Source organism: Megascapheus bottae, chromosome X (assembly GCF_031878675.1).
Source record: "Megascapheus bottae isolate mThoBot1 chromosome X, mThoBot2.hap1, whole genome shotgun sequence".
In the NCBI taxonomy this organism is placed as follows: domain Eukaryota; kingdom Metazoa; phylum Chordata; class Mammalia; order Rodentia; family Geomyidae; genus Megascapheus; species Megascapheus bottae.
Window position 1 is genome coordinate 41,348,086 of NC_143547.1, and position 144,179 is coordinate 41,492,264.

Sequence of the window (144,179 nt, forward strand, 5' to 3'; positions counted from 1 at the left end):
ACCTGAAATCATGTAAGGTAAGAGAAGATGGTGGAACACCACAAGGCCCAATATTTAAGGGTAAAGAAAAGAAAAAAAGCCAGTAGTCTAGTCTTTTTATTTTTATTTTTGCTAGTCCTGGGGACTGAACTCAGGACCTGACGACTGTCCTTGGACTTTCTCAAGGCAAGAGCTCTACCACTTGAGCCACAGAACTTCTTCTGACTATTTTTATATATGTGGTACTGAGGAATCGAACCTGGGTCTTTGTGCATGCTGGACAAGCACTCTACCACTAGACCACACTCCCAGCCCCAGTCTAGTCTTTTTACTTTCGATTACCAGCTATTTTTAAATGTGTCTTGGATACTTTGTGCAGGAAAAGACACTTGTATTTTTATTTACTCCTTTAAAATTCTCAGAATATAGACTTGAGAAAAACATTTAGACAGAACATAGTAAGGATTAAAAGTGTAGAGAATCCTGGGCATGCATAGTTAACTCCTGTAATCCTAGCTACTCAGTAGACTGGGATATGAGGCTCCCAGTTCAAAGCCAGCCTGGGAGGAAAGGTCTTTGGAACTCTTATCTCCAATTAATTACAAGAAGAAATGAACTGGAGGCCTTGCTTAGGTGGCAGAGCACTAGCTGTGAGTGAAACAGCAGAATGAGAGTGGGAGTTCTGTGAGTTTAAGCCCCAAGTTATTGTACAAAGAAAAGGCACAAATAATCAGGGAATCATGTTGAGGACAAGGTAATTTATATGAAAAGCTGGATGCTATAATCCTAGCTACTCAGGAGGCTGAGATCTGAGGATTGTGGTTCAAAGCCAGATTTGTCAGGAGATTCCATAAGACTCATCTCCAATTAAGCATGGAAACAGACCAAAGTGGAGCTATGGTTCAAATGGCAAAGTGTTAGCCCTGAGCAAAAAAAAATGTTCAAGGGCAGCGCTTAGGCCCTGAGTTCAACTCCCATGACCACCTCCCCCAAAAAGAAAGAAAGAAAGAAAGAAAGAAGGAAATAAATAAATAAATAGATAGATAAATAAATAAATAAATAAAGAGAGAAAGAAAGAGGGCTGGGAGTTTGGCCTAGTGGTTAAAGTGCTTGCCTAGCATGCACGAAGACTCGGGTTTGATTCCTTGGCACCACATAAATAGAAAAAAGCCAGAAGTGGTGCTGAGGCTCAAGTGGTAGAGCACTAGCCTTGAGAAAGTCCAAGGACAGTGCTCAGGTCCTGAGCTCAAGCCCAGGACTGAGAAAAAAAGAAGAAAGCAAGAATGAAAGAAAAGATAATAAAAACATATTTTAAAGAATTAATGACAAGGGCTGCGAATGTGGCTTAGTGGTAGAGTGCTTGTCTAGCATTCATGAAGCCCTGGGTTCCATTCTTCAGTACCACATGAACAAAAAAACTGGAAGTAGTTCTGTGGCTCAAGTGCTAGAGCACTAGCCTTGAGCACAGAGAGGCTCAGAAACAGTGCACAGAACCAGAGTTCAAGCCCCACGTTTGAACTAATGAGAAGAAAAGAAAGAAATTGGCATTTTTTTTTGTACCTGTCTTAGGGCTCGAACTCAGGGCATGGCTACCATGCCTGATAGTTTTAGTTAAAATGTAACACTACCAGTTAAGCCACAGCTCCACTTCTGACGTTTTTGGTGGTTAATTGGAGATAAGAATCGGTGGATAGTCCTGCCCAGGCTGGTTTTAAATGGTGATCCTCAGCTCTCAGCCTTCTGAGTAGCTAGGATTGCTGACATGAGCCACTGGATAATTTGGAACTTTTTTTTTTGCCAGTCCTGGGCTTAAGCCCAGTGCCTGAGCACTGTCCTTGGATTTTTCTCAAGGCTAGAGCTCTACCACTTGAGCCTCAGCACCACTTCTGGCTTTTTCCAAGTATGTGGTACCAAGGAATTAAACCGGGTCTTCGTGCATGCTAGGCAAGCACTCTACCACTAGGCCAAACTCCCGGCCCTGGAACTTTCATTTTTATATTTTTGTCCGTCCTGCGGCTTGAACTCTGGACCAGCACTGTCTCTGAACTTTTGTGACTTGTGGGACTCTACCACTGGAGTCATAGGTCGACATCCAGATTCTTCTTCTTAATTGGAGATAAAAGTCTCATGGAGGGGCTGGGAAGGTAGCTTAGTGATAGAGTGCTTGCCTAGCATGCATGAAGCCCTGGGTTAGATTCATCAATACCATATGCACAGAAAAAGCCAGAAGTTGCACTGTGGCTCAAGTGGTAGGACCTTGAGAAAAAGAAGCTCAGGGACAGTGCCTAGGCCCTGAGTTCAAGCCCTAGGACTGACAAAAAAGTGCATCTCATGAACTTGACTGCCTGGGCTAGCTTTGAACTGCAGTCCTACGATGTCAGCAACATGAGTAATTAGGATCTTAGGCATGCGCCACTGGTGCCTGACAAATAATACCTTAAATTTATAAATGGTTTTGTGCTGGTCCTTGGGCTTGAACTCAAGGCCTGACATTGTTCTTTAACTTTTTCACTCAAGGCTGGCATTCTATCACTTGAGCCACAACTCCACTTCTGCCTTTTTGCTGTTTAAGTGGAAAAAAAGAATGTTACTGCTTTCCTGCCCAGGCTGGCTTTGAATCTCAGTCCTCAGACTCTTGAGTTGCTAGGATTACAGGAGTGAGCCACCAGCATCCAGAAAATGTACATTTTTATTTGAGTTCTTTAACAAAAATCGATTACAGGCTGTATGATCATTATTTGATTCCTTCATGACATGTGGTGCCTAGCTCATAGAGAGGACAGTGCAAGGGGGGAATTGGAATGTTCTTCACTGGGGAATGATTGAGAGTCCCCTGGAACCATTCCTGCAGGGGCAGGGGCAATTTTGTGTCTAGAAAGGAACTCTTGGATGCTTCTACCACTCATAGCCTCCCTCATATTCCTTCCTTTTCCACACCTTTCCCAGGTTGGGTTTCCAGCAAGTGAGCCTTCTCTGTGAGACAGGCCTCCTATGTAATCAGGCATTCAGAGTCCTCAGTCACAACAGCCGCAGCTTCTGGGTGTCAGGACATCCGTACTGGGTCTTATGCTGTTCAAATAATTTGTTCAGGGCATCCACATAGAGGGCATGGTACTTGTCCACCATCTCCTGAGTTGGCTTTTCAATATGGGGCAGTGGCAGAGGCTCTCCAACTACCAAGAAAGAAGGGAAAGAGATAAAGGAAAGTGCTAAAAAGTTCTGTGAGTGTGCATGTGTGCATGCATGTATGTGTGTGTGTGTGCACATGCCAGTGTGTGTCCACATGTGTGCAGGCATGTGCTTGCGCACATGCATATGCCAGTACTGGAGTTTGAACTCAGGACTGCTTATGGTCCCTTGACTTTATTTGCTCAAGGTTAGTACTCTACCACCTGAGCATCACCTGTATTTCTAGATTTTTGCTGTTTCACTGGGCATAAGAATCTCATGGATTTTCTCCTGCCAGAGCTGGCTTTGAGCCTTGATCCTCAGACTTCAACTTCCTGAGTAGCTAGGTATAGGCATGAGCCACTGGTACCCTGCAAGAAGCTCTGTTGTTTCTTCTTCTTCTTCTTCCTCTTCTTCTTCTTCTTCTTCTTCTTCTTCTTCTTCTTCTTCTTCTTCTTCTTCTTCTTCTTCTCCTTCTCCTTCTCCTTCTCCTTCTCCTACTTCTCCTCCTTCTCCTCCTCCTTCTTCTCCTTCTCCTTTTTCTCCTCCTCCTTCCTCCTCCTCCTCCTCCTCCTCCTCCTCCTCCTCCTCCTCCTCCTCCTCTTCCTCTTCTTCCTCCTTTTCCACATCCTCCTGCCAGTCCCGTGGCTTGAAGTCAGAGCCTGGAAACTGTACCCAAGCTTCTTTTGCCCAACTAACCCTCTGCCACTTGAACCACTTCCAGCTTTTTCAGCTTTTTCTGTGTATGTGGTACTGAGTAATCAAACTCAGGGCTTTGTGCATGGTAAGCAAGCACACTACCTCCAAGCTACACTCCCAGTCCAAGGTCTCTTTCTTCTAATAGCCTCTCCTTCACCCTTTCACTGTGTTGCCTTCTTCTCTGGTGGGGGAGGGGTGTTGGGTGAGAAAGAGCAGGAGCAGTAGCCTTGAGGCAGAAAACAGCACTCACCTACAGTGACAATAGGCCGGTGATATGGGAGCAAACCCTTGGAGCCTTCGAGGAAACCCTGTCCATAGAATACACAAAAATAGAAACCAAAGAACCACCGGAAGATGTGCTGGAACTTGTGCATTTTACTGCCCTTGTGGCACACAAATTGATCATACACTTCCGTTTCTCCAAAAGTGAAGGTGGGGACCAGATGAGCCCTGTAAGAAAACCATGAATAATTTCTCAAACTCAGGCTAGAGTATGAATTATTATAAAAGGACTTTTGCTCATGGCCAGGATCAAGTATTTGGACAAAATCCCACAGGCTCCCTGGGCACCGTGACTCATGCCTATAATCCTAGCTACTCAGGAGGCTGAGATATCAGGATCATGGTTCAAAGCCAGCCTGGGTACTAAAGTCCATGAGACCCTTATCTACAATTAACCACTAGAAAACTGGAAGTGGCGCTGTGGCTCAAGGGGTAGGGCAGTAGCCTTGAGCTTAGGGACAGTGTCCAGGCCCAGAGTACAAGACCCACAAGTGACAAAAGAAAAATAAATCCTACAAGCCCAAAACTATTTCTTTCTGCACCAATTAGTATCTCTTATCTTGCAAAGGTCCAAGCAAATGTTTTGTCTGAGTCAAACTTACAAGGGCAAAATATATATAGAGAGAGTGGGGAGGGCAGAGGAGTGGAACAAAGATACCGCAGAACACCGCATCCTAAATTGCTTTCAGGGAGATATAGAGAAGCATACACTGAACCGTTGCTATTAGAAATAAGCAGATGATAAGGGTAACTTGCATAGATGGAAATATCAGGTGCAGTCAATGAAGCTACAACAAAGGTCCTTGAGTTCTGAGGTTACAGTGAAGTCATTTCCTTTACAGTAACTGTGAGAACTCACCCTGAATATTCCACTATTCTTAATCATTTTACTACCAATAACATGAGACAGACCCAGGCTTCCTAACTTACTCAGGTGAAAGAAAAGAGAACACAGGAGCTGGGAGTTTGGCCTGGTGGTAGAGTGCTTGCCTAGCATGCACAAAGGCACAGGTTCGAATACCCCATACCACACACACAGAAAAAGCTGGAAGTGGTGCTGTGGCTCAAGTGGTAGAGCTTTAACCTTGAGAAAGCCCAAGGACAATGCTCAGGCCGTGAGTTTAAGCCCCAGGACTGGCAAAAAAAAGACTCAAGAGAACATAGTAGCTCTTTTGCAGATCCTGCAGAGTTGCTAATAACAACCTCTCAATGCTTTGTCATAATTACCTTACTGGTTCCTTGGAGCAAAAAGAGGGAAAGTGTCTCAGGTAGTCGGAAGTGGCAGGGCCTTGACTAGAACCAAGAACTCCTCAGACTTAGCTCAGAGTTCTCATATTGTGCACCAGACTGAAAAGCCTCAGACGAGGTCTTTAGAAGCAGATTCCCCATTCCTTCTGTGAGTATGCCATAGGACAGACCTGAACAAGTGAGACATCCTGTAGCTTCAGCCTTGAGCTTTCACTCAATTCTGACTTATGGGAAATCAAATATGTTGAGTTTACTGACAACTTATTGTGTGCCTCATACTAAATAGGCATTTTTTTGTTGTGCGTGTTGGTATTGGAACTTAATTTTGCTCAAGGCTGGCACTCTATCACTTAAGACACAGCCCAAGTTCTGGCTTTTTGCTAGTTAATTGGAAATAAATGTCTCAGGAACTTTCCTGCCTGGAGGTCTTCAAACCATAATCCTCGGATCTCAACCTCCTGAGTAGCAAGGGTTGCAAGTGATGCTTCCCTATAGAACTTTTTTTTTTATTTTTTGCCAGTCCTGGGCCTTGAACTCAGGGCCTAGGCACTGTCCTTGGGCTAGACCTCTACCACATGAGACACAGAACCACTTTTGGCTTTTTCCATGTATTTGGTTCTAGGGAATTGAACCCAGGTATGCTAGGCAAGCATTCTACCACTAGGCCATCCTCCTGGCCCTTCCCAGTCATGTAATGTGGGCAATTATTGACTTCCTAACGCGGCCTTAGCCTAATCATCCCTAACTGGGTTTGTGGATTGGCTCTTGCAGAACGGATGGAAATAGCTTGGAAGCATATGACCTAATTTTTTTTTTACGTTCTCCTTTTACACCTTTTCCAAATTTCAATGTCCATTTCCTCAAGAGAGTCCCACATTTCTTGAGGGTAAGATTTATATGGTAGGCATGTTTTGGTGGCTCACACCTGTAATCGTAGCTACTCAGGTGGCTGAGATCTGAGGATCATAGTTCAAAGCCAACATAGATACAAAAGTCTCTGGATGTGATGCTATGGTCAAAGTGGTTGAACACTAGCCTTGAGCTGAGGAGCTTAGGGATAACACCCAGGCCCACAATCCCACCCCCCATACACACACACACACACACACACACACACACACACACACACACACACAAGATTTACGTGGTATCCATCTTGTCATCACCCACCAGATCACAGTACTCAGACAGAACCGCTCACATTCCCTTAGAGGGACACGTACCCATGCTGAAGGGCTATGCGCACAAACCCCTTGTGCTTATGGATGAGGAGGGTGGTGTTGTTGGGCATACTTTGCAGGGCCTCTTTCACTCCTCCAATGACAATGCCTAAGAGGTTGCCAGTGCTATGGCTCAATACGTAGTCAATGGCTGGCTGACTCACAGAGCACACACCTGGAGAGTATCAAGGCATAGAGAAGAGAGCAAAAATGATTAGGAGAGGAGCAGATGTCAGAAAGGGTACAGTAGCTTCTCTGTTCTTATGAGTCCTAAGATACTCGAAAGGATTGGACTGGACAGTATGGGGAAAGATTAGGATGCAGAAAAACAGAACACACTTTACTTTGAGGCAATATGCCCATTGTGTAGAAGCTACAGCAGGCAACCATAAGAACTTTCTGAATCCCACCCTGACTTTTTCCCCCTTTTTTTTCCATTAATAGTTAAAGCCATTGTTACTGAGAGCATACTTTATGTCAGGCTTTCTGTTGAACATTTAACTTACATTTTCACATTTAATCACCATACCATAGCTGAGACTGTTGGGCTATTACCATCAGTACCACATTACAGATGAGAAAGCCGAAGCCAACAGAGCTTAACTAGTTTACCTAAGATCCCAAAGCAAGCCACAAGGTCAAGATTCAAACACAAGCCACTGAAATCCAGAATTTTGCTATGGACTACTGCTACTCTGCTGGGGTAACAGGACATGGAATTGGATGGAGGAGGGAGAGGAATCTTGGACAGTATTCATACATTGGTATGCTGAATTGAAATCCCTTTGTACAGCTACTTAAAATTCATTTTAAAAAAATAGCTGGGTGTCAGGCACCATGGCTCACACCTGTAATCCTAGCTACTCAGGAGGCTGAGATCTGAGGATCAAGGTTCAAAGCCAGCCTGGGCACAAAAAAACATGAGACTGTTATTTCCAATTAACCTCTAGAAAATGGGAAGTGGGGCTTGGCTCAAGGGTAGGGCGGTAGCCTTGAGCAGAAGATCTCAGGGACAACACCCAGACTCAGGGGTGGGGTGGTAGCCTTGAGCTGAAGAACTCAGGGACAGCGCACAGGCCAAGTTCAAGCCCCATGACCTACACAAACACAAAATAATAATTGGGTGCTGGTGACTCCTGGTTACTCAGGTGGTTAAGATCTAAGGATTGAAGTTTGAAGTCAGCCTGGGGAAGTGGCGCTTGGCTCAAGGGTTAGGATGGTAACCTTGAGCTGAAGAGCTCAGCTGCAGCACCAGGCCCAGAGTTCAATCCCCACAACCAATAAAAATAAATAAATAAATAAATAAATAAATAAATAAATAAATAAATAAATGAAGGTATATTTAAAGTCAGCCTGGGCTGGAAAATCAGTGAGAGTCTTACTGTGGCTTAAGTGGTATAGCACTAGCCATGAACAAAAGAGCTCAGGGGCAATCTCCAGGCCCTGAGTTCAATGCCCAGGACTGATACAAAAGCAGATATATGATAGATTAGATAGATAGATAGATAGATAGATAGATAGATAGATAGATAGATAGATGGAATCAGTCTGAATTTTATGGCAGAGGCGCAGGTAAACACTCTAGAATCTCCCATGAATATGGTCAAAAGCACCTTTGGCCATGAGGTAGTCTCTGATAAAAGGGATCTTGAAGAACCAGGAGAGAGTGGCCAAGTAAGGAGTGATGCCTGGGAAGGTCTTTGAAAAGGCTGTGGCTTCAGTGCAGAAGTTACAGAAGGCACCGAAGGTCAGGAGGCCATGTGGGTGAACCCCCATGATGTAGTTGTGCTCAGGTGATAGATCCTTTGTCTTCAGGATCTGGAGCCATGGAGAGAAAAGGCAGAGACAGCACAATGAGCTCACTTGGAGAAGCCAGGGACAGCTTCATGGTGGTTGGGGATGTTCAGTGAAACAGTTTGTCAATACACAGAACATCTATGACTTTCAGGAGGCCCCTATGCTGGCCTTGTCCACCTTGGGGTGACGAGGTAAGATCGAGGACATTTGCAGCTATCCAGACTCTTGCCTTTAGCTGCAAGTAGTCTTGACCATGTGACAAAAGCCAGGAAGCTCAGCTCTAAAAAAATCAGGCCAGTGTTTGTGAGCTATTTCAAAGAGTATCAAGAGTATCCACAGATCTCAGCCTTCTGAGTAGCTAGGATTATAGGTGTGAGCCACTGGCACCTGGCTGCTATTGACCTTGTTTTACAGTTGTAACACTGGCTTTTGTCACCTTCTCCCTGACTGGCTATCATAGGTACCTAACTGGTTCTCATCTCCAGTCTTTTTCTATCCACATGTATCCTACCCAGTATACATTTCTGAAACCACTTTCTGACATTGCTCCTGCCTACCCTCACCTCCATACCTCCATGCCTGCCTAGATAACTTCTATTGAACCTTGAAACCTCTGCTTAGGTATTCCCTTTTCCTTTCCTCCCTCCCTCCCTCCCTCCCTCCCTCCCTCCCTCCCTCCCTTCCTTCCTTCCTTCCTTCCTTCCTTCCTTCCTTCTTTCTTTCTTTCTTTTGTTCGTCGTGGGACTTGAACTCTGGGCCTGGGCATTGTCCTGAGCTCTTCAGCTCCAGATTACCTCCCTACCCCTTGAGCCACAGCACCACTTTCGGTTTTCTAGTGGTTAAGAGTCTCACAGACTTTAGTGCCCAGGCTGGCTTTGAACCACGATCCTCAGATCTCAGCCTTCTGAGTAGCTAGGATTACAAGCAGGAGCTACCGTGTCCGGCTTCCGATATTCCCTTTTCTTCATGAGACTCCCTCAGTGCCTGGTACCAAACTGTAAATATGCAATTGCCTGTCCTTCCCCATCAGAGGCGAGCTCCTTGATGGCAAAGAGTCACATGCTATTCACTTCTCATTACCTTAAACATGGTTTGTTAATCTGAACTGAGGTGAATTGTACTGGCAAACACATTACAAATAGCAAATGTCTGTGTCACTTGGTGGGCCAGGCCAAGGATGTCCAAAATATCCCAGTTGAGTACAGAGGATCCTGAACTCATCTAGCTTGACTGAAGCTTTGGGATGCTCCTCTTAGGATGACCCTAGTTATTTGGTATAAGTGCCTACCTAGCATTTGGGACTCTCAGAGGGACACTGGAGAAGTGATGTTTACCGTTATAGGGAAATAATCCCTGATGTGGGTCCAGACATGCCAATTCCTTACCCATGATGAACGCCTACCACCTGAGAGAAAAATATGTTAGGAAGAAAGAAAACAATGGCATTATTAAGAGCCACATTATCCCTTTCACTCACCCATTGACCTTCTTTCTAGGACTATGGTTATGCTAAGGAGATGGGAATGGGAAACCCTCCGTTCCCTTCCCCGAATATGGCCCACTGCCTCCTTTCTGTGACTCCAAAATAGGAAGAGGCCCATGGCATAAGGATCCAGACTCACCATGCAGGGCTGCAGGTTAAATGAGAACATTCTTTTTTGTTCCATGAGTCTTACCTTGTTCTGGAGTCTTCCAGTCCAGGATTAACCAGGCAAGGTAAAGTGTGGGAAGCGGCCACAAAGATGTAAACAACAAGAAAATTAACAGTGGCTGCAAGATAAAAACTGATGAAGGATTGGATCAGACCAAATTTATACTGCCAGCAGAACCTGATCATGTCTAGTCTCATCTCCAACTCTCCATATTACCTACACTTCTTGTCTTGGCTTTCAGCACACTTCACATCCTGCTCAGCCATCATCCATGACCATTTGCCCTTTAAAATTGCCTTCTGTTGCTCAGGTGCTGGTAGCTCACACCTGTAATCCTAGCTACTCAGGAGGTTGAGATCTGAGGGTCACAATACAAAGCTAGCCCAGGCAGAGCTGATCTTATCTCCACTAAACTACAAAAAAGAAAAAGAATTGCCACTCATTCAATTCAATACTCTCTTAACTCTTAACTACAAACATCTCAGATGACCAAAAGGCTAGAGATGAGGCTTCCTTTGATCACACACATAGCCTTCGACCTGCTTCTGGCTTCTGCCTTCTCATTGAACATGGCTGGGTAGGTACTCACACATGAAAAGGTAGCTCAAGGGCCACTGAAGAAGGCCCAGTGACTGGATGTAATTAGGCTGCTTAGAGCAAGGCATGATGCCCGAAAGCCTTGAAGGAGCCAGTGATCTCAGAGCCCGTGTTCTAAGGAGAGGTGCTAGCAACCTCTGGAAGCTCACTCCAGAGTGAACTTGAATGACTATGAGAGCTTGAAACCTGCCCTCTCCCCCACCCTTGTTCCACCCCCATCCCCACCCACTGCAAGGACAGGCTCTGGAAGTCTGAGGACTGCCCCATCAGGTCTAGCTCAGCCCCATCTGCCCTTTCACTCTCTTTACCAAGATTATTAGGACATCAGGAAAGAGAAAGGGGAGAATGACTCTCCTTCACTTCAAGTGACACACACTTCCAGGTCACTCAGAGACTAGACAGGCCATCAGCTTAAGGAGGTGATTAATGGAAGGGTATTTGTGGGAGTTATGGGGTGAGGTTCACTAGGGATTATGTCTCTCTTACTCTGATGCACTCTGATTTCCTGGTGCCCTACACTGGCAACTTGTAGTTATTTTATTGTCAGAGTAATGTATAGAGCAGTTACAGTTACATACATAAGGTAGTGAGTAGAATACTTCTTGAACATTTTTACCCCTTCCCATCTGTTTCTCCCACATTCCCTCCTCCCACCCCTCTCGAGTTATAAAGTTCATTTCCTACATATTTTCTTGTGAAGATTGTTGCTACACTGGTTCTTTATATTATACAATTTTCCACAAATACATGAAACAAAAGAATTGAATAAAATCTTCCTCTTCAAGATTTTGAACTCAGACAATGACAGTTGCTGGTGGGGTTGTGGAGAGAAAGGAACCCTACTACACTGCTGGTGGGAATGTAGACTAGTTCAGCCACTCTGGAAAGCAGTGTGGAGGTTTCTTAAAGAACTCAAAATTGATCTTCTCTACGATCCTGCCCACTTCTGGGCATCTATCTTGAACATCATAACCCAGGATATGATAAGGACACCTGCTCAGCTATGTTCATCTCTGCAGTATTCACAATAGCCAGGTGATGGAAACAATCCAGATGCCCTACAGCAGATGAATAGATACAGAAATGTGGTATACATACACAATGGAATTCTACATAGCCAACAGACAAGATAAAATAATGGCATTCACAGGGAAGTGGATAAATCTAGAGCGAATCATGTTGAGTGAGACAAGTCAAGACCTAAGGAACAAAAGGCACATGGTATCCTTAATATGTGGCTATTAAATCCAAACAGTGCAAGAGCGAGGACTCAATATTTGTGTTCCCAATGCTATGGACATGTCTATTGGAAATATAAACACAACTACATAGACATAAAATTTATGACTCTATTAGACATAATGGTTTATTACATAGATTAATATGTATCTTTGACATACAAACCCTCAGCCTAATTTTAATTATGTTCTAAAATCTAAATGGAAACAATCCAGATGCTCTACAGCAGATGAATGGATACAGAAAATGTGGTATACATACACAATGGAATTCTACATAGCCAACAGACAAGATAAAAATCAATGTTAATAAATTCTTTAATAAAAAAACCTTTCTCTAGGCTGGATAAGTGGGACTACATTAAGCTGCAGAGCTTTTGTATGGCAAAGGACATAGCTAGTAAATTAATTAGGAAGCCTACAGAGTGAGAGAAGATCTTCACCAACCAAACAACAGACAAAGGCCTCATATCTAAAATATATCAACAACTCAAAAAATTGAATCAGTCCAAAACTAATCTCCAAAGTAACAACCATCCCATTAAAAAATGGGCCAAAGACTTAGAGTCTTCTCTGAAGAAGAAACAAAAATGGCCTATAGACACATGAAGAAATGCTCAACATCTCTGGTCATAAAAGAAATGCAAATCAAAACAACTCTAAGATTCCACCTCACTCCAGTTAGAATGGCCAGGATCAGGAAAACAAATAACAACAGATGCTGGAGGGGATGTGGCCACGAGGGATCACTACTACACTGTTGGTGGGAGTGCAAACTCGTTCAACCACTATGGAAAGCAGTGTGGCAGTGCCTCAAAAGGCTAAACATAGAACTCCCCTATGACCCAGCAATTCCACTACTTGGCATTTACCCAACCATCCAGAATCTAGGGCATACTAAATCCACTAGCACAACAATGTTCATTGCAGCATTATTCACCATAGCAAAGATATGGAACCAACCTAGATGTCCCTCAGTTGATGAGTGGATCAACAAGTTGTGGTATTTGTACACAATGGAATTCTATGATGCTGTCAGAAAAAATGACATCAACCCATTTGTTAGGAAATGGAAAGACTTAGAAAAAATCATATTAAGTGAAGTAAGCCAGACTCAAAGGAACTTAAGCTAAATGGTTTCCCTCATTTGTCATAATCAGCAGAAACCTGGGGCTCTACTAGCAGAGATCTGCAATAGAGCAAAATCTTGATACATAAGCCCATATAGTATGAAGCTAATTGAAAGGACCTCTAGGATATTGAAACAAAAGCCATATAACGAATGATTGTTGTCCTTAATGTACTATGTTATCTCTCATCTCCTTTGCTGTCCCTTGGGTATCTCATATTGTTATAGTATCTCACTTTGTTATCTGATATATTGAATTTATTTGTATTTGGTTATTTGAAATTTGATAGGGAAGGGGGGAAAACCAAGACGGGGGGTGGGTGGTGGGTGGGGGGGAGGGTAATGGGGACCAAGACATGTGAAAGGGTATCAATGTATGTGAATTAATGCACCTCCTATCTGGCAAATATCACGTAACCCTTTTATTAATTACAATAAAATTATTAAAAAATGAAAAAAAACTTTCTCTTTATGTTCATTTTAAATTATTGTTAGATCTCCAGCACTGAAAAATAAGCTAAGCCAAAATTTCAAAACATTGAAAGGGATGGCATCAATAATGGCTTATTTTATTTATGCCAGTTCTGGAGTTTTAGCTAAAGACCTGGGTGCTGTCCCTGAGGATTTTTTTGTAGCACCAATTGAGAACAAATCCATTTCTAAAATGTATTCTATTGATAATTGATGTTGTTAAATGCTAGCCACTTTTGTACAATTAAAGATAATAAAAATATGATTTAAAACCTCAAACTCCTGCAGACCCCCCAAAAGATCCACCAACCACTAACATTTTGTTGTGCTTGTTCTTCTCTCTCATCACCTTTTTTCTTCCAGTATTTTACAACAATTCTAAGACAACACACCATATAACCACAAAATAATTTATTACATATCTACAAATACACATCTATTTTCTTCCATAAGAACATCATCATTGGTTATGTAAACACACTCATTATAGATAGATACATAGGTAGATATGCATTATATAGGAATACATTTAAATATATGTGAATATATTTTCCTTTATCCAGATTTTCATGGGAATTATGGGGTACTTCATTACTTTTGCAAGCATAACTCCTATATATATTACATGTATACATTATTATCTATCTATAATATCACTTAGCATAAATCTATTATTCAGAATTTCTACTTCTAATGATTAATATGGGTTTCTTTTTTTTGTTGTTTTTTTTTTTTCTTGCGAGTCCTGGGCTTGAGCTCAGGGCCTGAGCACTGTCCTTGGACTTTCTCAAGGCTAGAGCTCTACCACTTGAGCCTCAGCATCACTTCCGGCTTTTTCCTATATGTGGTACCGAGGAATTGAACCCGGGTCTTCATGCATGCTAGGCAAGCACTTTAACCACTAGGCCAAACTCCCAGCCTGATTTTGTTTTCTTGTACCAGCCCTGAGGCTCAAACACTTAGCCTGGGAGCTGTCCCTGAGCTCCTCTCGTTTGTTTGTCTTTTTTTTGTCTGTCCTGAAGATTGACTTCTAGGCCTGGTGCTCTTCCTAAGCTCTTCAGCTAATTGCTACTGCCCTACCCCTTAAGCCACAGCACCACTTCCTGTTTTCTAGTGGTTAGTTGGAGATAAGAATCTCATGTTCTTAGTGCCTGGGCTGGCTTTCAACTGTGATCCTCAGATCTCAGCCTCCTGAGTAGTTAGGATTATAGGTGTGAGCCACCACGCCAGGCCCTGAACTCCTTTATGCTCATGACTACTGCTCTACCACTAGATCCACAGCAACACTTCTGACTTTTTCAGTGATTAATTGTAGATAGGAGTCTCACAAACTTTCCTGCCTGGGCTGTCTTTGAACTGCAATCCTCAGATAGTCTTCTGAGTAGCTAGAATACAGGCATGAGCCACCAGCTCCTGACACAATTAATATGTTTTATCTTACACACACACACAACATGAATGCTATCACTTTTTAATAAATGCAACAGGACCAGGAGTTTGGCCTAGTGGTTAAAGTGCTTGACTAGCATGCATGATGACCCGGGTTCGATTCCTCGGTACCGCATACATAGAAAAAAGCCAGAAGTGGTGCTGAGGCTCAAGTGGTAGAGCTCTAGTCTTGAGAAAGTCCAAGGACAGTGCTCAGGCCCTGAGCTCAAGCCCAGGACTGGCAAAAAAACAAAACAAAACAAAAAACCAAAAAACAAAACAAAACAAAACAAAAAATAAATGCAACAATTTTTTGTCAGTCCTAGGGCTTGAACTTAGGGCCTGAGCACTCTCTTTGGGCTTTTTCTCAAGACTAGCACTGTATCACTTGAGCCACAGCACCACTTATGGCTTTTTCTATGTATATGGTACCTAGGAATCGAACCCCAGTCTTCGTGCATGCCAGGCAAGCACTCTACCACTATGCCGTGCTCCCACTCTCCCCCACGTTTTTTGGTCAGTTATGGCCTTGAACTCTGGGCCTGGGCATTGTCCCTGAGCTCTTCAGCTCAAGGCTATTGCCCTACTCCTTGAGGTACAGGGCCATTTGTGGTTTTGTGGTGGTTAGTTGGAGATAACAGTCTCATGTTCTTAGTGCCTCAGCTGGCTTTGAAATGTGATCCTCAAATCTCAGCCTCCTGAGTAGCTAGGATTGCAGGTGTGAGCCACCATGCCTGGCTCAAATGTAACAATTTTGAGCTTCACATCTCTTGAGTTTGTCTGTCTCATTGTGAAGTGGAACCCACAGATAAAAACTACCTAAAACAAATGGGTGCTTGTTTTGAACCAAAAAAGCCAGAAATAGAACTGTGGCTCAAGTGGTATAGTGTTGGCCTTGAGGGGAAAATAAAGCTCAGAGAAAGCACTTAGTCCCAGGACTGTCCCCCCAAAAACCTATCTAAACAAATATATAGCCGAATGAATTACTATTATCAGACAAACACTTTATAATCCTCACTAGGCCTCAGAATGTTCACTAGGTGCCAGTCACAACCCTCTTCTTTCTGGGGCTTGAACTTAGGCCTAGGAGCTGTCCCAGAGCTTTCTTTGCTTAAGGCTAGCACTCTACCACATGAGCCATCGCTCCACTTGTGGCTTTTTTTTGGTAATTTATTGGAATAAAGAGTCTCATAGACTTTTGTCAGGGCTGGCTTCGGATCATGATCCTCAGATGTCAGACTCTTGAGTAGTTAGAATTACAAGCATGAGCCACGGGTGCACAGTAGCATCTTTTTTTTTTTCTCCATATTTTTTTATTGTAATTAGTAAAAGGGTTACATGATATTTGCCAGATAGAAGGTGCATTAATTCACATACATTGATACCCTTTCACATGTCTTGGTACCCATTTCCCCCCCCCCACACACACACCCCACCCAGTAGCATCTTATATAACCATGAAATATTTGATACAACAGAGAAATCAATATTAGTGAATTTCTGTGAAACTCTAGGTTTTATTTGGGTCACTCTCATTTTTTTTTGCATCCTTGCCTACTTCCTGTTCTAGGATTCCACTAGAATTCCACTTTGTGTCTAACCATCGTGACTTCTTAAGTTCCTCCAATGGAGAACACTTCCTATGTCTTCCTTAGCCTCTCTTAATTGTGGCACTCTTGAAGATTTCAAGTACTTAAGGCTGAGCTGACAGAATTTTACATGTAGAATTCTGTACCATCTGCACAGTCTTACCATGGATTTCAGCATTGCTTTTATTTCCACAGTCTGGCATCTGAACTGAAAGACTGAGTAGGATTCAGATTTGGTCCCTTTGGCAAGATCTTAATTTGCCTTCTTTTTTTTGCCAGTCCTAGCACTTGAACTCAGGGCCTGGGCACTGTTCTTGAGTTTTATTCAACGCTAGCGCCCCTACCACTTAAGCCACAGCATCATTCTGGCTTTTTCTGTGTATTTGGTAGCAGAGATTCGAACTCAGGACTTCATGCAGGCTAGGCAAGCACTCTACCACTAGGCTACTTCCTGACCCCTCTTAATTTGCTTTTTTGTTTTGTATTTGTGCTGATCCTGGTGTTTGAACTCAGGCCCTGTTGCTATCTCTGAGTTTTTTTTTTTGCACCAGGCTAGCTCTAGTCCTAGCTTTGCTGTGCTTTGTTGAAGAATCACATGGACATTTCCTGCCAGACCTGGCTTCCAACTGCTATCCTAGGGTCAATTTCCTGAATAGTTAGAATTATAGGCATGAGCCACCAGCATCCAAACTCAATTTGCTTCTCATATAAAACTTCTTCCTTCCTGCTCTCCTTTCTCCTTATGCCTTCAACTTATTAAAGAAAACAGTGTTTCCTTGAAGTAAGCCAGCTTTCCTGACCATTGCTTCCATGAACAGAAAGGAGTATGAGCCTTGTTGCTAAGTGAGACTCAATCCAGGCCAAACTGGAAGTGTAGGTAAAGCCTTCATTCATGAATGAATTCATAACTTCATAAATTTATGCCTATTATAGAAAGTACGGTGTATATGTCACATTTGTGCCTTTTTGCAGCTGAAGATTGGGTACATTTAGAGGAATAGGGGCCATTAATTGTTCTTAATTTCTGGAACAATCTAGGAGCCAGTGTGGGGTGAACAAAAATTAGTTGTCTTAAGGTTGAAGCCTGTAGTTGGATTTTTTAAGGTGTAATGAGATCCTTGACATCCTATAGAACAATGTACGGCTTGCAGACTTTAACAGAACACAATAAACTCCACTAACAGAGCACCAAGGACAATTATTTTTTTGTGGGAAATATTTTTATTGTAATTAATAGAAGGGTTATAGTACATTCACCAGATAGAAGGTGCATTACTTCACAAACACTGATACCCTTTCTCATGTCAAGGAGAAATTTTTAAAGGAAAGAAATGCTGGGGACTAGTGGTTCTAGCTTATAATTCTAGCTATCAGGAGGCTAAGAACTGAGCATGAGGGTTTGAAGCTAGCCTAGGCAGGAAAGACCATGGGATTTTTTTTGCAAGTCCTGGGGCTTGATCTCAAGGCTTGGCCACTGTCCTTGGGCACTTTTGTTCAAAGCTAGCACTCTGCCATTCAAGCCACAGCAACAGTTCTGGCTTTTTCTGTGCATGTGGTACCTAGAAATCGAACCCAAGGCTTCCTACATGCAAGGCAAGCATTCTATTACTAGGCTACACTCCCGGCCCCATGTCCATGGAATTTTTATCCCCAAATAACTACCAAAATCCCAGATCTTCAATTATTAGGACAGCAGACTTTAGTGGAAAAAGCCAAGTGTGAGTTGAATTCAAGCCCCAGTACGCACAAAATAAGTAAATAATTTTTTTTAAAAAAATAGAAGAAAACAGAATAAGGAAAGGAAAGCAAGTACTGAGTTTTGAAGCTGTTTGGTAATAAAGGAGTTTTCAGTCAGGTGCCTAGGCAGGAACACCCATGAGACTCTTATTTCTAGTTAATCACCAGAAATCTAGAAGTATAGCTGAAAGTGGTCAAATGCTAGCCTTGAGCGAAAGAGTTCAGGAACAGCCCCCAGGCCATGAGTTCAAGCCTCATGACAAACCAAAAGAGAGAGAGAGGGGGGGGGAGGAAGAAGAAGGAGGAGGAGGAGGAGGAGGAGGAGGAGGAGGAGGAGGAGGAGGAAGAAGAAGAAGAAGAAGAAGAAGAAGAAGAAGAAGAAGAAGAAGAAGAAGAAGGAGGAGGAGGAAAGGAAGGAAGGAAGGAAGGAAGGAAGGAAGGAAGGAAGGAAGGAAGGAAGGAAGGAAGGAAGGAAGGAAGGAAGGGAGGGAGGGAGGGAGGGAGGAAGGAAGCAAGCCAGCAAGCAAGCCAGGCACGATGGCTCATGTTGTAATCCTAGCTACTCAGGTGGATCAAGGTTCAAAACCAGACCAGGCACAAAAGGACTTGAGAGTCTTATTTCCAATTTACCTCTAGAAAATGAGAAGTGGGGCTGAGGCTCAAGGGGTTTGGCGGTAGCCTAGAGCTAAAGAGCTCAGAGACAGCACTCAGGCTAAGTTCAAGCCCTATGACCTGCAAGAAAGATAGAAAGAAAGAAGAGAGAGAGAGAGAGAGAGAGAGAGAGAGAGAGAGAGAGAGAGAGAGAGAGAGAGAGAGAGAGAGAGAGAGAGAGAGAGAGAAAGAAAGGAAGGAAGGAAGGAAGAAAGGAAGGAAATTGATTTTCATAGATGTTGCATTCACAATCCCAGGGCATCTTCTTAATCCAGGTCTTCCTGGCCTTGGTGCAAGTCACTTACTCAGTTGTTTCAGCTGGGCTGCTTCCCTGCCCTGCCCTGCCCTGCAGGTGTGCTACCATCCTCGTGGTCAGAGGTAAACGTCCTTCCTAGCAAATACAGGAGATTTGCACTCTTTCTCAAGGAGAATATCCTGACCCACATCAGTTCCCTCACCACACATTCTTGTCCTTGTAAATTGTCTTCTCCAGGAAGCTAGCCTCCTGCCTTTACCTTTAATAATGTGTGAATTCTGTTTCCTCCTGTGTTTCTCTTCGTCCCACTAAAGAAAAAAAAAGAGATAAGTTGTGAGAAGACACTCGGGCTGCAAAAATTGATATGTACATGTATTTCGATTTGACACCAGATCTCAATACGTGTGTGTGTGTGTGTGTGTGTGTGTGTGTGTGTGTGTTTAAAATACTTTGAATCTTCATGTGATAACATTTTTTATCTCAATTGAGAGATATAAGACAAACTGAAGAAAATATGTATATGCCTTATGATAACATTTGTATATATTTGCAAAAATGTATGTGAAAGTATGTTATTTACTAATTGCAAGCAATGTTTGAGCTAGATAGGGCTTGTTAAGTTCTTGTAACAATGTACTTCACCATTCCTCAGTTTGTTTTGACAGGTTGGGGCCAATAGCATGTTATCCTTTTAAAAATTGAAATGTAGGGGCCTGGAGTTTGGCCTAGTAGTAGAGTGCTTGCCTAGCATGCATGAAGATCCCGGTTCAATTCCTTGGTACCACATACATAGGAAAAAAAAGAGCTGGAAGTGGTGCTGAGGCTCAAGTGGTAGAGTTCTAGCCTTGAGAAAAATCCAAGGACAGTGCTGTAGCCCTGAGCTCAAGCACAGGACTGACAAAAATACTGAAATGTAGGTGCAGATATGAGTCACTGGTAAGAGTTTGGCTATAATTCTAGCTCCTCAGGAAACTGAGATCTGAGAGTTGTGATTCAAAGCCAGTCAAGTCAAGAAAGTCTGTGATTATCTCCAATGAGCCAGAAGTGGAGCTGTAGCTCAAATGATAGAGTGCTATCCTTGGGCATAAAAGCTCAGAACAGTACCCTGGCCCTCAGTTCAAGCTCTAGGATTGGAACACACACACAAAAAAGAGTTAGGGGGGCCAGGAGTTTGGCCTAGTGGTTAAAGTGCTTGCCTAGCATGCATGAATACCCGGGTTCGATTCCTCGGTACCACATACATAGAAAAAAGCCGGAAGTGTTGCTGAGGCTCAAGTGGTAGAGCTCTAGCCTTGAGATAGTCCAAGGACAGTGCTCAGGCCCTGAGCTCAAGCCCAGGTCTGGCAAAAAAAAAGAGTTAGGGTTCTTGAGTCCAACATACATAGACCTGCATCTCACCTTTCCTACATAAGGGAATTGTGATAAATGACTAACCTAGTACCTCAGTTTCCTCATGTATAGAATTTTTTATATACCTAATGACATCATAGGACTGTTATGTTCTGTCATTTACAGAAAATGCTACATTGAAACTTTGCTTGTGCATATACCCACATTATAAAGTTTAATAAATTTAAATTACATATAATTAACTAAAATATCATATTCTTTTTGTTCATAGTAGTGTGTGTGTGTGTGTGTGTGTGTGTGTGGTCTTAGGGCTTGAACTCAGGGTCTGGGCACTGCTTCTGTGTCTTCTTGCTCAAGAATAAAGCTCTTCTGGGCTGGCTTGGAACTGTGAACCTCAGTTCTCAGCTTCCTGAGTAGATACGATTATAGGCATGAGCCCTAGCATCCAGCTTTTTAGGATTTTAAACTCAGATTGTCATGCTTGAGAGGCAGATGATCTTCCAGTTGACCCAGATCTGGAGACTTTTATTGCTTTAGTATTTTTTTCCAGTCCTGGATGCCTGAGCACTGTCCTTGAACTTTCTCAAAGCTAGAGCTCTACCTCTTGAGCCTCAGCACCACTTCCAGTTTTTTTTTTTCTATGTATGTGGTACCGAGGAATTGAACCTGGGTCTTCAGGCATGCTAGGCAAGCACTCTACCACTAGGCCAAACTCCTGCCCCCCTGCTTTAGTTATTTTTTAAATAAGATCTGATCTGGAGTTTTTGCTTGGGGCCTGGCTTTGGACCTTGATCCTATACGTGCCTGCATTGTAGCTGGGATTATAGTTACATCTACCACACTTAATATATTTTCTGCCATAGGATCTTCCTAACATTTTGCATGGACAGGCCAAGATTTGAGATCCTCTCAAATGCTGCTTCCCCAGAAGCTGAGATTACAGGCATGAGCTACCATAATGAGGACAATGGGATCATATTCTATATCTAATTGTATAGTGTGCTTTAACATCTTAATTACTGTGGACATTTTTCATATTACTTTTCTATAGCTTCAACATAGCATTTCATTGTATGAGTTAACCTAGCTCCAATTATAGGGAAGGCATTACGTATAGATGAGTATTTTTCATACTTAGATCAGATATCTAGGTCTTTTAATGGTAGGTCAAGTAGACGCTGATCAGAAATCCTCCTTTAGTTCCAGGCCTTTTCCAGCAGCATTGCTCAGGGTCCTCTCCCCCATGGGTCTTTAAGAGTTCACTGGTGTAAAAAATGAGATACATTGTGAAGCCTCCACAAACCTGGGTAGCATTTGGGGACCACCGAGTCAGGATAGCAGAGTCACTGTCTCCATATATGGACTTACTTCTCCAACCTTGTAGTGTTGCTTACATTCACTTCTACATAAATGCAGAGAATATTCAAATGGAAGCCAAGTTCAATGTGAGATGAGGCCTTGAAAAATAGATCACTGTTTTTAGCCTGTACCCATTACACTAGGGGGGAAAAATATATGTTTTAGCAGAATGGTGCTTTCATGTTATTCTTTCCTTTGGGGAAGAGAAAGTATCTAGGCTCACTGAAATAACGGTGGGAATGTTTTGTAACTGCCTAGGCTAGACTATCTAGTGCATCCAGGGATATTGTTTTGGGATATGAGTGGACCTTTGATGTCCTGAATTGTATTAAAGGAAATGAAGAGCTTAAAAGAGATTAAGAAATCGTAGGATGTGGAGACCTGATTGCTAGTGAACACACAGATAATTTCCTTTGTTTGTTTTTCCTGTTTCTTTTTTTTTAAATTAATGTGACCTCACCAGGTTAGATAAATCTTAATCATTGGTGGGTGACATACGCTCATCATTGCTCTCTCTCTCTCTCTCTCTCTCTCTCTCTCTCTCTCTCTCTCTCTCTCTCTCTCTCTCTCTCTCTCTCTCTCTCTCTCTCTCTCTCTCTCTCTCTCCCTCTGCCTGTCTTTGTCTCTGCCTGTCTTCCTCTCTGCCAGTTCTGAGGCTTGAACTTAGAGGTTTATGCTCTTGCTTAGCTTTTTCACACAATGAGCTTGAGCCACATCCCTATTTCCATTATGTACCTTTGTTAATCTCTATTTTCTGGTAGGAATTTCTCTTGAGAACTATGCTTGAAAACTTTATCACAGCTTAGCAGCTCGTTGCCTGGCATTGTTCTTTACTTCTTCCTGTGAGAGCTGAAGATACCTTCTTGATATTTGAGCTTTGGAAATAGAATTCTTTGACTCATCATCTGTCCCTACCCTAGAATCAAACTGTCTGGAATGCATTTTGTCATAATAGGATGTGGGCAGTAACTAGCTAAAATAGGTCACAGAGAGGGACAGACATGTATCAACAATCTTATAAGTCAATGGCTAATCATATGGTAACATCAAGATACCAAGAAACAAGTTGACGTTGTAAGATCTGAAAGGTCATTGTGATGAGGGCAGGGGTCAAGGCAAGAAAACCAAAACAGGTCATTCCAAGAGTTGACTGAGTCACTAGAAACTACCTAGTCTAGTACTAGGTCAAAGCTCACTAGAACACAGAAGAACTTATGACCTCGCTGTCTTTGCTCACAAGGTTCGAACAATGAGATATGGATCTTGCCTTTTGCCCATCTGCTTTGGTATAATGCCATGCCTAGTCCCATGTCAACCTCAACTTCTCCCTCTCCTTACTGCCGACATTTCCCTATCTTTGGATTCATGTTAAGCTTTTATTGTCTGTTAAACAACTGAGTTAATCCATGTTGTAGGGTATTCAGAAATTGTCAGGCTGAAGGTGGCAGAGACTGAGACTTAGTTCCTTGCAGTATGATAGCTGCTGAAAGCTGTCAATCATAGTTTGCAAAGAGAGGATCTGTCATTGTACATTCTGTGCTTTGATAAACCTTAACTGGGAAGCTGCTTCATTTTCCTTAAGGAGATTGATTGTGCTGTAAGAGAACAGGAATCTAATCAGCCTGAGATGGAAATTTATTGGCTGTAAATGCTCCTTGGAAATGCTTCCTATGTCCAATATATAACAGCCATTCATTTCATACATTCTATTCTTGATATAGTACTTTACCCCCATTGACCGCTTAATGTTTCTGGAAGAGGGTAGTTTCCACTCTTTTCATTTTGAGTGTCAGAGAAATGAAAAATCATAAAGAACTACCAAAAATTTCACCTAGTCCCCTGGGATAAGCTAGCTGATGTGGCTTGACTTTTCCAAGGTTTCATCTATCTTGTAAAGATGGACTTTGCCAAAGTCACTGTAATGTGGGGACAGATGGAGTGGTCTTCTGGCACTGCATCCTACTGGGAAATCACAGCAGCTTATATTAATAGTCCTTGTCCAGTTGTAAAGTCTCACAAAGGTGAATGGTTCATTTAGCCTGTAGAAATGTTATGGTCCAACCTCATGACTTGTTTACGTGGAAGAATCAGGGAGATCCAGGAGGAATCAAGACCTCCAAGGTAAAAACAGAGGTTACAGATTCAAGAGATAGAAAGGAGGGATGAAGCCTTTGATTTAATTCCTCAGTACCACATACACAGAAAAAGCTGGAAGTGGTTCTGTGTCTCAAGTGGTAGAGTGATAGTCTTAAGCAAAAAAAAACAAACAAAAAAAAAACCAGCCCAAGGACAGAGCCAAGGCCCTGAGATCAAGTCCCAGGACTGGCAAAAAAGGGCAAAAATATAAACAGATGTTACTAGTAACTTTCCAGGCCTCTGTATGCCTTTCCCTGACCTTGTTTCCTCCTCGTTTATTTATTGATGATTTTATCAAATATGTATGTAATTCTCTATGAACAACAGACATGGTTTGAGATCATCTGCTTTTGATTTTAAAAAATGCTCCTTGACTAATAATGGAGTTGCATCCTAATAAACCCATTTATGACATCTGACTGCCAAACATCAGAGTCCAGTAACACAGTACCCTTACTGTAGCCTTGTTTGTTTTCCTTCATGATCATGTGGCCCACTGGGAGATATGACTTTATGTCAATGCCTAGCATCTGTAGAGTATTACTACTGTAATAAACTATTCAAATTTCAAGATAAATTTACTGGGCCAGGAGTTTGGGTTCAATTCCTCAGTACCACATACATAGAAAAGGCCAGAAGTGTTGATAGCTTTGAGAAAGCCCAAGGGCAATGCTCAGGCCCCAAGTCCAAGCCAGGACTGGAAAAAATAAATAAACTTGCTACTCAGTGTGCTTGGCTTCTTGCTTGTGGATGATGCTCTATATTTGGAACACACCTCCTACCCTGATTTTTGCTTGTTATTTTAGAGATAGATCCTTGAAGACATTTTCTGGGCTAGCTTGGGTACCACTGTTCTCCAAATATTTGGTTTCTTTTGACTCATGGGTTTCCAAGTAGTCTTGGATCTGCCATAGCACAGCCATTATGGAAGGAGTATGTAGAAAAGGAAGCACCTGAGAAGAAAAGGGGGAAGACAGAAAGGAGCTAGGGCCCCAATATTCTCTTCAAGGGCTCATTCCTAATGATCTAACTCCCACTAAGACTCACCACCCAAAGGTTTCATCATCTCCCAATAGTGTTAAGCTAAGGATAAATGTACAGGTCTTTGGAGGACATGCCAAGTTCAAAGTATAGTACTCTAGAGCCATCTGTGCACACACACAAGTACACACACTCCCATACATGGATAACCCCCACACCAATATATCTGACAAATTCTTTTTCTCCTCATTTGTAGTTAATGTTTTGGCTTTCTTTATAGATTTCATATTTATAATTTGAATGTGGTTGAGTTTATTAATCACTTCCTAACAAATTTGTACTTTCTGAACATTGCTTAATAAATCATTCGCTTCTCTAAAGTTATGAAGATGCTTTTCTGTATTTTCTTTAAAAGGTTGAAATTTCATAATGTGAAAAATAACCTAAGTGACTTGTGCACAGGAATGGGAAGAGGGGAAAAGGAATGCCCCCCCCAATAAAAAGACAGGGGCCAGGAGCATAGCCTAGTGGTAGGGTGCTTGCCTAGCATGCAAAAAGCCCTAGGTTTGATTCCTCAGTACCACATACACAGAAAAAGGTGGAAGTGGCATTGTGGCTCAAGTAGCACAGTGCTAGACTTGAGCAAGATGTATCCAAGGACAGTGCCCAGGCCCTGAGTTCAAGCCCCAGGACTGGCAAAAAAGAAAAGAAAAAAAAGAAAGAAGGCAGGCAGGTAGGCATGCAGGCAGAAAGGAAGGGAGGGAGGGAAGGAGGGTGGGAAGGAGGGAGGGAGGGAGTGTAGGAGTGAGGGAGAGAGGGAAGGAAGAAAGAAAAGAAAGAAAGAAAGAAAGAAAGAGAAAAGAAAAAAGAAAGGAAAAGAAAAGAAAAGTTAAAAAGAAACTCATGCTGGGCGTTGTTGGCTCACAACTGTAATCCTATCTTCTCAGGAAGCTGAGATCTGAGGATCACAGTTCAAAGCTAGCCCCTGCATTAAAGTCTATGAGACTCTTATCTCCATAAAACCAACAGAAAACTGGAAGTGGTGCTGTAGCTTAAAATGGTAGCATGCTAATCTTTAGCTGAAGAGCTGAAGGACAACACCGAGGCCCAGAGTTTAACTGGAGATAAGGGTCTTACGGACTTTAGTGCAGGGGCTGGCTTTAAACCTTGACGTACAGATCTCAGCCTCGTAAGCAGCTAGAATTACAGATGTGGGCCACCGCACCCGGCTTACTTTTTCTTTCTGTCGGTGTCCGTACTAGAGCTTGAATTCAGGGTCTTGTTGTTTGGCTTTTTTGCTCGTGGCTGAAGCTTTACCACTTGAGCCACCCTTCCACTTTTGGCTTTTTAAAAAAATTATTATTAATTGGAGATAAGGGTCTCACAGATTTGTCTATCCAGACTGCCTTTGAACTGTGAATCCTTTCATCTGAGACTCTTGAGTAGCCACCAATGACTGGGTGCAGTAACCTCTTAAATTCTCCCTACTTTGGTGCTTGCTTTTTCAAATGTTGCTGGGGGAAGACTTCTAAACCTCAAATGAGTTTTTTTACATTCTCTTGTTCAGATCCCTTCCGGATTACCAATAGCTCTAGCCTGATTGGACAGATTTCTAGGACATAATTAAGTGGAAATCCAAGTTAAGTGTGTGTGTGTGTGTGTGTGTGTGTGTGTGTGTGTGTGTGTGTGTGGACTACCTCTTTTGCAATGTGATTATATATACATGGCAATATATGTATATGCATATATAAGAATGTGTATAGATGCACAGATACAAGTTTGTATAAATACAAATTTATGTATGTGTCTGAATGTGTATACACATCTGCACACATATACACATATATACTTGTAATTTCAAAATGGATTCTAGAAAGAGAAAGCTCTAAATTAGTAAAGTTGGTTAACTGTGGGGAGAGGAAAAGATTAGATTAGAGGGGGATGTAGTTGGAATGAGCCTTCTCCAAATGTACTGTAGTATATCAGCTAACAGGTGGAGAGATTAATAGGAATAAGAAAATACTGTTGTACAATTGCTGGAGAAACGGTAGCGTCAAACAATGGTCACCTAGTGACTGCTGAAACTATGAGGTGAAAGGTTGACCTAGAATGTCACAATGAAAAGAATAGACTGTCACCACCTGCACTTCTGATTAAAATCTTAGGATTAGCAAGTAGGACATTTCAGTGTGAAGGGCCTACATGCAAATTCATGCTGATTCCTAAGTTAAAACTGAATATAAGCAAGCCTTGGGCTGATTTCCAGTTTATAGGAAGTAGGAGGAGGAAGTGAAGGTTTGTTTCAAGTGGCAGAATTTCAGCCTTGAGTAAAACCAAATACAAACAACAACAACAACAACAACAGCAACAACAACAAAAGCCAAGCTAAGTGAACCAAAAATAAACAAAAAACAGAAGGAGGCTTGGAGTGTAGCCTAGTGGTAGAGTGCTTACTAGCATGCATGAAACCCTGGGTTCGATTCCTTGGTACCATATACACAGAAAAAGCCGGAAGTGGTGCTGTGGATCAAATGGTAGAGTGCTAGCTTTGAGGAAGCTCAAGGACAGTATTCAGTCCCCAGGAATGGCAAAAAAGGAAAAGAGAAAAGGAAAAAGTTTGAGGAAGAGACAAAGGTCTACTCTAGATTGAAATAATTTATGGGACATCATAAACTAATTTGCAAAGAAAACATGAACACAATAAAGGAAATTTGACTTCAGAGTGAATAATCTAATAAATATATTGTGGAATTATTACTAATTTTGTTAGGTGTGAGATCTTCATTTTTATGTAATAATGTATTCTTTTAAAAAATAGTGAAAACTGGGGCCGGGAGTTTGGCCTAGTGGTTAAAGTGCTTGCCTAGCATTCATGAAGACCCATGTTCGATTCCTCAGTATCACATACATAGAAAAAAGCTGGAAGTGGTGCTGAGGCTCAAGTGGTAGAGCTCTAGCCTTGAGAAAGTCCAAGGACAGTGCTCAGGCCCTGAGCTCAAGCCCAGGACTGGCAAAAAAAAATAGTGAAAACTGGGTGTCAGTTGCTTACATCTGTAATCTTAGATGCTCAGGAGGCTGAGATCTAGGGGTCTAGATTCAAAGCCAGTCTGGGCAGGCAAGTCCATGAGATTTTATCTCAATAAATCATGAAAAAAAGGCAGAAAGTGGAGCTGTGGCTCAAGTGGTAGAGAGCTAGCCTTGGGCACAAAAGCTCAGGGACAGCACCCAGACCCTGAGTTCAAGTCCTAGTAACAACATACAAGAAATAGTGAGCATTTTTAGATATAACATATATAATACTGAAATGTTTTAAAATAACTTAGGCCCAGGAAAAAAAGAAAGAAAAAGGAAAAATCAGAACACAAAGAAAGTCATATTATCTTACCGGTTGCCGAATGCAGATAACAAGTTTCTGGACGCTCATTATATTATTCTCTGCAGACACACACACACACACACACACACACACACACACACACACACACACACACACTTGTTATACCACACTTGAATCTGGGCACCAGTCACTTTTGCTCCTAAGTACTCAGGAGGCTGAGATCTGAGAATCGCACTTTAACACTCCATCTCCAATTAACCTGCAAAATGCTGGGCTGGAGGCATATCTCAAGTTGTAGAGTGCCAGCTGTGAGCAAGAAAGCTCAATGTGAGTGAGAGGCCCTGAATTCACCTCCAATACTGTCAAAACAACAACAACAAAAAACCTCTAATTACTCCTAGTCTTGCTGAGAAAAACTGTTACCCTCTGGGTCCAACAATACCTACTCCATCTATGTTGTGTCTCCTTCTCACCATTGTTCCCATGCTTTCTCCACTCTTAATAGTTATCAGATCATCCTGCTGCTCCTGAAAACTCCCAAGCAGATTTCTTCCCTGGGCTCCTGTCCTTACTGATCCCTCCCCTTGGATTCTCCTTTCCCTAAAGGTATCATGACTGACTTTCATTTCACGTATTTGGCCAAGTAACACATTTTCATGGTTCTCCCTTACCATTTCAGGTAAAATCAGATTTCCATGTAAAGACAATCCCTTCACTGGATTAATTCTTTTTTTCCTCCTGGTAGTCATCACTACTGAATGGTTGGTTTGTTTGCTTATCTGCCTCTTGCAGAGTAGGAGAGAGTTGAGCAGGCCCTGGTTAGATTCAGCATCTGCCCCAATGCCTGCCACACAGGAGCGACTCCATATTGAGTCAATGATAGCTTGGAAGCTTAGAGTGATGTGTCAGGATGACCCACCTGTGAACCCTCAAGGAACACCACATGCTGCACTGACCTATATATGTCATATGGTCTGAAAGATATAGGGGATAAAGATGAGGCCATCTTCCAAACTCTGCTTGCCTTTGGGGAGGGTTTGTTTGCACAGATGCTTTGGGGCTGTTACCTGGCTCATGCTCAGACAGATGAGTTTGTAAAGGGGGTGGAGTCCTCCTCCAGTACTGTTTTCTGACTCATTTGTTCCCTGTCACAGGCCATCCCCACATTCTGTTTTCTTCCAGTTACTGTGGAAAACACAGGAAACCTGGTTGATGGGGAAAAAAGAGCCCAACCACCTATAGGGAATCTGAGTTGTTTTTAAAGTAAAAAAAGGCTCTAGGGAAGTGGAGACATGGCTCAAATGTGTAGTGTCAACCAAGAGCAAAAACAAATTAAAATTAAAATTAAAAATTAAAAAGACAAGTGAGTATGTATAGCACTGTGTGTAAGCCCTATTATGGGCAAAAAGCAATCAATAAAATGACTGAACAAATGAACACATTAAAATACTTTTTAAAAGGCCTTAGTTCTTTCACAGACATACTTTGGCACTGCAGTGTGGTGGATTGTACGTTGTAGGGAAGGGTAGCTTTCCTGGGGCAGTCACACACCTTGGGCAGGCAGTAAGTCTGAAGACTGTTTCACCATCTATTTTTCCTCTAATCCCTTTAAATCATCCCACTGGATATGGTCTTGTTCTGCTGTATATGGTAAAAGTAAGCTTGACCCAAGACATATGAGGAACATCTGTTAAAGGAGTCTTACATGGAGAACTCCTTTAATTCTTTACCTCCTTTAATTCTTTATAGTATCACAAGTTTTTTTTCCAGTACTGGGGAATGAACTCAGGGCCTGAGCACTGTCCATGGGCTTTCTCAAGGTTAGAGCTCTACCACTTGAGCCATAGCACCGCTTCCGGCTTTTTCTATGTATGTGGTACTGAGGAATTGAACCTGGGTCTTCATGCATGCGAGGCAAGCACTCTACCACTAGTCCAAACTCCCAGCCCCTATACTATCACAAGTTTTAAGGGACCTTGGCCACTAACTTTGTTGCATGTTTGAGTAATAGTGTTGCATTGGCCCACAAAGCACCAGGGACAAGGAAAATCTTTTGTTGGCCCCAAGGGGGATCTTTTATTTCCCCCTGGAATAAGAGATCATGAGGGTTAAACTATACACAGGAAATCTAGATCCTGAGCCCATATTTTGAGTTTACCCATGTTTTCTTCTACGAGGTTAATGGATTGTGTGTGCATGCACGCACATGTGTGTGTGTGTGTGTGTGTGTGTGTGTGTGTGTGTAGGTGCCAGTACTGTGTCTTGATTTCAGGGTCTCACCTTCTTTCTTACTTTTTTCTTCTGTTCAAGGCCAGTACTCTACTACTTGAGTAACAGCTCCAATTCAGGTTTTTGCTGGTTAATTGGAGAAAAAAAATTCTCATGAATTTTCCTGCTGGGACTGGATTCAAATCCCAATTCTCAGATGTCTGCCTCCTGAGTAGCTAGGATTACAGGTGTGAGACACCAGTGACCAGCGATAATTTGCAATTTTAAATGAAACTGGATAATCTAATTAGAATACATTTAAGTATGTTGTATAAAATGTCATTGTGGCTCATTGCCTCCAATAAAAGGTATTTCTCTCTCTCTCTCTCTCTCTCTCTCTCTCTCTCTCTCTCTCTCTCTCTCTCTCTCTCTCTCTCACTCTCTTTGGGCATCATTTATTGAACAAGTTATTCCTTCCTTGTTTGTGATGCTTAAAAAAAGTCTATACTCAGCAGGGAGTTTGGCATAGTTAATGGTAGTGTTTTTGGCTAGCATGCACAAAGACCTGGGTTCAAGTCCTCAGTACCACATACATAGAAAAAAGCCAGGATGGGTGCGGTGGCTCACACCTGTAATCCTAGCTACTCAGGAGGCTAAGATCGAAGGATCAAGGTTCAAAGCCAGCCCAGGCACAAAAGGACCTGAGACTCTGATTTCCAACTAACCTCTTGAAAACGGGAAGAGGGGCTTGGCTCAAGGGTAGAACACTAGGTTTGAAAAAGCTAAAGGATAGTGCTCAAGCACTGAGTTCAAGTCTCAGGACTGGCAAAAAAAAAAAGAATATATTTTATTGCCAGGTACCCATGGCTCATGCCTGTAATCTGAGCTACTCAATAGGTTGAGATTTGAGGATCACAGTTCAAAGTCAGCCCAAGCAGAAAAATCCATAAGACTCTTATCTCCAATTAAGGGCCAAAAGCAGGAAAAAGAGCTCTGGCTCAAGTGGCAGAATACTAGCCTTAAGCAAAAAGTGTCCAAGGACAGTGCCTAGGCCCTAAGTTCAAGCCACAGGACTGCCAAAAAAAACCACAACAAAAACAAAGAAACAAACCCCCTCTTTTCCATATCTTGGAGTTCATTTCAATAAAAATGTGAAACACTTCAACACTTCATGAATTTCTGTGTCACCCTTGTGCAGGTACTATAATAATCTTTTCTGTATCTTTCCAAGTTTAGTTTATATATGCTGTCAAAGTGAGCACTTAGATATATTATTTTTTAAAAATGTATCACATAGTTATAAACAAATATTAAACAGAAATACTATATTATAGATGCTTCTTCTAGGGGTGGTTGTTTTTCCTTAGCAACTAGACCCTCCAAGCTGTTTTAAAATACATACCTACGCCAGGACTGCTGGCCCATATCTGTAGTTCCTATCTTTGGTAAACCCAAGGCAGGAGGATTGTGAGACCAAAGCCAGTGTAGGCTACATAACAAGAACTTATCTTTCTATAAATACCCATTATGAATTGTGAAAGCATACTATATAATTTAACTGGATGAAACGTATGATGTGTACATTCTCTCTCGATGTAAAAAAAACACTAATTGTTGAAATTTAAAATAAAGATGTATTTTTCTGCCAAATATTGGTAAAAAAAACAGGCATTCTTTATTTCGTTAGGCCCTTCCAAGTGCATTAAAAGGTTTTTGTGTTATTTTTCAGAAGTAAAAATGGCAGTGACAGCTTGCTTTTGTAAAAGACATTAAGGAAGGTCAGTGGAATAAGCTATTTCTACACAAGATAGTACCCTGAGAGTCTGCTTTATAGTCACCAAAGAAAGGCCTATTAAAGAAACCTCAGAACAATCTAATTTTAACTAAATCAACAAATCAAAACTAATCACAAATAAAGAAACCATGGAAAATTCACAACATGGTATGTGAAGAAGATAAAAAGAAAATCTAGAAATTCACACAATGCAAGTTCTCTATTGAAAGGAAGCATGGAAGTGGAGGTTTGGCTCAAGTCAAAGAGTGTCAGCCCTGAGTGTTAAAAGTTAAGCAAGTCGGGTGTGGTGGCTCAAACCTGTAATCCTAGCTACTCAGGAGGCTGAGATCTGAGGATCAAGGTGCAAAGCCAGCTCGGGCACAAAAGGAGCTAAGACTCTTATCTCCAATTACCCTCTAGAAAATGGGAAGTGGGGCTTGGCTCTAGTGTAGGGCAGCAGCCTTGAGCTGAAGAGGACAGGGACAACTCCCAGGCCTAGAGGTAGGGCAGTAGCCTTGAGCTGAAGAGCTCAGGGACAGTGTCCCAGCTGAGTTCAAGCTCCATGACTCACAAAAAACAAAAAGTTAAGAAAGAGCCTGAGGCTCTGAATTCAAGCTCCAGTATTAGAAGAGGAAAAACTAATCAAGGAGGCTTGTGATTTGGGGTATAAATCATAGAGAAAGCACAAGGCCTTGGATTCCAGCTCCAAACAAGGTATAAACCAACAAAAATTCAAGTAGGCTCTAACTTGTTTCTTTTCCAAAAATATTTGCAGATATATGATTGTGCTTTCTGAATGGTTCATTTGCTATATTTCATCCTGTTGGACTTTCATCTGTATTTGATTTTTAAAAAAATTTTTGGTATATATATATATACATATACATATGTGTGTATATATATATATATATGCACCAATACCAGGGCTTGAACTCAAGGCCTAGGTGCTTTTTTTTTCTTTTTTGCTCATCATGAGGCTTGAACTCAGAGCCTGTGCACTGTTCCTGAGCCTGTCTGTACTCAAGGCTAGCATTCTACCACTTGATCCAAAGCACAACTTCCAGCTTTTTCTATGTATGTGATGAAAAATCGAACCCAGGATTTTGTGCATACTAGGGAAGCATTCTACCACCAAGCCACATTGCCAGCCCCCCTAGATGCTATCTTTTTTTCATATATTTTTTATTGTAATTAATAGAAGGGTTACATTATATTCGCCAGATAGAAGGTGCATTAATTCACATACATTGATACCCTTTCTCATGTCTTGGTCCCCATTTCCCTCTCTCCCACCCTCACCCCTCATCTTGTTTCCCCCCCTTCCCTATCCAATTTCAAATAACCAAATACAAATATATCCAATATATCAGATAACAAAGTGAGATACTGTAACAATATGAGATAACCAAGGGACAGCAAAAGAGATGAGAGATAACATAGTACATTAAGGAAAACAGTCACTCATTATATGGCTTTTGTTTCTATATCCTAGAGGTCCTTTCATTTATTGTCATGCTGCATTAAATGGCCTTTATATCAGGCTGGTAGTGTGGCCTAATGGTAGAATGCTTGCCTAGCATGTGTGAAGCCCTGGGTTCCTCGGTACAACATACACAGATAAAAGTTGGTTCTGTGGCTCAAGTGATAGAATTCTAGCCTTGACAAAGCTCAAGGACAGTGCTCAGGCCCTGAGTTAAAGCCCCAGAGCTGGCAAAAAAAGGCCTTTGTATCAATACTTAAAGATAATTAAAAAATAAAACATAAAAAATCATATAAATTATAAAAAATAGACAGTGGAACTGCTGGGATGAAAGAAATGGGAACTGGCCAGGCGCCGGTGACTCACACCTATAATCCTAGCCTCTCAGGAGGCTGAAACCTGAGGATTATGGTTCAAAGCCACACAGGCACTAAAATCCATGAGAGATATTTTTGTCAGTCCTGGGGCTTGAACTCAGGGCCTGAGCACTGTCCTTGGCCTTTCTCAAGGCTAGAGCTCTACCACTAGTATAAACTCCCAGCCCCAATCTGTGAAACTCTTATCTCCAATTAAACACCAGAAAACCAGAAGTGGCTCCATGTCTCAAGGTGTAGAGTGGTAACCTTGAGCTGAAGAGCTCAGGGTTTGCACTCAGGCCCAGAGTTCAAGCCCCATGATTGACAAAAGAAAGACAGAAAGAAAGACAGACAGACAGACAGACAGACAGAAAGAAAGAAAGAAAGAAAGAAAGAAAGAAAGAGGCACTGTATAATTCATACTTTCCTACTTTTGTGTGGCATCTTTTTATTTACTATTTTTGTTACAAATATTGCCCATGTTGAGGTCCTTGCACCTGTCTCCTTGCCCTTAACAGTGGGGATGGCAGAAGCTTATTGACACAAGCCACAGGATACCATGTTGTAGTTTCTGAAAAAGTGAGCCTAGAGGGCCAGCCCAAGTACATTTTAAAATAGAATAACTGTTTTCTGAAAAAAAAATAGAAACACTGGAAAATTTCTAGTGTCGACAAGATGTGTCATGGCACATGATAAATATTTGCAACAAGGTAATTTCTATGGCAACTCTAACCATGATTCCCTGTTTTCCTATTTTAGTCAAATCCTTCTGGCAGAGCTTCTTTTATAAATTCCTAATTTTACCACCCTGTGTTTTATAGTCAGGCTTTGATTTCTATTTCTCAGTACTGTGAATTTCTGACAGCATTGTATCAAAAAGGTATAGTCTCGTTTCATTGATACTTGGACTATCCTGAGTTGCTAGGACTATAGGTATGAGCCATCACTGCCTGGCTTGTATTGGTAATTTTTGAGAGAGGGTCTTTATTTCCTGCTTGGTGGCATGCCTATTTTCTGCTTTTCATCTATCACAGCTGAGGTAATGAGCTGCATCACCTAGACCAGCTTTTGGGTGAGAAAGGTTCTTAGGAAATATCCTGCCAGGCTAACCTTAAAGGATGATCATTCCAATATCATCCTTGCAAATAGCTCAATAGCATGTGTGCACCACTGGTTCCTGGTTCAGAAACCATTTGTGATGTTATAGAAGTATCTTTCATGGTTTAGATTTTAGAGGGTTTAATCAGGAAAGAATATTTATTATATGTCTTGGTGATTTTAGCATACATTAAAATGTAGTGGCACTCGGGGCCCAGAGTTTGGCCTAGTGGTAGACTGCTTGCCTAGCATGCATGAAGATCCGGGTTTGATTCCTAGGTATCACATACATAGAAAAAAGTGGTAAGTGGTGCTGAGGCTCAAGTGGTAGAGCATTAGCTTTGAGAGGAAGAGCTCAGGGATAGCCCCCAAGCCCAGAGTTCAAGCACCAGGACTGACCAAAAAAAAAAATGATCGTATGCTGGGCACTAATGACTCACGTTTGTAATCCTAGCTACTCAGGAGGCTGAGATTTGAAACTTTGCGAAAGCCAGTCCCAGCAAGAAAGTCACTGAGATTCCATCTCCAATTAATCAGAAAAAAAGTAGTAAATAGAGTTGTTGTTCAAGTGGTAATATGTTAGCTTTGAGCTAAAAAGCTCAGGGACAGGGCCCATCCGCCAGAGTTCAGGCCCTGAAGACTAGCACACATACAAAAAATGATGGTAGCTTTTCTTTGTTTATCCATTGTTGCATCATAGGAATAAATTTCCCAGTACTTAACCATGCTTCCAATCTTGAGATAAGACCTTTTGGTCTTAAATGAATTGTGAATTCAACTTATTCTTACTTAAACCATGACACTGGACAACACTCAGCAGCAGAATTTGTAGTAAAAGAACAAATGAAAAGCCATATTTTGAGAGGTTGAATCTTGGAGTCATTATTGGAGCACTAGCAGGCTGCAGGTAGCCAATTGTTACAAGGGCCTGCAACTCGTAAATACATTTAACACAGTTAGGAAACTGCCATAAAGGCCAGAGAGGAAAGAAAGAACAAAAAACATTACCAACAAACCGATTCAGCTCCAATGGAGAGGCGAATTTGGATGCTATAGTGACTGGAGAAAAGCCAGAAGACATGTGGCATGGTGTAATGGTTCCTGAGCTGGAGCAGGCCAAATAGGGTCAGGTCTGGGAGCAGGGTCAAGTTAGGGTATAGGGTCACAGGAAATTCCCAGTCCCAGGCACTGGACTGACAGGTTTAGTAACCTATCAGCCAAATGCCTGCCCCTGTCTCCAGGGTTTCACCTGGGAGGCAGGGGCTTAACCTTCCCTACACTGAAGACAAGATGTCAGACTCTGACATCCACCATGTGACCAATGTGGCCCTGGCCAGTTCTGGCCTCCCTACTTCAAATTCAAGTCCTAATATTGGTTTATGCATGCATGTGCATGCACGCGCACACACACACACACACACAGACATTTACATTTTTCATGAGTGATATTATTCTATAGCTTCTTTTTCTGGCATGTGTGCTGTCTTTGTTTAATGTCAGGTACTACCATCAATGGGAACACTTGAAAGCTGTGTTTTCTTGATGAGGTTCTCTAGGTAAAGTACTGTGAATGCTTCCTTTTCTTTGTACGGGCCTCTGAACATAAAAAACAAAGTAGTGTTTCCTACTTTATAGAAGCATTAATTAAAGTGGACCATGGGAATAAATATAGAATAAAAAACTAGAATTAGTTTATGAAAATAATAAACTCTAGAAGGTAAATGTGCTGCTGCAATACTTGTAATCTCCAATGCAGGCCTCCTGGCCTTGAGATGTAGTCTCATATAATAGCACATAGGAGAAAATTGCGGGAACCCAGCCTTTGGTGAAGAATTTGTAGATGCAGCACCAGAGTTAAGATCCTTACAGAGGACCATTTCCTTATTCTTAGAACTTGTTAGTTCGTGTCTTCCCTAAAGGGGTTTGCAAATGTAATTAGGTTATACATGCTGATGATCCTGAATACCTGTATGGGCCTAAAATTATCACAATGGGGGAAGAAGAAGAAGAAGAAGAAGAAGAAGAAGAAGAAGAAGAAGAAGAAGAAGAAGAAGAAGAAGAGGAGGAGGAGGAGGAGGAGGAGGAGGAGGAGGAGGAGGAGGAGGAGGAGGAGGAGGAGGAGGAGGAAGAGGAGGAGGAGGAGGAGAAGAAGAAGAAGAAGAAGAAGAAGAAGAAGAAGAAGAAGAAGAAGAAGAAGAAGAAGAAGAAGAAGAAGAGGGAGGGGGGAGGGGGAGAGGAGGAGGAGCAGCAGCAGCAGCCAGGGCCAGTGGCTCACACCTGTAATATGAAGTTACTTGAGACCTTGAGACTCTTAGCTTCAATTAGCCACTAGAAAACTGGAACTGACACTGTGGATCAAGGGGTAGAGCTCTCGCCTGGAGAAAGCTCAAGGACAGTGCCTGGACCCTGACTTTAAGCCCCAGGACTGGCAAAATAAAAAAAAAAGAAAAATTGTGTGATTACCTGGATAATTACCTTTTTTCTATTTGGCAATTCTGGACATTATAAATACAGGAATTGGATTGGTTATTTGAAATTGGATAGGGAAGCGGGGAAAAGAACATGAGCAGCGGCGGCGGAGGGGTGGAAGGGAGGGAAATGGGGACCATGACATGAGAAAGGGTATCAATGTTTGTGAAGTAATGCACCTTCTATCTGGTGAATACAATGTAACCCTTCTATTAAAAATATATGAAAAATATAAATACAGGAATTGAAAGGTCTGCTGAAAGGAAACTCCACGCGGTTCAGAAGAGGGTTTATTGTGTGAGGAAAGAACAGACCTCCTGCTGCCCAAGATGAAGTTGGGTGAGCAAGAGAGCTTATGGCGGGAAGTGAGAGACTATATAGGGGGAAGGGTGTGACCACAGCAGAAAGATGTGATCTCAGAGGATGAGGAAATACCTCAGACTGGGGGACCTCCCACTGTTCCCTGGTATGCCAGTTGCCAGGGTTACAGGTGCTGGGCAGGGATTTCCAGGGAGCAGGGGGAGAGAGCCAAAAGAAGAAGTCATTTCTTCCAGGCGGACTGACCAGGAATCAGCCAACTTAAAGCCTCTGTGTCAACTTTCTTTTCTTTCTTTAAATTTTATTTTATTGCTAGGGTGATGTATAGAAAGATTACAGTTATATTCTTAAGGTAATGAATACATTACTTTTTGAGTGTTGTGACCCTTTTCCATGTTATTCACCCACTTTACCTCCCCCACCCTCAAATTTCTTTTATCTAATATTTTAAGGTTTATGTTGTATCAGCATTTCATACTTTTTTAATGGATGATACATATATATATACATGATACACACATTATATTCATATATACTATATATACATACACATGCATATATACATATATAAGTATGTATAGTGTGTGTGCAGCACATTTTATTTATTTATCTTTTTCGGGGGGGTTCTTTGGGTTGTTTCCAGTTTTGATTTTTTAAATTTATTTTTGTCTGTCATGGGGCTGAGCACTGTCCCTGAGTTGTTTTGCTCAAGTTGTTTTTGTTTTGGTAACTAAAGATAAAAGTCAGCACTTGAACATGCTAGGCAAGCACTAAACTACTGAGTTAATATCCTCAGCCATGTACAAGTGTTTTGTATAACCATATCTTTTACATCATCTGGGTATAACACTAAGAACAGAATTGCGGGATCACATAGGGTAACTACAAGTTAACTTTTTGAGGGACTGCCAAACTTCTTCGCAGGAACTGTACCATACTTGCCTTTCTATCAGCAGTGCCTGAAGTTTCCAGTTTTCCACATCTTACCAGGATGTAACAAGTCCATCCTTTTTTACTATTGATATTCTAATACATGTGAAATGATATCATAGTATTTTAATCTCCGTTTCCCTAATAATTGATTTTAACACTTTTTCTTCTATGCCCATGTTTATTTTTTTTAATTTTCCTTAATGTCAGTCCTGCATTGGGCTTGAACTCAGGGCCTGGGTGCTATCCCTTAATTCTGTGGCTCAAGAGTTAGCGCTCAACCACTTAGAACCACAACCCCACTTCTGGTTTTCTGAGTCGCTAGGATAACAGGCATCAGCCACTGGTGCCTGGTTAATTATAAAAAGAGGGTTCTTCGTGACATTTCCCTACATGTGTATAATGTACCCTGATCAACTTCATCCCTTCTATAGCTTTTCTAAATACTTTGTCCCTTCTAAAGACAATTTCAACAAACTTAATTGTTCTATTTTCATACAGGTATATACAGTACATGTGTTATTTGAGATAGTATCTCCCTATGTATACCAGGTTATCTTCAAACTTGTAATCCTCCTGCCTCAGCCTTTTGATTGCTGGGATGACAGGCATGCAAAACCATTTGTAGGTCTTTGCTTGTAACAGTGGTTGTCTTGATTGATGCATTGTAAGGATTAGTTATATATTTTGGGTATTAGACTTCCTTATCATGTACATTATTTATATATCTTTTCTCTCATTCACTGGATTACCTTTTGTATTTTCCTAATGGGGGCCTTCAAAGCTCAAAAGTATTTATTTTTGAGTACAATTATCTCTTTTTCTTTTTGTTATTGTACTTTTAGTGTCTAATATCAGAAACCAATGCCTAAGCTAAGATCAGAATATTTAACTACCTATGTTTTCTTCTAAGAGGCTGATAGGTTTTTCTTTCACTTTAGGTATTTAGTACATTTGGAGTTAACTTTTGTACATAGTGAGAAGTGATCAAACCTCACCTTTTTTTTGGCTTATGTTTACATCATATTTTAAATGACCAGTTTAACAAACAAGTGTTCAAGGAGGGAATCTCTAATTACAATCTCTGGGACTTAGTATTTAGAACTTAATTAAAATTAGGCTAAGGGTTTGTATGTCATAGAAACATATCAATTTATGAAATAAAACATTATGTCTATAGAGCCATAGGTTTTTATGTCTATATAGTTATGTTTGTATTTCCATTACCACGTCCGTAGCGTTGGATATACAGTTATTGAGTCCTCGCTCTTGTACTCTTTGTATAATAGCCACATATGAAGGATACCATGCGCCTTTTGTTCCTTAGGTCTTGACTTGTTTCACTCAACATGATTTGCTCTAGATTCATCCACTTCCCTGCGAATGCCATAATTTTTTCTTGTCTGTTGGCTATGTAGAATTCCATTCTGTATATATACCACAATTTCTGAATCCATTCATCTGCAGTAGGGCATCTGGATTGTTTCCATTGCCTGGCTATTGTGAATAGTGCAGAGATGAACATAGCTGAGCAGGTGTCCTTATAATATCCTGGGTCATGATGTTCAGGATAGATGCCCAGAAGTGGTATGGCGGGATCGTAGGGAAGGTCTATTTTCAGTTCTTTAAGGAACCTCCACACTGCTTTCCAGAGTGGCTGAACTAGTCTACATTCCCACCAGCAGTGTAGTAGGGTTCCTTTTTCTCCACAACCCCACCAGCAACTGTCATTGTCTGAGTTCAAGATCTTAGTCCTTCTTGTTGGGGTAAGGTGGTATCTTAGGGTTGTTTTTATTTGCATTTCCATTATGACCATAGATGATGAACATTTTCTCATAAGTTTTTCTGCCATTTTAATCTCTTCTTCTGATAGGTCTCTCTTTAGTTCCCTTGCCCATTTAGTGAATGGTTTATTGGGTTTTCGGGGGATTAGTTTCATGAGTTCCCTGTAGATACTAGATATTAAGCATTTGTCAGATGTATTGTTGGTGAATATCTTTTCCCAGTTGGTTGGCTGTCTCTCTACTTTTGCAACTATGTTTTTATCTGTAGCGAAACTTTTTATTTTTAGGTAGTCCCATTTATCGAGTCTCTCTCCAATCTGTTGTGACCCTAGGATTCTGTTCAGGAATCTGTTGCCTGTGCCTATGAGTTCCAGTGTCTCTCCTACTTTATCATGTAGCAGTTTCACGGTTTCCGGTCTGATGTTGAGGTCTTTGATCCACTTTGAGTTAATGCTTGTGCATGGTGAAAGGCTAGGGTCAATTTTTAGTTTTCTGCATGTGGCTGCCCAGTTTTGCCAGCACCAATAATTGCATAGACTGTGTTTGTTCCATTGTATATCTTTGGCTCTTTTGTCAAATTCAAGTTGCCTATAGGTATGTGGTTGTATTTCTGGGTCTTCTATTCTGTTCCACTGATCTTCTGGTCTGTTTTTGTGCCAGTACCAAGCAGTTTTTGTTATTATGGCTCTGTAGTAGAGTTTGAAGTCTGGTATTGTAATACCACCAGCATTGCTCTTTTTGCCTAGAATTGTTTTGGCTATTCTAGGTCTTTTCTTGTTCCATATGAATCTTTGGATTATATCTTCAATTTCCGTAAAGAATGTCTTTGAGATTTTGATGGGGATTGCATTGAATTTGTATATCAATTTTGGCAGTATAGCCATTTTCACTATGTTGATTCTCCCTAGCCATGAGCATGGGTTGTCTTTCCATTTCCTAGTGTCCTCTTTAATTTCTTTCATTAGGCTTTTATAGTTTTCATTGATTAATTCCTTTACATCTTTGGTTAAGTATATTCCTAAATATTTTATTCTTTTGGGGGCTATTGCGAATGGGATCATTTTCTTGATTTGGCCTTCTGTTTGTGTATTGTTGGTGTACAAGAAGGCTACTGACTTCCGAAGATTGATTTTGTATCCTGCCACTTTGCTAAAGTGGTTTATTAATTCTAAAAGTATGGGAGTGGAGTTTGTTGGGTCACTCAAGTAGAGGATCATGTCATCTGCGAATAAGGATAGTTTAATTTCTTCTTTCCCTATGTGGATCCCTTTGATGTCCTTTTCTTGCCTTATTGCTCTGGCTAAGGGTTCCAGTACTATATTGAAGAGAAGTGGAGAGAGTGGGCATTCCTGTCTAGTTCCTGATTTTAAGGTGAATGGTTCCAGTCTTTCACCATTTAGTATAATACTGGCTGTAGGTTTTTCATATATGGCTTTCACTATTTTGAGGAATGTACCTCTTATTTCTATTTTTTCTAGTGCTTTCAACATGAATGGATGTTGAATTTTGTCAAATGCCTTCTCCGCGTCCAGAGAAATTATCATATGATTCTTATCCTTAACTCTATTGATGTGATGTATTACCTTGATTGATTTGCGAATGTTAAACCAGCCTTGCATTTGTGGGATGAAGCCCACTTGATCATAGTGTATGATTTTTTAAATTTGTTTCTGGATTCTGTTGGCTAATATTTTATTGAGGAATTTTGTGTCTGTGTTCATTAGAGAGATAGGTCTGTAGTTTTCTTTTTTGTTGGGTCTTTCCCTGTTTTGGGGATGAGAGTAATATTAGCTTCATAAAATGAGTTTGGTATTGCTCCTTCTGTTTCTATTTCTCGGAAGAGTTTCAAGAGTATAGGTGTTATTTCATCTTTAAACGTCTTGTAGAATTCTGCAGTGAATCCATCTGGACCTGGGCTTTTTTTGGTTGGCATTTCCCTGATTGCTTCCACAATTTCGTTGTAAGAAATTGGTCTGTTCAGTTTGTTTACCTCATCGTTGTTCAGTGTGGGTAGCCTATATTTATTTAAGAAATCATCCATTTCTACTAGATTTTCTTGTTTCTTTGAATATTGGCCCTGGTAGTACCTATTCATTATGGACTGGATTTCTTGGGAATTAGTTGTGATTGTTCCCGTGGGGTCTCTAATCTTGTTTATTTGAGTCTCCCCTTTCCTTTTTTTGATTAATCTTGCCAAGGGTCTGTCTATTTTGTTGACTCTTTCAAAGAACCAACTTTTTGATTTATCAATTTTGTGTATAGTAGATCTTATTTCAATCTCTGAAATTTCTGATTTTATTTTTGTTATTTCTGTCCTTCTAGCTGTTTTAGAATTAACTTTTTCTTGCTCCTCTAGGTGTTTCAGTTTTTTTTAGGTTATTTACATGCTCTTCTTCTGTCTTTTTAATATGCGCTCGTAGTGAGATAAATTTGCCTCTTAGAACTGTCTTTGCTGTGTCCCATAAGTTCCTTTGTAATGTCTCTTGATTGTCATTACATTCAAAGAAGTTTTTAATTTCATTTCTGATCTGATCTGTTACCCAGGAGTTATCCAGAAGTGTGTTGTTCAGTTTCCATGTGATTGAATGTTTTTTGACTTTGACTGCATTGTTCAGAATTAGTCTGACTCCACTGTGGTCTGATAGGATGCATGGGATTATATCAGACTTCTTGTATCTGCTTAAGTTTTCTGTATGAACTATTATATGATCTATTTTGGAGTGTGTTCCATGTGCTGCTGAGAAAAATGTGAAAAGTTTCGCCGTTGGGTGGAAGACTCTGTGTATATCTGTTAAGCCCAGCTGGGCTATGGTGTCATTTAAGTCGATGGTGTCTTTGCTTAACTTTTGTTGAGTTGACCTGTCATTTGTTGAGAGTGGTGTATTGAGGTCTCCCACTATGATTGTGTTTGGGTCTATCTTGTTCCGTAATTCTAAAAGAGTTTGTTTGACGAATTTGGGTGCTCCCGTGTTGGGGGAGTAGATGTTTATAACTGTACTATTATGGGCATGGATTGTACCCTTTACTAATATATAATGGCCATCTCTGTCTTTATGTACTGATTTTACTGAGAAGTTAATTTTGTCGGAGATTAAGATTGCTACTCCTGCTTTTTTGCATGGTGCATTGGAGTGGAAAATTCGTTTCCATCCTTTCACTTGGAATTTGTTTTTGTCTTTGGCAGTGAGGTGTGTCTCTTGGAGGCAACATATGGATGGGTGGTGTTTCTTAATCCAGTCTGCTGCTCTGTGTCTTTTGATTGGATTGTTCAGCCTGTTCACATTTAGGGACATTATGGAGAAGTGGTCAGTGTCCATTGTCGTTATTTATTTTTACTTCTAGGTTTCTTTCTCTCTCTTTTTCCCCCCTTTGTGTTTAGTGAATTATAGATGTTTGCTTCTTGATGGGGTTTCTTGATGTTCTACAATTTGTTCTTGATTAATTAGTATTCTTTGTAACGCTGGTTTAGTGTGCACATATTCATAAAGCTTCTCTTTGGAGTGAAATATTCTTGTTTTTCCCTCAAATGTAAATGCTAGTTTTGCTGGATATATCAGTCTGGGTTGGCAGTTGTTGGTCTTTAGGACATCAATGATGTTTTTCCAAGCTTTTCTTGCATTTAGGGTTTGCATGGAGAGATCTGCTGTAATTCAAATTTTCTTCCCATTATAATATAGCTCCTTCTTTGTTCTTGCAGCATTTAAGATCAATTCCTTGGTATTCGGGTCTAGTGTCTTTACTATGATATGTCTAGATGAGTTCCTTCTAGGATCTTGCCTGTTTGGGGTCCTGAAACCTTCAATAATGTGAATATTTTCCCTTTTGAAGTTGGGGAAGTTCTCTGCTATGATTTTGGTGAATAAAGGTTGCATACCTTTGTCCTGAAATTCGGCCCCCTCCTCAATCCCTATTATATGAAGATTAGACTTCTTTGCTGCATCTGCCAGTTCCTGGAGCTCTCTCTGGTAGATTCTGACTGATTTTTTCCAAGGTGGCGATTCTCTGTTCCAGCTCTTGTGTTTTATCTTCCGTTACTGATGTTCTATTCTCCATCTCCGTCAATCTGCTGCTTAATGCCTTCATTTTTGCTTGAAGTGTGGACACTGAGCTGATTATGTCTGCTCTGAGGGTATTAATCTTTTCTTCCATTTCCTTTTGAATTCGAGGAGCTCTTTGGAGATTTCCTGCTTATGTTCCTGGAATTGTTTTTGGAGTTCTGTTTCAATCTCTTTAGTCATGTTCACAATCATCTCCTTGATTTGAGTCATATTTCGTGTCTCTTCAGGTGTCATTTCTTGGGATGGTGACATCTCTCTCATCCCTTCGCTCTTGTTACCTTTTGGGCTTTGCGTGGGACCTTGAATAGGGTCATGTTTTATGTCTCTTCAGGTGTCATTTCGTGGGATGGTGACATCTCTCTCATCCCTTCACTCTTGTTACCTTTTGGGCTTTGCGTGGGACTTTGATTATTTATGTATGTCGTAATTCGTCTTTGAGCTCTCCTCGGCATCGAGAACTGTTGTTGTAGTTCGCTCTGTGGTCAGTAGGTAGCGGTCTTTACTTGGATTGGACTGGTGGTTCTGGGAATATGTGAATACCTGTGGTTCTCGCCCAAATTGATTCCTCTGCTGACTAGGTCAGAGTTTGCAGTTTTTGCAGGTGTTTGGTCGGTTCCCAGAGGCTGTGTGCTGCTGCACGACTAGCTCTCAGCCTGACCAGTGCCCTCACAGTGGGCAGTGGGATGGATCTGCGAGTTTCAGTCTCAGAGTGCTGGGCGGATGGTTGGTTTTCCTGTGCTGCTTCTAGGGGCAGGCTCCCGGCCAAGGGTCTGGGGTTTGGGAGTTTCCAGGGGCTCTCAGCAGGACCAGCAGGTGTCCTCTCTGTTCCCAGGGGCGGGGCCCAGCTGAGGACATGGGCTCCAAGGGCGGAGCTGCGCCTTTCTGATTCTCAGAAGGCGAGCGTGGCTGCTGGTCGGCCCTTCAGTTCCCTGCTGCTTTGTCAGAGAGTCTGTGATTGTAGGGGGCCCCTTGGTGCTGTCTTGCTCAGGATTCCCAGCTGGACGATGCCCCGCTGAAGATTTGAGGGGGACAGATGCTGGCTCCTATTTTCTCACACACCCCACCCACTGTTGTAAGGCAGGGTCTCAGCGCCCCCCACTGTCCAGACCCAGTGGACTGGAAGAGGAACCTGGTGGGCCGGTGGGAGCTGGGACACCTTCGCCTCCCCTGGTGGGGTGCTGGGTCCTAGCGTCTGCCTGCCTGTCAGTCTCCAGTCAGAGGGCTGGGAGTTGAGCCCGTTGGGTGGGTGGGAGTTGGGACAGCTCCGCCTCCCTTGGTGGGGTGCTGGGTCTTAGCACCTCCCGCCTGTCAATCTCCAGTCAATGGCCTGGGGGAGGGGGCTGTTGAGGGAAGGGACAGGATTCTAAATTCCTTGCCCCCCTGCTCCTGTTGGTTTTTCTCGGGCGGGGTGGAGGGGTCTGAGTTAAGTTCTATTGCTTGGCACCAGCTCTGCTTTCCTGATGGGTTTGGGGACGCGCTGCGCTACTCATGCCTCTGCATTCCATCTGTGGGTGATCCACGGCGGTGGGGAGTCTTTCACTCCCCTAGGGTCTCCTCTGCCGCCTGTGGTCCGTGTCTGGGTTCTGCTGCTTGCTGTTCTGGTTCCGCGTCTGGGTTCCGCTGTTTCTGCGGCTCGCTGGCCCGGTCGTATGCTGGTTTCTGCAGCGGTCGGGCTGCCCGGCCCGGCGCCCTCCGCTGCCGCTTTTCCCGGCTCAGAGCCTGCAGCGAGAGGTGGGGGAGGGGTCCTCGCATTCCAAGTTCTTTGAGAAAGTTGGATGTTAGCTTTATCTGGATTTCTTTTCTGGTTTGAGTTCCTCTCCGTTGCTTTTTGAGTTTGTTGTTGTGGATTTCTTAAGGTAATTGACTCGTGGGACTCCCTGGTTCTCTCTTTTTGTGAGAGAGAGCTAGGCAGCGTCCCTATTGTCTCGGCGCCATCTTCCGCTCCCAACCTCACTTTTATATGTGAATATCCAGTTGTCCTAAAATCATTTACAGAAAAAATTATTTGCCTCCATTAATTTGTCTTGAGCTGCCAGGTGCTGGTGGCGCACGCCTGTAAACCTAGCTACTCAGGAGGCTGAGATCTGAGGATCATGGTTCAAAGCCAACCCAGGCAGGGAAAGTCCATCAGACTTATCGGCATTTAGCCACCAGAACCTTGGAAACGGAGCTGTGGCTCAAGTACTAGACTATTAGCCTTGAGCGACAAGCTCATGGACAGTGCCTAGGCCATGAGTTCAAGCCCTTTGATCACCTCATACCCCCTAATGGCTTGAACCCTCATTAAAATATTGATTGAGGGGCTGGTAATTTAGCTTACTTGGAGAGTGCTTGCCTAGCAAACACAAAGACCCGGGTTTGATTCCTCGGTACCTCATACATAGAAAAAGACAGATGTGGTACTGTGGCCAAGTTAGAGCCCAAGCCATGGGGAAGACCCAGGAGAGTGCTCAGGCCCTGGGTTCAAGCCCCAGGACTGAGAAGATGGCTTAGTGTTACAGTGCTTGCTTGCATGCATGAAGCCCTGGGTTTGATTCCTCTGTACCACATAAGCAGAAAAAGTCAGAAGTTGCACTTTGGCTCAAGTGGTAGAGTGCTAGCCTGGAGCAAACGAAGTACTCAGGTCCTGAATTCAAGCCCAAGCACTGGCAAAAAAAAGACTGATCATAGATTCATGGGTTTGTGTCTATACTCTTTTTTGAGTGTGCAGGTATTGTGGCTTGAACTCGGGGCCTCTTGCTATCCTTTGCCTTTTTCACTCAAGACTGGCACACTCTACCACTTAAGCCACATTTCCCTTAATAGTATTTTGTGGTTAATTGGGTATAAGAGTTTCTTGGATTTATTTGTCTGGGCTGGCTTTGAACCTTGATCTTCAGATCTCAGCCTCCTGACTAGCTAGGAGAACAAGTGTGTGCCATAAGTGACCGGATGCTTTTTTTGCTTTTCTACTCTTAATTCTCTCCCTCTCCCTTCCTCTCTCCATCCTCTCTCTCCCTCCCTCCCTCTCCCCTCCCCCTCCACTCTCCATTTCTCTCTGCAGGCATGTATGTGCATGCTGATCCTGGTGCATTAACTCAGGGTCTGGGCCCTATCTCTGAGCTTTTGTGCTCAAGGCTAGTGCTCTACCATTTTGAGCCATCTCACCATCTCCAGCTTTTTTGGTTGTTAACTGGAGATAGGATCTCACAAATTTTCCATCCAGGGCTGGCTTCGAACTGCAATCCCCAGATCTCAGCCTTCTGAGTAGCTAAATTTACATGAGTAAGCCACTGATGCTTTTCCTGTTTATGTAGTACTGAGTAATCAAACCCAGGGCTTCATGCATTGTAGGCAAGCACTCTTACCACCAAGCCACATTCTCAGTCCCATGACATATATATTTTAATAAATTATTTTCCTGAGGTCATTCTGAGTAGAATCCATACCAGTTTCCTCATATTTATGAACCAATTTTGGTGGAGGATCATATGAATTTGTTTAAGAAAAATATATCTTCAAGCCAAGTGCTGGTGGCTCATGCCTATAATTCTAGCTGCTCCGGTGGCCGAGATTTGGGGATTACTCATCTCCAATTAACCACCAGCAAACCGGAAGTGGTGCTGTGGCTCAAAGTGATAGAGTACTAACCTTGAGCTGAAGAAGTCAAGAACAACACCCAGGCCCACAGTTCAAGCCCCATTGCCGACCAAAAAAATAAAGAGAGAGAGAGAGAGAGAGAGAGAGAGAGAGAGAGAGAGAGAGAGAGAGAGAGAGAGAGAGAGAGAGAGAGAGAGAGAGGAGAGTGAGAGAGGAAAAATATATCTCCAGAAAATGATGAAGGGCACATGTATATTAGAGAGAACTTTGGTTCTATATTAGTAAGAACTGGGTTTGAATACTAGTTATATGTAAAGTTGTACAGCTTTGAGCCAATTGTTCAACCTTTAGGAACTAACATCTACTGGGAAATGAGCATGATGAATCTGGTAATGTCACAGGGCTAATGTCAACAAACACATGTAAATGTGATAATGTGGTTCCTGGCATGCAATAGGTACTTCACATCAAATTAACGTTGTTGATGCATAGTCTTCTGGCTGCTTCTATTCTGATCCAGGGTGAGTATGTGAGATCAAGAGAAATGGGCTAAAGCTGGGCGCTGGTGGCTCATGCCTGTAATCATAGCTATTCAGGAGGCTGAGATCTGAGGATCTAGGTTCAAAGCCAGCCCAGGCATGAAAGTCCGTGAGACTCTTATCTCCAGTTAACGACCAGAATACCAGAAGTGGCGCTGTGGCTCAAGTGGTAGAGTGCTTGCCTTGAGCTAAAGAGCTCAGGGACAGTGCCCAGGCCCAGATTTCAAGCCCCACAACCGATAGAGTGAGAGAGCGAGCGAGAGAGAGCAAGAGAGAGGTGGGCTACTTTGTAGGAACTTGTGCCAATCTCCATGTTTCTGTTCAGTCTTTTACACTGTGAGCACCTGTGGTTTCCTTCTGTTATCTTTCCATTTGAAGCATCATAACAGGTGGATGAAATAAAGGAAAAGGGGTATGCACACACTAGTTCTCAGGTCCGAAAAGAAAATCTTAAGTTTGAGAAATTCCAAATAGTGAGCCATAGAATAATAAGGAAATAGTCTGATCTGTTTCATACAGTTTTATTTTTATAGAAGAAATAATGTAACTATCACTAGTTCAAAATCATCACAATTGAGGGAACCTTGTCTGTTGCATTAGGAAGCCACAATTCAAATCCCCAGCTTATCGTGTGGCAGACCTCAAACTATAAAGGAAGGGCCTTCGAGGAAACATGCAGACCTTGTAAACAAAACTTCTAAGAAAGCCAAAAGCTAGTTGGGCACTGATAGCTCATGCTTGTAATCTTAGCTACTCAGGAGGTTGAGATCTGAAGATCACGGTTGCTAGAGTGATTCGCATGATTTCTAAACTGCGTTTCTTGCCCTAGAATAGCCAGGGGTGATTGAGCCGCCTCCTGTAGCAGTCAGCCCCTCCCTGCCTGTTTCCCATTTCCCTGCTTCTTTCCCCCAAAATCTGACTCCAACACTTGAAGGGATACCATTGCTACAAGACTGATGTATTAAGTCCTTCCTGGCTTGGCGGGTTCCCTTTCATATCCTAGACATCTGTCTCTCTCCCCCAATTTTTCCTTCCCTGTGTCTCAGATCCCTCATGGATTTGTGGGTCTAGTGATAGAACAAATGGCTCTTGTTATATGATATTCAGCTGTTGGGTCTCAAGGAGTCCATATTCAACTTTATATTGATCAAACAGTTTGTGCAGAGCACTGATGTAGAGTGCATGGTACTTGTCCACGGTCTCCTGATTGGGCTTGTCAATCTTGGGGACTGGCAGAGGTTCCCCAACTATGGAGAAAAAGAGGCAAACATTAGAGTTCCCATATTGATTTGCACTACCCATGCTTCACTGGGAGTTACTGACCACCCTTTCTCCTTCCTTCATTTTTTTCTCCCTGCTCCAGTTCCTGCCTGGCCTTCATTCTCTGGTCATTTAATGTCACCTATGCTCCAGAGAAGGAGAGCAAGTCCAAGACAGAGGCGAAGGATATGTGTAGATAGTAATGCTCCTGAGACAGTGGTTGGATTTTGCCCTATCCAAATAGCCACAACTGTTATCTGTTTAGTAACACTCTCCACCCTAGTCTCAATTCTCCCTACTGGAATTCCCTTTGTGCTCTTGCCGGAGTATAGAGGTTGAGTCGGGGTGAGGAATCAAGAACCTGGGAAAATGGTGAAAACTCACCAACAGTGGTAATGGGTCCATTGAAAGGAAGGAAACCCCAGGATCCACGAGTGAGTCCTCGGCCATGGAACGTACATAAGCTTAAACCTAGTAATGACTTGAATGGTTTCTGGTAGGTTTTTTGAAAAAGTCTTAACCAAGTACCTTCAGTAAAGTTCTCTTGTTTGTAAACCTCATTCTCCCCAAAAGAATAGGAAGGTACAAGAAATGCCCTGCAAAGAGAAGCAACACATGAACTCCCTTCAACACAAAACATTTCCAAAGCAAACATATCCCTTCCCCCACCCCTGGCAAAACTGTCTCTGAGGTGCATAACTGATTCAACTTCTCTATCAGAACAAGATCACAAGCCCCCAATCATCTCCAGCCACAGGTATTATTTCCGCCAGGCCTCGCCCTCCTACCTGAACTTTCTGAGAGGAGCTATTCTACCTTAGTCTTACCAGGGGAAGATAACCAATCTCAGGAAACCTAAGTGACATTATTTTGCTCAACTTCTAGATTGATCCTCCTAAAATTCTGTTTAGACACATGAATTTTCTCTTGAATGCCCTTCCAGAGCTCCCACCAGGTTCCTTGCCGTTTAGCATTGCTTTTGTGCTCTAGTCCCCCCACTCCACCAGCTGCCCCTTTGCCCTCTCACAACCCGGTTAGCCATGCTAACTATGCTAAGATCTCTCCCATCTGTCTGCACATCTGATCCCTCTGCCAGAAGAACCTCTCCTGTCTTCACATGTCAAATTCCATTTTGTCTTTCCAAACTCAGTTCTGATTTTGGCCCCTGAAGACATTTGTTTTGATCACCTTTACATCTCAGCTCCCTGCTGCTACTGTGGATGAAGTAGCCTTGGGTCAGTGCTTCCTTCTTTCCTCTCTCCTGCCTTCGTCCTTTCCTGGCCCTGCATCAGAGGCCTACTCTTACTCCTCAGATCAAAAGGGGAGAATCTGTATCATAGTCACCTTCGAAACCCCCTAAGGTGGCATGGGATATGTCACAGGTGCTCATTTTTTTCACAGGCCCAAGTTTTCTCTTTTGTTCTGATTGGCAATAGCTACCAATACTACAACTCACAGTGCAGATGTCACCCCCCTGTGAAACTTCTACTCTGGTTCCCCACTAGTAATTCATATGCATTTCCCTAGCATACTTCATTCATGAAACAAGGATCTATTGATTTCTTTTCATGAGCCAACACAGTTCTAGACCTCAGGGGAACACAACAGATGTTTTAAACATAGCTATGCAACTCATGGAGCTTAATTTTTTAAGAGACAGATAATAATCAATAACATAGCAGATAAATGAATGTAAACAAAACCTAGATGTTATGGAAAAAGAGAATAAGTTCAATGGAGAAACATCTGATAGGGTTGTAGTCAGAAAAGAGATCATTGAAAAGAGCTGCTCTGGGCTAGGACTTTGGCCTAGTGGTAGGGTGCTTGCCTAGCATGCACAAAGACCTGGGTTCAAGTCCTCGGCACTACATACATAGAAAAGTGGTGCCGTGGCTCAAGTGGCAGAGCTCTAGCCTTGAGAAAGCCTAAGGAGTGTGCTCAGACCCTGAGTTCAAGTTCCAGGACTGGAAGGCAAAAAAGGAGCTGCTCTGGACTTGAAGGAGGTAAAGGAAAGAGCCATGCAATTGTTTGGATGAATTGTATTCTAGGCAGAACCAAAACCCTAAGGCTTGTTTGTGAACAGTTAGGACTATTGTAGTTTTAATGAGTAAGCAAAGCTAAGAGTAAGGAGACATGAGGTCCGAGAAGTGGCTGACAATCAACTAATTCAGGGTTCTTTAAGGAGCCATTGGAGCATGCTGAGTAGTGACATGATCTGACTCACATTTAACAGGATTATTCTGGCTATATTGTAGTAAATATTTGGAGGTGTCAGCAGTAGGAGCAGAAGCAGGGAGGGCAATTCAAAAGTATTTAATAGGGCCGGGAGTTTGGCCTAGTGGTAGCGTGCTTGCCTAGCATGCACGAAGACCCAGGTTCGATTCCTCGGTACCACATACATAGAAAACGCCGGAAGTGGTGCTGAGCCTCAAGTGGTAGAGCTCTAGCCTTGAGAAAGTCCAAGGACAGTGCTCAGGCCCTGAGCTCAAGCCCAGGACTGGCAAAAAAGTATTTAATAATCTTGGAGAGAGAAGATGGAGGTATGAATCAAAGAATGCGAGTTGAGGTGGAAAGCAGTTAGAGTCTTATCTATCTTGTAATGGTCTTCCACATTGAACTGTGAGTCTGCCAGCACTGCTTATTTGTCTCTATTACCTTCAACGTTTAGGCATGAAATACAGAAGTTGTTTGACAACTACTGAATGAATGTATGCATTGTTTCCCAACCACATTGTATTCTCTTTGGGGGTAGATCTCACTCATCCTTATAATCTTCCCAGCACCCATCAAATTCCTTCTTTATATTTGGGAAAGTCTCAAGACCTTTCCGTGACCAGGTGGATACAGCAAAAGCACATTCCTTCTGAATCCTCAACTTCCCTTTCTCTGCTCTTTTCTCACCTACTTGAAGAAAAGTGCTCACCCCCAAGGCCTAGCATGAGAGGTAGAGAGTGAAGGAGAAGGACCTTCTAACAAACTTTTCTTGGAGAGCTCCAGAACCTTAAGACATACCCTGTCTGCAGTGCCAACCTCACAAAACCTTTATGTTTTTTGAGATAGAGAGTATTAGCTCCTGGGTGGCATAAGAGGGCTTCAGCAGCTCCGCCTACCACAATGATCACAGCATTGCCTAAGCCGTTGCAGGTCAGCTTGTATCTCACAGATGACTCACTTACGGAAGACAAACCTGTGAAAGCAGAGAGAAGTGGTAGAATGGGTTTGATCTGAGGATTGGGGAAGAAGTTCTTCCAAAGTCTTTGTGCTAGAGACAGCTCCTACCCTTATATCTTTGACTCTATACCAGATGTTAGCCCTAGTCTGAGTGGGGTCTTTAGGGTCAGCTGTTTCCCTGGGGTATCTAAGCTACTATAGCAGGGATGTACTGATTTCCTCTGCCTACTTCCATTCATAACGTCCTACATTCCAGATCCTCAGATTTTTTTTTGCCAGTCCCGGAGCTTAAACTCTGGGTCTGGGCACTGTCCTTGGACAATTTTTCCTCAAGGCTAGCACTCTGCCACTTGAGCCACAGCACTACTTCCGGCTTTTTCTGAGTATGTGGTACTGAGGAATTGATCCCAGGGCTTTGTGCATCCTAGGCAAGCACTCTACTACTAGAGTATGCTCCCAGCCTCAGATCCTCAAATTTTAAGACCATCTTTCCTTGTGTCCATGTACTATAGTCATGTTCCATTCTGTCTGGACTGATAGCATTGGAGACGCTTCACAGTTTTCTTCTCTAGGAGGTGATCAGGATGAGCCATCAGCAACATGGTTCTTCTCTAAGAGTGACTTGCCAAAAGAGACTCGTTTGCTGGGGCTTGGGGAGAGTAGGCACACATGGTAACCTGCCTGAGCTAGATTGCAATATAAATGAACCATGGAATATGGATGACACCTTGTTTTTCAACAGCAGTCACAAAAGTGTCATTAATTAAGAATACCATTTTTAGAGCTGGGAACATGGCCTCGTGGTAGAGTGCTTGTCTAGCATGAACAAAGTCCTGAGTTTGATTCCTCTGTACTACATACACAGAAAAAGCTGAAAGTGGTGCTGTGGCTCAAGTGGTAGAGCACTAGCCTTGAGAAAGCCCAAGGATAGTGCCCAGGCCCTGAGTTCAAGCCCCAGGACTGGTAAAAATATGCTACTTTAGCCTGGAACCAGTGGATGATGCCTGTTATCCTGGCTACTCAGAAGGCTGGAGGATCTTGGTTCACAGCCAGCCTGGGCACAGAAGTCCATGAGACTTGTATCTCCAATTAACCACCAGAAAACTGGAAGAGGCGCTGTGAGTCCAAGTGGTAGAGCACTAGCCTTAAGGTGATGAGCTTGGGGATAGCACCCAGACCAGAGTTTAAGCCCCATGACTGACAAAACACACACACACACACACACACACACACACACACACACACACCACACACACACCACACACACACACACACCACACACACACACACACACATTTTTAAAAAATATTAATGGGAAATTTATTTAAATTAATGGGAAAATTTGTAACATATGCATATGTTCAGAAAACCTAACACTGTCATGTACCTACCACTTGGCTTAAACATCCATCAACTGGTGGCAAATCATGTTTTATCTTTACTCTTATCTCTTTTCTTTTTCCAGATCATTTCAAAGCAAAACTGAAACAAATTTTATTTACAAATACTTGATAATCTAACTCTTAAAGAAATTCTTTTTTTTATTGTAATTAGTAAAAGGGTTACATGATATTTGCCAGATAGAAGGACACACACACATTTTTTGCCAGATGCTTATGGCTTAATCCTGTGATCCTGGCTACTCAAGAACCTGAGGTATGAGAATCCTGAGTCAAAGCTAATTTTGGCAGAAAAGTGAGACTATTATCCAATTATCAACCAGAAAGCTGGAAGTACGGGTATAACTCAAATAGTAGAGCACTCACCTTGAGCAAAAAGCTAAGAGATAATGTCCAGGTACTTAGTTCAAGCCCCATCTCTCTCTCTCTCTCTCTCTCTCTCTCTCTCTCTCTCTCTCTCTCTCTCTCTCTCTCACACACACACACACACACACACACACACACACACACACAATTTTTGTCCTATGCTCACTTTCTGTTCTCTACTGAGATGGCAGAAATTGTATCCAAGATCCATCCATAATGAAAGATTCCTGTATCAATCCATGACCACTTCAGAGGAGAGCTAAAGCAGCCTCTGGGATTCTAATTGCTCCACTGGCCCCACCAGATCAATGTATCTTACCTTTTAATATTTGGCATCAGTGGTTTTCTGTTGTCTAGAAGGATGAATATTCATCTAGACAGAAGGGCTTTTGTCCCAGTGCTATAGCTTGAAGCCTGGCATGGGGAAGTTTTACAGGATTCTAATGAATGCCTATCCTATTTACATTGTCATTTTATACTGTGATGAAAAACGCAGCAAGAAATCATCAGCTAAAAGAAGTGAACTCATATCTCAGAAAAGAATCTGGCATGGCATGCCTCATTTGCTCTGAATTTGTTTAAGTATTTGGTTTTCAACCTTTGCTTTCCAGTTTGATATGATCCTGAGTTTTGCCCTCTGATTCATCTATGAAAAGAATCCTGGAGCCAGGAGTTTGGCCCAGTGGTAGAGTGCTTGCCTAGCATGCATGAAGACTGGGTTCATAGAAAAAAGCCAGAAGTGGTGCCAAGGCTCAATAGGTAGAGATCTAGCCTTGAGAAAGTCCAAGGACTGGCAAAAAGAGAAAGAAAAGAAAAGTAAAGAATCCTGGCAAGTCATTGAAACTGAAAATTCCTCTTCTTCCCAACCAGGCTGCCTCTTAGTTCACTGCCACATCCTGATGCTTAACCACCTACTTCTGAAACTGACCCTGTGTATTTGGAAATTACTTCTTACCACATCTTGTTTTATCAGGGAATGACTGCAGAGAGATGATCTGGGTTGGGTTCCTGAGAAAGATTACAAAATAGAATTTGTATATACTCACCCAGTGACATCACATATTCTCGCACTAGAGGGATCCAAAAGATCCATTCCAAGGTCAATAGAAAGGGAGTGATGGATGGAAAAAGATGGGAGAAGCCAGTGGCCTCAGTGGTAAAGTTGATGAAAGCACCATGTGCAAGAATGCCATGCGGGTGGCTGCCAATGATGTAGTTGTGTTTAGGAGAAAGATCATGGGTCTTCACCAGCTGTCAGAGGAAAAATGAGTCAGAGCATTGACCAAGAAGGAAGAATGGATGTATAGATCCAAATCCCACCAAGCACATCCCAAATCCATGCTTAGTGGGCTATCATCATTGTCAAAGGGTTTCCAAATCAAGAGGCTGATCTAGGGTTGCCCCAGTGGGAAAGGCACTATCCATTTGTCTCCCCACCTGCCCATCTAAAGTTTCTGCTTGTTATTATGCCTCTGGGACTTGACCTTCACACATTGCCACCAAAGCTTTTGAAATCACAGAGTTCAGTAGGGAAAGAAAGTGTGGGAAACAAGGACCAAGGGAAATGTAGGCATGTGGAGGAAAAGCGGGCACCAAGAAGAAAGAGTATCACCTTTATTGGGAAGTAACTCTTGAAATACTTCCAAATGGCCCAGTTTCTTACCCAAGCTGAATGCCTACCACCTGTGAGCAGAGAAAGACAGAGTAGGGCAAATGGGTCATTGGGTCATTGTTGGTCCCTCTACCTCTCCTAGAGACAGAGTTCTGTGTGTAGTACTCAAGAACAGGCTCCTTCTCATATCTCAGAGCTCTAAGCACTGAGTCTAACCTCAGGACACAGGAAGGTTGTGTTTCTCTGAGAACTATGAAGGCTGGAAACCATTCAGGGATAAGATACACCCGCTCATAGACTTTGAACCCTTATTTATTTTCAAGCAACCTGGAAAAGACTTTTTTTTGCCAGTCTTGGGGCTTGAACTCAGGGCCTGGGCACTGTCCTTTGGTTTTCTCAAGGCTAGAGCTCTACCACTTGAGCCACAGCACCATTTCTAGCTTTTTTCTATGTATGTGGTACGAGGAATCAAACCCGGATCTTCATGCATGCTAGGCGAGCACTCTACCACTAGGCCAAACTCCCAGCTCTGGAAGACACTTTTATCTGATCATTTTCCCTTCATTCAACTTCTTTTCTCTGTAATTATATCTTGGGTCCAGATAGGACCACTATTTTGGCCCCATCTCTTACCTTGATTATGAGTTTTCCAATCATAGATGAGCCAGGTATAGGTCAGCAAAGTCAAGAGCCAGTATTTAGTCAACAACAAGCAGGGCAGAATGCAAAGGGAAATAGCTCCTGAGGAGACATAGTGGATTCATGCCATTCAGTTCTTTCAAGTTTTGGCACACCCCTCATAACTTCTATTTTTCCTGTCCTCTACAATGAAGGAGCAGGGCAAAGCTCCTCTTTCCCTTGACTAGTTCTGCTGTGATCTGGGTTTCCCTGTGATCTGGATCCTTTGTTTGTGTATGTATATGGTGTGTGTATGTCTGTATGATGGAAGTATACTAGGGCTTGAACTGTAGGCCTGGGTGTGCTGTCTATTTCACTCAATGTTGGTTCTCTACTACGTAAGCCACAGCTCCACTTTTTTCTTTTCACTGGTTAATTACAGATAAGAGTCTCACAGACATTTCTGCTTGGGCTAGCTTTGAACCTCAATCCTTAGGTCTTGGATGTTTGCCTAGCTAAAAATACAAACAGGAGCCAAAGCTAGTAGCTCTGGATCTTCTTGATGATCTCAACTAAGAAACAAAAGGCCATGCCATTTTCAGTGAAGGTCTTCAAGGGGAGTAAAACAGCAACAAAGCTGAGCAAGTGAATGTACAGCATTTGGGGCTGATTATTCCCATTCTGGAATTTCAGAAAAATGTTCTAAAAGCTCAGCCTTCCTTTGTGGAACTACTACATTTATATATTCCAATGGGGAGATGGCTTGCCTACAGTATGCAAGCTGTTTGATGCTGAGAAGAAAACATGGATTAGAAACTGCTTTGCTAAGGCTCTATTTTGTCCCTTTCAAAATGTTACAGAAGTTCAGAAGGGACTCTGCAGGCTGTGAGATGCAAACAGAATACATAGTACATCCCTGGGAATTGAATCCCATTCTTATTTTTATTTATTTTTTCCCATGCTGGGGATGAAACCTGGGGTCTTGCGTATACTAGACGAGTGCTGAATTACATCCTCAGTTCTGAACTCTTTTTAAATCTGTTTATGAAAGAGAAAGAGTAAATACTTGAAGAGTGCAAATAGTATGACTCTTTAAAAGACTAATTCAAAGCCCAATCGGTACTTGCAGGGAGGTAGGGGGAACTGAAGAGAGGGATGATGGAAGAATGAATGGGTGAAATGAGTAGAATGCAGGCAAGATTAATTGTATGGGCCGCAGAACTGAGAAAAATAAGGGAAGGTGCAGGTCAAAGGGAGGGTGAAGTTTGTTGAAGGGATGACACAGATCAAGATGCATCGCATACATAAATTGCTTGTTAAATTTCAAAAATTCAGTACATAACCTAAAATTAGGAAAAGTGAGAAAAGAGGTGGGTGAGGATGTTGAAAGGGCGGCATTGATCAAAAGGCATGGTATTCATAAACTGTGTTGCTGAATGGGTACTCCTTTGTACAACTACCTAAAGAAAAATTATATACACACACACTCACACATGCATATAAACAAGTAGGTCAAAGAGGAGCCACATTGTAGTAAATAAGCCTTTTCAGAAAAGGAGAAGAAACTTAAGAGTTACTTTCCACCAGGTATTGTTTTAAAAAGTCATTGCAGGCCAGGAGTGTGGCCTCATGGTAGAGTGCTTGCCTAGCATGCATGAAGCCCTGGATTCTATTCCTAGGCAACACGTACACAGCAAAAGCTGGAAGTGGTGCTGATGGAAGTGGTAGCACTCTAGCCTTAAGAAAGCCCAAAGACAGTGCCCAGGCCCAGGATTGGCATGGCTGGGTGCCCATGACTTCCCTGTAATCTTGGCTCCTCAGAAGGCTGAGATCTGTGAGTCAAACTTAAAAGCCAGACTGGGCAAGAAAATCTATAAGACACTTATGTTCAATTAAGAACCAAAAATCTGGAAGTAGAGCTGTGCCTCATGTAGTAGAGTGCTGGTCTTGAGTGAAATACTCTGGGGACAGTGCTCAGGCCCTGTGTTTAATCCTCAGTACCCGCGGTGTGCAGGCATGTACACACACACACACACACACACACACACACACACACACACACACACAATTAAGGTACTGGAGTGAAAGAAATCTTGGAAAAGGGCTGGATTCTCCTCTAGAGCTGGCTAAGATTGTTGTTATAAGCATGCTAATTAGGAAAGAGTGATGAGTGGAATTTTATGGGAAGACTGCCATGGATAAAAGCTCGGCTGCTTCTGACCTTACTGAAAAAGAGGAGCACATTTGTCAGTTACGTTTCAGAAGAGAACTCAGATAAAGTTAAATGAGAGTCATTAGTAATTAAAGGTAATTCAAGTATATAATTTCTTTTATATCTTGCTTCATATCAATTTTAACTCCGCAGTGTTGATGACTATGCCTGGAACCCAGTCGCTGTTCAGTTGAAAGATAAATATGTTCTCTTTTTTCAATAATAGAGAAACAAGTTATTAGTCTTTCTTCAGCATGAATAGTGGTTTTTACTGTGATGATATTTTAAAAAGTGTAGATGGATTAATTGTGTGTCGCTCGTTTTATCTACCTCATTTATCCACCAGTTTTAAGGCCACCTAGAAGCCCTTACCTAGATAAACATTATTCCCCTTGTGGAACTGATTGGAACAAAGGTGAGGTCCTTCTGGAGACCCTAAGTGTCCTTGAAAGATAAGCCATCTAGATCCACCTGGTATGAATGACATTAGTGCAATGCACAGTGATGAAAGTTGATTTAAAGAGCTAGAAGAGAAGGAAAGCTAAAGATGATGGATAAAGGATCCATGACATTGGGCTAGGAGAGTGGCCTAGTGGTAGAGTGCTTGCCTAGCATGCACAAAACCCTGGGTTCATATTCCTTGGTACCACATACACACACACAAAAAAGCTGGAAGTGGTGCTGTGGCTCAAGTGGTAGAGCGCTAACCTTGAGAAAGCTCAAGGACAGTGCTCAGGTCCTCAGTTCAAGATTTGGACTAGCTAAAAAAAAGAAAAATAAAGAAAAATCATGACATAAAGCAAGGACATCTGAGGAAATGAGGATGGACACTGAGCACTCATATGTAAATATACATGTTCAATAGTCCCTTAGGTATTATGACCTTGACACGAAGAGATGGTTCCAATCGTTTTTGCTATTTCAACTGAGACAATTTGGAGGAGATTATCAAAGAGGAAGTTCATATGTATAGGCTCCTAATTTAATTTGTACTAAGGATGGCAAAGACATTCCAATAGATGTGCATTGGTATCCTCATTATCATCCTAATTTGCATTTCCCTAATAGTTAATGATACCCAATAGTTAGCTCTTCATGTGCTTATCTGCCTTCTGTATATCTTTCTAATGAAGTGTCTGTTCAGATCTTTTCCTCATTTTTCAACTGGGTTGTTGTTTTCTTGTAATTGACTTATGGGAGTTCTTTCTACAATTTTTTGTCGGTTGTGGGGCTTGAACTCTGAGCCTGACTACTGTCCCTGAAGTCTTCAGCCCAAAGCTAGTGTTCTACCACTTGGAGCCACAGTGTAACTCATTATTATTTTTGTTTTTGTTTAGTTGTGGACCTTGAACTCTGGGCTTGGGGGTTGTCCCTGAGCTCTTCAGCTCAAGGCTACCATTCTACCCCTTGAGCCACAGTGTCATTTCCCTTTCTACATTTTTGGATGCAAATCCTTTGTATGACTTGTAAACATGTTTTCCCTGGCTTTTGCCCTTAATTATTTTTTTTTTTTGCCAGGCGTGAACTCAAGGCCTGAGCACTGTCCTTGGGCTTTCTCAAGGCTAGAGCTCTACCACTTGAGCCACCACATCACTTCTGGCTTTTTCTTTTTTCTTTTTGCCAGTCCTGGGCTTTAGCTCAGGGCCTGAGCACTGTCCTTGGACTTTCTCAAGGTTAGAGTTCTACCACTTGAGCCTCAGCACCACTTCCAGCTTTTTTTTTTCTATGCATGTGGTACCAAGGAATTGAATCTGGGTCTTCGTGCATGCTAGGCAAGCACTCTACCACTAGGCCAAACTCCCGGCCCCAACTTCTGGCTTTTTCTATGTATGTGGTACCAAGGAATCAAACCCAGGTCTTCAGGCATGCTAGATAAGCACTTTACCACTAGGCCAAACTCCCGGCCCCCTGCCCTTATTTTTTTTTTATCAATTATAATACATTGACATTTTCTTTTAACTGATTGTACTTATGGGGTCAAATCTTATTCTTGGCCTAATCTTGGGTCAATTGTTTCATTTGTATTTTCTTTTTTTTTAATTTAATTTTATTGCCAAGGTGATGTACAGAGGGATTACAGTTACATACATAAGGTAGTGAGTACATTTCTTTTTTAAATTTCTCTATTTTATTGTTGGGGTAATGGGTTTTTTTTTTTTTGGCCAGTCCTGGGCTTGAGCTCAGGGCCTGAGCACTGTCCTTGGACTTTCTCAAGGCTAGAGCTCTACCACTTGAGCCTCAGCACCACTTCTGGCTTTTTTGTATGTGGTACCAAGGAATCGAACCCGGGTTTTTGTGCATGCTAGGCAAGCACTTTAACCACTAGGCCAAACTCCCGGCCCTGGGGTAATGTTTAGGGATTACAGTTACATTTGTCAGGTACTAGCTGCATTATTTCTCACACATTGATACCCCTTCTCATGCACATTGATATCCCTTCTCACTTGAGTTTTCTATTAAAAGTCATTTTTTAAATTTCTCTATTTTATTGTTGGGGTAATGTTTTTTTTTTGGCCAGTTCTGGGGCTTTAGCTCAGGGCTTGAGCACTGTCTTTTGGCTTTCTCAAGGCTAGAGCTCTACCACTTGAGCCACAGCACCACTACTGGCTTTTCCATGTATGTGGTACCAAGGAATCGAACCTGGTCTTCGTGCTTGTTAGGCAGGTACACTACTGCTAGGCCAAACTCCCGGCCCTTATTAAAAGGTTTTTTTTTCCTGTCTTATATTTATATTAGCCATTTCAAATAGATTTTTCCCCTAGATTTTTGAAAGTATTATTGACAAAAATTTCATATATTCAAGGTATGTATATTGATGTAATATATGTAGCATGTATTGATTACACAACCAAATTAATCAACCCGTCATTACCAAATAGGGTTTTCCTTGGACAATATATTTTCTGTTTTGGTGGGTTGTATGGCTTGAACTCTGTGCCTCAGTACAATCTCTGAGCTCTTCATCTCAAAGCTAGTGCTCTGAGCCACATTGAGCCAGTTTTCTGGTGGTTAACTGGAGATGAGTCTCAAGGACTTCCATGCAAAGGCAGGGTTTGAAGCCAGCTCCTCAGATCTCAGCCTCCTGAATATCTAGGATTACAGGCATGACCTATTGGCATTTGGTGACAATGTATTTTTTTTTGCCAGTCCTGGGCCTTGAACACAGGGCCTGATTACTGTCCTTGGGCTTTCTCAAGGCTACAGCTTTACCACTTGAGCCTCAGCACCACTGCTGACTTTTTACTATGTATGCAGTGTGGAGGAATTGATCCCAAGTCTTCGTGCATGCTAGGCTAGGACTCTACCACGAGACCAAATTCTGGGCCTGATGATGTATTTTTTTAAGGGACAAAGTGTTCCTACGTGTTCCAGGCTGGCCTGGAACTCCTAGGTTCAAGGGATCTCCTGCTTCAGTCTCCCAAGTTGCTGAGTTTACAAGCATGAGTCACCATACTTAGCTAAGTTGATTGCTGTAGGTTCCATATATAAGTGAGATCATACAGTATTTGTTTTACTCTACTTAGATTATTTTACTAGCATAATATCTTCCAGGTTTACCCCATGTTGTTACAATTGGCAAGATTTCTATTAAAATGCCTGAATAATATTTCCATGTGAGCATCACATTTTCTTTACCCATTCATCTATCAATGGACACTATCTTGGTTACATATCTTGCTTCTTTATGAATACTGTTGCTATAAGCACAATGGTATAAATGGCTCTTTAAGATACTGCTTTTCGGGCCAGGAGTGTGGCCTAGTTGTAGAGTGCTCATCTAGCATGCACGAGGCCCAGGGTTCAGTTCCTTGTACCACATATACAGAAAAAGTCAGAAATGGCGCTGTGGCTCAAGTGGCACAGCACTAACCTTGAGCTAAAAGCGTCCAAGGACAGTGTGCAGGCCCTGAGTTCAAGCCCCAAGACTGGCAAAAACAAATATTGATTTTATTACCATTTGAACCTCCATACTGTTTTCCATAATGACTGTACCATTTTATGCTTCCATCAATAGTGTACAAAGGTTTCATTTTCTCTATTTTATAAGGCAACTCTCGTTATTGTGTGTCATTTTGATAACCACCCTAACAAACAGGAGATGATATTGCACTATGATTTTGATCCACAATTCTCTAAGGATTAATAGCATCAAGTATCTTCTCATAAATCTGTTAACTATTTGTGTGCCAATTGAGGGGAAATATCTATTTAGGTCATCTGCCCATTTGTATAAGTAGGAATTTGGCAGGCACGGTGGCTCACGCATATAATCCTAGCTACTCAGGAGGCTGAGATATGAGGATCAAGGTTCAATGCTAGTCCAGACACTAAAGTTCTTGAGACTCATCTCCAATTAACCACCAGAAAACCGGAAGTGGTGCTGTGGCTCAAGGGGTAGGGTGGTAACCTTGAGCAAGTAGGGACTTTTTTGAGTTATGTTAGCCTCTTATCTAACATATGGTTTGAAAATATTTTCTTCTTCCATTCTTTAGTTTGTCTTCTCATATTTATGTTTTCTTTGCTCAGCAGAAGCTTTTAAGATTCATGCATTCTCACTGGTTTATTTTTGCTTTTGTTTTCTGTGCTTTAATCATATCCAATAAAATAATTGAGGTCAATATCAAGGGACTGGGGCCGGGAGTTTGGCCTAGTGGTAGAGTGCTTGCCTAGCATGCACGAAGACCCGGGTTCAATTCCTTGGTACCACATACTTAGAAAAAGCCTGAAGTGGTGCTGAGGCTCAAGTGGTAGAGTTCCAGCCTTGAGAAAAATCCAAGGACAGTGCTCAGGTCCTGAGCTCAAGCCCAGGACTGGCAAAAAAAAAATCAGGGGACTTTCCCCCCGTATTTTCAGGAGTTTCCTGGTTTTGGTCTTATATTTAAGCTTTAAAGTCATGTTGTGTTAAATTTTTGGGGGGGTGGGGCTTTAAGAAGTGTGCTCCTTGTGCACTTTTTTTTAAAATTTTTTAATTGTAATTAGTAAAAGGTTTACATGATATTTGCCAGATAGAAGGTGCATTAATTCACATACATTGATACCCTTTCACATGTTTTGGTACCCATTACCCTCCCCCCCCAACCCCCTACCCGTCTTGGTTTTCCCCCCTTCCCTATCAAATTTCAAATATGTGTTAAATTTTATACATGCTAAGAATCTGAGTTTATTATGTTCCTCAGTTCAATATAATTAATTGAATAGGCTGTCTTTTCTCCATTATATATCTTTATTGCTCTTGTGAAAAATTATTTGGCCATGTATATGTGGGCTTATTTCTTCTACTCTGTTGGTCCATATGTTTGTTTTTAGGCCAATATAATATTGTTTTATTGCTAGGCTTTCTAATACAGGTTGGAGTGAGGAGTTGGAGTTTCTCTAGGTCACTTTGACTATTTAGGTATTTTGTAATCCTGTCTGCATTTTTGGATTTTGTTGTTATTGGTGGTAGTGTGGCTTGAACTCTGCGCCTGAGTGCTGTCTCTGAAACCACCTGAGCCACAGCACAACTCTCACTTTTCTGGTGGTTAATTGCAGATAAGAGTCTAAAGGACTCTCCTGCTTGGGCTGTCTTTGAATTTTGATCCTCAGATGTCAGCCTCCTGAGTAGCTAGGATTACAGGCATGAGCCACCATTGCCTGACATGGATTTTTTTTATAATACTGGGAAAGATGTCATTGAAATTTTGATAAGCATTAAATTTATAAATCATTCTGAAAAGCATGGGTTTTTTTGCCATTACTGGGCTTGAGCTCAGGGCCTAAGCACTTTCCTTAGACTATCTCAAGGCTAGAGCTCTACCACTTGAGCCTCAGCACCACTTCCAGCTTTTTGCTATGTATGTGGTACCGAGGAATTGAACCCGGGTCTTTGTGCATGCTAGGCACACATTTTACCACTAGGCCAAACTCCCAGCCCAGCATGGATATTTTAACAATATTCGCTTTCCCAACTCATTAATACTGGAAAGCTTTCTATTTACTTATGTCATTTTCAGTTTATCTGATCTTCTAGCTTTTGATATACAAATCATTTACTTCTGGGTTAAATTGACTTGTAGTTATTTTATTTTTGTTCATACAAATAGGACTAGCTGTCTGGGCCCCAGTGGCTCATACCTGTAATCGTAGCTACTCACATGGCTGAGATGTGAGGATCGCAGTTTGAAGCCAGCCTGAGCAGAAAAGTCCCTGAGACTGTTATCTCCAGCTAAAACCACCAAAAAGCCAGACTTGAGGATGTGGCTCAGGTGTTAGAATATCAGCTTTGAGTGAAAAAAAAACTAAAGGATAGCAACTAGGCCCTGAATTCAAGCACTAATCAACAACATCAAAATTAGAAAAGAAGTTAAATGGTCTTTTTCAATGGGAAACATAACTATTTCTTTTTTTTTTACAATGTAATAAAATCTCCATCAAAAAATCTGTGGGAACCGGGCTTGGTGACTCACGCCTGTAATCCTAGCTACTCAGGAGGCTGAGATTTGAGGATCAAGGTTCAAAGCCAGCCCGGGCCCAAAAGGACCTGAGACTCTTATATCCAATTAACCCGTAGAAAGCGGGAAGAGTGGCTGGGCTCAAGGGTATTGTGGTAGCCTTGAGCTGAATTGCTCAGGGACAGTGTCCAGGCCGAGCTCAAGCCCCATGACCCACAAAAAAACCCCCAAAATATAAAACTGTTGGCGCTAATAGCTGAATTCAGTAAAGTGATAGGATTGCAAAGCACCACAGGAAAAAACTAGTTGCATTTGTGTATGCTAACAAATGAACTACCCCCCAAAAGAAAGAATGTAAACAGTTCTACTTGTTTTGTAGGATATTAAAGAAAAATGATGAGAATGTGCTTTTGTCTGGTTGCAAATAGCAGAGGAAAAGCATTCAGCTTTTCATCACTGAATATAATATTAGTTGTAGGCTTTTCATATATGGCCTTCATTATACTGAGATTAATTTATCCTTTACCTAATTCAATTACAAATTTGATCAAAAATGTTTGAATTTTATCAAACCCTTATTTTTCCATGTATTGAGATAGCCACATCCTTTGTACATTAATGTTGGATATCACATTAATTGATTTTTGGTTGTTGAACTATTCTTATATTAATGGGATAAAACCCATTTGGTTATGGTGAATTATGCCCATACCTATTGATATGCCAGTATTGGAACTTGAACTCAGGTCCTTGCATTCTTTTTCATCATTTTCACTCAAAGCAAGCAACTCTCTTACTTGAGCCACATATCCAGATTCAGTTTTTGTGATGGTTAATTAGAGATAAGAGTCTCTTGAATTGGACAGGGAAGGGAGGAAAACCAAGAGGGGGGTTGGGGGGAGGGTAATGGGTACCAAGACATGTGGAAGGGTATCAATGTATGTGAATTGATGCACCTTCTATCTGGCAAATATCAGGTAACCCTTTTATTAAATACAATAAAAAATATTAAAAAAAAGTCTCTTGGATTTGTCAGTTTGGGCTGTCTCCAAAATGAGATTCTCAGATCTCAGTTTGCTGAAGAGCAAATATTATAGGAATGAGACATCAGTGCCTAGTTGGAGAATAATACTTTTGATGTGTTATTAGATTTGGTTCACTAAAATTTTAGTGAGGTATTTTGCTTCTAGTTACATCAGGGATATGAGCTTATAATTATTTTTTCTTGTAGTATAATGGCCTCACTTTATTTATTTATTTATTTATTTATTTATTTAGTCAGTCCTGGGACTTGATTTCAAGGCCTGAGCACTGTCCTCGCGCTTACTCAAGGCTCTACAACTTGAGCCACAGCACCAATTATGGAATTTTCTGTATATGTGGTACCGAGGAATCGAACCCAGGGCTTTGTGCATGCTAGGTAACAATCTACCACTAGGCCATGCTCCTGGACTCTGGCCTGACGTTATTATCAGGCTAATGCTGGTTTTGTAAAATGAATTTGGAAGTCTACCTTCCTCTTCAGTTTTTTTTTTGGAAAAGTTTAAGAAATGTTGAAATTACTTTTTGATTGTTTGCTAGAATTTAGTTATAAAAATAACTGGTTCTGGGCCTAGGAGTGTTGCGTAGTGGTAGAGTGCTTTCCTAGCATGTATGAAGCCCTAGGTTTGATTCCTTGTTTGCCCAGGCTCTGAGTTCAAGCCCTAAGACTGGCAAAACAAAAATAAATTCTTAATTTACTTTTACTTTGGTAGGCAGTTTTTGATTATTGATGAACTCTCCTTTATCCTTAATGATCTGTTTACATTTTCTGTTTCTGTAGAATTCATTGTTGGCAAGTTATATGTGTCTAGTGATTTATCCAATTCTTCTAGGCTATCTAATTTATTAGCATGTGGCTGTTCGTAGTCATCTCTTGTTTTCCTTTGTATTTTCATAGTGCCAGTAGTAATGTCTCTTCTTTCATGTAAAGAATTTATTTGAAGCTGGGCACTGGTGGTTCACACCTGTAATCCTAGCTACTAAGGAGGCTGAGATCTGAGGATCATTCAAAGCCAGCCTAGGCATAAAAATCCATGAGACTATTATCTTAAATTAATCACCAGAAAAATGGAAATGGTACTGTGGTTCTTCCTGGTAGAGCACAGGCCTTGAGCTGAAGAGCTCTGGGACAGCGCCCTGGCCCAGAGTTCATGCCCCACAACTGACAAAAGACAAAAAATAAGAATTTATTTCATATTCCCTGTTTTTTCTTAGTCTAAATATTTAAATGTTTGTTTTGGTTTTGGTTTTTTTTTTGTTGTTGTTGTTTTTGGGGGGGTGTTATGTAGCTTGAACTCCAGGCCTGGGCATTGTCCCTGAGCTCTTCAGCTCAAGGTTACCACCCTAGCCTTTGAGCCACAGCACTACTTCCTGTTTTTCAGTGATTAAGTGGAAATAAGTGTCTCATGGTCTTTAGTGACCAGTCTGGCTTTGAACATTGATCCTCAGATCTCAGCCTCCTGAGTAGCTACGATTACAAGCGTGAGCCACCACACCTGGCTCATTTTATTGTTTTAAAAGACACTTTTATTGATAATTTCTATTGTTTTTTCCAGTTCTATTTCACATTATTATTTTTGCCATTCCTGAGGACTGAACTCAGGGCCTGAGCAGTGTTCTTGGGATTTCCTCAATGCTAGCGCTCTTCCACTTGAGCCACAACACCACTTCTGGCTTTTCTATGTATGTGGTACTGAGGAGTCAAGCCCGGTCTTTGTCTTGGTGCATGCTAGGCAAACATTCTACCACTAGGCCAAAATCCCAGCTCTCACGTATTTTTGCTCTAATCTTTAGTTCCCCTCTGTCTGCTAACTTTGAACTTAGTCATCCTTATGCAAATATGTATCAACAAAAACTTTTTCTTGGATTTATTCATCAATATTTCATTTCTGAGGTATTTAAAGGCATTTAACATTTTTTCATTTTTTATTTTTCCTTTGTTTTGATATTGTTCTGCTGTTATTTCTTTACTTTATGTTGCCTATGCTGGCCTCAAACTCACCATACCGTGTCAGTTTCTGAGTGCAAGGATTATAGGACTGTACCACTGCAACCTGGTATTGTTCCTTTGTTTTGATTATTTTTTTCCCAACCATTTGCCAATCAAAATATCCTCAACTTTCTTGTCTTGCTTCAAAAGACAATCACTTATGATAACCATGTTAAGTTCCTGGGCAAAATTAAATGTTTTCTTCTCTTCACACTTGTAACATATTACTTTTGCTTCCATCTGACCCTGCTTCAATTTTTTTTGCTTGTGAAATTAGTACTTCATATAGAGAGATTTAATTGCTTTTTAAACTCTATCATATAGCCCAGGACTAGCTAATCTCGATTTTTAGTTTGTAAAATATTTTGTTTTAGATTTTCTGGGATTTTTCTGCATACATAATTATCATGTTATCTGCAAATAACAGTTTACACAAGGCACAATTTGTTTGCCTTTGTGGTTGAAGGCGTGGCTCAGGTGATAGAGCATCAGTCAATGAGGGAAAGCATTATATACTAAGTTCAAGAACTGGCTTGGAGAGAAAATGTGTGCCTTCATTTCTTGTGTTCTTCTTCCCTCTTATCTTGATACGAGTTTTGGTGTGTTGTGGAAAAGAAATGATAAGAGTGTTTTGTTGTCTTATGGAGAAGTAGTATTTTACCATCAAGTGTGATATTGGCTGTACGTTTTTTTTTTTTGCTATTGTTTTTTATGTGCCAGTCCTGGGACTTGAACTCATGGCCTGGGCACCATCCTTGAGCTTTCTCAAGACTAGTGCTCGACCACTTGAACAACAAAACAACTTCCAGCTTTTTCTGTGTATGTGGTACCTAGGAATTGAATCTAGGATTCATGCATGCTAGGCAAGCACTCTACCACTGGGCCATGCTCCTGGCCCCAGTTTTTGTTGTTGTTTGTTTGTTTGTTGTAAATGGTTTTTGCCAATTTGAATAAGCTCCTTTCTGTTCCTAGTTTACAATGAAGTATTTTTTGTTTTGTTTTTGTTGGTGTTGGTGCTTGAACTCAGGACCTGAGCACTGTTCCTAAGCTCTTTTGCTCAAGTCTACCACTTGACCACCCCGAGCCACAGACCCACTTCCAATTTTCTGGTGGTTAATTGGAGATAAGAGTCTCATGGACTTTCCTGCTCCAGCTGACTTTGAACCCAGATCCTGAGACCTCAGCCTCCCAAGAAGCTCAAATTACAGGTGTAAGCCACTGGTGCCTGGCTACTATGAGGTTTTATAATGACTCAATGCTGATGTTTGTCAAATGATTTTTCTGTATTGATTGATTTATTTTTGTGCTTTTCTCCCTTAAATGGCTACGATAGTAGTTTATGTTGAAGCTCAAATATTTACAACTAAATATGTGGATAAAGCCCAGTTGATTGTAATGCATTAGTTCCTGTAATGTACTGCTGGATTCTATTTGTTAATATTTTGTTGAAAATTTTAGATTTATATCTATGCAGGTATTGATCTATACTTCTATCTTTCTCAATGTTGATCCCACCGCTCAAAATTTAGTTTTACTACCAGCCTGGTCTTATGAATGAGTCTGGAAATGCTTTCACACCTTTAGTTTTCTGCACAAGGTTGTATACAATTAATGACATTTCTTCTTTAAAATATTAGGTAGATGGGGGGAAGGTAATGGGGACCAAGACATGTGAAAGGGTATCAATGTATGTGAATTAATCACCTTCTATCTGGCAAATATCATGTAACCCTTTTATTAATTACAATAACAAATATAAAAAAAATATTAGGTAGAATTTTGTGTTGAAGCCATCTGAATCCAGAGATCTCTTTTTCAGAATGTCTTCAACCTTCTAAAATTAAGACAAACTAAATTTGTTGAGTAATTATAGGCTATCTATTGCATCTAGGGTGAACTATGATTGTAAGGTTTGAGATCTCCAAATATAATTCATTAGCCTATTTTTCTTTGCAGTTCTATCCATTTTGCTTCATTCATTTTGAAACCTGTTGTTCATGCATTCATATTTAGAAGAGTTACGTCTTGGTGAATTGACCCTTTTGTATTCTCTAATTTCCTCTCTATCACTGGACTGTCCTTTAGGGAAAAAATTAACTTAATTCAGTACAGCATCAAATTGTTGCTTACTGGTTTACATTAGAGATGGTACTAAAAGAGGCTAAGTTATACAGTGAAGTGGTAAAATACTGGCGTACAATACCTGACATTTTGGAAAAGCACCACCATAGTTTATTGTTTATTTTTTCTGAAGCCATCCATGTTTCTCCACTGCTGACAGGATAAAGCTTAAACTCACTGGTCCAACATTTGATGTTTTCCCAAGCATCTTCCAAACCTCATCTCTGGGTCCGTAGTCACATCCCCCTATTCTGTGTCCCAATATTTCTCAAGTGTGGCCCCCAAATTTCTGTAGGGACACTAAAGAATTTGAGTGATGTATGGATGGAAAGTGTAGTGAATAAAACTGAATTCAAGATGTTATAAATATTTTTTTAAAATACATTAATTTAAAGCCTAGTACTAGTGGTTCACACCTGTAATCCTAGCTATTTAGGAGGCTGAGATTGAGGATCATGGTTTGAAGCCAGCTTGGGCAGGAAAGACTATGAGATTCTTACTTTCAATTAACCACTAAGAGAGCTGGAATTAGGGCTGGGAGTTTGGCCTACTGGTACAGTGCTTGCCTAGCATGCCTGAAGACCCAGGTTCAATACCTCAGTACCACATACATAGAAGGAGCCAGTAGTGGTGATGCAACTCAAGTGGTAGAGCTCTAGCCTTGAGAAAGCCCAAGGACAGTGCTTGGCCCTGAGTTCAAGCCCCACGCCTGGAAAAAAATAAACCTGGAATTAGCTGGGCGCCACTGGCTCACGCCTGTAAGCCTAACTGCTCAGGAGGCTGAGATCTGATGATCCAGGTTGAAAGCCAGCCGGCCATGAAAAGTCAGTGTGACTCTTATTTCCAATTAACCACCAGAAAACTGTAAGTGGCACTGTGGCTCAAATGCTAGCGTTGTGTTGAAGAATTGAGGGATAGTGCTCAGGCCCACAGTTTGAGCCCCATGACCACCACCACCAACAGCAAAAAGCTGGGATTAGAGCTGCGGCTCAAATGGTAGACTGATAGCCTTAACAAAAAATGCTCAGGGATGGTACCCACATCCTAACTTCAAGCTCTAGGTACGCACATGCACAACCTCCTTAAATCTACTTTTACTCTCTCCATTTACCATGCAATCTCACATCTCTATGCCTTTAGTCATGCTGGTCTCCTAGTTACCGTCTCCTCAACTTTCTATCTATAAAAATATTTCTCTAACCTTTAAGGCTTAGTACAAATGATATTTCCTTGATAGTATCTTTGCCAATTCTCTGCAAATCCTCTGCACACTTGGTAACACAATACCCATGCTTCTATTTGCCCTTGCTTTATTCTATTTGCTTGTACAATTAGTAGTACCCCCAATGTCTTGCCCTCTCCCTATTAGATAATATACTTTTTTTAAGACAGCTATTAGCAATAGTGTCATGCACAGGGGATGATTTGTGATAAATAGTTGCTGTACTGAATTGTAGAAGGAGAAGTTCAGGGAGAAATAGGATATCCTTAGTCCCCAAGTTGCAGGTGAAAGTTAACAGGAAGTGCAACTATCAATATCCTTATTCCAAACAAGGACAGGCCTTGTGTCTTTATAGAGAGTTATATAGCTAACATTACAGGAATCAGTTTTCCACATAAGCTGTAAAGATTTCGTTTTTCTTTTTTTGGCCAGTCCTGAGGTTTGAGCTCAGGGCCTGAACACTGTCTGTCCTTAGTCTGTCTCAAGGCCAGAGCTCTACCACTTGAGCCACAGCACCACTTCTGGCTATTTACTATGTATGTGGTACCGAGGAATTGAACCTGGGTCTTCATGAATGCTAGGCAAGCACTCTACCACTAGGCCAAACTCCCGGACCCCAAGATTTCATTCTTATGAGTGGAAACATTCTATTTTGGGGACATTGACCTAAGTCTGAGAATAGCAATGCCTGCCACATCTAGTCAGCTGGCTCAAGGATTTCAGGCATCCAAGAACAAGGGTGGTTTGTAAAAGCAACAATAAAGGAACTTCTATGGCTTTGTGATTACTTACTAGAGTTAAATGATTAAAGTAAGAACTTGGAGGAGTAAAAGTCTGTCTATAGTCTATTTGTGCTGGTGACTAGGGCTTGAACTCAAGGCCTGGACACTGTCCCTTACTTTGTTCACCTCAAGAATGCTGCTCAATCAAGTAAGGCACAGTTCCACTCTGAATTTTTTTGGTTCTGATTAAATTGCAATAAGAATCTCACATACGTTTTTTGCCTGTTCTGGGAATCAGGGGTGGGTTCAGATGTCAGCCTTCTGAGTAGGTAGGATTACAGGCATGATCCAGTGGCACCTGGTAAAAGGTAATTTAATAATTTAAACAACGTGACCTGAACTTACTCCATGTGAAATCTTTGTGCTGAAGGCCATGAGAAGAATGTTGGGACAGAGAGGAAAAAGAATGAAGAGAATAATTATAAAAGAGTAAAAGCAGTTCAAGCACCAGCCTTGATCCAGCGCTTAATATGCATAATCACATTTAATTCTGTCACAAAAATGGAAAGGTAGATACTTTTATTAGTCTCTACTTTACAGATAAACAAATTGAGACTAACAAGATCATATATGTTAAAGTTTAGGAGGTAAAAAAAAGATAGCATTTACTAGATCTCTCCTACCTGCAAAGAGCTGTTTTAAGTCTTTTTTGTGCATTGCCTCACATTGATACATGTGAAAACCACAGTTGCTACCTTCCAGAACCTCTAGGTTTTGTATGGAAGGTAAAACTTTCATCAGAATTTCAGAGGAATTTTGCAGCCAGGCGTGGTGGCTCAGGCCTGTAACCCTAGCTATACAGGAGGCTGAGATCTGAGTATCAAAGTTCAAAGTCAGCTTGGGAACTAAAGTCTGTGAGACTCTTATCTCCAATTAACTACCTGAAAACCAGAGGTGGCGCTGTTGCTCAGTGGTTAGGGTGGTAGCCTTGAGCTGAAGAGCTCAGGGACAGTGCCCAGGCTCAGAGTTCAAGTCCCACAACCAACAAAAAAAAGGGATAGGATTTTGATCAGTAAGTTGGTAGATGAAAGGCTTTCTATGAACCAGAGGGACTTGACCAAAGTTCTGAGGATGATAGAGCCAAAGCCTTTGTGTAACATCACAATGGGTAAACTACAGAGAATGAGGAAGCTATTGCATAGGCAGTAGAGCTTGGAAGTGGGGAGGGAATGATAAATTTAAAAGGAGGAGTTACACAGAAGCCATTAAACAGCATCCTTGGTGAGCCTAGGGGGAAAGGTTTTTGGATTCTGTATATGAAAATCTCCCATGTAAAACTATTGAGTGGTGGAATCTTTAAGGAGGTAACAGGATGCTGGGCGCCATGACTCAGGTCTATAATCCTAGCTACTCTAGAGGATGAGATCTTAGGATCATGGTTCAAAGCCAGCCCGAGCACTAAAGACCGAGAGACTCTTATTTCCAATTAACCACTAGAAAACTGGAAGTGGGAAGTGGCAATGTGGCTCAAGGAGTAGGGTAGTAGCCTTCAGCAGAATAGTTCAGGGTCAGCGCCCAGGCCCAGAGTTCAAGCCCCACAACTGACAAAAAAAAAGAGGTAACAGGCTAATGCCATGGTTTCCTAATAGACATGAGTTTGGCTCTCTCTTGCAATCACTCTTGTACTTTTCTGCTTTCAGCCATGTGATGTGACACAGCAAACAGCATTCACCAGATAATAATATTTTGATATTGGGCTTTCTAGCCTCCAGATCACTGTGCAAAATAAACTTTTAGTATTTGCAATTTATTCAGTCTGTGGTATTTTCTTATAGCGACAAATATACTAAGATGGATGCAGTGTTGAGGCTCTAACTAAGGTCAGTTTCTCTAATAGGAATGGAGAGAAGTAATATCTATGGACTTTCTTACCTCATTGATTAGAGGGCTCTTGAGATGTGGGCATTATGATCAGTTTCTTCCATGGTGAATGGTGGTTGACTTTCTGAAGGTCATAGAAAACAATGTAGATTTTTTTGCTGAATTTTTTTTGCCAGTCCTGGGCCTTGAGCTCAAGGCCTGAGCACTGTCCTTGTACTTTCTCAAGGCTAGCGCCCTACCACTGGAGCTATTGCACCACTTCCAGCCTTTTTCTGTATATGTGGTACTGAGGAATCAAACCTGGGTCTTCACGCATGCTAGGCAAGCACTCATACCACTAGGCCAAACTCCAGGCCAAAACCATGTCGATTTTGATGCACATAGTCTTGTAGCAAGAAGGGGCAGAACTGGCCAGACACTCAAGTGTGTGTTCAATTTTTTTCAAGTAGCAGGAAGCAGAAGGAAATCAGGTACACATGGCATGATCACACACACACACACACACACACACACACACACACACACACAGAGTGTATAAGGTAGATAAGAAAGAATAAGAGATAGACTTATGAACATCAAGATGTGAAGGTACAACAGGGGTAAAGATGTGAAAATACTAACGTAATGAATATGATGTGAAAATACTAAATGATTATGAGTATAAAATACTAATATAACGAATATGATCAGAATGAAAAACAATGGGATGAAATACAGCTAAAATACTTAAAGAAATATATTGTCAATACAAACTTGTATCTAAAAGCATGTGGACATGGGAGATAAAACCGATTCAAGAACACATAGGACTATAACCATAGGAACCGTCAGGAGCATGGTTTACAAGATAGAATCATTGTAAAATACCCAAGGATCCACACACCTGGGCATAGGAAATCGAGCAATAGCTAGAGTAAAGTACCAGCACAATTCTAGGCATCACCAACCAAGGGCGTAAACAATCCGAATCAAGCAAGAAGGAGTTTGGGCCAGAGAAGAGCAGCCAAGGATGCATATAAGCAAAGGACCCAGAATGAGGGACAGCACTTCTGCTGGCCTTAACTGAGACTGTGGTTCAAAGATCTTTGGCCTGAAGAGGCCACCTGAGAGGACCCATGAGGACCGAGACTTGTCGTGTGGCCCGGAGCTCACACCGCAGCAGTACTGGGAACTGTGTCTAACATCTGACGGGCAGGCCCTGTTTGACTTCAGGACTAAGGGATGTTAGAGAGGTGAGTCCAGCGGCTGTGCTGGATAAGCAGGATAGAATTAGGCATAACAGTTAAGACTAGAAGATAGTACCTAGAATATAGCGTTAACTCTGCTAAGCTATGTTAAATCAATAAACTATGTTGCATAAATTCGACTGTGTTGCCTATTGATGAATTACTTCACCTGCTCACGACATGGACTTAAATGTTTTACTGAGGAAAAGAAATCTAGAAGGCCCATCCATTTAGTGCTAACCTTGGTCCCTTCAGAAACAGAACAATGAAACAATGAGGCCAGTAGTTTGGCCTAGTGGTAGAGTGCTTGCCTAGCATGCAGAAGGCCTAGGTTCGGCTTCTTGGTACCACATCTGTAGAAAAAGCTAGAAATGGTGCTGTGGCTCAAGTGGTAGAGCTCTAGCCTTGAGAAAGCCCAAAGACAGCATTCAGGCCCTGAGTTCAAACCTCAGTACTGGCCAAAATAAAGACAGAAATATAACAATAATAAGAAATGGGCTTCTAGGTGTGTGCAGCAGCTCATGCCTATAATCCTAGCTATTCAGGAGACTGAGATCTGAGGATTACGGTTCAAAGCCAGCCTAGGCAGGAAAATCTGTGAGACTCTTTTATCTCCAATTAACCACTAGAAACCCAGAAGTGGTGCTGAGGCTCCAGAGGTAGGGTGGTAGCCTTGAGCTGAAGAGCTCAGGGACAGTGCCCAGGCCTAAAGTTCAAGCCCCACGACCAACAAAAATAAATAAATAAATAAATAAAATTTTAAAAATGAAGAAAGAAAGAAAAGAAATGGGCTCTTCTCTTGCAAAGTTTACTGAGCAAAAGGGACAAAAGAGATAAAGGTTGCTGTCCAGATTATTTTTATTTTATTTATTTATTTTTTGCCAGTCCTGGGACTTGAACACTGGGCCTGAGCACTGTGTTTGGGTTTTGTCAAGGCTAGCACTCAACCACTTGAGCCATATCACCCTTTCCCGCTTTTTTCTATGTATGTGGTACCGAGGAATTGAAACCGAGTCTTCGTGCATGCTAGGCAAGCACTCTACCACTAGGCCAAACTCCCGGCCCCCAGTGTACTTTTAAACTGTACTCTAAGCTTTCAAATGTGTCACAGTCTTGAGTTATCTAGAAAACATTTTAGAAAAGATATGGCATGAGGGATAACTCAAAGTAGAAGCTGTCCATAGATAGTTTAGAAAGAACTCTCCTGGCATTTTTTGCAGTGGAGGAAATAGTTGGGAAGAGGTACAGAAGAGGGAAAGCGGATTTCCTGTTTGTTCTCTGAGTACTTCACCTAAGATGTAAGCTTCCTACAGGGTGGAGACTGGACATGAGCTGATAAAGTCAGCGCTAGAGATTGGAGGAAGGGCTAGGTTAGCATATTTGGATGCCACTGAACAGGTGATAGAAAACCACAAAATTGTTAAAGCATTAAGAGAATATAACCCTAATTTTTTTTGTCTTTTTGCCAAGTCTGGGTGTTGAACTCTGGGCCTGGGCACTGTCCTTGAGCTTTCTCAAGGCTGGTGCTCTACCACTTGAGCCACAGCACCACTTCTGGCCTTTTCTACTTATGTGGTACTGAGGATTGAACCCAGGGCTTCGTGCATGCTAGGCAAGCACTCTACCACTAGATCACACTCCTGGCCACCAAATACATTTTTAAAAAACTCTTCTGGGAGCAAGCAGTGTGTGGATTAGCCTGGATAAAGTGGATACTAGAGGCTTAGGAATCAGGAAAGAAGGAAGTGTTGATCATTTGTGGAGATGGTGATACAAGCCCAGAAGAGACACTTTCAGTGCTATAAAAGAAAGCTGACTCTTACAGGGCCTGTCAAAACTATTGCCTGGTCAGGCACTGGTAGTCTACTCCTTTAATCTTAACACCTCAGGACACTGAGGTCTGAGGAATGCGGTTCAAAGCCCTCCTTGTGCACAAAAGTTCAGGACGCTCTTATCTCTAACCACCAGAAAATAGGAAGTGGCACTGTGGCTCAATGTGGTAGAGTGATAGCCTTGAGCTGAAGAGTTCAAGACAACACTCAGGCCCTGAGTGCAAGCCCTGTTACTGTCTAATTCCAGGGAGCAATTGTACATGTATATTCTACATCTCTCCCAAACCATTCCCATTTCCTCATATATTCTTATCTCACTTCCACCCTTTTCCTTCTGCCCGTGTGTGTGGTGTGTGTGTGTGTGTGTGTGTGTGTGTGTGTGTGTGTGTGTGTGTGTGTGTGTGTATGTGTTATTACTGGTACTTAAACTTACAAGTGTCTTAGGATTTTATTATCTGCTCAGGGTGGCTTGAACTACAATTTTGAGATTTCAGCTTCCTATTTAGCTAGGATAAACTATCTGCACTGACTTGGAGAGCAGATTTTAATGTAGGAACCTCTGTGGGCTTCACATTCTGTTAGATGAAGTAGTCCATCTTCTTGCATTTATTTAAAGTAATATTTACCGTTAATAAAGAGGACAGATGCTACCATATGAATGAACTTTGATGACTTTGTGCTACATGAAATAAGCTAATCACAAAAAAGATGAATGTCTAATGATTATACTGAAATGCAGTACCTAGAATAGGCAAGCTCAGAGAAACAGGAAGTAGGATGGTGGTTGCAAGGGCTAGAGAGAGAAAGAGAGTCAGGACAATAGAGTTTATTCCCTGCACAATTGGAGCTTGTTAGGATGAAAAATTCTAGAGATCCATAGTAGTTATGATTGTATAACACTGTGAATGCACTTAACACCACTGAAGTATATACTTAAAATGGTTAAAATGATCCATTTTATGCTCTGTGCATTTTATGCACATTTAACATTATGTGTTTTCATTGGTGACACAATGGTGCCATCGTGTGTCCCTAACCTTCTTACTGCAATCCTCCAGTACTGCCAAGGCTGCTATAAATCAGACAAGTCTCTGTGTGTATGTGATGTGTGTGTGAGTGTGTGTGTGTGTGAGTGTGTGTGTGTGTGAAGTTGGCTGCCCTCATCTTTAATAGAAGGGTTACATTATATCCTCCAGATAGAAGGTGCATTACTTCACATACATTGATACCCTTTCTCATATCTTGGTCCCCATTTCCCTCCCCCTTTATGCTTCTTTATATAGCCAGTTGCCTTATGTGCCATAGAGAGTGTCATTTGCCATGAACAAAAAAATAGAAGAGGGACAATCTTAAGTAAGAGTTCTTTTCTAGGAGAAAAATAAGATCATTTTTATAATTTATTTTTAAATTTCTGCCAGTCTTGGGGCAATCTCAGAGTCTGAGCACTGTCCCTGAGTTTCTTTTGCTCCATGCTAGCACTTTCCACTTGAGCTACAGCACCACTTCTGGCTTTTTCTGTGTATTTGGTACTGAGGAATCGAACTCAGGGCTTCATGTATGCGAGTCATCCCACATTCCCAGCCTAAGATCATTTCTTTAAAGGAGGAGCCAGAAAATGCGCCTTTTGGATTAGAAACTGTATACTCCTGGAAAGATCTACTGGCCTCTCTCTCTCCCCCCCCCCCCTCTCTCTCTCTCTCTCTCTCTCTCTCTCTCTCTCTCTCTCTCTCTCTCTCTCTCTCTCCCTGTATATGTGTGTATGTCTGTCTCCGTGTTTGTCTCTCTGCTATCTCTCTTTCTTTCGAAAAGAATGGTTAGAATTTTTCAAAGGAGTTTTAAGGAGGCAAAATTAAAGGAAACTTAAAAAAAACTATGAGACACTAGAAACAAATGTTTCCCTCTCAAGGAACTTCCATAGAGCTAAAATAAAGCCATCAATGAACTCAGCATGGTATGATGACTGAGTTTTAAGGTTTTAAGAATTCTACATTTTGTGGAGACCATCCACCCCTATGGAAGTCTGGTAAAGCCTATGGATCCCTTCTCTGAATAATATTTTTAAACGCACAAATAAAATATACTGAGACACAAAGGAAGCTGATTATATTAAAATATAGTTATTACAGTATTATCTCCAAAGTGATATAGTAATATATGCATGTTTTGATTTATGTGTTTAACTAAATTTAAAAGCAGTTCTAATAACTACTGGAATCTTGAAGTAGTCACAGTCATAAATAAAATTCTGAGGAGATGCCTGTAACAATGAAATGCAAAACAGCAAAGTCAGCTGCTGACAAAGATTTTTTTTTTGTCCCCATTCATCATAGTAGGGACAGTTCATTGAGGGTACCTTTCAACTAGAGGAATGTGAGATTTAAAGAGATATTCTCTGACATCCAAATTCAAATGCCCCTAGTTAAGCCCAAATTCTTAGTTTCCATCCCCTTGGTTAAGAACCTCTGTACCAAGGGGGACTATCACTCTTGTCGATTGGAAGGGACTCAGGGTGATGCTATCATTTCTTGGGCAGTATCTGAGCTTACACCAATTGAACACCCTCTAAACTCTGTTCAGACCTGGAATACCTTGGTACTGTTAGCCCAATCGCCTATCGATGTCTGCTATGCCCTGGCCAAACACTGACTCCTTTCTTAAAATTCTAACCTGTCACTCAGGTTCCTCAGCTTCTCACCACCTTATCTTAGAAATCACCTTTCACCAAACAGAAAGCATCAGTTCTGCAAGCCAATACCAACACTGTCCTATACCTCAATGTAACTTTTCAGAGGAATCTTAGCTACAGGTCCCTAATTCCTATGAAATCTTTAAACCCAAACAGCTACAGCCTCACTGCTGTGGGTCTCTGACCCTGTTCTATCCATGAAAGAGTTCTGGGACCCAATAGATAATGGCATGGGTATCCTTGGTTCATCCCCATGTGCTCTCCAGCATTCCTTTGGGGGTTTACTTACCTAAAATCACACAGAATGGAATCACATGCAGCACTGAGAAGATTTGAAGGCCTTCCTGAAGGTCCAGTCTGGAAAAGAAAGTCATGGTCCTGGGGCTACCCTGCTGTGGCAAGAAGCTCAATCAGAACCATTAACTAACTTAAGATGAGTAGATTCAAAGCTATAATCTCTTCTCATCCAGGCTGATTAGCTGCTGAGCTTTTGTTAGGACTGACCAAACCTTTCCTCCAATTTTTTCTGCTCCGCCCCATCTTCCTACCCATAAGCGCGCGCGCACACACACACACACACACACACACACACACACACACACACACACACACACACACACTCTCTCTCTCTCTCTCTCTCATTAGGTTGCAGATCAGACCATCTTATTTCTCCAGTATGTATCCTTTCTCCACCTTGATCCACTTTCATTGAGGCAGCAATGCCCTTGAGGGTGGGGGACAGGATCTTTAGCTGTGGGGTGATCTTAGAAAAATTAGTTTGGAAGAAGAGAAGAATTTGGCTTAACTAGAACCTGTGGAGATCTAATCTACTGCCTGGTAGCTATACTTACTTCTGCCCTAGTGGCTACTCTGGCTCCTCCTACCTGCACCTGTCCATTATTAACAGTTTATCAGCCTTGCTTTTGGTAGCAAGAACAGAACTAACTCTTGGATCTTTGTGTCTCTACTCCCAGAAAGGTGCATCACTGGCCAGTCACAGTATGTGTCTCAATGAGTTAAACACTACACAGAGTAGATCCAGTTTCCAGTTCCAACTCACCAAACTGCTTCGCTGACAAGTGCCTTGGGAAACTATCCCATTTCTCTGACACTCAGAGTATTTATTTATTTCATTAGTTATTTTTCTGTCAGTACTAGGACTTAAATTCAGGGAGTCCTGCTTTCATTTAATATTCTTGCTCAAAGATGAACTGGTTTCTATTGCAAGACCTTTTCTTGAAAAACAAAATAAAAAAATCTTAGCTAGGCACCAGTGGCTCCCACAAGTAGTCCTAGCTACTCAGAAGGTGGAAATCACAGTGGTCAAATGAAGAGAGACGGGGGTGGAATAGGAGGGAATTTTTTAAATTTTTTTGCCAGTCCTGGGGCTTGAACTCAGGGCCTGAAAACTGTCTTTGAACTTTCTCAGGGTTAGCACTCTACCACTTGAGCCAGAGCACCACTTCAAGCTTTTTCAATGTATGTTGTACCGAGGAATTGAACCCGAGTCTCCAGGCATGCTAGGCAAGCACTCTACCACTAGGCCAAACTCCTGACCTATAGGAGAAAAATCTTGTGTAGAGGTTTTCAAGGTTTCACCAATATCTGTGTCTACTAGGGGCATCATCTATAGTGACAGTCTCAGGCCCTCTTCAAAAACCACTGGTTACATTGGTTCAGGGAGAAGGAAGGGAAGATGATTCAGCAGGGTTGGCAGCAAGGACAATTGTAGGATATGATTGTTAAGGAGGGGGTAGTACTTTCAGTTTAAGTTATTTTCCACCAGTGCACATGTGTCAATCTCAGTTGGCAGAAATTCTAAATATGAAGATCATGCTCCAGGCCAAATAGGAGAATAATGATTCAGGCCACCAGTTTTTTGTTTGTCATCGGTTGGGATAAGGGGCAATAGTCCATCTTCTGAGCTGCTTCCTGCTGAAAAGGGGAGATGTGCCTATGGAGTGGACTGTTGGCTGGACTCGTCACTAGACTGATGGGTGGACCATGTAGGAACATCTGGTTGACCATTTGGTTGGTGAAAACTGGCACATTTCAAAAGTATTCCCTGTAGGCATTTTAAAAAGGCAAGGTAGCAAAAATGCCAGTATTGATATGGCAGTTAGAGTGCCTAAGAGTTGCATGAACCAGGAAGGAATGGGCCCCAGCAGGGCTGAGGCTGAGGAATATAGGATTTTTGTACATCAGGAGCTGGGAGTTTGGCCTGGTAGTAGAGTGCTTGCCTAGCATGCACGAAGACCCGGGTTCGATTCCTCTGTACCACATACATAGAAAAAAGCTGGAAGTGGTGCTGTGGCTCAAGTGGTAGAGCTCTAGCTTTGGGAAAGTCCAAGGACAGTGCTCAGGCCCTGAGCCCAAGCCCAGGACTAGCCAAAAAAAAAAGATTTTTAAACAACAGAAATATGCTCCCAGGGCTGGAAATGTGGTTAGTAGAGTGCTTGCCAAGCATGCATGAAGCCCTGGGTTCGAATCTCAGCACCACGTAAACACAAAAATCTGGAAGTGATACTGTGGCTCAGTTGGTAGACTGGTAGCTTTGAGCACAAGAAGCTCAAGGAATATGCCCAGGCCCTGAGTACAAGCCCCAGCACTGGCCAAATAAAGGAGAAATATGCTCACAGAGGGCTTGTCAGTGATGAGGTAGAATTTAGTAATTCTGTGTGAGGAGGTTGTGTGCCTGGCTGTAAATCAGTCATTCAGCATGGGCAAGTGAAGCCAACTGAATGTCCAGGGCGGCTATTGCTATTTTCTCTGGAGTTGGAATGCAGGAATTAAAGTTAGTGTCTCTATCCCATCTCCCTCTAATTCCTATTGCCACCTGGGGGCCTCTGGGTCTTTAATTTTAAAGGAAAGTAAGGTGAAGTTATTTTCCTGCTCACCTTCTTTCTGCAGCTGGATCTTTGGTAAGGATATCCATATCCAGCAGCAATATAATAATAACTACAATTCCAGCTAATGCATCCCTTCCAATAATTGTCTCTGCAGGAAGGGACATTGTTTTTAGTCAAGTACAAGTACAAAGGAGATGCTCTAAGTTCCTCTGAATTTGTGAACAGGCAGTGACAATTTTGCCTGCATCCTTTAGCAAAGTTAACGTTTTAAGTTAGGGGTTGGGAGCATGGCCTAGTGGTAGAGTGCTAGCCTAGCATGCATGAAGCTCCAAGTTCAAGTGAGTCCTTGTGTACCACATACACAAAAATAGCTGTAAGTGGTGCTGTGGCTCAAGTGGTAGAATCACTTGAGAAAACCCAAGGCCAGTGCCCTGGCCTTGAGTTCAAGCCCCAGGACTGGCAAAAAATTTTTTTTTGAAAAATAACTGGCTCAAAGCCTACCTGGGTAGAATCATGACATTCTTATCTCCAATCAACCACCAGAAAACTGGACGTGACGCTGTGGCTCAAATGGTAGAGTGCTTGCTTTGAGCTAAAGAATTCAGGGACAGCGCCCAGTCCTAGAGTTCAAACCCCCAGACCATAAACCAAAAAATTACTGGTGACTTGCAGACTGAAATTGGGGGGAAAAGGTGAAATTGCAGAGCTCATAGGTGTTTTGACTTGAGGGCAATGTCAAAACCTCAAATGCCTCAGCCCAGATTGGTTGCCACCAGCCAGGCCAGAGTGAACAGGGATAATTATGAGAAGTGAGAGCATAATTAAGTCCATGACAACGCCTTGCAAATATAAGTCCTGTACCAGATCTAGCAAATGGGAGGGATCAATAGGTGTCTGAAAGGAGAGCAATTCCCTCTACAAAGTATATAGGAAGGAATGGAAGCAAGGCAGATTTCTGTTAGGTCAGCCAGCAGAAACAGGAACGTATAGCCAGAAATGCGGGGGGTGGGGGGAATACTCATCTGTCAGTGCAGGGATAATGGTTGTGTTCTGCTGGTTTGTCCTCCAGAATAGGAGCAAGGGTGACACTCTGCAGCTATCTTGGTGAGATGGATCTGTTGTCTTGTTTGGCTATTGTGAGTCCAGGCTGTGATCAGTAGAGAATCTGATAGGCTGAGGGGGAGGTTGCAGCCTGGTCTCTGAGGGAAAGGGCAGTTAGGGTGTGTGGTGTGAAGAGAACAAGGGTGGCCAAATGGGCCTGACAGGAGGCCTTGATAGATGCTGTATAGGAGACCCAGAGCTGCCAAAGCTAACTGTCCTGAGTCTAAGACTTATTATAAATACAAATAGCAGGTAACAAAGGCAAGGACGTAAGTTCCTGTCCAGTTGGAAGGTAGACGGATATGGACATTAGACAGGCAAGCTTATTAACTATTTCTTTTGATCTGCAGGCCAAAGCCTGCAGAAAGGCCTGTGGAGAGGTGAGAAGCCTGCGGAGAGAAGAGAGACCTGCAGAGAGGCAAGAGGCCTGTGGAGAAGCTTATAGAGAAGTGAGAAGCCTGTGGATTGGTGAGAAGACTGTGGAGAGGTGAGAGGACTCCAGAAAGGCAGGCCAGAGAGGCAAGAAGCCTGAAGAGAAGCCTATGGAGAGGCAAAGTCTGTAGAGAAGCCTGTGGAGAGAAGAGGCTTGAGGAGAGGAGAGGCCTGCAGAGAGGACAGGCTTGTGGAAAGGCCTTAGGAGAGGTTAGAGCCTTGTGGAGAGGCCTGTGGAAAGAGGAAATATCTTGCCCCCTTGGAGGTAGCCTGAGACAAACAGTTGCAGACTGACTAATAAAACTCCTTTCTTACCTTTCACCATGCCTCTGTGGATTTTTTCTCACTCCTAGGTCATTACATTAATAGTGCACAATTACTTTCATAGATGGACATAAAGAAATGAGATGATTTTATATCAGTGTTTAAATCACAGCCAACTTAATTACATACAATTTTACTGATATTTTATAATAAGCTTTATAATAATTAAGATATACTCATACCAACTGCTAATTTTTTTTGCCAGTCTTGGGCTTGGGCTCAGGGCCTGAGCACTGTCCTTGGACTTTCTCAAGGCTAGAGCTCTACCACTTGAGCCTCAGCACCACTTCCGGCTTTTTTCTATGTATGTGATATAGAGGACTCAAACCCGGGTATCTGTGCATCCTAGGCAAGCGCTCTACTACTAGGCCAAACTCCTGGCCCCATCATACCAACTGCTATTTATTGGAACCTTCTGGGGTTTATCTTAATTCCAACCTTTTTCCATTTTGGAACAAACATTTAAGACAATTCTTACATTCCAAATCCTTTCTCATCCAAAGGAAGCCATTTTTGTTTCCCCAATTTGTTTTCTGAGGCCTTCTTCCCTAATTTTTCTCTTCCTTTACATTGTCCTATCTTCTTATTGATTTTTTAATTGAATTTTGAATTAACTCTCAGAAAGCTTTTGAATTCAAATGACAGTGTTTCTTAATGCAAGGTAATCATCTTTAGACACATTCTTTTTGCAAGTCTATCTTTCCCATTTGTTTTTAAAATATGGAGAAGACGAATATTACACGTAGATTGTCTGGCACTGAACTATGAGTCCAAACAGAACAATCCTGAGAAGTCTCAGATCATTTTGCTTTTTTGTACATAATGAATCTAATTGAAAAATAGTATTGAAAAATTTTAAGGTTCCATTTTAGGCCATGGTACATCTGCTACCTTGCATTGAGAACAAATTAAATTACACACTGAGAACAAATTAAATTACATAGATGGATTAACTTTGTTTTTCTGATGAAGAAAAGAAACCTTCAATATTGGGGAGGATTGAAATTAGAAAAACCCTAAGTCCTCAAGAAATTTATACTTGGCTAAGCCAGATAACATGATTACATTGCCAGATTTCCTTAAGTAAGTGTACAGACACAGACATACACACATGTAGGCATGCACACATGCACACACTATGCACATAACTTTTATAGTGTGTAAAAATGAATATTGGCTGTAGACCCTTTGGAATTACAGCAGTAAAATGACATTATTTTCACCAGTACTTCGGGACCATGTGGTAAATGGTAGACAAAATAGACAAAACCAAACAAAATACAAGGCAAAACTCAAAACCCAAAAATGTTGACAAGATACAGAATATGTTTAGACATCTTTGCTAACAAAGCACAATGTTTTGGCCTCAGTTTCAAGGGTCTGTGAACAAAGGCAGCTTTGTTAGCCACAATAGAAGACATGGGTGGAGGAATAGTAAGCTTGGTAGAGGGGTGAGGACTCGTTGAGGCCAAACCCTTAGCCTATCACATGGCCAAGATGGTGAATTTCTAAACAAGTAAGCAAACTTGGCAGAGCTTTACTGAGTAAGCAAGCAAGCAGACAGACAAGCAGAAAGGAAGGGGCACACTGTAACAGAGTGTGGGCGTTCTGGAGAAAAGATGGAGCAGGAGGTGGGGGGAGAAGAGGGAGGGAGAGGCATAACTCTGAAGTGCCACTGTGAGATGACTGAGAGAGTAACTGCTCCCATTATAGGATGCTTGAAGCAGACTGACAAGATAGTTTTTACTTAGAGAATCCAAAGTGGCTGCAGAGAGGAAAAATGTAGTTACAAGAGCAAGGATGGAGAAGAGATTTAGGCTAACCACTGGCCATTTTGTTGTAGAAATTTTGGCTGGAATGGGAGCAATTCAATAGCAAATGCTTTTTAGCCTGGAGGGAGGGAGGGAGGGAGGGAGGGAGAGAGAGAGAGAGAGAGAGAGAGAGAGAGAGAGGGAGAGGGAGAGGGAGAGGGAGAGGGAGAGGGAGAGGGAGAGAGAGAGAGAGAGAGAGAGAGACAGACAGACAGACAGAGACAGACAGACAGACTGACAGACAGACCTGTGCTCAAGAACAGGAGCACAGTGAGGATTGAGAATGAAAACAAGAAAAAGCTTAAGGAAAACAGAAAGCTTGGGCATTTTTGATCTCACTCCATTTTCTGTGTACTCACAGTGGTTGTATAAATCCTGAATAATGGTTGAGTCAAAATTGCTGTTAAGCTGGGCATGGTGGCTCATGCCTGTAATCTTAGCTACTCAGGAGGCTGAGATCTGAGGATCAAGGTTCAAAGCCAGCCACGGCACAAAAGGACCTGAGACTCTTATCTCCAATTAACCTCCAGAAAATGAGAAGTGGGGACTGGCTCCAGGGTAGGGTGTTAGCCTTGAGTTGAAGAGCTCAGGGACAGCGCCCAGGCCAAGTTCAAGCCTCCTGACTCCCCACACACAAATTGCTGTTAAGCTTCCATATATAGATAGGTTGTGTAAACTGTTATTGATGCCATGCCTGGTTGCAGAGACAAATGAGGTGCCAGTATTTGAGATCAGAAGCCAAGCTGTGAGGAACCACATTGGTAAACAGGCACTCTATAGGAGAGTATGGCTAAGGTCTTGGACTTGGGGTTTCCCATGATGACTGTCACAGTTCAATGCAACTCTAAGATGGATTAGACAGGTAGGTGTCCCTGGTCTAATCCATCCTAGTAAAAACAGTGGTTAGGGTTGTCACCTAAGAATGTTCTCATCACCTGGGAGATGGGGTTTCACCTTTCCCACCAGGAAGCCAAGATGCCAGACCCTGCTATCCACCCTGTGGTCAATATGGTACCGGCCAGATATGACCTCCCTACTTCATTCCCCACTGCTTTTTCTTTTTTCATTTTTTGCCAGTCCTAGGGCTTGAACTCAGGGCCTGAGCACTGTCCTTGGGTTTTCTCAACACTAGCACTCTACCACTTGAGCCACAGCACCACTTCCATTTCTTTCTGTTTATGTGGTACCTAGGAATTGAACCCAGGGCTTTGTGCATGCTAGGCAAGCACTCTACCAGTAGGCCACACCTCTGGCTCCATTCTCCACTATTTTTGTAGATAAAATCAAATAACTGACTTCTCTGTAAGAGAGCTGAATTTTTATCCTTAGGAACCAAGAGCCAAACTAAGTTACTTTAAACAAAGTTAACAAGCAAGGCTGTCCTATAAAACATATTTTTCCTAAGGCTCTCCAGAGTTTCCCCTTAGTTTTTTGTTTTGTTTTGTTTTTTATTTTTGCCAGTTCCTGTGCTTGAACTCAGGGCCTAAGCACTGTCTATTGGCTTTCTCAAGAGCTCTATCACTTGAGCCAATAGCACCACTTCCCGCTTTTTTCTATGTATGTGGTACCAAGGAACTGAACCCAGGTCTTTGTGCATGCTAGGCAAGCACTCTACCACTAGGCCAAACTCCCAGCACCACCCTTTAGTTTTTGCCTGGGCTATTCGCTCCTGCAATTTAAAGAGTCTCTAGCAGTTAAAGTTGGTTCCATATGACTGGTACATATATATAGTCAGGGGACTTTGCATTTCCTAGGTCAGGCTGGGTAAGGCTTACAAGTCTATGTCCCACAGAAAAAAATGTCCCACAGCCAAAGTCTTAGTTCCAGTAAATTCAAAGCAGGAATTATCCGCATGTGCTGGAGTCAGGCAGGAGTTCCATCTACTTCAACTATGATAGAGGCAGTCAGGATGATGATGTAGATTCTCCACTAGATGATGTTAGGTGTCTTTGAACTTTACCCAAATGGAATCACCAGGAAGGAAGGAATGAGCAGCAGCAACAGTGGTGTCTCCCAGTGGATTGTCACATCTTCTGCTGGATTGCTGCAAATGTCTGCATAGACTGGTTAAGGATATATTATATGGGTTTGGCAGGCTGAGGCCCCACTGAATTTTAAGGCAACCTTTTAGGCAGTGGCACTGTGATAATTTACCTGGATGACAACTTTTATTAACTAGATATTTCAAATAAGGCTAGAATTTCCTAGGCAGACTTAGAAAGCTTAAGCCTATAGCTCTCACAAGTACAGTTTCCACCTTTTCACACGTGTTACCACTGGTTCCTATGCCTCTTTCATTAATTCATCCTGCCTTATTTTTCAAAAATGACTCTGATCCCTTGATCTTAGAGGGGGTTGATGCATGAAGATCTATCTCCTGTAACTTCCTCAATCGGATCCAGGGGTCCTGACTCTGCCTAGCCAAGGACTCTAAAACCTTAGCCTGTTTTACAAAGAGGTTGCCAGGATCAGATGTCATTATAAGCAATATTTTATTCCAAACTGGAAATTATATATAATACTTAAGTAACTGCAGAGTTTTGGGGATACTGTGGTGTTTTATCATTCTGGTTTGCAAAAGCATTTTCTTGGCTGCCTGGGGGAACCTGATTTCTGGTGGCCCTGCTAATAATATCTAAGTTGCCTGTGCGGGTATTTTGATGGATCTCAATAGGGGCCATGTTCTCAGGGCAAAACACTTTTTTTTTTTTGCCAGTCCTGGGCTTAAGCTCAGGGTCTAAGGACTGTCCTTGGATTTTTCTCAAGGCTAGAGCTCTAGCACTTGAGCCTCAGCACTACTTCTGGCTTTTTCTAAGTATGTGGTACCAAGGAATCAAACCTGGGTGTTTGTGCATGCTAGGCAAGCACTCTACCACTAGGCCAAACTCCCGGCCCCACAACAACCTTTTTTTTTTCTGAATTTTTTTCTGTGGCTGGTGTCAGCTTCAAATTTACTGCCAGTTAGGGCTTTGAGCAGGTACAGGGGAGTGGGATTTAAGCAATCATCTCTCACATTTGACAGCCTTAGCTTTTTACTACCCACTATCACAGATGACAGACAAACACCTGTTCCACAGGTGTAAATTCTGGCCCAGGTTCAAAATAGTCAGACATGGGCAATAAAAAGGCATGCTTGTAGGGGCCAGGAGTTTGGCCTAGTGGTAGAGTGCTTGTCTAGCATGCATGAAGACCCGGGTTCGATTCCTCTGTACCATACACATAGAAAAAGCTGGAAGTGGTTCTGTGGCTCAAGTGATAGAGCTCTAGCCTCGAGAAAGTCCAAGGACAGTGCTCACACCCTGAGCTCAAGCCCAGAACTGGCAAAAAAAATCTTATAAGGGCAAACTGAAATTTTAATTAAACAACCATTTTGGTAGTTCTAATTTTTCTTTTGGAAAAACCACTTAGGCCAAATTTTACTTCCAAATTCTATATCCAGGAATCCATTCTTGATTTTTTTAAGTCTTTTACTAACTTGTAACCTCTGCTTTAACTCTTTAGCTTTATTTTGCATTTGAAAAAGGCTTTGAAACCTTGAGGCACTAAGTACAGATCATTTTCTCTCAGTCATTTGTCTTAAAACAACTTTTTTCAGTTGTGGTACTTGAACTCTACCTGGGCACTCTCCCTGTGCTCTTCAGCTCAAGGCTTCTGCCCTACCCCTTGAGCCACAGTTCCACTTTCGGTTTTTTGGTGGTTAATTGGAAATAAGATTTTAGTGCCTGGGCTGGCTTTGAACCGGGAACCTCAGATCTCAGCCTCCTGAGTAGCTAGGATTAAAGGCGTGAGTCACCATGCCCAGCTTACCTTTTTTTTTTTTTGTCTGAATTTAACACTTGGAAAACCTTTAAACTCAAATGATAATTTCTTTCTATTTTGCCAATCTTGGGGCTTGAACTCAGGGCCTGGACACTGTCTCTGAGCTTCTTTGGCTCAAAGCTAGCACTCTTACCATTTGATCCACAGGTCCACTTCCAACTTTTTCTGTTTATGTGGTACTGAGGAATTGAACCCAAGGCTTCATGCATATTAGGCAAGCATTCTACCACTAAGGCACATTCCCAGCTCTCAAATATCAATTTCTTTTTCTTTCTTTTTTTTTTGCCAGTCCTGGGCTTGAGCTCAGGGCCTGAGCACTGTCCTTGGACTTTCTCAAGGCTAGAGCTCTACCACTTGAGCCTCAGCACCACTTCCAGCTTTTTCTATGTATGTGGTACCGAGGAATCTAACCCGGTTAGATGCACTGCTTTTGGGGAAGCTTACACTTTTTCACCAAGTGTGGACCCCCTCCATACCCCAGGGGCTGTCCCACCATGCATGGACTCCTCTCAGGTCCTGTCCTACTATGTGTGGACCAGCTGAGCTTCACCCTTTGCCACATCACACCTCACCTCCAAATGTATGTGCACAGGGCCTATCCTAAATTTTTCCCTGTCCATTTTCTCTTGATTGATAAAACCCAAAGCATTTTCAGACTGAACAGGCTGTCTCTTTGGCAGTGATAAACTTTACATTTAAATTTCTAATAGCCCCCAAATTTTTTAATTTGTTAGATTCTTAGTCTCCAATGCCTTTGCTAAGCTAAATAACTCAATTTCAGTGCAAACAGACTTATGCATTAAAATACCAGATTTTCTTGATTTGCAAATTAAAGAATCCTTAGAAAAAATTTTACCTTTAATTCTTCAACAATGCAGTAATACTTTGAGTCATTTTATTATTATTATTGTTTTTTTTGCCAGTCCTGGGCTTGGGCTCAGGGCCTGAGCACTGTCCTTGGACTTTCTCAAGGCTAGAGCTCTACCACTTGAGCCTCAGCACCAATTCCGGCTTTTTTCTATGTATGTGGTACCAAGGAATCGAACCCGGGTCTTCGTGCATGCTAGGCCAAACTCCCGGCCCCACATTTTATAATTTTTATTCTACTAAGATTAGCTAGTTGAATCAGGCTCTCAGCTGCCTGCATGCTGCATATTGCTTCCTTGTAGAAGGGGTCACAGCACAGAGGCACAAGACCAAGACAAACAGAAAAAGCTGGCTGTGGTGGATCCCCCCCCCCAGCATCCCGGCCAATAAAACCGTATCCAGAACTCTACTGCATAAGAGCACTCTTGGGTAGCCCTTGATCCATAGATCTTACACCTAGAGGCTACAGAACTCTCCACAATATCGGATTCTGCTGAGTGAGCCACTCCCACTCACCACCACCAGAACCTCCCCACCCCATCCTGTGAGAGGAAACATGGCGGGCTTGAGCACATCTGCTTCCCTTATCTCTTCAGTTTTGACATGGATTGATCCCTAGGTTTCAGAAAAGCATATAAACATAAAACTGGACAGAGAGACGAACTTACTTGCAGAAGATTGCTGAGTGACTCCAAAAAATTTTTGGATGGCATGTCAGGCAGCGTGGAGGAGCTGTCAAAGTGGAGGAGTAGTGGGGTCCACAGGGGGAAATACTATGAGACCACTCAGAACACGATTGAAATGTTAAAAGTTTATTGAGCAGGGACGGAGCTGAATCACCAGGAGTACACCCCAAGGTTGGGATCTTGGAGTGCAGCGCTGATTTGCAAAAGCAGGCAGTTTTTAAAGAAGGCCAGAAAACATGGTGGGGGGGGAGGGTTTCACACCATAAATCTCCTTTATCTATAGTCAAGATGCATCTGACTGTGGGCTCAAGATACAGCCTTAGTCTGGGTAAATGAATGGCAGGGGAAAGGGTGTTAAGTCTAGGTAAACAGTGACAGAGGGAAAGGGGGGGGCTCTAAACCACAGTCCCTAATTTCTACAATTCCATTACAATACTTTTTTTCCCATTACAGTGGAAAGGCCACAGGACCCTGAAACTTCTCAAGGGGCATGCCTCCCCTTGTAGGGGTTCCTGTCCTCTGCCAAGAAGGCCTACTGAGTCCATCCACTAGTAGCTTCAAAGAACCCAGATGCTCTCCCTTGGCACTGGAATCTTGGTGGGTACTCTGTATGTTGTTAGATGGTAAAAACAGAAAAGCCACATTTCGAGAGGTCGAATTATTCGAGCACTAAAAGTCTATAGACAGCCAACTGTTACAAGGCCTGTAGCCCACAAGTACATTTAACAAAGTTAGAAAACAATTTAGGAGAAGAGCAAAAACAATGCCAACAAACCAGTCCAGCTCCAACGAATAGCTGAATTGTGATGACAAAATGACTGGAGAAAAGCCAGGAGACAGGACTAGAGTAATACAGAGACACATGGCGTGCTGTAATGGTGCCTGAGCTGATCCAGGTCTAATAGAGTCAGGTCAGGGGTCAGGATCACAGGAAGCTCCCAGTCCCAGGGAATGGACTGACAGGTTTAGTAACGTATTATCCAAGTGCTAGCCCAAGTGGCGAGGCTTCACCTTCCCTACCATGAAGAATTGATGCCAGACCCTGCCATCCACCCTGTGGCCAATATGGAACCAGCCAGACCTGACCTCCTTACTTCAATCAGGCCATGTCATGATGCAGGCAGCCGAGGAACCTGAGCAGCCAGCATGCCAGCTACCATAGGACAGCTTCACCATAGCCAACACTTCATTTCTGGCCTGAGAGTACAGCCACAGCTCCAGGCCAGAGGGCCCAACTTCAAGGTGCCCACATGTTATGTTTGGCTACTTGGCCTAAATAAAGTGGTGAAAGACAGAGAAAGATTTATCAATAGCCCCAGCAGATCCTCCAGCTCACCTTCGGACTATACATGTGAGCTTTAAGTTTTAAGTAGAGAAAGAATTAGGATGAGGAGTGCGAAGTATGTATAATTATTAAGCAGTTTGAGTTACATATGTGGAAGTGTGGTCAGAGGTGGTCTGGAGGCTCATTATTACAGGATTCATCTGAGGAAAAAAATCACTGTGACCTAAACCTGAAGGAGGTTAACTATTTCTCCCAATTTACCCTACTCCTGTCCTTTCTGGATTACAAGGTGACTTCAAAGGGACTGCAGGAGAGAAAGTCTGCGAGCAAAGACAGATGCAAAATGGAGGCTGATATAGTAGGCTTCTCTCCTGCTTGTAGTTTCCCTTTGGCCATGTGCAGGTCTAAGCAAGGAACCAGTGTTTTTCAGCAAAAGCATCTTCTAAGTGCCTGTTACATAAGATCCTCACATTGCCCCTCCTCCGGGGATGTTTTATCTGTGCACAAGCAAATAAGGTCATTTTAACTTCCTTGGGTGCACAAAGAAACAAGCAGTCAAAATCAGGAGGCAATCCAAAAGTTCAAAACATGGGGCTGGTTAATCAAGGAATCAATTCCACATCTACCTAACTGACTAATCCATCACTGAAAAGTTAGTGAAATCAAATCAAGGGGGACTGTGAGTATTGTTATACACTAAGCTGTAAGAGCAGAACTAAAGCAGAGTTGCCCACTGAATATGCTTGGGGAAGAAAGGGTCTCTTCAGTGAGAGGATGAAATGAGAGAGAAGAAATGACTAGTGCCTTAAGGGGAAGGGAAATCTTGCCTGTTCTTTGCTGGGAAGTAGTTTGAATATGAAAAGCAAGTTGTTGGGTCATTGTGAATCTGCCAGCTGAAGAAGGGTGATTCACATTGGGACTCTTTCAGTCAGTAATTCATTCAGCAAACTGTTTTGAATGCTTACTTTGTTAAGAAGCAAAGCCAGACACAATGGCAGGCTTCTCAGAATTAGCAGTAAGTAGGTGATGGAAACCTCAGAAATTCCTGTTGGAGGCAGGAGAGGGACCTGGAAGTGAAGGAATTTCTTTTAAGCCAATCAGGAGAAGTGATGTAGCAGATGATTAGATAGAGGCCTGAAAGTGCAGGGAAAGGTCAAGGCTAGTGACAGAAGAGTAGGAACATGGCTAGAACGCCCCCAGAAGAAGATATACACAAAGAATAGGGAAGAGAGATTATGTAAAGCTGGCCATGGCTCAATGAATTGAAGCCATGGCCCAGGGCAGCTGGGTAACACAGGCTGCTTTGTGTCCCTATCACCCAATCCTTGGCCTCAAGCCCCAATCATGGGGACATATGGTTTGGCTCTTGTTCTAGCTGTCTGTAAAGGCCTGCAAGACAAAGTGGGCTTCTGATTGCCTTAGGAAATGCACAGGAGCTCAGACAGAGGGCTCAGAAGCTTAGAAGACTTCCTTAAAGAAATGAGTTTAGCAGGAATTCTTCCCTGTAGGTTGAGGGATGGGGTGAAACCACAGAAGGGTATTTTTTGTGTGCTGGTACTAGGGCTTGAACTCTGGGCCTGGCAATGTTCCTGAACTCTTTTGCAAAAGCCTACTGCTCTACCACTTGAGCCACAGCATCACTTCAGGCTTTTTTCTACGTATGCGGTATGGAGGAATCGAACCCTAGTCTTAGTGCATGCTAGGCAAGCACTCTACCACTAGGCCAAACTCCCGGTCCCTCTTTTCTATATTTGTACTTGGAGACCGGGACTCAAACTCAGCACCTGATGCTTTTGCTCACTGGCTAGCACTCTGTCATTGGAGCCATGCTTCCAACTCCAGTACAGTATCTCTTTATCGATGTCACACTTTTCATCATTCTCCCTATCTCTCCCAACCCAAATCCATCTCAATTTATCTGTTTCCATTTCACATATGTACATTCAGTATTATTACTGCATTTGCCCACCCTTCATCTAGCCTTTCATCAGCCCCCCCCTACAACACTTGTTTTAGCTCCCTAGTATTCCTTTTGTTAATTTTGTTAATTGTTCAAAGGAGTAACTGCATAAAAATCACTGCAATGTATAACATAGTTTAGCCAGACATTGTATACATACACATATGGCCCTGGAAGTGTTTTCCTATGTGGTTGCATATAAGGCCTAACTTCCACATATGAGAAAACATGAACCCTTTGTTTCCCTGAGCCTGACTTACTTCACTCAATATTATTTTTTTCCAGATGGAGGAGGTAGGTTTTCTGAGGGTTTGGGCCCCTAATGAGCAGGTCTCAGATGTGTCCCATCATGGGCAGAGAATAGAGCAGTGGGTCACCAATGTGTACTTCCTGACGTTCATACTTCTCATGTGCTTGATGCTTCCTAAGGTGTTGGTATGGCCAGCTGAAGGGGATATTGGAGTCAGGCTGACCTGGAATCAGGCTTACTTTCAGCTGAGTGGTCTTGGGGCGTTTCTGTAAGAGGCAATTTAGAAGATGTTTTTTGGTAGAGTCCTATGAATTAACTAAAGTCTCTCAACTTTTTATCTAGGTGCTTTGATCTGAGCTATTCTTTTCAGTATTCCCTTTATATAAACACCTGTTTACAGAAGATTCACTGATAAGTATTTTGTGTGAAAGGTAAATTGCCCCTCCACTAAGCAATCTTATCATCTTAAATCAAGTTACCAAACAATTCAGGAGACCACCTTGCTCCTGTTCTGTTCCAGTAATAAAGTAGTAACATTCTTTCCAGAATTATTCCTGAGACAAAGACTGATCAACCAGGTCCCGCCTATAACTTGAGACTGTTGTAACTATGCATAGCTTTCTCAACTCCTGCCCTTAATTCTCCCTATTTAATCTGAAGCGATGTCCATGCCCTTGAAGATACGCTTAAGTGCCATTTGCCCATGGCAGCCATGTAATGTTTTCTCTTCCTTTCACCATTTCTCTTTATTTGGCTTAGGGTGGCAGTGGCCTTGACTAACTTGGGACTCTTAGACTTACAGCTCAGGCTGTAAAAATTCCATTCCAGTCTCTTCTCTCATCTTAGTTTTATGCAGCTATACATTCTGCCTAATGTCTACCTTGAGTAGTTGTGAGGATGAGAAATGATGTAGTTATAAAGCTTAGTAAACACTAGGTGCTTAGTACACAGTAGCTACTGGGATTAATGCAGTCATCGCAGTGGGATTAAGTTGGCCTAAGACATTGCTCAATTCCCTCTTGGAGGAATTACTAGCAGCTGGGACAAGTAACAACCTAGACCAACATTCTCACACACATTTTTTTCAAACATATGTAAAACCAGGTATCATCCTTCATTTCTACAGATTGCAGAAAGTATCTAAAAACTCCCCTTTCAAAATACAGTCACACGCCAGCACTCTACAGCCTCAGTCAGGAACACTGCTTGAGATTAGTTTGAGAACAATCTAGGCAAACGAGTGAGAATTTGCTTGGTTATCTCATATTGTTATAGTATCTCACTTTGTTATCTGATATATTGAATTTATTTGTATTTGGTTATTTGAAATTTGATAGGGAAGGGGGGAAAACCAAGACGGGTGGGGGGTGTGGGGGGGAGGGAAATGGGTACCAAAACATGTGAAAGGGTATCAATGTACGTGAATTAATGCACCTTCTATCTGGCAAATATCATGTAACCCTTTTACTAATTACAATAAAAAAAACCACCAGTTCCTCTTAACACAAAACTAAGTAATTCCTTCCCATCACAAAGTATCAAGCTAGTGTTGATTTTTCCCTCTATTTCCTTATCTATGGGTTAAGAAGGTTGGAGGTATGGAAGAAAAGAGATTAGTAATATCGAAACTGTCTGAAAAGTAGATGAGGATTTGTTATATTCTTTACACATATTACTTTGAATATATTTGATATTCTTTCAAATAAAAAGCCTTTTAGGTAACACTGGGGTTTGAACTCAGGGCCTCATTCTTGCTAGGCAGGTGCTCTACCACAGAACCATACCCCCAACCCTATTTTTCACTTTTTTGGCAGTTATGAGGCCTGGGCTCTGTCCCTAAGCTCTTCAGCTCAAGGCTAGAGCTTTACCACTTTAAGCCACAGTGCCACTTCCAGTTTTCTGGTGGTTAATTGGAAATGAGAATTTCATGGATTTTCGTGCTCAGGTTGGCTTGAACCACAATCCTCAGATCTCAACCTCCTGATCCTGAGTAGCTAGGATTATAGGAATGATCCACCGACACCCAGTTTCACTTGTTTTTTTTCCAGTTGTAGGGTTTGAACTCAGGGCCTGAGCACTGCCCTTGTAATTTTCTCAAGGCTAGAGCTCTACCGCATGAGCCACAGCACCACTTCTGGATTTTTCCTGTGTATGTGGTACTTAGGAATTGAACCCAGCTTTTGTGCATGCTAGTCAAGCACTCTACCACTAGACCATACTCCTGGCCCCTCACTTGTTATTTATTATTTATTTATTTGGCCAGTCCTGGGGCTTGAACTCAGAGCTTAAGCACCATCCTTGGGCTTCCTCAAGGCCAGAGCTCTACCACTTAAACCACAGCACCACTTCCAGCTTTTTCCATGTTTGTGGTACCAAGGAATCGAACCTGGGTCTTTGTGCATGCTACACAAGCACTCTCCCACTAGGCCAAACTCCCAGCCCCCTCGCTTGTTATTTTTAAGATAGAGTCTTTCTTCCTGCCTGGACACTCATCAGAATCCCAATCTGCCTATTTGAGCTTTGCCATTGTTGCTGGGATTACAGGCATGTGCAATTGTGTTTAGCTTACCTCTGTTGAGATAGATTCTTGCAGAGCTTTCTGAGCTTTCTAATCTCAGTCTCCCATGTGGTTTTAGGATGACAGGTGTGAGTTACCAGCATCGAGTGCTCAAATAGAAAGTTAAAAAAAATAAAGTTGTGAGGGTTGGCAATGTGGCTTAATGGTAGTGTGCTTGCCTAACATACATGAATAGCCCTGGGTTTGATTCCACAGCACCATAGAAACAGAAAAAGATGGAGGTGGTGCTGTGGCTCAAATGGTAGAGTACTAGTCTTGAGCAAAAGAAGCTCAGGAACAGTGAATGGCAAAAATAAATAAATAAAACTGAAATAATTGACTTAAAACTTACAAAACCCCTTCTGTGTCCCTCCAGCTTACCAATAACCCACTACTTACTCATCATCATTCAGCCATGCTGCTTTATAGCTATGTAGTTTTTTCACTCACTTGATTCTGGGTTGCTCATTCTGGCTTGTGTGCTAAGTAGGACAGTTATTGTCTACATCTTAGAGGGATTAAGATAGTGATAATCTGAGAATACAGCTAAAGTCACCTTGTGGAATATGAATCAATGTTGGTTGAGTTACACCTTGGCTTAGTGGGATGAAAGAAATCTGTAAATGGTAAATGGTGTACAGGGGTTGAATAGTATTTGCATTGTTCTAGGGTGTCCCAATAGGGACAAGTGGCAGTGTGCCCACTGTGTTAAGGAGCCAACCTGAGGCCCATGAAAAGCCCAAAGATCTTTTGAATGACACTAATAGCTGGGTTTAGTTTCAAAAGCATTCTTCCTTTTCAAGTTTTTTCTTTTCTTTTCTTTTCTTTCCTTTCCTTTCTTTCTCCTTCCTTCCTTCCTTCCTTCCTTCCTTCCTTCCTTCCTTCCTTCCTTCCTTCTTTCCTTCCTTCCTTCCTTCCTTCCTTCCTTCCTTCCTTTCTATAATTCTAGGGCTTGAATTAAGTATCTGGGTGTTGTCCCACAGATTTTGAGCTCTACCACTTGAACCACATCTCCATTTCTACTATGTTGGTTGTTAATCAAAGATATGTGAATCACAGACTTTCCTGCTTGAGCTAGCTGTGAGCCATTATCCTCAGATCTTAGCTTCCTCAGTGACTAGGATTATAGTCACAAGCCACTAGTGCCCAGTTCAAGTTAGTTGAAATGATAGAAGGGAAGGATGGGTGTCCAGGACTCATGCAGTTTGGAAGTGGCAGGTTTCATTTCCAAGTGGCAGGTTTCCGAGACTACGTCAACTTGGAGTTCTATTTTTTTTCTTTTTTGTTAGTTATAGGGCTTTGACTCAGTTGTATGGGTGCTGTCCCTGAGCACTTTTTGCTCAAGGCTAGTGCTCTACCACTCTGAGCCACAATGCTACTTCTGGTTTTCTGGTGATTAACTGGAGATAAGATTCTCACAGATTTTGCTGCCTTGGCTGACTTTGAACCGGGATCCTCAGATGTCAGCCTCCTGAGTGGTTAGGATTACATGTACCTAGCCCAGATCTCTGGGTGTAAATCTGCTCATCCAGGAGACTGGGAGTTTGGCTTAGTTGTAAGAGTGCTTACTTAGCATGCACGAAGACCCAGGTTCAATTCCTCAGTACTACATACATACATACAAAAAGCTGGAAGTGGTGCTGTGGCTCAAGTGGTAGAGTTTTAGCCTTGAGAAAGACCAAGGACATTGCTGAGGCCCTGAGTTCAAATCCCAGGACTGGCAAAAATACTGCTCATCTAGTCCTCTGCTCTAGCATTCGTTCCCAAATAATGTTAAACATAAATGGAAAGGATAAAAAATGTGCAACAGCACTAAAAGAAACATTGCCTCATGCTAGCCTGTGTTAGTGGTCATGACTGGAATCCCTGAAGTCCAGAGACTGGGACAGAGTATTGTTAATTTGAAGCCAGTTTGGGCTACCATGCTATAGTCTAGGATGACAAGTACGCATATCACACCTTTTTTCCCAGTCTACTTGGCCTCCACGTAGATCCACAGAGATTAAATGCTGTGGTTAAAGTGATATATTCGTGTTTGCATGCTCTACTTCTTAGTTCTGGGACTGCAGTTAAGTCAATGACTTCATCTCTGAAATGCATGCAAATGTATACTGAGACAGAATAAGCAGCACAGAAAGCATCTTGCAAATGATAGGCAGGATCTGCTGAAAGCTTTGAGGAGTCCTGGCTTCTAGAGGGTTCACCTAACCAAGATGGTCCTAGGATGCTAGAGGGCCTGGCTTTGGTCAGAGAGAAGGTGGTTCTTTTTTTTTTTTTTTTGGTTTCCTAGCAGAAAGGCTTCCAGCACTTAGAGCTGGGGAGGAGAAGGGAGGAGGCTGGACTTGCTCACTGCCTTCCTCTGGATTCAGCTATATCCCTCAGTTGAGGAGGCAGGGGTGGGGGAGCTGGGGTAACCTCTTCTTCAGCGAGTCAGCTCAGAAGGAATTTGTGGAGGTCCAATAGTATATATGAGAGAGCTGTAGTTCAGATTAAAAAATAATAATAATAATAAACTGCTTCTACTCAGAAACACCTTTAAGACCCAGAACTATAGCACAATTAACAAGAAAACACATGGAGAATGACCAAATCACAGCATCCCAGCAGTGCAAACTTGAGAAAATCACTTAGCTTCTTTGGGCCTGCTTTCTCTTCAGTAACAAGGGGTTAATGCTACTGGAGGTTTCAGGCGCATTGTTTGAGTTGATGGGCAAGTGTCTTTTGAATAGTAGAAGCCCAATACTTGCACATTACCTTTCCTTTCTAGTGGACAAACTACCGTTATCAACCTGATCCTAACAGAAAGCACTTATACTTCATTTGCCTGCATGTATTATAATCACCACCATTATTCATTCCATCCTCAAAACTCCAGGAGACATCTCTTCTAGGGAATAGCCCTTCTAGGAGTTTTGTGTATGTGAATGTGTGTGTGTGTGTGTGTGTGTGTGTGTGTGTGTGTGTGTGTGTGTGTGTGTAGCTACCAGTACTGGGACTTGAACTCAGGGCCTGGATGCTGTCCCTTAGCTTGTTTTGCTCAAGGCTGGCACTCAAATTGAGGCACAGCTCCACTTCTGACTTTTTGTTGGTGCCAGGGAGAGATGAGAGTCTCAGGGACTTATCTACTTTGGGCTTGCTATGAACACTGATCCCTACTCACGAGTAGCTAGGAACACAGGCATGAACTCCTGGTACTTGTCACTTCTGGGAGGTTTCAATGTCCAAGGTTATGAAGCTTCACTTTGTTTAAAACCTGCTTTCTGCTCTCTCTAGGGTCTCAGAATATGGAAAGGAGCTTAATGAAGTTTAAGTGTGTGGAAGACCGCCACCTTTTTTTTTTTTTAAGAGATTGGGCCTCAAGAAAAACACAGGATAGAAAAACAGAATTTATAACTGTACAAGTAAACAATGAGGTTGTATGCAAGTCTATTAACCAAAGTATGGTAATTTGCAAGGGAGAATTTCAATGGTTTAATCCTTAGAAAAACAAACCAACAGTCCAACAAAATTGTACCTGAAAGATGTGTGGGGAAGCCTAAAGAGAGGATATAGAGAAATGAAGACAGGAAGCAGGGAGAATGCAGGCATACTATTCAATGCATATCCTACAAACTAAGAAAACTGAAAGAATGGGAGGGATGGGGGATAATGAGGAAAGATGTGATACTGATCAAATGGACTGTACATATGAAGTGATTTGTTGACTCCTTGGCACAAATACTTAAAAATAATAAAAATAAATAGCTGGGCACTGGTTGCTCATGCCTTTAATTCTACTCAGGTTAAGATATGAGGATTAAAATTCAAAGCAGGCCTAGCCAGGAAAGTCTGGGAGGCTCATCTCCAATTGATTACTCTTATCCTGCCGCCCCTCCCCCCCCAAAAAAACAGATGAAGTAGTCCATTAAAAATTAACAAAGACCTGGTCTGGGAGTTGAGCCTAGTGGTAGAGTGCTTTGCCTAGCATGCACAAAGACCTGGGTTCGATTCCTCGGAACCACATACATAGAAAAAAGCCAGAAGTGATGCTGAGGCTCAAGTGGTAGAGCTCTAGCCTTGAGAAAGTCCAAGTACTCAGGCCCTGAGGTCAAGCCCAGGACTGGCAAAAAAATTAACAAAGATGGGGGAGATAACAGATATGAGATGTGACAGAGAATGATGGAAAGGGTAACTGGTCAAGAAGCACTGGAGACTTGAATGGACATGTTAAGTTGTAAGCCACTTACAACTTTTGCAGTTCAGAAAATGAGAAAGGGTGAGAATGTTAAATTACAAACCCCTTGCACAACTTTCTGAAATTCAGAAATGTGACACTGGACAGAAATAGGAGTCTCACTAGGTAGCCCAAACTGGCCTCCATTTGTAATCCTCCTGCCTCGGCCTCCTAAAGTATTGGGATAACAGGATATGGAAGGCCTATCTTAAATTTATCAGCACCAAGAAAAAATTCCAACCTGTTCTGTTTTAGACATGAATTCTGGGTGGCTTTTTTTTTGGATCACAGGGCTTGAACTCTGGGCCTGGGCATTGTCCCTAAGCTCTTCAGCTCAAGGCTATACCACCCTATTCCTCAAGTCACAGCCTTACTTCCCCTTTTTGAATTAATTGGAGATAAGAGTCTCACAGTCTTAAGTACCAGGCTGGCTCTGAACTGTGATCCTTAGACCTTAGCCTCCTGAGTAGCTAGGATTACAGGTGGGAGCCACTGCAACCGGCTCTGGGTGGGTTTTTAAGTGGAAGGAACAGGTATGGCTAGAGGCTACCTGCTAACATTGAAAGAGAGCTGAAAATATTGTTCACTTCCAACTCTGTGGGGGAGTTTAATCTGTTCTCCCAGCTTAAGGCGCTTCTGTGTGCGGGTGAGATGAGTCCTCTATTAAGCAGTATACAAAGATATTATTGGTAGTCTTCTTGCTGTCACCACCCACGAAACAGCCTCCTCCTCATCACCTGACAGCCGTCCACTTCCCACCCTGTAAACAAGAGGGAACTGAGCTTCTCTGCAAACCCCTTTCCTCACATAGACTGCAGAAACTGGATTAGGAGGGCTGAGTCATCTTCCTTTCAAATGGAAATCTAAGTATACCAATGCCACTAAAAACAAAGGGAAGTTTTCTATGCAGATCATTTGTTTCAACACATGGCTGCTTTTATAGGATTTCAATCCAAGAGCTGAGATAGTCTTTAGCCCAGAAAGTCAATACTTTCAGTGTCCCCAGTGCTGTATCCTCCTTCACACCCAGTTACCAGTATGGCTTTAGGTAGTCACTAAGCAGCTCAACAAGTCTGGCACGTTTCCTGGACCATTAGTTCATACTATGCCAGGTACAGCACCGTTTAGGCAACACAGGCCAAGGTGGTCTGAAGTAGCCAAAGTAGGAGAGGATCCAGCATATAGCCTGAAGATTTCCTTTGCCTTCAGGCTTAGGGAGATGTTTCTAAGAAAGTGAAGGATGAATTTCAAATGCTTTCTCTGGAGCTTTCCTTTCAGTTGGCCAAGGTCAGAGAAGATAAGCGAGACTGAATTACAGACCCCTAACTCTTTAGGGTCCTTTCACCTGAAACCATTGCTGAGTGGCAGAGAGGCCTGGCTTTTGTGACTTCTTCCCCTTATACAGTGGTACTCACATGTTTCCGGCCAAGCCAATAGGAAGAAGTTTGGGAAGTTCAAATGCTGGATAATTCCCCACACAAAATAAAGGCAGATAAGAGCCGAGAGTTTGGCCGAGTGGTAGAGTGCTTACCTAGCATGCACAAAGACCCAGGTTCGATTCCTCGGTACCACATACATAGATAAAAGCTGGAAGTGGTGCTGAGGCTCAAGTGGTAAAGCTCTAGCCTTGAGAAAGTCCAAGCACAATGCTCATGCTCTGAGCTCAAGTCCAGGACTGGCAAAAAATAAAAAAAGTAAAGAATAAAGGTAGATAATCAGGTTCATTCCCATAGTGGAATCCCCTAAGTCACCACAAAACCAACCAACCAACCAACTCATTTTTGCACAGACTCACATGAATTTTATTTTCTCAAGAGAATTTACATAGCCATAGAGAGGAATTTGTCAGTGCTCTTTTCTATCTGCTTAAGAAATCAGACCACACCATGAGAATAGTACTAAACAAGACCACTGGTCATCACATAGGGTACACAAACACACTTTAACTGCTTGACATTTTTCTGAATGCAAAGAAAGATTCCGTGTCTTTGCCTTTGTCATAAACAGCTGAAGCAGGAGCCCAGGGACAGAAGGATGTATAGCTTTCCTGGGCAGGGAAGCTGTGCAGTGTTATCTGTCATCATGATTCATCTGCCATTATGTGGTCATTGGGTCACACTGAGAAGATTAACCCATATTGTGTCGGTTGCCATAGCCCCTAGGGTGGGTGTCCTTCCAATCATCCCATTCCCGCATTCTGTGAACTGTTTTCTCATCATCTTCATCCTCCTTTTCTTCTTGATCTTCCCGTTGTTGGGCTGCTTTTTTGATTTCAGCTGAAGTGGGAAAATGAGAAAGGGGGGAGGGGACAAAAAGTTGAGGGAATGTTAATAAGTAACAGGGGACCCAGTTCCACTGGGAACATAGACAATGAAAACAAGAGTTTAACTAATGGTCTGCCCTGGGCTCACACACATGGGGATACCTCTACTGTTTCACATATTACACAGTGAGTATAATAAGAAGAATGGACACGCAAAGAGCCAGTGGCTCATGCCTGTAATCCTAGCTACTTCAGGATGCTGAGATCTGAGGATCAAGATGCAAAGCTAATGAGGGAACAAATGTCTGTGAGATTCTTATCTCCAATTAGCCACCAGAAAACCGGAAGTGGTGCTGTGGCAAAGTGGTAGAGCACTAGCCTTGAGCTGAAGACCTCAGGGACAGCGCCCAGGCCCAGAGTTCAAGCTCCATGACTGACCAAAAAAAAAAAAAAGAAGGACATGCAGAAGACCCAAACACAAAAGGTTTTTCCCTACCAACCCAATGAATTCTACTTTGGGAAATAATTCTTACTAACGTGGCTAACCACTTGTACCTAAAACAAAAAGCATAAACACCAGCAGCAAAAACAATAAGAAACTGCAGCAATCCAAAACCACTGTAGTAAAAAATGACAGGAGGCCCTAGAGTGTGGCTTAGTGGTAGAGTACTAGCCTAGCATGCATGAAACCCTAGGTTCGATTCCTCAGTATCACATACACACACACAACTGGAAGAGTGCTAGCCTTGAGAAACCCCAAGGACAGTGCTTAGGCCCAGAGTTCAAGTCCCAGGATTGCCCCCACACTCCCCCCCCAAAAAAAGATGGGAATCTGCTTTGTTCTTAAAACTCAACCTTGCTTTCATGCCCAAGTGACCATCCAGAGATCCCTCTTGGTTCTCAGGAAAATTTCACCCCTTACTTTATCCGAAAGTACGGGACTGCCGGCATCATTAGGGTAGCCTACAATAAGCCCAAAACGAACAGTTTGAAGCATAAATCCCCAGCAGGACAGGAGAAAGAAATTCTAGAGATCTCACCTTAGAATGTATAAAAACCTAACACCCGCCCCACACTCCTTGCTTCTCTGACCTTGCTTACTGCTACATGGATCCCTCTTCAGGAATGATTAAAACTCGCTCTGGTCTGCTGAAATCTCTGCTTGTTTTCTTGGACAGAGGACTCCAGAGGACTCCTAGCCTTTTAGGGGACTCTGTCCACATTTCTTCTCCCCACCCCCTCCAGACTTGGAGATCACTCACCATTCGATCATCTACACCCACCACCTGCACCTCCCTTTGGGCACTGTGAAACAAGATCTTGGATTTCCTTTTCTTCTTCCTCTTCCTCTTCCTCTTCCCCCTCCTCCTTCTCTTTCTTTCTTTCTTTCTTTCTTTCTTTCTTTCTTTCTTTCTTTCTTTCTTTCTTTCTTTCTTTTTCTTGTTTGCGGGTCATGGGGCTCAAGGCTACCACCCTACTCCTAGGCCTGGGTGATGTCCCTGAGCTCTTCAGCTCAAGGCTACTGCCCTACCCTTGAGCCAAGCCTCACTTCTCATTTTCTAGAAGTTAACTGGAGATAAGAGTCTCAGGTCCTTTGGTGCCTGGCCTGGCTTTGAACCTTGATCCTCAGATCTCAGTTTCCTGAGTAGCTAGGATTACAGGTGTGAGCCACCATGCCCAGCCTTGGATTCCTTCTTGAAGGGCCCTCAAGATTGAAACTTCTAGTGCATGGGTTCTGGCGACCCTCTATCTGATTAGTTGTTGGGGATGCCTAGACTCTAGGTGATCACATCAGTCTTAATTCAGTATTTGGGGACACCCTAATATAGGTTCTTTTCCTCACTGCGCTCTACGTGGCGTCATAACAGCCTACTCTGGCTGACAGACAGCTCCTTGGCTTGTATCTTAAATCTAGCCATTCGGGATTCGAAAGCAGATCTAAAATTAAAGAAACTTATCTCCCTTTGCACAGGCTACACTCCCAACCCCCAACATTGAGAAAAACTATGTTATTTGAGTACAAAAATTTTCTAAGAGCCAGGAGTTTGGTCTAGTAACCAATCTTTTTTTAAAAATATTTTTATTGTAATTAATAAAAGGGTTACATGATATTTGCCAGATAGAAAGTGCATTAATTCACATACATTGATACCCTTTCACATGTCTTGGTACCCATTACCCTCCCTCACACCCCCCCAACCCATCTTGGTTTTCCCCCCTTCCCTATCAAATTTCAAATAACCAAATACAAATAAATTCAATATATCAGATAACAAAGTGAGATACTATAACAATATGAGATAACCAAGGGACAGCAAAGGAGATGAGAGCTAACATAGTACATTAAGGACAACAATAATTCATTATATGGCTTTTGTTTCAATATCCTGGAGGTCCTTTCAATTAGCTTCATACTATATGGCCTTATGTATCAAGGTTTTGCTCTATTGCAAATCTCTGCTAGTAGAGCCCAAGGTTTCTACTGATTATGACAAATGAGGGAAACCATTGAGCCTAAGTTCCTTTGAGTCTGGCTTACTTCACTTATGATTTTTTCTAAGTCTTTCCATTTCCTAACAAATGGGGCGATGTCGTTTTTTTCTGACAGCAGCATAGAATTCCATTGTGTACAAATACCACAACTTGTTGATCCACTCATCAACTGAGGGACATCTAGGTTGGTTCCATATCTTTGCTATGGTGAATAGTGCTGCAATGAACATTGTTGTGCTAGTGGATTTAGTGTACCCTTGTTTCTGGATGGTTGGGTAAATGCCAAGTAGTGGAATTGCTGGGTCATAGGGGAGCTCTATGTTTAGCCTTTTGAGGCTATCTTAACCTTTTTACCCTATTAAAAAATCTTTTCCAGAAGTTCCTGATAGCAAAACAGCAATCTTTCTGACCACAACCTGGGAACAAGACTGTTTTTCTTCTTCAAGCAACTACTCTTAAGACCCTGTCCCTTCCTTCCCCATAATGACCCCATGCTGAAGGAAGTTGTTAGAAAAGACCATGATGTCCCTCCCTCTTTTTTATTTTTTGCCAGTCATGGTGCTTGAACTCAGGGCCTGGGTACTGTCATTGAGCTTTTCTTGCTCAAGGCCAGCACTCTACGACGAGAGCCACTTGCAGCTTTTTCTGTGTAGGTGGCATAGAAGAATTGAACCCAGGGATTTGTGCATCTTAAGCAAGCACTCTATCACTAGACCACACTCCTGGACCCCCTCAATCTTTTATATCCCCTTTTGTTGACAGTCATGGGACTTGAAGTAGTCCTCGGTACTGTCCCTGAGCTCTTCAGCTCAAGCTACTGCCCTACCCCTTGAGTCACAGTGACACTTCCGATTTTCTGGTGGTTAATTGGAGATAAGAGTCTCATGGACTTTAGTAGTGCCCAGGCTGGATTTGAACTCACAACCCCCCCTCCAAAAAGAAATAAAAAAAGAAATGTATTACCTGACCTATGAAATGGTAATCCCTCTGCACATCATTATTATAATAGCAATAAAAATAAATGACTTGTGAACTGCCAAGAAAGGGAGATTGACTACAGATTACCGGTTATATTTCTTCTTTTACCAACAGGGTTTTTTGTTTGTTTTTTTCCCAGTCCTGGGGTTTGAACTCAGAGCCAGGGCACTATCCTTGGGCTTTCTCATGGCTAGTGCTCTACCACTTGAACCACAGCACCACATCCAGCCTTTTCTGTGTATGTGGTACGAAGGAATCAAACTTAGGGCTTCATGCATGCTAGGCAAGTACTCTACCACTAGGCCATGCCCCTAACCCTACCCCATTTCTGTTATTACATCATTTTGTTGTATGTGTCAAACGGAAAATCAAGGTGTAATTGGAACCAGCAGAAAAGAATGCCTGTGTTGCTTTATCACATGCCTAGAACAGGTTCTGTGGACTGAATGGCAATTATTATGTGGTGTACAGCCAAAAGAAAATCAGTGAACTTCTTAATGTCTCTTCTGAATTAATTCTTTTCTTATGAGGGAGAGTAGCATTTTCCTGGCTACCCTAAGTTTTCCCATGAGAAAATTCCTATCACTGATCTGATCTCTTCTAAAAGATTAGGGATCTAGTGTTCTTTTCTTCTTTTAACCTTTTTGTTGCAAAATACAGTAAAGGTAGCCACAAAGTATAGAAAATACACAAATATACAAAAGAAAATACAAGATTTTGTGAGGGAGACTCCTAAATTCCCCTTGGGTGAAGAAACAGATTTTTTTGGAGCTTTCCCTAAACTACCCTGTACATCCCACAAAACCATAAACTACTTCCCAGTACGCAGTGCCACATCCCACAGCAATAACTTCCTCCTTTATTATAGCTTTATTGCCTATGTGTATAACCTTCCACACCAGTTGTCCATTTGTACAATATTCAGGTTATACTCAATTTTTAGTACAGTTTTACCACCACTAGCATGCAATTCAAAAGATTTTTGTTATTCCCTAAAGATGCCTGGTACCCATTTACAGACTATCCCCTTTGCACCTGCAACCAATAATCTCCTTTCTAGCACCACTGATTCAACTATTGTAGACATTTCATATAAACAAAACATGGTTTGTTTCTGATTTCTTTTGTGTAGCCACAGCTCCATATTTTTGAGGTTAGTCCTGACATTTTCAAAATATTTTATTACCTTTTTTGGTCTCCAGGGACCCCCATCATTGTTTTCTTTCTTTACCAGTTATCTACACAAGAAGCTAAACTCTCTGACATGTTCCATTTCCTAAGGCGTTCATTCACCAGGTCCCACAGTCAAGAAGCTATCTATGTTTCACATATCCCCAAGATGTATGTGGATGCACAGATTAAACTTTAGGGTTTTTTTTCCTTCCATTTTAATTTTTGAAATAGAATGTCACTATATAGCCCAGGGTAGACTCAAATTCAAAAATATCTTGATTTAGTTTGCTCTTTTTTTAATCTCTGTGCTAATAGGAGGCTTGTACTTAAAACCTGGGTACTGTGCCTTAGCTTTTTTTAGATCAAGGCTGGCACCACAGCTCTGCTTCTGAATTTTTATGGGTTAATTGGAATTAATTAGACATTTCTCATGAACTTTTCTGTTTGGATCAGTTTTGAATTGGGATCCACAAATCTCAGCCTCCTGAGTAGATAGGATTACAAATCTGAGCCACTGTAGCCAAGCTATTGTTTTGTTTTGTTTTTGTTTTTGGTTTGTTTTGTCAGTAGTGGGGTTTGAACTCTGTGCCTACACACTGTTCCTGAGTTCTTCAGCTCAAAGCTACCTCCTTATCCATTGAGCCACAGCACAAACTTCTGGGTTTTGTTGGTTAATTGGAGAGAAAAGTCTCACAGACTTTTGTGTCTGGGCTGGCTTTGAACCACAATCCTCAGATCTCAGCCTCCTGAGTAGCTAGTCTTAACAGGCTCTAAGTACCTGACCTAGCTACTATTTTTTTTAATTACAAAATTTATTTATAAAACTTAACTATGCAGGGGCTAGGAGTTTGTCCTAGAAGTAGAGTGTTTGCCTAGCGTGCACAAAGACCTGGGTTTGATTCCTCGATACCACATACATAGATAAGCCAGAAGCAGTGCTGTGGATCAAGCAGCTGAGCACTAAGCCTTGAGAAAAGCCCAAGGACAGTGCTCAGGCCCTGCGTTCAAGCTCCAGGACTGTGTCTCATTTGTTCTGTGAAGGTTTGAATCTCAAAGGTCTCCCAAAGGATTTTGTCCTAAGACATAGAAGTCAGCTTGCAAGGGTAAAGAAAGATGGAACATAGAGCATGTAGAACCTAGTTCCTTTACCCCTTCTCTGCTTCCTGTATGCCATGAAGTATGAACTTTGCTCTGCCACAAACTTTTTGCAAGATGCTTCATCTTTCCACAAGGTCAAAGTGAGGGGACAAAGGGACTGTGTACGGAAGTCTGAAACTATGAGCCAAAACAAGACAATTGGAGATTGGAGATAAGATTCTTGAAGCCAGGCAGGTGGCTCACAGTCTGTAATCGCCTGCCTATAAGCCTGCCTGTAATCGTAAATTCTCAGGAGGCTGAGATCTGAGGATCAAGGTTCAAAGCCAGCCTGGGCACAAAAGGACCTGAGACTCTTATCTCCAATTAATCTCTAGAAAACAGGAAGTGGGGCTTGGCTTAAGGGTAGGGTGGTAGCCTTGAGATGAAGACCTCAGGGACAGCACCCAGGCCCAGATCAAGACCCATGAGCCACCAAAAAAAAAAAAAGAAAAAGAAAAAAAGAAAGCTAACCATGATACTAGCAGCTGCTAATGTTCTATGACTGGATCTGCTAATTTACTGGGGAGATTCTTCTACTTTTAAATTTTTTCACTAAAAGGAACAATTTTATAAAGAGAGGCTTTCCCTTATCTATTTTTTTGCCAGTCCTGGGGACTTGAAATCAGGGCCTGTCCTTGGGCTTTCTCAAGGCTAAAGCTGTAGCAATTGAGCCACAGCACCATTTCCGGCTTATTCTATGTATGTGGTACCGAGGAATTGAACCCGGGTCTTCATGTATAATGTGGGAAATGGGGAAAATGTATTCTAATGGAATTGTGGAAATTAGGCTCTAAACAGAGGTTTAGAGCCCTTTCCTTCTCCCTGCTTCCCTCTGTCACTGTTTACCTAGACTTAACACCCATTTCCCTACCATTCCTTTATCTAGACTAAGGCTGTATCTTGAGACATCTTGGCACCCACAACCAGATGCATCTTGACTATAGATAATGTATGAGATTTATAGTGTGAAACCCCCAGCATGTGTTCTGGCCTTCTTTAAAAACCGCCGGCTTTTACAGATTGGGGCTATACTCCAAGATCCCGACCTCGGGTTGTAGTCCTGGCACATCAGCTCCTTCCCTGCTCAATATACTTTTAACATCTCAATTGTTCGTATTCTGAGTGGTCTCATAGTTTGTCTACCCCTGGACCCCACGCTAGGCAAGCTCTCTACCACTAGGCCAAACTTCTGGCCTCCCTTATCTATTACTATTTAGACACTCAGTAAGAAAATATTTGAGTGCCTGGTGAGTGTGGCTCATGCCTGTAATCCTAGCTACTCAGGAGGCTGAGATCTGAGGATCAAGTTCAAAACCAGCCCTGGCACAAAAGAACCTGAGACTCTTATCTCCAACTAACCTCTAGAAAATGGGAAGTGAGGCTTGGCTCAAGGGTAAGGTGGTAGCCTTGAGATGAAGAGCTCAGGGACAGCGCCTGGGCCCAGAGGTAGAGTGGTAGCCTTGAGCTGAAGAGCTCAGGCTAGTTCAAGCCCTGTGACCCACAAAAAAGAAAAGAAAAGAAAAGAAGAAAGAAAAGAAGGTACTTGATTCCTTCACTTACTACTTCTCAAGAAAGCAAACTAAGTTCCCTATTACTCTCTGAAGTCAATTTGTTTTGTGGTTTTGTGGTAATTACTTGGAAATGAGTCTCACAAACTTTCCTGTGCAGGCTGGCTTCAAAGCAATCTTTACCTTAGCCTTTGGGTACTTAGGATTACAGGCATGAGCGGTTATTTTTTACTCCAGTATTTAGGGCTTGAACTCAGGGCCTCAATCTCTCATTTTATGCTCTACCATCTGAACAATGTCTCAAATTTTAGGTTTTTGCTGGCTAATTGGAGATAAGATTCTGTTTGGACTAACTTAGAAACATGATTCTCAGAGCTCAGTTTCTTGAGTAGCTAGGATTACTGGCATGAGTAACTGGTGCTTTGCTTTGCTTTAGCTTTAAAACAATTATGGGCTAGGTATAGTAGTGCACAACTGTAATCGCAGTGGTTGAGAGAGGATCAAGTGTAAGAAAGAGACAGAAGTGGTGCTGTGGCTCAAGTAGTACAGCAAAAAAAAAAAGGAGTTTGTCGTTTGGTGGCCAGTTGGATTAAGAATGAAACCCTATCATTCACCCATTTGTTCACTCACAGTAATTGTACAAAAGGATTAGGATTATAATTCCATGAGAAATCCTATCTTAAATCAAATATAATAAGTAAAATTATGAAATCATGAATATGAATGCATTTGAGGATTTTAACCAAATGCAACAATTCCTTAAAATATGAATTTTATTTATTTTTTGCTAGTCATGGGGATTGATTTCAGAATGTCACACTATAGCTTGGCTTGCCTACTCAAGGCTGGTGCTTTAGCACTTGATGTACACTTCTAGCCTCGCTGTAGGCTGGTTAACTGGAATCTACAGAAGTTTTTTGCCTGAGCTGGCTTCAAAACTTGATTCCTTGGCTTTCAGCCTTTTGAGTTGGTAGGATTCTAAGAATAAGACAGTTGTAGGGCTTGAACTCTGGGCCTGGCCTCTGTCCCTGAGCTCTTCAGCTCAAGGCTAGTGCTCTACCACTTTGGGCCTCAGAGCCACTTATGGTTTGGGGGTTATTAATTGGAGATAAGAGTCTCTTGGTCTTTCCTGCCTGGGCTGGCTTTGAACCACAATCCTCAGATCTCAGTCTCCACAGTAGCTAGGATCACAGGTGTGAGCCAGCTAGGCTAAAGTTTCTTTCTTTCTTTTTTTTTGCCAGTCCTGGGCTTGAGCTCAGGGCCTAAGCACTATTCTTGGACTTTCTCAAGGCTAGAACTCTACCACTTGAGCCACAGCACCACTTTTGGCTTTTTTTTTTCTATGTATGTGGTACTGAGGAATTGAACCCGGGTCTTCATGCATGCTAGGCCAGCACTTTACCACTAGGCCAAACTCCCAGCTCGGCTAAAGTTTTTAATGATGAAATTTTTAGACTTAGAGAAAAATTAATACAGTAACATGTTCCCATCAGCTTGCAACCAGTTATTCTTACTGTTAACATTACTCATAATTCAAATTCGTAGTATTCAAACTTATTTAGGCTTCATCTCATGCCCCTCTCAATTTTAGGATCCTATCACATACCAAATTACACTTAGCCATTCTCTTCTGGGCTATGAGTGTTTCTCAAACTACTTGTTTCTGATGTCTTGCACACAGTTGGAATATGGGTTAGGTATTTTGTAGGATGTCCTTCTTTTGATATTGCGTCTTTTAGACCAGTGCTAGGTGTACTGGAGAATATGACAGGGGTAAAGTGCTCTTATCATCACATACCAATTTTACATGTTATTCTGTCAACCTGACCTATCACTGAAGAGAGTCTTGAACATGTGACTAAGGTAATAGCCACAGCATTTCCAGAACTAAAAAATTACTCCTTTCTCCTCCTTTCAGTGAATGCTTGCAAGCAAGTCACTTATCAGAGTTGGGAAGAATTAGGCTACTCCCTCTTTGGAGCAACAGTGTTTATTTAAACTACATGGGATTTTTATTGAAGACATTTGTCTCTACTTATTTATGCAACCATTTGTTCTATCACTATAGACTCATGGGTATTTTATTCCCTGTTATAATCATTTTTCCTGCTTAAAGTATTCTGGTTTTGGCTACTTTTCATTGCGTGCTTTCAGTTGGCTCTTGTATTCTTTAACACCTACTCTTTCTTTTACAATTCATTTCCAGTAAAACAAGATGCTCCATGATTATCTGGTATACAGTCTAACCAGAACTATCCATTTCTCCAACGAACCCTGTTTCTTTTATTGGAGAATAGTATTAGAAAATAACATTTTGAAGCTGGGAACTGGTGGCTGACACCTGTAATCCCTGGCCACTCAGGAGGCTGAAATCTGAGGATCCCAATTTGAAGCCAGTCTAGGCAGGAAAGTTTCTGGAACTCCAATTAACCATCAAAAAGCCAGAAATGGAGTGGTAGCTCAAGTGGTAGAGTGTCAGATTTGAGAGAATAAAGCTAAGGGACATTACCCAGGCCCTGAGTTCAAGCCCCAGTGCACTCTCTCCCTGCTCCACACACCCACCCCCCCACACACATATATTTTGGGACTGGGGGGTGGGATGTAGAAATGGCCTAGTATTCACAAAACCCTTCCTGGATTCAATCTTCAGGATCACAACACACACACACACACACACACACACACACACACACACACACACACACACACACACACACGCTTGAGCCAGGTGTGGTGAGGTACACTTGTAATCCTAACACTCATGGCAGGAGGATCACGAGTTTCAGAATAGCATGACATATAGGTAGTGAGCCCCACCCTCAAAAGATATTTTCAGTGAATTCACCAAAGTGAGGATGTTTGTGGAAAAATGTGTTTCTCTTGAAATATTTATAATCTCACGTGTCAACTGGAAAATAAGAAAAATTCAAACTTTTAGAAAAGAGGAATCAACATTTGGGTATTGGAATTAAATGACTGCTATTCTAAACCACACTTTTTGTGTGTCTGATGCTGGGGACTGAATCCAGGCATTCATATATGCTAAGTCAAGTACCTCTTCCTCTGACCTATACATATAAATCCTATTTTTTTTTCTTTAGTACCCATGCACAAACCCATTGCTTCATACGTGGTAAGCAAGCATCTAATACTGAACCAATCCCCAAGTACTCTTTGCTGTTTTTTTGGTGATATAGAGGTTTGAACTCAAGGCTTTACACTTGCTAGGCAGATGCTCGAACACTTGATTCATACCCTCAACCCCTTGTGCTTACGTTATATTTGAGATAGGGTCTTGTATTTTTGTACAGGGAAGTCTTAGACTATTTTCTTTTCTTTTTTGCCAGTCCTGAGGTTTGAACTCAGGGCTTGAGCACTGTCCTTGGGCTTTCTCAAGGATAGCACTCTACCCCTTGAGCCATAGCACCACTTCTCGCTTTTTCTGTATATGTGGTACTGAGGAATCAAACTTGGGTCTTCGTGCATGCTAAGCAAGCACTGTACCACTAGGCCAAACTCCCAAGCCATGCTTCCTGTTGTTGGGATGGGGCCCTGTTAACTTTTTATGGGAAGGGCTGGCATCAAATTGGAATCTTTTCCATCTCTGCCTCCTGAATGGATTATAGGTATAAACAACTGCAATCAGCTCAGTTATCCATTTTCAAGCCAAATTGGGAGTGAAAACATCAAGCTGTCTACTGATTCCTTTTGATATAATCTTATTCAAAGCTTCTTCCCATTTATGACAAGTTCATCTCATATATTTCCTATCCCAGGTTTTCACTGAGCTAATATATCTGATTTCTTTTAACGGGAATACCAAAATCCAGGTTACAAGACAGACTGTTATTAGGCTAATGATTTCTAAAAAAGTTGTGTGAACTTACTTTTTTTTCCTGGTTCTTGGGTTTGAACTCAGGACTTGGCCATTGTCCTTGAGCTTTTTTATTTTTGTCCATTGTAGCACTTGAACTCTGGGCCTGGGTGCTGTCCTCAAGGCTACCATCCTACTCCTTGAGCCCCAGTGCCACTTCCGGTTTTCTGGTGGTTAATTGGAGATAAGAGTCTTATGGACTTTAGTGTGAAGGCTGGCTTTGAACCACAATCCTCAGATCTCAGCCTCCTAAGTAGCTAGGACTACAGGCATGAGCCACCGCACCTGGCTTCCCTGAGCTGCTGCTGCTGCTTCTTTTTTTTTCTCGAGGGTAGCACTTTAAAACTTGAACTATAGCTCTAACTAGCTTTTTGGTGGTTAATTAGAGATAAGAGTCTCACAGACTTTTCTGTCTGGGCTAGCTTGTAACCACAATTCTCAGATGTCAGCCTCCTGAGTAGCTAGTTTTATAAGAATGAGCCATAAGACCCTGGTAAAAAAACAAAACCAAAAAAAAAAACCCCCCAAAAAAAAACAGGGTCTTTCTATATAGCCCAGACTGGCTGAAAACTCATGATCTACTTGTCTCAGGGATTAAAGGCATGGGCAACAACACTGAGATAAGCATTTAATATAAATCTAAATGAAATTTTCTCCTTCATTATCCACATACCAGGTCATTTGTCCTCTTTAACATATGTCACTGTGACGCAAATCTTGCTTAGCTTTGTTTACATAGCTTATCAATCCTTTCTTTTTTCTCCTCAGGATGTAATTTTTTTGTTTCCACCAATTCTTATTTCCCTCTATTTTACTTAGCTATCCTTTCTGGAATGACTATTTTTCCCAAAGTCATTATCACATTTCTGGGTATAAGTATTCCTGCTTTTATGGTCTTTCTTTGATTATGCCTTTTGTCAAATAAATTCCAATTCACTTAAAGTATTATAGGAGTGGAAACTGGGCGCTGTTGATTCATGCCTGTAATCCTAACTACTCAAGAGGCTGACATCTGAGGATTATGGTTCAAAGCCAGCCTGGGTAGGAAAGTCCATGAGGTTCTTACCTTCAATTAACCACCAGAAAACCAGAAGTGGTGCTGTGGCTCAAGTGGTACAGAGACAGCTTTGAGCTGAAGAGTGCAGGGACAGAACCCAGGCCAGAGTTCAAACCCCATGACTGACAAAAAATATTATAGGAGGGGAAGGAGAATAACAGAGGAGGCACCATGATCAAGACAATATTACAGTTGGGTGCTGATAGCTCACACCTGTGATTCTAACTACTCAGTAGGCTGAGATGTGAGAACCAAAGTTTGAAGCCAGCCCAAGCAAAATAGAGATATTCTTATCTCTACTTAACCAACCAAAAGCTGTAAGTGGAGGAATAGCTAAGTGGCAGAGTGGCAGCCATCAGTGAAAATGCTAAACAAGGTTCATGCTGGTAATCCTAGCCACTCAGGAGGCTGAGATCTGGGGATCAAGGCCAGCCTGGGCATTAAAGAATGTGAGACACTTATCTCCAATTAACCATCAGAAAACTCGAAGTGGTGCTGTGGCTCAAGGTATAGTGCAGAAGCCTTGAGTTTCACATCTCAGGGACAATGCCCAGGCCCAGAGTTGAAGTCTCACGGTTTCTCAAAAGACTAAACACAGAGCTCCCCTATGACCCAGCAATTCCACTTCTTGGCATTTACCCAATTGTAAAGAAACAAGGACATACTAAATGCACTAGCACAACGATGTTCATTGCAGCACTATTTTACCATAGCAAAGATATGGAACCAACCCAGATGCCACTCAGTAGATGATTGGATCACAAAGATGTGATATTAATACACAATGGAATTCTATGCTGCCATCAGAAAGAATGACATTGCCCCATTTGTAATGAAATGGAAAGACTTAGAAAAAAAATCATATTAAGTGAAGTAAGCCAAAGGAACATAGGCTCAATGGTTTCCCTCATTTGTAATAATTAGTACAAACTTAGGACTCTCCTAGCAGAGGATTACAATAACTCAAACTCTGTATACATAAGGCCATATAGGATGAGGCTAAATTAATGGACCTCCAGGACATGGAAACAAGAGCTTAATTATGAGTGACTTGTTCTTAATCTACTATTTTTTTTCTCTTGTGTTACCCTTTGGTTAATCTCATATCATTATAGTATCTGACTTTGTTACCTGGTGCATATATATATATATATATATATATATATATATATTTGTTTATTTGAAATAGGAGGGTGAAAAAGATTAGGGGAGGAGATGGGGGGAGGGAAGTGAGGACAAAAACATGAGAAGGGGTATCAATGTGCGAGAAATAATGCACCTTCTATCTGGTGAATATAACTGTAACCCTTCTATACATTAAAATAAAATAGAATAAAAAAAAAAAAGAAGTCCTGGGACTTGATTAAAAAAAAAGTTCACAGAAGATGATAACATTGTACTCATAAATGGACTTGTTAAGATAAAATTCACTGGTACAACTACTTGAACCAAATAAAAAATAAACAAAAATGCTAATTACTGGCCGGGCCTGGTGGCTTACAACTGTAATCCTAGCAACTCAGGAGGCTGAGATTTGAGGATCCTGGTTCAAAGCCAGCCAGCAGGGGCACTAAAGACTGAGAGACTCTTATCTCCAATTAATCACTAGAAAATGGGAAATGAGGCTGTAGCTCCAGGGGTACTGTGGTAGCCTAGAGCTGAAGAACTCAGGGACAACACCTAGGCCCAGAGGTAGGGTAGGGGCTACAGAGCTCAAACAGCACCAAGGCCTAGAATTCAAGCCCCAGGCCTGATCAAAAACAAAAACAAAAACAAAGGTAATTACTAATACAAAAGAAGATTCCCTAGAATTAAGAAGTACAAAAGACTCTCTATGTAAAAGCATATTATAGGACTACATTCTAAAGTGAGGAACACAAAGGAGCAATCCCTATGTACTTCTGATAATATAAAATATTTGTCAAAATGAACTCCAGGAAATGGAAACAAAAATAAATGTACTATATACCTGAGAACTTTCCCTCGGAATGACTAATAAGATACATTCTAATAAAAGTACCAGAGTTTGGCTGGGAGCATGGCCTAGAGGTAAAGTGCTCGCCTAGCATGCATGAAGCCCTAGGTTCGATTCCTGGTACTGCATACGTAGAAATAGATAGAAGTGACACTATAGGTTAAGTGGCAGAGTATTAGCCTTGAGCAATCTGTGTCCAAGGATAGTGCTCAGGCCAAGTCCAATCCCCAGAACTGGCCAAAAAAAAAAAAAGTACGGGAGTTTGGACGGGCACTAGTAGCTCACACTTGTAATTATTACACTTGTAATTAGCACATTTGTAACTAGCTATTCAGGAGGCTGACATCTAAGGATCACAGTTCAAAGTCAGCTGAGGCATGTGACTCTTATTTCCAATTAAGTACCAGAAACTGGAAGTGGCACAGTGGCTGTAAGTGGTAGAGCACTAGCCTTCAGCTGAAGAACTTAGGAAAAGTGCCCAAGCTCAGAGTTCAAGCCTCAGGACCCAAAAAACAAAAACAAACCAAGAAACAAAAAAACCCAGTACCAGACTTTAAAGGAAAAAAAATGGCATGGACAGCTCAGCATGCTAGGTGATTTTCTTTTCTTTCCTTTCTTTCTTTTCTTTCCTTCTTTCTTTCTGTCAGTTTAGGGACTTGAACTCAGGGCCTGGGTGCTGTCCCTGAGCCTCTCTGTACTCAAGGCTAGTGTTCTACTACTTGAGCCACAGCACCACTTCTGGTTTTTGAGTGGTTAATTTGAGATATGATTCTTTTTTTTATATATTTTTATTGTAATTAATAAAAGGGTTACATGATATTTGCCAGATAGAAGGTGCATTAATTCACATATATTGATACCCATTCTTACAGGGACTTTTTGCCCAGGTTGGCTTCAAAACACTAAGCAGCTACGACTGCTGGCATGAGCTACTGGTACCTACTAACTGATCTTCTGACAAACTTAAGATTGCCTTCAAAAATTTTTTTGCCAGTCCTAGGGCTTGAACTCAGGGCCTGAGCACCATCCCTGGGCATTTTCAAGGCTAGAACTCTACCACTTGAGCCACAGCACCACTTCATCTTTTTCTATGTTATGTGGTGCCGATGAATCAATCCTGGCTCTCTGTGCATGCTAGGCAAGCACTCTCCACTAGGCTAAACTCTCAGCCCTGCCTTCAAACATTTTAATACCTATATTTCATGCCAAGATAAAATAGAGTAGTAAATATTTAAGACATTCAAAGGAGAAAATGTGAACCAAGGACATTGCATCTAGTGGGAACTGACTTTGGCTAAAGAGTGAGATTAAGTCAAGCAAGAGATTAAGCAAGAGAGAGATAGAGATGATTAGCTGCAATAGTTACTTGCAATATCCGGATAAAATGAGAGTTCAAATGCATATCTGAGTTCTGAGCATATGCTTAGAAAATGTACATATAGTACAACTTTATGAAAAGAAATGGGGAAAGCATATGCAAAACATTTGTCTATTCTTAATCATTATATTGACAGCATTGTTAGTGTACTTACACCAAGACTCTGATATAAGGTCGTATACATATGTATGTCTGACAGTTTAATTCTACTCTCTATCTCTGAGAATTAGAGCTTGTGGCATGGAAGAAGAGAGATGTAATTCAAAATGTTTTCAGTTTAAAAAATATCACATTTTAGAAATTTTGGAGGGGTACCTATCTTTCTGAAACTTAAATAAAAATTTCTCCTTTGCTCTTAAAATAATCTGTGGGATTTAATCTTGATAATTTCCTTACAATTTTGAAATAATTTTGAGATTTATTTCACATATACAAAATTTATCCCCTTAAAGGGGGCTGGGAGTTTGGCCTAGTGGTAGAGTGCTTGCTTAGCATGCACGAAGACACGAGTTTGATTCCTCGATACCACATACATAGAAAAAAAAGCTGGAAGTGGTGCTGAGGCTCAGTGGTAGAGTGGTAGCCTTGAGGAAAGCCCAAGGACAATGTTCAGGCCCTGAGTTCAAGCCCCAGGACTGGCAAAAAAATTAATAATCCCCTTAAAGTATATAAACTCAATGATTTTTTTAAAAAGTAAAAGTACTTGAGCTCAAGAATTCTAAGTACCATTGTTTCCTTTGAAATGTGGCTTGCCTTCCAGTTTATGCCTGTTGGTTTTCTAATGCTTCTTTAAAAATATTTTCTTCAGCTTATAGTTGTTATACTATGTATCTGTTCACCCATGATTCATGCCTGTAATCACAGCTATGCCTAGGCAGTTGAGATATGAGGACTGTATTCAACTAACCATGGTAAGAAGCTTTATGAAACTGTTTGCTCCAATTAATCACCAAAAAGCCAGAAGTAGAGCTGAAGCTTAAGTGGTACAGTGCCCGTCCTGAGCAAAAAAAAAAAAACAACCCAGAGGCAGTGTTTAGGCCCTCAGTTCAAGCTCCAGAATGGGTATATACACACACACACACACACACACACACACACACACACACACACACAAATAAAATGAATAAAATAAACCAATAAATAAAATGTAGTTCTGTCCCATCCCCCCTGGGGACCATTTGCTGGTTTTTTTTCTTTAATAATACTGCCTTAAAATTTGTATAATCTAAAATCATTTTATTATTCTGAATCTTTGCTCAGATCAAAGGAAAACCATTAATTAGTTCAAGCCAGCTTGCCTCACCCACCTCCATCTGGTAACTACCACCCAAGGGAGGGTCATAGGTCTTTCATAACTCAGGCTACTCTCTTGCAAGTCACCATCCTGTGGCTACCACTCAGATTCCTTTTAAACAAATCTATCACAATCTAACTGCCTCAAGGAGGAGTAAAAGGGGGAGAGGGAAAATACAAAATACCTAGATGTTGATCAAAGGCAAACAAACCGTTTCTGGGCACTGCTGCTCATTCTTCTATTTTTTTATGTCACTTGTGGGGCTTAAACTCTGGGCCTGAGCATGGTGCCTGACCTCTTCAGTTCAAGGCTATTGCTCTACCACACTGAGCCACAACATCAATTCCAGTTTTCTGTCCTCTTTCTTAAATAAACTCTTTGCTACCTCACTGTAACTATACTTGCTTGCCATTCCTAAGTTTATTCGCATACAACTAAAGAGCAAGAACCCACTATGCTTGTATGTCAAGATGACTTCTTTTTTTTTGGCCAATCCTGGGGCTTGAACTCAGGGCCTGGGCACTGTCCTTGGACACTTTTTGCTCAAGGCTAGCACACTGCCACCCAAGTCACAGCACCAGTAGTGGCTTTTTTTGTGTGTATGTGGTAGTGGGGAATTGAACCCAGGGCTTCATGCATGCTAGGCGAGCATACTACCACTAGGCCATGCTCCCAGCCCCAAGATGACTTCTTAAGTGTAACAATACTTAGAATCTGTGAGTGAATAAGGAACCATTAATACAAGTATTTTCTTCCCATTCCTCCATACCTGATGTTGGCTTGGCAATTCCCTGATCTGGTAATGTTCTGAATTTCTGATGTTGTTCATACCAGTCACTCACGGTCATAGTGGCCAGGCTTGGATAACCAGCTCCAAACACTCTGCAAAAATCATACTGCATTTAGAAAATGAAAATAGCACCATTAAAAAAAGCCTCTTCAAGCCACCCAAGCTGCTGGTGGCTCCCACCTGTAATCCTAGCTACTCAGAGCGCAGAGATCTGAGGACTGCAGGTCAAAGCCAGCCCATACAACAAAGTCTCTGATCTCCAAATAATCACCAAAAAACTGGAAGTCGTGCTGTAGCTCAAAGTGGTACAGCGTTAGCCTTGAGTGAAAAAGCTCAAGGACAGAGCCCAGATCAAACCACATGACAGAAGAAAAACAAGGCTCTTCAACCTGGGTTCTAGTAGCTCATGCCTATAATCGTAGCTACTCAGGAAGCTAAGATCTGAGGATTATAGATCAAAGTCAGCCCAGGTAGAAAAATCCATGAGACTCACTCTCTCTGTCTCTCTGTCTCTGTCTCTCTCTGTTTATAGCCTGGTCATGGGGCTTAAACTCTGGGCCTGGGCACCGTCCCAGAGCCTTGAGCTCTTCAGCTCAAGGCTAGTGCTCTACCACTTTGAGTTACAGTATAACTTCTGATCCTCAGATCTCAGTCTCCTGAGTAGCTAGGATTACAGGCTTAAGCCAATGGTGCCCACCTATAGACCCATTATTTCTGTTAAACCATTCAGAAAAAGGCAGAGGTAGTGGATCAAGTGGTAGAACACTACCCTTGGGCAAAAGAAGCTCAGGGACAGTGCCCAGATCCTGAGTTCAAGCCCCAGGATGGGCAGAAAGAAAAAAAAACGCTCTTCAACTCATTTGTACAATTACTTAAATATGTTGTTTTATTGTTTATTTTTATGTTGGTTGTGGGGCTTGAACTCAGAGTTTGTTGTCCCTGAATTCTTCGGAGCCACAGTTTTCTAGTGGTTAATTGGAAATAAGAGTCTCTCAGACTAGGTCTGGGCTTGCTTTGAACCATGATCCTCAGATCTCAGCCTCCTGAGTAACTGTGTGAGCCACTGCACACAGCTTGTTGTTTTATTTTAAAACTTCTTTACTTTATTTATTTATTTATTGCCATACCTGGGGCTTGAACTCAGGACCTGAGCACTGTCCCTGAGCTTCTTTTGCTCAACATTAGCACTGTACCACTTGAGTCACAGCACCACTTCAGCCATTTTCTGTGTATGTGGTACTGAGGAATGCAAAACCAGGCCCTATCACTAGGCCACATTCCCTGCCCAGCTTTTTCACTTTTAACTCCTGGAGTCAGTTGCTTACCAATCATATCTACACAGGAGGCTGAGGTCTAAGGACTGTGGTTTAATGCCAGTCCAGGCTTCAGGAAATTCTGTGAGGCTTTGATCTATAATTACCAAAAAGCCAGAAGGGGAGCTGTGGCTCAACTGGCAGAGTGCTAGCCTTGAGCAAGAAAGCTCAATGACAGCATCCAGACCCTGAGTCCAACCCTGGACTAGCCCCAAAATAAATCTCGTCTCTTTACTACTGAGCTATGTCTGTTTTAGGCTCATTCTCTACCCATGTAACGTCTCTGGCATTGTACAAACTTCTGTGAAGATGCCTATAAGGGGATATACAGGAAAGAGCATTAAAGTCAAGAGCTTTCAACAGAAGACAAATAGCCTAGGATCATTCATTACTGCCCCAGGGAGCAGTGATGCCATTGTAGAATGGGGATTGACAGTTGGAGGCTCATAAAAGTACAGAAGAGACATCTGTAACCCAATGGAATAGCTTTAAGAACTCAAAATTAAATTACAAACAATGGTGGGAAGAGTAAGAAATCATGGAAAAAAACTGTAACATCTACAATTCCCAATTAGATTCTTTTTTTTTTTTGGGTACTGTTTTGTTTCCATGTGTGTGTGCTTAGACATGGACATGCTCATGTGCCTTTCCTGGGGATTGAACTCAATTCTGGGCCTGGGCACTGTCCCCTAGCTTTTGTTTTTGCTTAAGCCTAACTATCATTTGAGACATGGTCCTACTTCTGATTTTGGTGGTTAATTGGAGATAAGAGCCGTATGGAATTTCCTACCCAGACTGGCTCTGAACCATGATCCTCAGATTCCAGCCTCCTATATAGCTATGATTACAAGTGTGAACCATCAGCATCTGGTTTACTGTTTTATTTTTTAAGTTTGATGTAAAAGGAATTCTTGGGGCTAGGAATGTGGCTTAGTGCTTACCTAATACGCATGAACCCCTGTGTACCACATACACAGAAAAAGCCAGAAGTGGCACAGTGGCTCAAAAGAAGCTCAGGGAAAGGGCTCTGGTCCTGAGTTCAAGCCCCAGGACTGGCAGAAAGAAAGAAGAAAGAGAGAAAGAGAGAAAGAAAGAGAGAAAGAAAGAATAGAGAAGAAAGGAAGGAAGAGAGAGAGAGAGACAGGAGGGAAGGAAGGAGGGAGGGAGGGGAAGGAAGGGGGAAGGAGGGAAGGAAGGAACAAAGGTAGGAAGGTAGGAAGGTAGGAAGGAAGGAAGGAAGGAAGGAAGGAAGGAAGGAAGGAAAGAAGGGAAGGAAAGAAGGAAGGACGGACAGCTTTCATAGGTGAAGCCCTGGCTTTGTAAAGATGCCCATTCTGTGTGTTCCTCCTACAGTGTCACGGAACCAGAGAAATAGGGTCTCCACATACAATTACCTTCTAGTCTATTTATTACTTCCTAGGAGTACTTACGTGGCTTGGGCCTTATTCCGAGTGAGGATGAAGGGTTTCATTGGAGGTCTCTCCTGAAGAGATGAGTGAGAAGCTGACACCTAAGAAGAAAATTAATTTCAGAGATGAATTTGCCATTTTACCCACCCTAAATGCAGAATCTCACATTTTCTGGCATCAGAAAAATTTCCAGATTCAAACTATATTCCTTATCTCTGTACCAGTGTTTAAGATACAATTATCTTCAAGTATCTTGAGTACCTTGCTAAAAAGATCGTTCTCTGGCTGAGAGTTTGGCCTAGTGGTAGAGTGCTTGCCTGGCATGCACGAAGACCCGGGTTTGATTCCTCAGTACCACATACATAGAAAAAAGTGAGAAGTGGTGCTGAAGCTCAAATGGTAAAGCTCTAACCTTGAGAAAGTCCAAGGACAATAGTTCTCAGGCCCTGAGCTCAAGCCCAGGACTGGCAAAAAAAAAAAAAGATAGTTCTCCAAGGAATCTTCTTACTTCAAGGAACAAATATCTTTTAATATTACGCTTTTTGGACAGCTACTCCTTCTTTTGTTTTCCCCCAGTCTCCCCTTCCCACAGGAAAATTATTTCTTGGCTTTAAAATAGCACCTTCGGGGGCCAGGAGTTTGGCCTAGTGGTAGACTGCTTGCCTAGCATGCACGAGGACCCGGGTTCGATTCCTCGGTACCACATACTTAGAAAAAAGCCAGAAATAGTGCTGAGGCTCAAGTGGTAGAGTTCTAACCTTGAGAAAGTCCAAGGACAGTGCTCAGGCCCTGAGCTCAAGCCCACAACTGGCAAAAAAAAAGAAATGGCACTGAGATAAAAATAAAATAAAATAGCACCTTCGTAGAGGTAGTCAGCTTTCATTGTGGCTCACTTGGATTCAGAAGCCATCTTGATGGGCATGTAACATATGACCATATAAAACGATGTTTATCGAAATGAACTCCAAGAAATGGAAACAAGAGGTTCTTTTTAGTGTATTGTTCACAGTGTTTACTTTTTTGTCCTTCAATTATTCCCTGTCCACACCTCTCCCTCCCTCCCTCCCTCCCTCCCTCCCTCCCTCCCTCCCTCCCTCTCTTCCTCTTTCTCTCTCTCTCTCCCTCTCTCCCTCTCTCCCTCTCTCCCTCTCTCTCTCTCTCTCTCTCTCTCTCTCTCTCTCTCTCTCTCTCTCTCTCTCTCTGGCAGATCTAGGGCTTGAACTCAGGAATTTGGAACTTTCCTTGAGCTTTCTCAGGGTTAGCACTCTATCCTTGATAAAATAGGGGCCAGGAGTGTGGCCCAGTTGTAGAGTGCTTGCTAGTATGCATGAAGCCATGGGTTTAATTCCTCGGTACCACACACACACAGAAAAAGCCAGAATCAGGTGCTGTGGCTCAAGTGACAGAACCCTTGCCTTGAAAATGTCCAAGGACTTTATCCAGTCCATAAATTCAAGCCCTAGAACTGGCAAAAAAATAAAAATTAAATTAAAAATAGAATAGAATAGTGCCTTCGAGGAAGATTCTAAAGATTACTTTCTTGACCATTTTCTTGATCAATTCTCTGAACTGAATCTAAATCCTTTTTCTTTTCTTTTTTTTTTTTGCCAGTCCTGGGCTTGAGCTCAGGGCCTGAGCACTGTCCTTGGATTTTCTCAAGGCTAGAGCTCTACCACTTGAGCCTCAGCACCACTTCCGGCTTTTTTCTATGTATGTGGTACCGAGGAATCGAACCCGGGTCTTCATGCATGCTACCAAGGAATTGAACCCAGGTCTTTGTGCATGCTAGGCAAGCACTCTACCACTAGGTCAAACTCCCAGCCATCACTTATGTTTTAAGGCAGCATTTTGCTTTGCATCCCAAGCTATCTCAAATTTGCAATTCTCTTTTTTTTTTGGCAGTCCTGAGCTTGAGCTCAGGGCCTGAGCACTGTCCTTGGACTTTCTCAAGGCTAGAGCTCTACCACTTGAGCCTCAGCACCACTTCCAGCTTTTTTCTATGTATGTGGTACCGAGGAATCGAACCCGGGTCTTCATGCATGCTAGGCAAGCACTTTAACCACTAGGCCAAACTCCTGGCCCCTAAATCCCTTTTCTTTATCCTGGCCTTCAGTGGAAAAGTGGAACTATTAGGACCTCTAAAACCCTTTCCAGGGTAAATATGCTATTAACTGGCAAGAAGTCCTAGGGGGGAGGTGTTAGAAATGGCTGTTCTTCAAATGCAGCAATGGTATTCACTAGGCACTAACTTGAAAGTTAACACTTCAGTTTGTGGGGATGGGAGGGAAAAACTGGGAAAGATCAAGAAAAGGGGTAATGTCCAAAAAGAAGTATATTCTTGGTACTGGGAATGTGGCTTACTGGTAGAGCGCTTGTCCATTATGAAGCCCTGGGCTTGATTCCTCAGTACCACACATAAACAGAAAACGCCAGAAATTGTGCTGTGGCTCAAGAGGCAGAGTGCTAGTTTTAAGTAAAAGAAACTCATAGAAAATTCCCAGGCCTTGAGTTCAAGCCCCAGGACTGGTCAAAAAAATGTACTCTTAAGCCAGGCATGGCGGCTCATACCTGTAATTCTAGCTACTCAGGAGACTGAGATCTGAGGACTGCAGTTCAAAGCCAGCCCAGGCACTAAAGAAGAGAGACTCTTATCTCCAATTAATCACTTTCTAGAAAATGGCAAGTGGGGCTGTAGCTCAAGGGGTAGGGAGGATACCTTGAGCTGAAGAGCTCAGGGACAACACCCAGGACTGGAGTTTAAGCCCCATGACCCCCCCCCACACTATATATATATATATATACATATATATATATATAATGTAACCCCACATTTATAATAGTGTCTCATGCCTATAATCCTAGCTACTCAGGAGGCTGAGACCCAAGAATCATGGTTCAAAGTCAGACTGGTCACAAATATCTGAAAGACTCATCTCCAGTGAATAATTAGAAAACTAGATGTGGTGCTATAGCTCAAAGTGGTAGAATGCTAACCTTAAGCTGAAGAGCTCAGTGTCAGCCCCAGGCCCAGAGTTCAAGCCCCACGACCTACGGCGGGGATGGGGGGGAATAAAATAAAAACTACCTACCAAACAAAGGGGGGAACAGGGCAAGATCCAGAAGGGTCCAGCCTCAAAATGGTAGAAACCCAATCATTTAAATATGTTCAAAGAGCTTTCTTTAAGGCCTTCCAATACTAAACTGCTGGTTCTTTGATCCTTTAAATGCAAAGATATCCTTAGACAAGAGCTCCTGGGATAGTTAGAACGAATCAAATTGAAAAAGAAGTTCATTTGAGAGTTTAAATAAGTGCTTATGACCAAATGATGAATTTCACTTAATTCATGTTAAAGCCAATACCAAAGAGCAAGTAGCAGTAGAGCCTACTGTTCTACAGTAGGTCTAAAACGGTGTTGCAATCTTCAGTCAGCCAAGGCTGTTCCAACTGATTTTCTAGTCCAATATTCTGGATATTCTGTGCATGAAGATGATACTTTGTTGTGGTGTCTCCTTCCTGAGTGATATTAAGGAGTTAAAACTGCATCATTGTGGAAGGCCATGTTCGAAATCCTCTTCCAACCTAAAAGCATTCACTGGCCTTTTAATTATCCTTTCCACCTTTTTTTGTCTCTCCTCTAGTTCTATTTTTTTCTTACCTACTCCCACCCTACTCTCCCTCCCCTTTATTACAGTAGATTTTTTTGTTTACTTTAAAATTTTTTATTGTCATAAAGATGATGTATAAATGGAAATAAATTGGGAGAGAGTAGGGTGAAGGAAAGAGGGACAAAAGCATGTGAAGGGGTATCAATGTTAGAGTAGTAATGTACCCACTACCTGGCGAATGTAACTATAACCTATTTATAGTAGATTTTAAAGGTCACCTATGTCTCCCTTTAGCAGCCATGACTTCCTAGAGAAAAAAAATCAGTGTTAATTTTAGGGAAGTCACTGTGTTCTAGGATATGTCACAAAGTTATAAGTAACCATGAGTGTGTTACAGGTTAGAAAGCCCTGGGAAGCCCCGTGCTGGTGGCTCATACTTGTAATCCCAGCTCCTTAAGAGGCTAAGACCTGAAAATAATGGTTTCAAGCCAACCCAGGAAAGGAAAGTCTTTGAGATTCTCATTTTCAATTAACCACCAAAAACCAAAATAGAACTGACTCAAGTGGTCAAGGGTAGCCTTGAGCAAAAAAGATGAAGGACATGCCTTGAGTTCAAATCTTAGTACTGGTATAAAAATAATGAAATAAAAAGCAAGCCATGGGGAACAAATTATCCTAGTGAGACATTAGCCTTTCTCCAATCATTATAAGGACAGCACTGACTTTATGGACTCTTGTAAAGATTTCAATAGGATATTCACATTCTGAGAGCAGTTTTCCAAACTATGTGGGAAGTGGCCAGACTTACCTCTCTTGGAGAAGAGTCTTTTTCTTTGAGGATTCTTATTTCCTGATCAATGCTCTCCATCTCTTCTAGGCTGATACCAATCCACCTTCGAAGGTGAAGGAGGTAATATTCTCGAACACGCTCATCATCTGCTTGTCCACTTTCCACAGCAGATTTCAGTGCAGACAACCTGTGCTCCAACTCCTTCTTTTGCTTGTATCTGTTTCACAGAAAATCATTACCCATGAACTTAAAAAAAATAATTAGCAAGGGCCGGGAGTTTTGCCTAGTGGTAGAGTGCTTGCCTAGCATGCACGAAGACCCGGGTTCGAATCCTTGGAACCACATACATAGAAAAGCCGGACATGGTGCTGGGATTCAAGTGGTAGAGCACTAGCCTTGAGAAAAAAGCCCAAGGGCAGTGCTCAGACCTTGAGTTCAGTACCCAGGACAGTCAAAAAATAGTAATAATTAGCAAGAGACCACAAATTTGTGTGTATATTTGTGTGTGTTTGTGCACACATGTGCCTTTGCTCATGTGCATGCATGCTGGTCCTGGGTGCTGCCCCTGAGCTTCTTTTGCACAAGGTTAACAGTGTACCACTTAAGCCAGAGCTCCACCTCGTCTTTTAGGGGGTAGTTTATTGGAGAAATGAGTCTCATGTACTTTTCTGCCCCGGCTGACTTTGAACCAAAATCAAGATCTCAGCTTCCTGAGTAGCTAGAATTTCAAACATGAGCCACCAGTGCCCAGCTCACAGTAAGATTTTTATCTATGTAAATATCCAAGTTGTGAGTATAATGATTTCTTCCTTGCAGGAAACATTTTTAAATTTTTTTGTTTATTATTTATTTATTTTGTAGGTTGTGGTGCTTGAACTGTGGACGTGGGGGTTGTCCCTGAGCTCTTCAGCTGAAGGCTAATGCTCTACCACTTGAACCACAGCACCACTTCTGGTTTTCTGGTGTATAACTGGAGATGAGTCTCAGGTACTTTAGAGCCTGGGCTGGCTTTGAACTGCGATCCTCAGATCTCAGCCTCCTGAGTAGGTAGGATTACAGAAGTGAGCCACCAGTGCCCAGGACAGGAAACAGTTTATAACCCAAAGCTTGCCACCAAGCTATTTCCTGGGACTACAAGGCAAGGAAGGGCCTACCACTGAAGTGGGCCTACCCACTGAAGCTAGAGAATGGGAGATGCAATCTGATCTCAGCAAGTCAGGATGAGAGTATCATATCAACACCTGATTAGATCAATCCTTAGTAGAATAGAGTTCAGCATCATAGTGTCTTTGCAACTCATTTACCTGACACTGATGGAGGAATTCCTAAATAACCGTCTTCTTTTCTTCTAGGCTAAACATTACTGGCTCCCTAACTTATCTCATTTTAAGGCTCCTAACTACCTCAGATGGCCATTTTAGAATATATTTGGGGAAAAAAGGCATCTATCATTATTTTAACAAGTATCTCTAAAGTACCAATTGCATTTTACTGCTGAAAAAAAATAGTTTATAAAAGCAAGCCTTTGCTTTCATGTAGCTTTCACCCAAGTGGTAAAGGGCCAGCTATGAGTAAAAAGGATAATGAGTCACAAGGATAATGAGTCTGTGTGTGTGTGTGTGTGTGTGTGTGTGTGTGTGTGTGTGTGTGTTTGCTAAGTGTTCTGAAGCAAGGTCAAGTGTACAGAATGATAGTGAGGAGGTAGGTATACTGGGCAGGAAACAGCTCTCCAAAGTGGTGCCACTGGACCAGAAGCTTCAAGAAAATAATGAAGCAAGCCTTAGTGACATCTAGAAAAGATGTCTGTAGAAACACATACAAAATCTCCAGGGACGAAGTGTCTGGCCTGACATTTTGGAGAAATAAACAGAAGTGTCTTGAAGTGGAACAGAAAAGAATGATAGGTAATGAGGTGGAGAGTGAGTCAGGGTCTTGTGGTCAGGATCCTATAGGTTAGGACCCATAAGCCTAAAAACCCTGGAATTTGAGATAGAAAAGTCACTGGAGTCTTTTGAAAAAATTTGTGACATAAAAAGACAAGATTGCTGGGCACCGTGGCTCATGCCTGTAATCCTAGCTACTCAGGAGGCTGAGATCTGAGGATCAAGGTTCAAAGCCAGATAAGGCACAAAAGGACCTGAGTCACAGCAACTTGAAGTAGGAAGATAGAAGTAGTGATAGAGGGGTAAGATGTAGATTTATTTAAAATATACATCAGGCTGGTTTTGCAAATATACTAGATATGAGGGCTTGAGGAAGAGAGGAGTCAAGGAAAAATGCAAAGATTTCCAAAGCAAGCATGTTAAAATATCTGTCTGGAACCATGTATCAGGCCTACAGGATCAGAAACTTCTCTACAGGTGCTCACCTTAATGAGGTCTTAAGTCTAAAGTCCATGGACTGAGTTCAGGGCAAGGGGGTGTGGTTCCTGAACTCCTGGAAAGTTTATACAGAACTCTGTAATTTTTTTTTGTTTTCCATTGTCATTTTCTTTTCTTCCCTTCCCTCTCCCTCCTTTCCTTCCTTCTTTCCTTCCTTTCACTGGAGAGAGATTTTTTTTTGCCAGTTCTGGGGCTTGAACTTAGGGCCTGAGCACTGTCCTTGGACTTTCTCTAGAGCTCTACCACTTGAGCCTCAGCACCACTTCCAGTGTTTTTTTTCTATGTATGTGGTACCAAGGAATTGAACGCAGGTCTTTGTGCATGCTAGGCAAGCACTCTACCACCAGGCCAAACTCCTGGCCCCAGTGAGAGATTTAAAAAAAAAAACAACAAATTATTAGATAGGCCTATAACCTAATTATGCAAATCCAGAAGTACTACCTATAAGGTACTGTCATCAAAAAAACCCAAAAAACTTCCGAGTGTTTTTTTTTACCTACAAAATAGAAACTTTCTGTTATATTATGCCATCATCAGAAGCAGCCTTCCTAGTAAAATATTATACTGGCTAATTCCAAGTTGATGAAAGCTACTAAGTATACAACTTGGGCATGTTTAACAAGTCCCACTGTTAACTACTACTCTCTTTCCTGAAGTACAAAAATAAAAGGAAACCATAAGGGCTATGAGATGTATAAAGTCCAGTATAAATTCTATATCAGTGTAATGATGCTCTGAACAAGTTTCTTTGGCTTCTTTCTCTAGTGTGTGTGTGTGTGTGTGTGTGTGTGTGTGTGTGTACTAGGGATTGACTTCAAGGCTATGCATTCTTGCTTTGCTTTTTCCCTCAAGGCTGGCACTCCACCACTTTAACCATACCTCTACTTCATTCCATCTTCCTATGCACACCTTCCATGTACTTTTTTTTCCTCCCTTCTCTTCTATTTCCTTCTATGACTTTTCTCGCTTTTATTTTTAGACTTCTTTGTTCTTCGACACCTGTTCCTTCAAGCCAGTGTTTTTTATACCCTTTATAAGAACCTTGTACTCAAATGAGACCTCATAAGGAACCTCTGTAAAGAGAAGCAAACATAAAATGTGCCTTGGTCGGAGTTTGGACTAGTGGTAGAGTGCTTGCCTAGCATGCATGAAGACCTGGGTTCAATTCCTCAGTACCACATACATAGAAAAAAAACCAGAAGTAGTGCTGTGGCTCGGGTAGTAGAGATCTAGCCTTGAGAAAGACCAAGGACAGTGCTCAGGCCCTGAGTTCAAGCCCAGGACTGGTGGGAAAAAAATTACAACTTTGTTTCAAATGGATCAACTATCAATGTCTATCTAATTTGACTCTTTTTTTTGGTTGTTCATTTTTGTGTGTGGATACTCCATGGCAGCATCAGGATTGTCAGATGACCAGCCAGTAAGTAACATTTGATTTCCCTCTTCATCTTAAAATCTTTGTACCTTTGCCTTTCTTATCTTGTCTTTATGAGCTATCTTCTCATTTCAATTTCCTATCAATGACACTGTTATTTAGCAGGTATAAGTTTTCACTCTACAGTTGTCTTTCCCCATATTATAAATATAATCTCTCAACCCATTTTATACCGTTTCAAATGATGTTCTTTTCTTTTGTATGCTATAGAGAGAACACTAGAACTGAGAAATTGAACACCTGGGTTTAAGTTCTGAACAGACTGCCTATTAACTATTTAAGGCAAATAAATTTACAGGAGCCAATTTCATATCTTTATATCTTTCATATCTTTATAATTTTGTATCTTTCTATTTCCTGGGTTGTTAGAGGATTAAATGAAAAAAAAATCAAATTAATACGCTTACAGCAATATAAATGCTATTAGCTGATGAGAAAACAGAAGCTAAGAGAGGTTATATGACACTCCATCTATTAAGCAGGAGAAATTACTATGCTAGGCACCAGTGGTTCATGTCTAAAATCTTAGCTGAGATATGAGGATAATAGTTCAAAGCTAGCTAATGCAGAAATGTCCATGGGACTCTTATGGCCAATATCACCAGAAAGAGAAAAGTGGAGCTGTCTTAAGTGGTAGAATACCCACATTGAGCAGAAACAGCTATGAGATAGTACACAGGCCTTGAGTTCAAGCACCAGTGCTCACAAGAAGAAAGGAAGGAAGGAAGAAAGGAAAGGAGGGAGGAAGGGAGAAAGAAAAAAAGAGAGGGAGAGAGGGAGGGAGAGAAAGGAATTAAAGGAAGGAAGGAAGGAAGGAAGGAAAAGAAAGAAAGAAAGAAAGAAAGAAAGAAAGAAAGAAAGAAAGAAAGAAAAGAAAGAAAGAAAGAAAGAAAGAAAGAAAGAAAGAAAGAAAGAAAAGAAAAGAAAAGAAAAGAAAAGAAAAGATGATAGAAATGGTCAACCCAAGTCTTAGGATTCCAAAACAAATTTTGCCTCCATTGCCTCCATCTTACTTCTTACCATTTTATTTGTGTCCCCTGGATACCAAGTTCTTAATATTATTCAATTATGGGGATGGGCACCAAGAGATACAATAAGGACAGTAAATACCTTTAGTCATGGTCTCTGGCTTTGAGGAGTTCCAAGTTTAAGTGTTGTGCTAAGTAATATGATCTACGTACTACATACAATAGCAGAGGAATAGGTAGGGGGAGAATTCAAAGAGGATATAACATACTCTTTCCTCTCTAGCCTCTTGAAAATCCTTCTCTATGCCTTGTTCCTTCTTGAGTGTTTTTCCCGACTGCTGTTTACTCTTTTTCTTTCTCCTTTATCTTTTTTCTTAGTTTTAGTCCTTAGCTTTTTTCTTTCTCTATGTTCTTGGGAAACTCATCCATACTTACCAAAGGTAGACGTTCCTAACATTTTGCATCAGCTAGAAAGCACTCGCCTAAGTTTTAGTAGCCTGCTTTAATCTTTTGGGGAAGGTCTACCCAGTCCTCACTTTAGGACTTACATTCAAACTCAATAAACCCAAAACTAGGCTCATTACTTATTCAACTTCTACTTTTTCATTTCTATCAATAGAAAGGGGATGCTGTTAAAAAGATAAGAGGGCAACTGGAGATTATACATAAAGAATCAAGAGAGGGGTGATGTACCATTGAGGTATTTTATTTAGGATAGTCTCAGTATCTAAAGCCATGAGCAAATGGAATTAAAGATAACAAAAGAAGGCCTAGGTAGGTACCATTGTTTGTGGTGCTAGAGGTTGAACCGAGGACCTCATGCATGCAAAGTGCTCTACCATTGAGCTATATCCTTGGCCCCAAATAAATTGTTTTCTAATCATATAAATGCTGGGAGTTTGGCCTAGTGGTAGATTGCCTGCCTAGCATTCATGAAGACCCAGGTTCAATTCCTTGGTACCATACACATAGAAATGCCAGAAATGGTGGTGTGGCTTAAGTGGCAGAATGCTAGCCATGAGGAAAAAAGCCCAAGGACAATACTGAGACTGAGTTCAAGCCTCAGGACTGGCAAAAAGTAGTAGTTCTGATTGCTTCATCTTCATTTTTACCATTTCATCATGGTTGGATATTATTAACTAGTCATTCTGCCTCTCTTTTGGTATTCTATATATATATCTATTACTTGCAGAGCAAGAAAGCTGATCAAGTCAAGACTTAGCTCTAAAACCTGAATTCAAACCCTGGGACTAGAGAAAATAAAGATAATGCCAAAAGAATGGAAGACAAAACAAGGAGACAAGTTTTTTTTCACCCCAGTTGGATTTTTTTTGAGATCCTCAGATCTCAGCCTCCTGTAATCAGCTAGGATTATAGGGCAAGGAGCTTCCAGTTGGATTTTTAAATTAACATCAAGATTAGTGCAATGTGACTTAGTCTGAAAGTTACTATGAGAAACAACATTGTTACCATATATCAAGAGCCTTTAAGATCCTTTCATCCCGTCACTGGTCCTTGCACTTCAAGGCATTATTAGTATTACTAAAAAAAAAAAAAAACCCAAACCTCAATCTAAATATCTGATAATAGATTAATTTAAACAATTATGGTATAACTATAAGATTGTATATAAACAATCATTACATAGCATGGTTTTAAAAGACACGGGAAATGATCACAATGTTAGGTTAAAAAACAATAAAATGGGCCGGGAGTTAAGCCTGGTGGTACAGTGCTTGCCTAGTATTCACTAAGACCCGGGTTCAATTCCTCTGTACCACATACATAGAAAAAAGCCGGAAGTGGTGTTGGGGCTCAAGTGGTTGAGCCTTGAAAAAGTCCAAGGACAATGCTCAGGCCCTGAGCTTGAGCCCAGGACTGGCAAAAAAATGAATGAATAAATAAATAATGCAAATATGGCCATGCTTTTTCAAGAGAAATAAAACTCTTCATTGGATCTCAGTCGGTATATTAATCAGAATACACCTCTTCAACAGGGTCTATAGCTAAAGAGTTGAAATAGCTAATGTTTATAAAATACTAATGTGTCAGATATTATGCTGCTTTTGTTTCATTAATCTCATTTATGATTTTAAATCCTATGAAATAGGTACCACGGTTTGTAGATAGATCATAGAGGAGAAAACACAAGGCTCAGATAGTTTAAAATCCAGTGGACTATAAGTAAAGCTGGGACTAAAACCCAGGTCTCTGACTCTGTAAGCAATATTCTTAGCCAAGAATATATAAAGTATAGTTGTTTCTATGGCAGCCCTGTGCTAAGACTTGATTCTTTATATTTAATCCTGAAACTGGAAGGACCTATTATTATCCCAGTTTTACAGCTGGGAAAATTAAGTAAGTTGACCCAAATCACAGAGTAATCAAATGATGGAACTGGAGATCAATCACCTTGCCAAATTTTTAGCAACAAGGTTTCTCCTTTACCTTTACCTCCCAAGCTCACCATGATCAGGAACCTACAGCATCATTCCTTCTTCCTCTCTGTCACCATATATTCCAGCATTATTTAGTTGCTTGCGGGTTGGTTCGTTTTTGTGCATTCCTATCATAGCAATTTTTTAAAGCCTCTATGGCTTTATAGTATGAGTAAATTTCCTCTCTCCATCCTCTGTATACTATTCCTAGTCATCATTAAATAACTCAGCACAGGAACTGCCTTTTCCAGAGAGCTTTCTCTTCCTAACTCTGGTGAGTTTTTCTTCCTGTCTTTTCATTTACCTTGTACATTCTCTGATATCTCTATATAGAGAAATTCTTCTATGCTTATTTTCTTTCATGGCAAGTACCACCCACGGTTATCCAAGCATTCAGATTATATCTTTAATACCTTGCAGCTCCTAAACATTGAGTAGACTTAAAAACAAAAGAAAACCTGAAGGCAGGTACCAGTTCATTCAAGTGCTACTATTGGCACAAGAAACACACACACACACACACAGCCACAAGAGTAAGCAGTTTTTGCAAGATCACATACATGGTGAAGTTGTGGCAGGACTATGATCAGTTCAGGATGTTAAACATGTGATCAACTAGAGCAGCTTAATAAACAGAAAGTAAATGGATAAACAGGGGAGAGTTTGTGACTTCAGAGATATTTACTACATATGAATGCTGGGTTATGCTGTGACATGGAAAATATCAAGATACCTTTTTTTTTTGGCTAGTTGTGGGGTTTGACGTCAGTGCCTGGGCACTGTCTTTGGGTTTTCTCTAGGCTAGAACTGTACTACTTGAGCCTCAGCACCACTTCTGGCTTTTTTCTGTGTATGTGAAACCAAGGAATAGAACCTGGGTCTTCATGCATGCTAGGCACGCACTCTACAAGTAGGCCAAACTCCCAACTCCCAAGAGATACTTTGTTAAACTCCATTGCTGCTATTATCATCCTTAAGGTAGTAAGACTTTGAAGGTTTTATACACATATATATATATATACACATATATATGCACATATGTATATATTTATACATATCAACAATGGAAAGAGGCTTTTAAAAAACTTGGGTAAGTTTTGTTTCACCATGGCATTTGATCAGTAAGAAGCAAGTGTGTTACATAGCATTATGTCCCTTCCTCCGTATCACACAGACACACTAAGACATGCACTCATCCCAAAAGCACTACTGCAGCTTTAGATTACACCTATAAACCCACCTCTCTATTTTAGCCTGTCTCTGAGATGCCATAGCAACGAGGTTAGGATAGGCCATGGAGGAACTAGCAGTGTGATTTTCAGTTGAGTTGGTCTTGGTTTGGGGCAGCTGAAATTCTGCCACATGATAGCAATGGCACTGAGTTAAGTAGTGTATAAAGTGTTCTCGAGCCTGTTGTAAATGATCTAGGCGCTTGCTGGGGTTGACCTGTTTCATTGTGAAGGCTCCTTGAAATGCTGGCACCAGCAAGTACTTCAGGTCGGTAGAAGCGATCTCTTCCAAATCTTCATTTTGGCTGGAAAAAGCAGAGAGGAGGGTGTGATACCAGGCTGAGTATTCAAACTATTTTCCTTGCTTCCTGCGGAAGGGGAGTGTTGGGAAGATGTGAAAAGGCAAGAGCGGTCAGTTTCAATGGAAGTGGCTGGGCGTTGCCACCAAATATACCTACTAGGGAGCGAAGGGAGGGGGACACATGATCGCAATTAAAAGTAGGAACTAAAAGGTCTTAAAAATGCTTTCCACTCAGGTGCAAGGCTCCACCCTTAGTAATAATTAATCATCTGCCTTCTCAGTGGTTACTCCCTTCTCCCCTCCGTACCTGAACAAATCGAGCTGCGATAACATTTCAGCAGCCTTGTGAAGTAGGTCCAGTCCCTTAGACACCTTATCCTGGATTGCCCTGGAACCGCTGGGTTCCGTCGCCACTTCCACTTCGTCCAGAAGTCGCTGACTAGTTTCGAACAGCTCCGGGAGCCGCGGCAACAGTAACTCATCTGCAGATGCCGCCATGTTGAAGAGGGAAGAACCAGGCAGATCCACTTCCAGGGTTGAAGGCAATCTTATGAAAGGTAATTCCTGCGAGCCTGACCGACACCGGAAGTGGCGCTTCATTGGCCAGCAGTCGCGCGTTACCGACGCAGTTAGACTTCTGGGAATTGGAGTCCGCCGGCCCTGGCAACCGTTTCCATAGACTCATTTCCCCCGGAGGCGGGTGAAAGGGCTTAGACATGTGTTCAAAACAAACACACCACAAAAGCCGAGAGTTCCGGCTTTATCCTCCGTAAGTTGTGGCTGACAAAAGACTAAGATGTCCCGTAGGCTCTGATACCCACGGGTAGCGACGCTGAATCCAGGTCCTGAGGGAGGGTGCTTTTAGCTTTAGGGGCCTGACAAATGTGCGCCTCACCTACCTCGCTAATCGTCCCCCAGAAGTGGAGTCAGAGTAGTCAGAGGCTCCAATCGCCATGCCGCTCCCTGGATTTGCCAAGTCGGGTAAGCACACCAGCAAATTGGAACTGGCGCCCCGCCCCCGCCCAGGTTTCGTCACCCACCTCCTTGAATCCCACGGTCTTCCCTACCAGTCCTTGCCTTTAGGCTTCACGCCCCTTGCTCGCACCCCACACAGCACTATGCTTTTGTGCCATACCCTGAAGAGCTGCTCTCCCAAACCCCCAGGACTTGCTAACCCACAACTCTGACCTCCCCACAGCCACCTGCCTTTCGAACCACCGCGTTCCCAGGTCAAATGTTACTTCCTTTGTGCAACCTTCTTAGACTTCCCTCTCTCCCGCAACTCTCAGCCAGTCAACTCGAGGTTTCTGTAACATCCTCGTCATGACATCTAGTTAAATCTCCCCACAAGATCACATTGGGTTCATCTTCACACCACTCTGAATTTATTTTTAAAGTACTCACTATTATATGAATAGAAAAAAACACAAAGAAATGTTTAGCTAGGTATGTTGGCTTACTCCTTTAATCCTAGCTACTCAGTAGGCTGAGATCTGAGGGTCGGAATTCTAAGCCAACCTGCACACGAAAATCCTTGAGACTCTTATCTACAAGTAACCACCAAAAAAAACGGAATTGGTGCTGTTGCTCAAGGGGTAGGGAGGTAGCCTTGACCTGAAGAGCTCAGGGACAGTACAGAGGCCCAGAGTTCAAGCACCATGACCGACAATAACAACAACAAAATGTTTGGAAAGTAAACCAATCCTGCAGAACTTCACTATTCAATATGTGACTACAACTACTTGAATGTGGCTATTTAAATTGAGATATACTATAAATATAATCAATACATCAGATGGTGAAGATATTACAAAAATGTCAAAACATGTCATTATTTGATTACGTGTAGTATGCTGTCAAATTATATTGAATAAAATACATTCTTCGAACTAATTTCACTCATTTCTTCACTTTGAAGAATGTACATGCACTACAAAATTTAAAGCTCATATTTCTTGACTCATAAATTACTACTGGACAGCACTTGGTGTAGAAATGTAATTTTACATGTTTGAAAGAAGGGACATCATTGCTTTGAGCAAATAGATATAAACACATACTGGAGCCCAGTGCTGCTGGCCCATGCCTGTAATCCTCACTACTCAGGAAGCTAAGATCTGCAGATCAAGGTTCAAAGCCAGCCAGGGCAAGAAAGTTGGTTGATTTCCAATAAACTACTTGGTAAAAGCCAAAAGTGATGGTGTTGCTCAACTAGTAAAGCTTTAGCATTGGGCACAGTCTCAGGGACCGCGCCCGGGCCCTGACTTCAACCTCCAAGACTGGCTAACAAAACCTAAAACATAGTCGAATAACTGTGGCTCACACCTATAATCCTAGCTACTCAGGATCTTGACATCTGAGGATTAAGATTCAAAGCCAGCCTGGTCACTTAAGTCTACGACACTCTTCTCTCCAATTAACCACCTGAAAACCAGAATTGGTGCTGTGCATCAAATGGTAAACCTTGAGTTGAAGAACTCCAAGACAGCGCCCAGTCCCACAGATCAAGCCCCATGACTGACAAAAAAAAGAAAAAAATACGTATGACTTTCCAACACTTTGAATTGTCCTAGGAGACTTAAACTAAATAGAAGATGCTCATCCTAAGCTGGGTGCAGTGGCTCACGCCTGTAATCCTAGCTCCTATGGAGCCTGAGATCTGAGGATTAAGGTTCAAACCCAGCCCAAGAACTAAAGTCCATAATACTCTTATCTCCAATTAACACCCAGAAAACCAGAAGTAGCACTGCGGTTCAAGGGGTAGGGCAGTAGCCTTCACCTGAAAAGCTCAGGGACAGCACCCGGGCTCAGAGTTCAAGCCCCATGACCAACAAAAAAAAGGCCAATCTACCTCCTAAAAATAAGCTTTTCAACTAAACATGGGGAAGAACGGGAAAATCATATTAAAATCATATGAAAAGAAATAGAGAACAGTATACAACAGTGTTGTTTTGTAGTGGCTGTCAGAAAACCAAGAAAATACAAACCATTGCTTGCTAAGAATAGTTCAGAAGGCTACTTAGATATGACATGAAGCCCTAGAATTTCAAACCGGAAATGAAACCTCAAAAATAAGGGAAAATCCTAACCTGGAAATAAGTAACTTGCCCAACCAGTTTGTGGCAAATCTAGTTTCAGTTGTTGCTACTCAGTCCATAAACCTTCAATTAGATTGGGCTTAGAAAAAAAATGGAAAAAGGCTTCCATGCAGGACAGATGAACCAGAACAGTGGCTAGTAAGAGGGACCTGAGACAGGGACCAAATCCAGCCTTTTTAGGCTTCACAGATAATGCTAATAAATTTGCACTTCAAACCCCTGTTTTATTACCTACAGCAGAAGTGAGGTTCTGTCAAATTACCTACTCTGCTTTCTGTTACCTCTAGTCACTCTAGTAAACAACTTTTAGAGAGAGCCCTGGCTATGATTACATAGAAAATGATAACCGAGGCTGGATGTTTATCCTAGTGATAGAATGCTTGCCAAGCATGCACAAAGACCTGGGTTCGATTCCTCTATACCACATACATAGCAAAAGCAGGAATTGGTACTGTGGCTCAAGTGGTAGAACATTAGCCTTGAGAAATCCCAAGGACAGAGCTCAAGCCCTGAATTCAAGCTGCAGGACTGGAAAAAAATGACATTTGTAGAGAAGACTTAGAAACTTGTTAATTGGGAACTAAATATAATTTATACTAGGCTCAAGAAAATGTCAAAATCTGAGCCAGTCGGTGGCTCATGCCTGTAATCCTGGTTACTCAGGAGGATAAGATCTGAGGATCAGGATTCAAAGCCAACCCAGGCACAAAAGGACCTGAGACTCTTACCTCCAATTAACCTCTAGAAAACAGGAAGTGGGGCTTGGCTCAAGGGGAAAAAAAGGGAGTAGGGTGGTAGCCTTGAGCTGAAGAGCTCAGGGACAATGCCCAGGCTGAGTTCAAGCCCCATGACCAACAAGAAGAACAACAAAAAAGTCTAAATTTATCTCCAGTTAATCAGAGAAAAAGGTGGAAGTTGATCTGTGGCCCAAATGGTAGAGTTGTTATCCTTGAGCATAAAGAGCTCAGGGATAGCACCCAGGCTCAGATTTCAAGCCTCAGGATCAACAAAATAATTCTGCTACTGCTGCTGCTACTACCACTAAACACAATGCATTTCTTTGTGTTTATTTGGATTAAAACATGTCTTTACTGCTGCTTGGGAGGAAAATATGCAGAATTTGATTTTGACACTAAACTTTGTAAATTCTTCTTGTTTATGCTGGTCCTGTGGCTTGTTCAGGGCATAGTCACTGTCTCTGAGCTTTCCCATCTTTTTTTTTTTTTTTGCCAGTTCTGGGTTTGAGCTCAGGGCCTGAGAAATATCCTTGGGCTTTCTCAAGGCTAGAGCTCTACCACTTGAGCCACAGCACCACTTCCAGCTTTTTCTATGTAACTGGTACTGAGGAATCGAACCCGGGTTTTCATGCCTGCTAAGCAAGCACTCTACCACTAGGCCAAACTCCGGCCTCATCTTTTTTTTTTTTATTCTCCTTTATTTTCCTAATCTTTTTTTTTTTTTGCCAGTTCAGGGGCAGGAACTCAGGGCCTGGGCACTGTCCTTGGACATTTTTGCTCAAGGGTAGTGTTCTGCCACTTGAGCTACAGCACCACTTCCGTTTTTTTTCTGAGTATGTGGTACTGGGGAATGGAACGTAGGGCTTCGAGCATGCTACTACTCTACCAGTAGGCTACATGCTCTGCCCCAACCCTGAGCTTTCCCAAAAGCTTATGGCTAGTTTTCTAATACTTGAGCCATAGGCTTTATTTCCAGCTTTCAATAATTTCTTAATTTTATTTTTTATGTTTTATTGGTCGTGGGGCTTGAGCTCAGAACCTGGGCATTGGCCTTGAGCTTTCTCAAAGCTAGCCTTCTACCACTTGAGCCTCCAAACCATTTCTGGGTTTTTCTGTGCACGTAACAAGGAATTGAACCCTGGTCTTCGTGCATGCTAGGCAAGCGCTCTACCACTAGGCCAAACTACTGGCCCCTAGCACTCCTTTTTTTTTGATCAAAGCTATCACTCTACCACTTTAGCCACAGAGCTAATTCCGAACTTGGAGGTTTTGGGTAGTTAATTGGAATAAGAACCTCATAGACTTTCCTGCTCAGGCCTGGCTTTGAAACCTGATTCTCAGATTTCAGCTTCCTGAGTAGCTAGGATTACATGTATGAGCCACCAGCTTCTTGCTTATTGAACAGTTTTTATGGTTTTCACAATGATAATTTTTGTAGGAGTGATTAAAAATTGCTTTCAGACTGCTTATTGTTCTTTAAGCATTGCATTTAATCTCATTTCAGGTTGATATTAATATTAATAAAACAAGTTAGGGAAAAAGTAATAAAAACCAGTTATTTGTTGTATTTCTGTGCATTTTATCATATTAAATTCCTCTTGTGAATGGGAGATTTTGTATGTGTGGTTGGGCAGGGGTGCTTTTTGTCCTAGAGCTTTAACTCAGTGCCTGGATGCTGTCCCTGAGCTTTTTTTGCTTAAAGCTTGCACTCT

At 41.9% G+C, this 144,179-nt stretch overlaps 3 protein-coding genes and 1 non-coding gene across 4 annotated transcripts; all 4 read right to left on the bottom strand.

Moving 5' to 3' along the window:
* Positions 1–2,997: 2,997 nt before the first annotated feature.
* On the bottom strand, positions 2,998–10,710 carry Awat1 (acyl-CoA wax alcohol acyltransferase 1). Its single transcript, XM_090326398.1, has 7 exons — positions 10,635–10,710; positions 10,070–10,177; positions 9,728–9,798; positions 8,210–8,414; positions 6,600–6,771; positions 4,097–4,296; positions 2,998–3,152 (listed from the first exon to the last, which is right to left on the bottom strand). Exons 1-7 carry the CDS (start codon positions 10,708–10,710, stop codon positions 2,998–3,000), a joined length of 987 nt encoding a protein of 328 aa, XP_090182524.1.
* A 20,955-nt stretch (positions 10,711–31,665) lies between these two features.
* On the bottom strand, positions 31,666–31,774 carry LOC150040946 (U6 spliceosomal RNA). Its single transcript, XR_016534002.1, has one exon. It is a non-coding gene; the product is annotated as a U6 spliceosomal RNA (small nuclear RNA).
* An 18,215-nt stretch (positions 31,775–49,989) lies between these two features.
* Dgat2l6 (diacylglycerol O-acyltransferase 2 like 6) lies at positions 49,990–82,312 on the bottom strand. Its single transcript, XM_090327106.1, has 7 exons — positions 82,246–82,312; positions 57,340–57,447; positions 56,707–56,777; positions 56,141–56,345; positions 53,170–53,344; positions 50,542–50,753; positions 49,990–50,144 (listed from the first exon to the last, which is right to left on the bottom strand). Exons 1-7 carry the CDS (start codon positions 82,310–82,312, stop codon positions 49,990–49,992), a joined length of 993 nt encoding a protein of 330 aa, XP_090183232.1.
* Positions 82,313–104,631: 22,319 nt separating this feature from the next.
* Igbp1 (immunoglobulin binding protein 1) lies at positions 104,632–139,588 on the bottom strand. Its single transcript, XM_090326117.1, has 6 exons — positions 138,940–139,588; positions 138,343–138,636; positions 129,899–130,097; positions 125,506–125,585; positions 122,742–122,854; positions 104,632–105,118 (listed from the first exon to the last, which is right to left on the bottom strand). Exons 1-6 carry the CDS (start codon positions 139,230–139,232, stop codon positions 104,970–104,972), a joined length of 1,128 nt encoding a protein of 375 aa, XP_090182243.1. The 5' UTR covers positions 139,233–139,588; the 3' UTR covers positions 104,632–104,969.
* Positions 139,589–144,179: the final 4,591 nt, after the last annotated feature.

What these genes read in the sequence shown, in the direction of transcription:
- Awat1 (XM_090326398.1), bottom strand. Translation starts at nt 10,710, where the DNA reads ATGCCTTGCTCTAAGCAGCCTAATTACATCCAGTCACTGGGCCTTCTT. An exon ending in CTGGAAGACTCCAGAACAAG is followed by an intron (nt 9,799 to 10,069) that starts GTAAGACTCATG and finishes TTTTTCTCTCAG; the next exon opens with GTGGTAGGCGTTCATCATGG. An exon ending in CGCATAGCCCTTCAGCATGG is followed by an intron (nt 4,297 to 6,599) that starts GTACGTGTCCCT and finishes GTTTTCTTACAG; the next exon opens with GGCTCATCTGGTCCCCACCT.
- Dgat2l6 (XM_090327106.1), bottom strand. Translation starts at nt 82,312, where the DNA reads ATGCCCCTAGTAGACACAGATATTGGTGAAACCTTGAAAACCTCTACA. An exon ending in AGAATATGTGATGTCACTGG is followed by an intron (nt 53,345 to 56,140) that starts GTGAGTATATAC and finishes CTGCTTTCACAG; the next exon opens with GTTTGTCTTCCGTAAGTGAG. An exon ending in AGGTTGGCACTGCAGACAGG is followed by an intron (nt 50,754 to 53,169) that starts GTATGTCTTAAG and finishes TTCTCTTTGCAG; the next exon opens with GGCATTTCTTGTACCTTCCT.
- Igbp1 (XM_090326117.1), bottom strand. Translation starts at nt 139,232, where the DNA reads ATGAAGCGCCACTTCCGGTGTCGGTCAGGCTCGCAGGAATTACCTTTC. An exon ending in TCGCAGCTCGATTTGTTCAG is followed by an intron (nt 138,637 to 138,939) that starts GTACGGAGGGGA and finishes TGCTTTTTCCAG; the next exon opens with CCAAAATGAAGATTTGGAAG. An exon ending in CGGAATAAGGCCCAAGCCAC is followed by an intron (nt 122,855 to 125,505) that starts GTAAGTACTCCT and finishes TGATTTTTGCAG; the next exon opens with AGTGTTTGGAGCTGGTTATC.